The sequence below is a fragment of the Staurois parvus genome, unplaced genomic scaffold (genome assembly GCF_062004578.1).
Source record: "Staurois parvus isolate SC_StPar_1 unplaced genomic scaffold, SC_StPar_1.0 ptg000052l, whole genome shotgun sequence".
In the NCBI taxonomy this organism is placed as follows: domain Eukaryota; kingdom Metazoa; phylum Chordata; class Amphibia; order Anura; family Ranidae; genus Staurois; species Staurois parvus.
In genome coordinates, this window is record NW_028317848.1 from 7,572,453 (window position 1) to 7,716,631 (window position 144,179).

Here is a 144,179-nt window from a genome sequence, read left to right on the forward strand (position 1 = left end):
GATATATATATATATATATATATAAACCGTTCTCCAGCCTTCCATGCACCTAGAGTATCTGGGTCTAATTCTAGATACATCTCAGGCAAAGATTACGTTAATAGCCATCGGTGATGCCAAGTTGCTCATTAGTTCATCTAATATTTTCTTGTGTCCATTTTATGCATTACATTCACTTATCCTTTAATAATACATTCATTGCATTAATCCTCAAGTTGGTTGTGGTCTGTTTTTCTGTGTACCATCATAGAGCCATAGAACATTAATGCTTAGGCCCCACAGGTGTGCTTAAACTATAACCAGGTGGGGTGGTGAGGACTAATGCAGGCCATAGATGGGGAGAAAACCGGCTGATTTTTCTTTAAAAAAACGAAAAATCGGTTGTTTTTCATCCCGTCTACAGCTAGCAAAAAGAGTCTCTACAGCGAGCTCCGCTATTTCTTTGACAGTTCTTTGACATTTATAGCGGCTGCAACATTGTATCCATTTCGGATACAGATGTTTCTATTCAGAAACAAATTGACATTTATTAGCAGCAGCAACAATGTATCTAAGAACTGTCAAAGAAATAGCGGAGCTCTCTGCAGGGACACTTTTTGCCAGACTGGAATTCTTCATCCTCTTCTTTTTGTCTCTCTTGCAGGTCACTGCTCATGCGTAAAAAGATTGGCCTATTTGCCCATCATTGTCGTGAAAATCGACCGATTTCTTTCAAACTTTACCGATAAAAAAACATCTGCCAAAATACCAAAAAATGGCCGACCTATTATCCCACTAACGATCTGAAAATCAGCTGATTTTGTTATCCGCTGATTTTCAACCCATCTATGGCCTGCATAAGGCTCCACTCACACTTGTGCAACTTCAAAATTGTGCTTTTTATTGAGATTTTACAGTGTGACTTAAGGCAATTTTAAACAAGTGTGACTTTGTACAGCACAAACATTCATCCTTGGTCAAATTCAAAGTTTCATGTATATCATTCAGAGGCAACTTTCATGTGACTTTGGAGAATTTACATTGAAGTCCGTGGCCTTCAAGTCGGCATGAAAGTTGGACCAAAGTAGTGCAGGAACTACTTTCAAGTCGCACAGATATGAATGGTACTCATTAGGAGTCATGGGATGGGCCTTTAGACCCCAAAGTTGCACAAGCGTGAGTGGGTTCTAAAGACTGCCAAGGTATATTGTGACCAGCAGATGAAGGAAGATAGCAGGGTGCATATGTGGTCAAAAAGCCAGAGCTCATCCTTTTGTTCTAGTAAAATTTCAGCTATGTTCACACTCAGCTGCAGTATGTGGGCTGGTTACCGGTGAAGGGAGAAGAAGAGGAGCGAGAGGGGGGGGGGGGGGGGGGGGGGAAGAAAGAAAAAAAAAAAAATAAAGAAATCGCACCTGTTCCCGCAGCCACAAGCAACTCGTGCTGTTCTTACAAAATGTGAGGGCTGCCATTCAGACCTCATCTCAATACGCAGCGCATTTGTGGGTGCAAGAACTGCAGGGAAACCACATTGTCAAAAAGACCATGCAGTTTCCATGCGGCCGCATTTTTTTTTCCTTTTTCCTGCAGGATACACAGGCATGACAGCCCATTTAAATGAATGGGCTGCCATGCCTGAGCAAACACAGCCCACACTGCCTACAGTAGAGTGAACCTAGGGTTATTGTGCATTCTTCATTTGCTCAGACTATCCATCCCCTTCACCATTTTGGGTTCTTCTGGAACAAACTTTGTTGGCTATATAGTGAGTTGTTTGCCCATAGTGCTGCAGGAATCCTTGGTTATGTATGCAGTATTTGTCTGTTAAAGAAAGATAAACCAGTGGCCCTTTGCTGCCCTTTATCCTACCCTTGGGGCACAATTCCTTCCTCTGACAAATGATGGGGCACCATTCTATCCATTGCCACCAATGATGAGACATTTCTTCCAGTGACACCAATGGGCACTAATCCTTCTGACACCAATCATGAAGTACCATTCCTTCCTCATGATTGGGTCCCAACATCTAGCAATAAACTTACCTTTCTACAGCTCCTGCTGATGCCTCACAGTATTACCACTGGCAGTCTGTTTTCCATGGTGGAACAATTTTTGAAAAGCATTTCTTTAAGAAACCCTTAAGGAAAGTATCCATTTATTAAAGCTGAATTCGTGTTTATTTTTCACCTTTATTAAAGCTAAAATACTGTTATATATCGATTTATAAAAAAAAAAAAATTTAAAATGTAGCTAGTGTTAAGGCCCAGTCACACCAGCATGCTGCACGAATACGAGCTGCATGTGCTGAAATGCCATTCATTGTGAAACAATATTGTGCTGCACTGACCTACTGCAGGTCTGATTGGCAGCCCATTCACAGAGAATATACAGTGCCCAGCATAAATAAGCACCCCAACAGATTTGTCAGAAAACCTTTACTTTCCTTTCAGAATCAACATTTTCTATGGGACACTATACTACAAAATACTCCCACAAATGCAGGCCGTTGATGGCAAACAAGATTTTGCACACACAAAAAAGTATTTCTCCTAACAAATTAATTCAAGACCATGTTGCAAAAGTGAATATACCCCAGTGAAAGTCTTAGAATTTTGTCTAAAATGTAGCTTTGCTCCTAATTAACAAGAACTCAGCTACAGGTGAGTAATTATCCATTAAACAGATGTCCAGCAGAGAGTGGATTATAAAAAGGGTGTTCCTTAAAGAAAACCCCTTTCCATTTCATGCTTTCAGCAATGGCACCACATGGAAGAGAAATGTCAAGGCCTGAGAATGAACATTTCTGTACACAAGAAAGGTGAAGGTTACAAGATGATCAGCAAAGCTTTATTCTTCAGTCAGAATACTGTAGTAAAAGTGATACAGAAATTTAACAAAGATGGAACTGCAACCATCTCACAGAGACGTCCAGGCTATCCACAGTAGTTAATACCTTGACAGGAGCATCTTCTGATAAGGGTTGAAGAAAATCGCCATGCAAGTTCACTGCCATTAGCTTAAAAAAAAAAAAAAAAGAAAGCCAAACTGGGGTGATTGTTTCCTGTGACGCAATATGGTGTACACTGCAGATGAATGGCATGCATGGGGGTATCGTACACGAAGGAAGCCTCTCCTAAAGACCATGAACAAAAAAGCCCAAAAAGAATTTGTCAGGGCCCATGCTGAAAAAGAAGCAGACTATTGGGACTCTGTGCTCTTGAGTGATGAGACCAAGATAAAAGTTTTTGGAAATGATGGCTTCAAAACTGTATGACGTTGCAAAGGTGAGGAGTACAAAGAAAAATGCATGGTGCCTACAGTGAAACATGGTGGTGGCAGTGTTCTTATGTGGGGCTGCACGAGTGCTGCATTTCATTGATGGTATCATAAATTCACAGATGTACTGCTCTATATTGAAAGAGAAGATGCTACCATCACTCTGCCCTTGGTCGTCGTACACTTTTCCAACATGAACAGGGTGAAAGTGATTCAGTGGCCAAGTATGTCCCCTCATCTGACCCTAATCGAATGAATATATATATATATATATATATATATATATATATATATATATAAAAATAAATCTGAAGAGAAAATTTGAGCATCACTCTCCATCCAGGCTCTAAAAGAGGTTGTTCTTAAAAAAAAAAAAAAAAAAAAAAAAAAAAAGAAAAAGATCGATGTTGCAATATGTCACCAACTTGTTCATTCCATGCCTAGAAGACTTGGTGTTGACCTTACAAATCATGGAGGTCATACAAAATACTAGATGGAGTAGTTTTTGTTGTGGGGTGTATTCATTTTTGCATCAACTAATTTGAGTAAACTGAAGATTTTGTAATTCAAGTTATATTAACCTTATTTTCATGTAATGAGCTAAACAAATATTCTAAAAAAAAAAAGGGGTGTACTCATTTATGCTGAGCAGTGTATGGATAAGAGATGAGAGCTGACTGATGACCTCAGCAGTGTTGCTCATCTGTGCTGTGGCAACAAAGCAGCTTTTTTTTCTAGCACCACTATCACCTTTTCATACCTAATTAAACCCATTATCAAGGGTGTACCATAGTGCCAAGCTAACACCCCCCCAAAACGATTTTGGGGTTCTTTGTGGCAGCTCCTGTCAGTCTTTGGAAATTAATGATGAGGTTGTGTGGGCAGAGCCACACACAGCCAAGCAAAATTCAAAGGGACTTGTATTAATCAATGGTGCACTTGCGTTCACATGGACACTTCCTACAGCCCTGTAAACGCAAAGTCCATACTGACCAGTGGCTGCAAAAAAAGTCTACAGCAGCCTATGCATTACACCCACAATCCACTGATTGCAGGTACAATGCTGTGCAGGCTCCTATGGGGGGGAATGCATATTTTTTCCCCCTGCCAAAGTGGGTGCATTTAAAATTTGCAAAAGAGGAAAAAATGCAGTCAGTGAATTTTCATGATGGCAGTATTTGCAATTTGTTTACAGTAGTGAAAAACTAACCACTTCCAAATCAGCAAAGCTGCATAAGGGAAGCAGTTGAACCAAATGGCCTACTGACTAGTTTGCAGTCTACAACAGAGCGCAGTATTGGCAAGAAAGGCAGTGCTGGGTTTCCTTGTTCCATTTTGAAGATGAGGATACTGTGATAAAGACCTGGCTTGTGTTTGTTTCAACCTCTCCCTTTATCTCTTGAAGTTGGTTACACGCTGGTTAACACTCCTTTTTTGAATCTGTGCCAATCCCATCCACCATAACCAGCAGTAAAGGACTCAGAGCAGTAGTGGTACATGTAAAGAATAGCTGCTAGAATAGATCAAAGTTCAATAAACCTTTCCAATGAGCTAAACACCTAAATATAACCCTTATATGGGTTTACTTATTAACGCTTTCCATTAAATCTTTCAAATGATATAAATGCCGAAATATAACCCCTGTAGCACTTTAATTCTTCAAAGAGACTGAAGGGTCAACTACAAAATGTGAGGTTTAAACTCAACATGAAAGAATCATTTATTTAAAATTGGTTGTAAACCTCAGACATTACTATCTCTATTTTTTAGAAAAGGAAGGGATGAGAAATAGAAAAAAAAAAGTTTTACCAGCTCGAGGAAGTGATTAAACTTATGACAGCGATGTTATTGCTGTCTGTGCAGTCCTTTTCCAGTTGACTACCATCTGATTTCTCATATGGTTGTCACAGAGACATAGCATAAACTTAAAACTTTATCTAAGCACCTCAAACTGAAGAGGCAATTTCAATTCATTTTTAAATATTGAAAGCAAACTCACCTAACCATGTCTCCATGCTTTATTTTGTTGAGGATCAATTGAAAAACACCCCACCCCCTAGAATTTCAAGCTGCTGCCATCTTGTGTAACGGCAGAAGATTCATGTAGCATTTACTTCCTGGAATCGATGTGCCCTTAGCTCAGGCATACAGGAACAAGGGTGTGCTTAGCCAAGCTCCCTCTGAAGATGAATGAAAAGAAAGCAGAATGAACTGCATTCCTGTGACTCACTGGAGAAGTACAGCCAAACATGCTTTGGCTGTACTTCTCCTTTAAGTGAGGGGGAAAAAAAAAAATAGATTACTGTTTAGTATGCAGTATGTCATTTAAAGTATAGAAAAAAATATTTACAGACTCTTAATGTAATAGAAAGTGCACTAACTAGTGACAGCCAAACATGATTGCTTGCCATCGGTTATCACATTTTGCATTAAAATATTTTCAGATTCCGTGTAATAAGTACAAAACTCAAAAAGCCCCCAAATATGAAACATTCACAGAAGATCTGTTACAAAAAAGTAGGACTTTGACAAATTGTAATTCTAAGTGTAAACGGTTTATTTTTTTAGTATTTTTTGTGCAAGACAGCATCAACAAAACAATAAAAGGTCATAGGAATACAAACAAAAGTAGAGGACTTTTCTGGCTCACATTAAACCAGTGTCTAGACACTAAGAAAAAAAAAACACATACATTTACAATGAGGTTATCATTTGTCAATGATCAGAGAGGTATACACATGTGACAGCCAGTCATTGCAACCTTCGTACCATAGTGTAGGAACGTGCTCACCCTATTGCCATGACAGATCAGAAATTCTGCTCAGCATTACTTTAAAAAAATGAAAGTGTAATACAATACTAAAAAAATACATTTGGATCATTTACACCCCTCTCTGTAAAAGGAAGCTTTCCTGATTGAGGCACAGGACTCCAAATGCCAGATTTGTATTCACATTTAAAATTAGGGCCCCATGTGCAAAAAAAAAAAAAAATAATAATGTGCTCCTTAAATGCAATGGAGTAAGGAGGCTTTGCATATGGTAACCAATGAAATGTGGAATGTGTAAGAATGACAAACAAAAAATGACTTAATTTCTATTACCTTCTAAAAGGACCCCTGATGAGAGATTTCGCCAATAAAGCCAATAGCCTTTCATTGTCAGTTAACCATTTACTTTTTGAGTATTAAAGTATATTAAAGTTAAAAAGTACAGTTTACCTTTAAATTTAAAGAGTTGCACATTGCTAAGGTCACTTTCTTACTTTCATGTCTGTCAATCAGTTGTCGCCATGACATTGTATTATTGTTTTAATGCTTTTATTTTTTACTTGCCTGTATCAGAATGAGCCCTGCAGCCTATTTTGTATTATAGCAAAACCTAAATAAATAAAAACGTTGCACATAGATCAAACATCAAAAAGGGTGATAATTGAAGATTCACACCGTATCATATTACTTTAAAACTTGTACCCCCAAATCTTAAGCTTTGTGACTGATTTCTTCTTGGAAATGCTTTAACCATTTCCATACCGGGCACTTTTACCCCCTTCCTGCCCAGGCCATTTTTCAGGTTTCAGCGCTCTCACACTATGAATGACAATTGCACGGTCATACAACATTGTACCCAAACTAAAATGTTATTTTCTTCACACAACTAGAGCTTTCTTTTGGTGGTATTTAATCACCACTGGGGTTTTTTTTTTTTTGCTAAATTAACAAAAAAAAAACCAAAAATTTTGAAAAAAAAGAACAAAACAAAAACACAAAACAAAAACACAAAACAAAAACACACACACAAAAACACACACACAAAAACACACACACAAAAACACACACACAAAAACACACACACAAAAACACACACACAAAAACACACACACAAAAACACACACACAAAAACACACACACAAAAACACACACACAAAAACACACACACAAAACAAACACACACACAAAAACACACACACAAAACAAACACAAACACACAAAACAAACACAAACACACAAACACACAAAACAAACACAAACACACAAAACAAACACAAACACACAAACACAAACACACAAACACACAAACACACAAAACAAACACAAACACACAAACACACAAACACACAAAACAAACACAAACACACAAACACACAAACACACAAAACAAACACAAACACACAAACACACAAACACACAAACACACAAACACACAAACACACAAACACACAAACACACAAACACACAAACACACAAACACACAAACACACAAACACACAAACACACAAACACACAAACACACAAACACACAAACACACAAACACACGGTTTTTCTTGGTTTCTGTTATAAAAGTTTGCAAATAAATAATTGTTCATAAATTTAGGCCGAGATGTATTCTGCTACATGTCTTTGGTGAAAATAACCCAAATTAGGATGTATTTTTTAGTTTTTAGGAAAGTTAGAGAGTTCACAAAATATGGTATAGATCTGAAATTTGATCAATCCAGAAGTACTGACAGCCATTCTAATTTCGTGAGGTCCAAGAATGTCAGAACAGTACAGATATCCCCCAAATGACCCCTTTTTGCAAAGTAGACAGTCCGATGTACTTCATAAGAGGAATGGCAAGTTTTTTCAAGTTGTATTTTTGTCAGAATGTTTCGGAAAATTAAAAAAAAAAAAACAAACAAAAACACAATTTTTTTTACATACTGTCACCAGTGCAGTACAGAGTCATCATATAACTGGCATGGCGGTGATCAGGAACACTGACTGGTGACAGTATGAAAAAAAAATTTCAATGTTTTTTATTTTATTAATTAAATTTTTTCATATTTCACTGTGACCAAAGTAGTACAATGTTACCATAGTAACATTGTACTACTTTGTGTAAAAAGAAAAGAAAAAACTGATCACTTCCCCAATTTGCTTATAGCAAAGAATTACTTTGCTATAACCAAGCAAGCATTTACCTGAATGACATCGATTCATTCAGGGCTTTTTTTTTGTGCTTAGCTGTGATTTGGCCACAGCTAATCACATGACACAGCTGGGCTGTGATTGGCCCAGCATGTGCATATGATCGCTGTTACCATTTACAGCTAGGCACACTAGTATACAATGGATGGCATGAATGAAGCCATCCACTGTATACAACTGTCATGTGACCTGCTGCGATTGGTCACAGCAGATCACATGGTACCGGCAACGGGGCCGGTACTCAGATCTGTAATCGGCTGTGTCCGATGTACACGGCTGGTGACAGATCACGCCGCTGCGCGGCTCTGCAGGGGCACAAACTGTGCATGCCCGGGAGGACGCCATATGGCGTCCACCCAGAACGCTGAAGGATTTTGCCGGCCGCCATCTGGCCATAAGTTGGGAGGGAAATGGTTAAAACACATTTCAATGAAAATCTTAAGTCCTGCTCTCACACTCCTGTACTCTGTGCCGACATAGCTGAGTAACAGTCACACCCCTCATCACAAGTGTCCTCATACAGGTGTGTATTGTGAAGAAAGAGGCAATGTGTCAGACCAAGTCTGTTACTAAGAGCCAATTGCTCAGAGCATGGTGTGTATCTCTGGTGACTGTTGGACTACACAGTAAGGTACAGCTGGCCATAGATGGTTAGAATCTTGGCTGGTCCCTGCTGAACCGGATGAGATTTGAACCATCTATGGCAGGCTGATTGTACAGAAGTCAATAGTTGTACAACCAACATAACTGATTATTGCTAGCAGCTGGCAATAATTGCATTTAAAAATCTCTGTTCTGGTGGGAAGCTGTCCCTGATGGGAGAGAACATAATAGCTCCATGGGAGGGACTGACTGATGGGGGAATTGAGCAGTTGTAGGAAAGAAAAGCACATTGTCTATGGGCTGCCTATGGCAGACCATACATTATGGAATGATTTTGCACAATTTTCTTTTAGATTTACCAAAACCATATAATACGAGGTCAAACCTATGCACTTTCAGTTCGTATGCAATTAACAGATCCTTGCACCACATAGCTGAAGGTAAATCTAAAGGAAATTGAAAAAGAAAATTGTATAACGTATGGTCAGCTTACGGACTATGAAAATGGAGGTTGTTAAAATCAGTAGTAGATATGCAGTCAGACAGACCTTGTTCTATCACGGAAGCACATTTCAGTAAAGACAAGTACTAATAAAACAGAACAAAGACATGACTTGGCTTGACACTTTATTCAAATATGGCAATAGGTGGATGGTCCATTTGGTGAACCCCCAACTGGTGCATTATAAAGACAATAAAAAAAAAAAAATTTGAAGTGAATAATTAATAAAGCGCTAGTTCATACTTAAAGCAGTTTTGTAATATATAATGTTCAAAAGCTAACCTCAAAAATATATACATATATTATATATAAAGATAATGTAACAAATAAACACAGTTTGACAAAAGCAAGTCAGGAGTGCATCATGCAAGTGCAATCGCACACACAGGCAATCAATTGGTTTCATGTTACCAGCACATAAGACTTTTGTTTGTGTAATTTTTTTTTTTTCCGACCGTTTTTAATTTTTTTAATATTTTTTAATATCAAACTAAAAAAAGGTTACAAAGAACATCTGAAAAGTTTTAGACATTAAATGTGATATTTAAAAAAAAAAAAAAAAAAAAAAAAAAAAGTATCCAAAAAGAAAAAACACAAAAAAAAACAAACGTTTGCAAATATATCAGAGCACGCCAAGAGAACCGGTAGTTGGTTCTTAAATATGGCAAACCATTTACATGACAAAGTGAACCCTTTATTTAATAGGTCAACTAAAAATATACATAAAATAAACATCGCCAGCTGTATTAACACTTTCGGAGCACAAGTAGATGCGTGAAGTTCCAAAATAAAGGTTGGTATATTCCTAAGGAAGCATAATACCTGCTGAATGAAGATCATGTGTTCATTTATAGTCGGAAAGTCATTGTTTTCTGTTAGCAATGTGATTCAGTGTGTTTACAGTGGATCTCAACTTTGGGTTCAGTAGCTTTGCACATTGGAAAATCATTTCATCTGCCCAATTATTGAGGAGTTGTTGACCTTCCTGATAAAAGTTCAAGTCTTAGAAGTCTAATTGGGCAAATGGGCTTCCATAATTTTATGAGCAAAAATTCAAACCTGGCCAAACTTATAGATTCAGATGAGACCAGTGGAGTTGCTTGCTTAGCAAGATGACAACATACAAAATAAACTGGTTGAGGAGAACCTGTGGTATAGAAAAAGAAAAAAAAAAAAAAAAAAACCACACATTAAAAGAAAGGAGGCAAAATAACAAAATTTGAAGAAAAAAAAAAAAAAAATTGTAGGAAGAAGGAAAACTGAATATGCAAACGTATAAGGCAATAAATAGAGAAAAGCAAAAAGGCACAATGTCAGTGTTACGCTGGGCATAACATCTTAATACTGCCTATTTTAACTGCTCCATCCGTGGCATCACCAGCCAAACCACTGTACAAAACGTAACATATGGCTTATGTTATGGACAAGCAGCAAAAAAAACAAAAAAAAAAACCCACACACAAACTCCTCCCCCCCACCCCCAAATAAACAAGGGGTGTCGATTTAGGCTGCTTTCAAACTGATCTGTTTTTCTTACACTTCTGCGTTAAAAAACAGGAAGAAAAGCCTGTGATCATATAATCCTACAGAATGCTTCACAATGATCTACTGCATTTAAAACCGTGCTTGCTGCATTTTTGGTGCGGTACCAAAAAAAAAAAAAAACAAAAAAAAACCCCTGCATCTCATCACTGAAATGAATGCAAAGCGTGGCAAAAACGCATAAAAAATGCACCTGCGTTGCATTTTTGGTGTGGTTTTTGAGTCAAACGCCACAAATGCAGTAAAAATACATACAGTCAGGTCCATAAATATTGGGACATCGACACAATTCTAACATTTTTGGCTCTATACACCACCACAATGGATTTGAAATGAAACAAACAAGATGTGCTTTAACTGCAGACTGTCAGCTTTAATTTGAGGGTATTTGCATCCAAATCAGGTGAACGGTGTAGGAATTACAACAGTTTGCATATGTGCCTCTCACTTATTAAGGAACCAAAAGTAATGGGACAGAATAATAATCCTAAATCAAACTTTCACTTTTTAATACTTGGTTGCAAATCCTTTGCAGTCAATTACAGCCTGAAGTCTGGAACGCATAGACATCACCAGACGCTGGGTTTCATCCCTGGTGATGCTCTGCCAGGCCTCTACTGTAACTCTCTTCAGTTCCTGCTTGTTCTTGGGGCATTTTCCCTTCAGTTTTGTCTTCAGCAAGTGAAATGCATGCTCAATCGGATTCAGGTCAGGTGATTGACTTGGCCATTGCATAACATTCCACTTCTTTCCCTTAAAAAACTCTTTGGTTGCTTTTGCAGTATGCTTTGGGTCATTGTCCATCTGCACTGTGAAGCGGCGTCCAATGAGTTCTGAAGCATTTGGCTGAATATGAGCAGATAATATTGCCTGAAACACTTCAGAATTCATTTTGCTGCTTTTGTCAGCAGTCACATCATCAATAAATACAAGAGGACCAGTTCCATTGGCAGCCATACATGCCCACGCCACGACACTACCACCACCATGCTTCACTGATGAGGTGGTATGCTTAGGATCATGAGCAGTTCCTTTCCTTCTCCATACTCTTCTCTTCCCATCACTCTGGTACAAGTTGATCTTGGTCTCATCTGTCCATAGGATGTTGTTCCAGAACTGTGAAGGCTTTTTTAGATGTCGTTTGGCAAACTCTAATCTGGCCTTCCTGTTTTTGAGGCTCACCAATGGTTTACATCTTGTGGTGAACCTTCTGTATTCACTCTGGTGAAGTCTTCTCTTGATTGTTGACTTTGACACACATACACCTACCTCCTGGAGAGTGTTCTTGATCTGGCCAACTGTTGTGACGGGTGTTTTCTTCACCAGGGAAAGAATTCTTCGGTCATCCACCACAGTTGTTTTCCGTGGTCTTCCGGGTCTTTTGGTGTTGCTGAGCTCACTGGTGCGTTCCTTCTTTTTAAGGATGTTCCAAACAGTTGTTTTGGCCACGCCTAATGTTTTTGCCATCTCTCTGATGGGTTTGTTTTGTTTTTTCAGCCTAATGATGGCTTGCTTCACTGATAGTGACAGGTCTTTGGATCTCATCTTGAGAGTTGACAGCAGATTCCAAATGCAAATAGCACACTTGAAATGAACTCTGGACCTTTTATCTGCTCATTGTAATTGGGATAATGAGGGAATAACACACACCAGGCCATGGAACGGCTGAGAAGCCAATTGTCCCATTACTTTTGGTCCCTTAATAAGTGGGAGGCACATATGCAAACTGTTGTAATTCCTACACCGTTCACCTGATTTGGATGCAAATACCCTCAAATTAAAGCTGACAGTCTGCAGTTAAAGCACATCTTGTTTGTTTCATTTCAAATCCATTGTGGTGGTGTATAGAGCCAAAAATGTTAGAATTGTGTCCATGTCCCAATATTTATGGACCTGACTGTATGTGTTTTTGCTTGGGATCAGTGTGAAAGTAGCCTAAATAAAACTGCATGGTGCAAAAATCTAGTGCAGAGCTGCACCAATCAGCTTCCATTGTCAAACCTTAACTGAACAAGCTGGAGTTAGGTGCGGATTGGCTACCATGCACAGCTGCACCAGATTCTACCATTCTATTTTTAGAAAATCCACCCCAAAATGTTTGAATAGGTTATAAAAGTATAGTTACAATACAGAAATGCAACGGAGGTGCTGAGACAGAGAAAGATAACATGTACATACCTCCTCCACATAATCAGGAAGAACTATATGCACACCCATTCCTTAGGGTGGGTGATCAGTGTCCGGGCTTGGTCACTTATTGGGAGGAGAGCCTCTTCTGGAGAGTACTAAGATCAAGTGAAGGGAACACAAACAATCAGTTGAGAGATTGATGTTCTAGTAGTCTAATCAAGCAAATATTGGCTGTGATGCCAGAAGATCCATCATGTTCATCTAACAACTACTCCCTGCCTTCATTGTGGTCCAAGACACGGGCAGGGGGGCAGGTGCCCCAGGCACAGTGTGGGAGGGGTGCAGAGCTCTGAGCATGCAGAAGAATCTGTCCACCAATAATCCGTCTGTCACATCACTCATGCCCCAACCTCTGCTGCCACTACAGCCTGCCTCCTCTCTGCAGCAGCAGCACCACCCTTTCCAGAAGGAAGAAAATTGCTTTCTCCTGGTATCAGGTTCCCGTCACTCTGGTTTGATGCTGTCACAGTCCTGGCAGCAGTATGGGTGGACAAAGCAAGAACAGAACTGAAGCTCCAATCACGACTTCCCACCTAGCAGACCCCAGAGCTCTTCAGGGCCAGAATGAAGATGTCAGACTGTCTCTTCTCCACCTATTAGTCCTGACCGCTCTGCCTTCCAGACTGTACCCGTGGCATGCTCTAAACCTGCCCTGCTCCTTGCAATGCAGGTCTATTAAAAGAGAAAATAAAATTCTTGAATAGGAATTACTGGGACTTTTCAGGTGCTATAAAGATGTATTCTACATCATATTGTTTTGTGTATGTGATATACATCTATGTAGCACCTGAAAAGTCCCAATAATTCCTAACCCAACCTGAAAAAAAAAAAAAAAAAACATGAGCAAAACAGCAAGGGATGTGTTGCCATAATACAGCCCAACACCAAAATAATGAAAAAAATAAATAAAGCCACACAAAGTCCACCCTTGCAGTGCAGGCAGGAAATCTGCTTTAAATTTTTCTTTTTCCTTGTTCTGTCCCAACTCCAGCACTCTCCTCCTCTGCCCAAAGCCTCGGCATCATCTCATGGACATTACCCTGTATGGTATGAGGAGGCTGGAGTGTGACCACAGCCAACCACATCTTTCACAGAAGCTGTGGGGGACCTGTCAGTGCTAGGAGGGAGCCTGCTGAAGCAAGGAATAAGCAGGGGCATATTTCCAGCGAGGCAAACAAAGCGCTTGCCTTGGGCAGCATTTTTCAGGGGGGCCGTGCCTCCCCCCTTGGAAGGAGGGGACACTGGTTGTCCTGCACACCCTGTGCTCTGCTTCCAGCTCCTGTGTGGTGACATCGTGCCGGTGACCAGATGGCACTGTGAATGAGGAGGCTCCGAGGGGATCTGGGGCTGCACAGTAGGTGGAAGAGTGAGGGGAGCCGGTGAGTGATATAGACAACTCTGGCTGTCGGTGGGATATTTTTTTTTGTGCTGCCTAGGGCAGCAAAAATCCTAAATGCACCAATGTGAAGGGAAAGCAGAGTAAACTGATTAAAATGTATGTAGTTCGTAAGGGACTGGATGAATTTCAATTTGTGTGTAGCCCTCCCAGTTAGACAGAAGCAGATCTGTAAAACCAGCTTCTGCCGAAATGGGACTGCTGCAAAAGCTGCTTCTGCCAAAATGGGACTGCTGGAAATACCTTGTTCGATCATCAGCTTGCAGCCAGTTGGCTGCAGCGCTGATCAGTGTATTGAACATTACAATGTCTTCGCAGGGGTGGGATTTCCTTCATCCATCTTTCTTGTGTGGGTGCAGAAACCTGCACCCAGAGGGCTGAATTGGAGAAAAAAAAACAAAACCCTATGTATGTGTACCAGATTAGAGGATATGAACGTATTCAGGGTGTAACATGTTCTTAGATGCCCTCCTCTTTACTAAGGGTGGCACAGAGGAGAGGCTCTTCTCCCTGCACCAGCTGTCACATTTTGAAACCAGTGTGGTTATGGGTCCCTCTATCCGGTGAGATTCCAATGCATGCGAGTATAGCACATTGGTGGTTGGAATAGGAAAATTGGGTGCATTTTTGATTGATTTAAAAGTTGCACTTTTATATTTATTTGTGAGCACAACTGCATTTGTTATTTATCGGTTTTGAAATAATACACTAATTGTTTTTCTTTGCTTTCATTTACTAACATAAGGAAACCAGAAATAAAAAGGACATTGGATGCAGATGTGGAGAAGAGGAAAAGTAACACCTGGTGGCCATTTATATAGTTCCACAGCCCTAACTTGACCCATTTATCAATGAGAGTCTAGTCTGGTGAGCTTTTAAATTTTTTTCTGAACACTTCACAGAGGACATATTGAAACATTTTTCTTTATATATTTGCACATATATTTAATACATGACACCGATTGCGTGGGAGATGTGGGGGTTTTGACTAAGCACCAGAAATATATTGTTTATATTTTTGTTCATATTTGTACTACAGTGTACCATTTGTATGAGGCCCTGTGCAGGCAGTCCCATGGATACATCCACTGCTCTCAATTTGAGATCAGTAGGGTTGTGCATCGCCAAACTCACACTGTCTGCATTCCAGGACATGCAACCACACGGCTGTCAAAGACTAGTGTCCAATCTGCTGCTGTGTCCCAACCAGGGGTGGACTGACCATTTGGAAACTCGGGCACTGCCCGAGGGCGCGGGGTCAGTGGGGGGCCCCCCATGAGATGCCCCTGGTACCTTTTTCATAGATTTGGGCGAGGACACAGGGGCCCCATGATCCCCTATTGCCTGGGGGCCCCATGAGTTGTCAGTCCGCCCCTGGTCCCAACTGATATAAATGGGACTGTCTGGTAAACACAGCCTTTGCAATGTAGTATGCCCCATGAAAACGAGGCCTTATTTTGCTTTCTTTTCTTTCTGTTGTAACACCATTTTGCCAACGCCATCTTCTAGAGAGAAGAACATGAAAGGTGGCCACGTCCTAGCAGGCTTACCACCACAAAAACAGACTGAAGGTGACCTACCTGATAACCTTGGAAGAAATTCAGGATCTCTTTCATACCAGAGTTGTACGCCAGACCCTGCATGCGCACGACTGTGGCTCCACTGTGCGGAGGGATGCTGCTGGCACTTGCTGTGGCTGGGAAGAAGCCAAGATTACTTGGAGAACCTGGAGGACTGTGTGGGAAGAGAGCAGATAGAGGTGTTCTAAATGTCCTAATTTTACATCTCTCAGGCTTTATGGATAGATTGAATAAATCAAGATCATTGCTGCAATTTTTATTTTGTTAGTAAAGCAGTGTAAAGAGCATCGGTAATATGTCAACTGCAGATATCACCTTTACAATCCATTATAAAACACCCAGAGAAAAGGAGAATGAATGCTCTAGAAGAATATGCACATTAAATAGAACATTTTGCTCTGCTAACAGGATATGATCATCAAGAAGTACCCAACTATGCTATCTTTTGTTGCATTTTTCAGCAAAGCAGTTAAAATTAGCCCGGTACGACACAAAAAAGGGGCTCATTTGTAAAAGTGTATGTAGGGGAAAAAAAAAAAAAAAAAAAAAAAAAAATCAGTAACTTACTATACTTCCAACTTTCTTAGAGGGGAAAAAGGGGCACACTTTAGAAAAAGTTATAAAAGGCAAAGGTCTAAACATCAGTATTCAAAGACGGACAACAGAGTTAGAAGACAGAGATTTGGTTCCAAATGAGGTACATTTGGAAGCTGTAACTTGCAAATGAGACTGGATATTGAACAGGATTTCTGAAATAAAATATATCTATATATCACTTGCAAGGATGAAAAACATGTGACCAGCAAAACCTTAACGTGATATTAAATCTTCATTTTTTTTTATTAAAATAACAAACATGTTATATACTACCTGCTTTGTGCAATGCTTTTCCCAGTCCTCCTCTTCTGCGGTCCCGTCGGCACTCCTGGCCCCTCCTCTTCAGCAGGTGCCCCAACATAAAGCCACTTTCCATGGGGGCGCATGTGCGAGCTGGCTTCCAAGCAGCCCTGTCTGCGGCCATCGACTCCAAGCTGGCGTCTTGGCCCCGCCCCCCACTCCTGTGTCACAGCATTTGATTTACAGCAGCAGGAGGCAATGGCTCCCGCTGCCATCAATCTACCCAATGAGTGAGGCAGCGGCAAGAGCCGATCTTGTGCACATCACTGGATCAGATCAGGCAAGGGGAAAAAAAAAAAATTAAAAAAAAGGGGGGGGGGGGGGGGAAGGTTTAGCACCACTTTAATTCTAGGCAGACTCCATAAATGTCATATTTATGGATTCCAGAGCAGACTCCCCAGTAATGATGCAGCAGTAATAGTAAGCAAAAAATGATGTATTGCAATGAGGTCATCCACACTGACTTTAAACAGAAATTGAAGGTACGGAGTTTCTTTGTGAACAGTCTGGTCAAGTTAAGACTTACAAGGATAATGCACAATATAAGATGCATCAGTACACCTGTTCCCTTGAGGGATAGGGGCTCATCTAGGAAACCACGTCAAGGCTAAATACTTTTGTAGTCCAGAATACATAAATATTTTCATGTTATAACCTGGACTAAATGAATGGTAGAGGGAATGGTGTTTACTTTGAAGCAGCTATGCTATGGATTTTAATATTCACCAAAAGATGAATTCTTTCAGGCCTGTTCATACCAGCAGCTGTATCATAATGCAGCCATTAGTGTGCAGTAGAATGACCGGTGCTGATCCTGGTACATCACATGGTTTCATTTTTAAATGCACATTTTATTGAATTGTCACAATGTGACATTTTATTAAAACTGAACTCTAGGAACTCAACTTTGTAAAATGAGCTGTATTAATATGGTTTAAAGTTAAACGCAGTGCATGCCCCCTCACGGACTTCTCTTTAAAACCAATCAGCCTAGAAATTAAAAAAGTTACTTGTAATAGGACGCTTACCTGTTTAGGGATCCAGCGCCGTCTTCAGCCGTCTTCGGGTCCAGGCACCAGCATGTTTACTTTGGGATGCCAGCTGTGACTGCTTGCAGCTTCACAGCCAGTTTCCCATTGCACATGTGCAAGCTGCGCTTTCCACTCTGACCGCTGCAGCAATACAACCGGACCTGTCAAAACCAGGTACCCATCCACCCCTCCTCCCCCCCCCCCCCCCTCAAGTGCCTAAAACACAAGTGCCAAAATTTAAATGGAGAGGGGGAGGGGAGGAGGCAGACAAGCGGAACTTCCCCTTCCCTACCTCCTACCCAGTTACAGAGCGTCTTTTATCAGGTGAACTCAGAGAAGCAAAGGTTTCTGTAATTGAACAGTAGAGGGGAGGGGTGGACAAAAATGCTGTATGTGAGAACACTACGTTCCTCCTGTCAAAGCCCCAGGAGTATAGCAATAGCTGTACTCCAGGAGCTCCATAAAACTGTCAGATGTAAATTAAAGAAGTTCACAAGATGGCATGCATGTTGCTGGACTTAACTCATTGCATGCCGGCACATTTTACATTTGCTTGAATTTATGAAGTTCAGCTTTAGGTTCTAGGCTGCTCAGTACAGTCATACCTTCTGTAAATGGGCTTTTATAATTATTGGGGACCTTCAGATTACAACAGCTTTTAAACACTGCTTTAATACTTATGTTAATCATAAAATAGCAAGCATAGTGGCTTTAATCTTGTATTTTGTTTATGGGTAGTCCTCCTGCAAACTATATGGTACTTGTATAGAAGTGTTCTGACGGTACTTTACCTAGATTCTGTGAAGGGGTTTGTAACTATAACTTGCCCTACTTAAAGTATAAATACCTCCCCAGTGACTTTTGGTGGATAAATCGTTATAGCAGGAAGACAGCTTCTCTGTAAATTTTTGGATACTTTATTACAAAATGGTTTTGCTGACAGTTGTCAGCGTATCACTCAAAAATATTACACTGACATTTGCCATCAATGTGTGTTGAGCTACGTATGGTACTTATGTTTTCGGTAGAAGTGGGAAGTTCACGGAGACACAATATATTGTGGTATTAACACAGAGTATAAGGTTAAATATTGTATGTACAGAAAAAAATGCCACCAAAAACAAATGCTTTTCCAAACGCCAATAGCATTGAAGGAAACCTGCTGGGAACATTAACATTTTCAAAATGAAAATGTCTTACAGCAGAAAACTCAGCTACTTTTGTTAGCCCGAGGGACCTTTTCTGTCCCTGCAAAATAAACATGCTTGCCTTTCTACCTCTTAACCTGGTTCTATTTTATTTAGAGTTACATCTAGCAAAGAATCTTCAGACTACTTGCAGATGTGTAGACAGCCTGGTCCTCTGCTGTGTACTGTGGTTCCACCTGGAGGCCCCTTCATCACTCCTGAGTCTTGTAAGGAATTCAAAGGCAGCAGATGCAATGACAGCACACAACAGAGCAAAGACATCAGGCACAGGCAGACAAGTATTATACCTTTTCATTTTCAGGGGCATTTTCTAGGCTTTACTGTGCCATGACAGGGTTACTTTAAGGGCTCCCATTTCCTATGGAGTCCAAGTCCATTCCACCATTCCTAATCATTGTCCCATACAAGAATGTTCGTATTGGCCATGGAGTTTCCCTTGGGGGGGTGGGGGGTAGCAGGAGGAGGAAAAGGTAGAGCATTATTGGAGGCTAGTCAGCAGACTGCACGTCCGTCAGCCAGACCAAATCTTCTCAAACTTTTATAGGGTAATTAGGACTAAGATAAGTGCGTTCAAACAAGGGGACAACCAATGATTTTCACCTAAGGCTAATTAAGCTGGTCATAGGTGGATCACATCTCCCCATGGAGGAAGGAAAAAAAATTGTATAAAAGATGGGCTGCTTTGAAAGAAAGACCGTCCAAAGTGCAGTAACCCAATGGAAGTCCAACACCTTTCCCTAATCTATCAGTTGGCACCCTAAGCATCCATATGGTCAAAAGGAGGGTTCTATGAATTGTCTGTTCAGTGAAGCAGAAGTGTTTTATGAATAAACCAATATCTTCTTTAAGTCTGAGGATGACCACCCACTGATTACTGATGGTAAACATGAATTATTAATACATACAGTACTTATTACAAAATTATACTAAAAGCAGGTATAGGTAAAAGAAAACCATATCTTCTGAAAAAGCTTACCTTGGGTAGTAAGCAGTGTAGTTCATGAAGAGCTGAGCTCCGGCTGGGTAATATGCAGCTGTTGGTGCTAGGGCCCGAGGATTCAGGAGCAGGGAGGGCTGGTACAGGGTGGCGGCCTCAGCAGGAATTACAGCTGCCGGTGCAGGGAACGTGTATGATGGAGGGGACAGACCTAGCGAAAAACAAACAGATGAAATGACAGAGGGTAGGACTTTCTCTTTATAATCTGAACTTTTGTAAAACCGTGGTTCTGGACCAATGTAGAAATTGGCACCAACAATAAAAACACAGCTTGCTCAGATTGATTAAAAAGAATGTTGCATTTGTTTTTATCGAACAAAAATAATTATCAACTAAAATTAAATTTTAAATTTGGTTTTACATGCTGGATGTAGATGTGAAGAGCTACACCATTAGGGATTCCCTATAACAGAGTGCCACCGCATACCTTTTAATAAACATGATTATATCTCCTAGATTGTAAGCTCTAACAAGCTGGGCCCTCTGTTTCCTCTTGTACCAAATTGTATTGTAACTGTAATGTCTACCTTCATTTTGTAAAGAGCTGCGCAAACTGTTGGTGCTATATAAATCCTGTATATTAAAATATTTATAGCTGCACTGAAGCCATTAATAAGAGAATGAGACAAAATGATTGAGATCAAGCAAAAATTTGTAGAATCCAAACACTTTTTCTAGCTAAAGTTAGGTGTGTAGGCTATGATACAGATACCCAATGATCCCCAATCATAATATTAAGCACCTCTGAAATGTTCAATGGGCCAGGGGAGGTCAGCAAGAGATTATCAGATTAACTGCTGTTAACGACCCATTGACTTGTTTTGAAAGTACAATCTCCAGGGACCAGTCAGTCACTGGCCTGGAACAAGCATTTTAATATTAGGTGTCAACACTTCATTGCTGAATGCTTGTTCCAGGTTGGGGACTTGGCAAGTAGTAAAGTAAGACTAAGGATAACAGCCCTGGAGTTTGCAAGTAATAAGGTAGGTCAGTACCATATTTGTATCTGACCAGGCTACTATTTATGTAATTACATAACAGTTTGTGGTGCTCTGAAAGAAACTGGAAATTTGGTGCCCGCTTTAGGGTTCAAACAGGCATTTGGAGCACAAGCCAAATGCAGATCACCAAAATCCCACTGACTTTAAAGTACACATGGCAGTTCAGAGGCTGCTTCACGTTGCATAGCAAAGGCAAAGCAGGTCAGCACAGCAGGCAAAGCAGGGCAAATGCAGACTCTTGTCAAGCGTTACGTTTTCCATTCAAATGCATGCATTTAAACTTGCAAATGCAGCACTCGACAAAACGCTCGTCAACATGAACTCTTACAGTCTGATAACCATGTACTAAATTTTAGTATGGTACAGGTACATTTAAATTGGTACTGACACTGTATGATGTAAAATTGCATAGGCAGTATATGCCTGATGCAAACAGGGTTTTACTTCTATGGGTTTTTGCACTCAAGGCTCATCAACCCAATTGTCAGAGGAATCCCAATTTAACAACACAGCAAGAGGAGGGGCACGGGTGGAGCACATCTAGCTGGTCTTCCTTTTAGACAGAGCAGAATATTAGCCCTGTGTGAGGATGTTTTATCTGGGTTTAGGTCTCTCTTGAAAAAGTGAAAACTTATATTATTAACTGGATGCAGGTCATTAGTTCTCCATATTTGATCAGAAGGAGCTATAATGATCCCCATTTTTCCACATGCTCATAAAAACAGTATAAAAGCATAAGACCCACAGCTTTTGCTCACTCTAGAGCATGTATAAAGCTGATCCCTAACATCTATGACTGAAGGTAATCAAATTCTAAAAAGTTAGCTTTATATACAAGGATATGTTAAAACAGATGCTCTAGTTTAAAAATACTCTGCAAGGATAGAGCCATAGGGAGCAGAAGACAAAAAGGGATGACAAGTATCAGACAATGGGTTGACTTGGCCATGTATCGGCACACAGCGAGTCACAGAGTATAGCTCCCAACTGTTCCTCTTCTGGAAGTACTATTCCTCTTTTCAAACCAAAATCTTTGTCCCCATTTCCTTTTTGGTCTAACATTGAGGTGATTTCCCTAAGCGTGATTTCCCTCATGATGGCAGGCACAAGTGGGTGGCATTCACCTCCAGCAGAGGTCTGTGAATAGACCTATGGAAAAATGTCTAACCATCAGAAAAGTTCTCCTACACGAATCATTTAATCCAACCTCTAAATTATTGCATTTGCGATTTTCACAAGGCAATATATAAGAAAGCAGTGATTAAAAATTGTACTTGTAGGTTTAACCAGTCATTTTTGTTTTACTAAATCTCATCACAGCAACCTGCATCAGTACTCCTCTCAAGCCCTGATGCAGAGGACTGGTTCTTGAGGGGAATTATGCAAACATCAAAATGCCTTGATGAGTGGATGGTCAGTCACAAGGATTGGGCATTACCAAGCAGACTGCATTTGCATGCAGACAACCCTAGTAATATAGGATGTTGAGTCTCCATAAATGAAAACATTTTAATTCAACAAATAAAAAGGAGTGGGTCAGAAACAATAGAGCTGTGGTAGATAGCGCTAGATACTGAGCGCTAGATACTGGCTGTCCTCCATTAGGAGCTTCAGCAAGTTGGGTAGAGCCCACCTTATTTTCCAGTCGAACACCTTTGGGAAGCACACAATTTCAGCATTGGACAGGAGCCCTAACAGCTGTGCAAGAGTGTAGATAAGACTGGAGTTCTGGTTGAAAATGTAATTATCTTAACAAACAGCTTTCAGCTATCAAAAGCATTTGTTTTAACCCTAGTGAATCCCTTAGCCAAATGATACTAGAATAAAGCTGCCCACAGATGGATTGAAATTAGGCCAGTCTTTGCTGAATTTTGATCCATGTATGGGCACTGTGGTTGTACAGAATCAGGTCAGTTTTTTTTTCTTGACCCCACTGGTTGAATGGAAAAAACTGACTTATCTATGGCCAGTTTAAAGCTATCCATTGCAAGACTCAAGCTGAACAGTCTTCCAATAGGAGCATAGGGACGTCAGAGTAACCAGCCATTCATGCGTAATCTATCCCCTGAACAATCTTTTGTACAAAAAGAATGTGTTCTTTAAATATGAATGTTGACACTTGAACATACATAGTTGGCCTGTAGATCAAAGAAGCATGAGTACCCAGAGCAGCACAGTGGCTAAATGGTTAGCACTTCCACCTGGAAGTACTAAGGTCGTTGCTTCAAATCCGAACCACGGCACCACCTGCCTGGAGTTTGCATGTTCTCCCTGTGCCTGCGTGGGTTTCCTCCAGGTACTCCAACACTCCAAAGACATTCTGGTAGTTTAACTGGATCCTTTCTAAATTGGCCCAAGTATGTGCATGAATAAGTTAGGGACTTTAGATTGTACGCCCCTTGAGGGTTAGGGACTGATGTGAATGTACAATATACGTAAAGATACGTTAATTGAGGGCGCTATACAAGTACCTGTAATAAAAAATAAATCTTATCTAAAAGAAAAGCTATAGTAATCACCAGGAAAAATTCAATCTGGCCAACTGCCGTAGTCTCCCAAGGATGCCTCCTTCAGGAAGACCTACCAACACTGTAGTTACTCTACAACTGGGCAAAGAGTTCTGTAGGTTCATCAAGAATAGGAAAAAAAAAAAAAAAAAAAAGGTGGAAAAACAAAACAATCACAGCAGTCCAAACACTAATAGGAAAGTAATACTACTGTTGACCTTCTGAAAATGCTGGTTGCCTGACCACTTGCCAATCCTCTGACCTATCAGAAATAAACTCACAATGTACCTAGTGGGCAGCTAAAGAGTTCTGGATTTCCTGGTTAGCCATCTTCTGTATTTTAAAGTTAGCGTATTGCATTAGAAGTGCAGATATTCCAATTGTTTATGAAAATGGAATATTCTATTATTAAAATGACCAAAGTAAACCTTAAGGGCAGAGTTACCATATTTACAGAGTATGTAAAGGGCTTAAAAAAAAAAAAGTGTGGATAGAGTAGGGAAGGATTAGACCCTTTTCCAAGTTTTTATTTTGGTCTGTGTCCCCTCTTTGTCCTTGTCACAACAAAGTGGGAGAAAACGCCAACATTTTAGAGCGGTCACCAAAACAAGAGGTGAGGGGCAAAAAAAGTTTGGTAAATGACTGGTAAACCGATATGTAAAAGTGCATATGAAACCCATAGCTCAAAACTTTTGCCACCTATACATTAACTGAGCCAAGCCACATTTGCTACAGAATTTGAATCATTCTTAATAAATAAAATCATATCTTGGTAACATCCTCCATATTTATAATTTGAGACACTGTTCTCCAGCTCAGAAAGTCACTCTTTCCACATTGTATATTTGATGCATAGTCCCTGGCAGCACATGGGACAGCCATACCAGGCAGAGCTTCATCTATCACAACATCTTAGTTTAACTGCCTTCAGATTGGTTACTCTACCCATGGATGTACATGGTGATGTGTTAGGAGTGGCTTTTATTTGAATCCACAACTGAGCTAATTTGTGAGATTAGACCAGTGAAACATTCTTCTGTTTATGACCTTTCGATCCCATGAATTTAACAGGTGTCCCTATAAAGCTTATAGCTCAATGCTGTTCAGAGAATTTCTACAACTCACAGAATAGCATTCAATCCAGTGTTTTTGCAACCTGAGATTGACGTACCAAATAGTAGTGAAATCAGCTATACTTTCAATAATGTATGCTGATAGTTTGCTGTCCTCATAGTGCATATAAGGGTTGTTACACATTGTGTACTTTACTATTAGACCTTTATTATGCATCTATTTGGTGGACATTAAAGGATGAGGACATTCTGAGATTGCCTGTCGTTTTATTGTATTGACTTATGCCCAACATTATGTTTAACCTTGATCACACTGATTTGATCTATATGGATGCAACCTTCTTTAATTGAGATTTTCTTGACCTCATTTTGAAAAAAGAGGTCATTAATTCAACAAAAATGGCAAAAATTTAAATTGTTGAGCTGTGACTTTCTGATAGGACAGTGTTTGGCTTTAAAATCTATACCTGGCCACTTATGAAACAAGCCACAATTTAACTATCCAAACTCCGGTATATTAGCAACCTCCTTTACCCACTCCTGCCCCCCCCCCCCCCCACTTCTCTCAACTAAATACTGGTATGAAAGAAAAAGCAAAAAAAAAAAAAAAAAACACCCACACAAAATATACATACCCAAATTCCACGGTCATGTGAAAATACTTCCCTCCTAGTTATTCCTGGGTCTCTCTTCAGGTGTCCATATTACTGCCTGCTTGGTGGAGGTGACATTTGCAGAAACCGGGTCCTCTCATAGGTTCCAGAGGCAGGAGCACTCATGCGGGCAGTGTGGGAATGAATATCCAAGATCATGAGCAGAGAAAAATGCCTACTCCCCAGGGAACGATATTAGCTTTGCTCATAGAGGAAACTGACTGATCCATTTTACTGCAGGAGGGCTTGGGGATAGTGGTTTGGAATCAAGACTGAGCAGTAAGGTAATTGATGCACAATGCACTATTTTTGCCTGAAGTTGGGCTTTAAGAGTTTATCTGCTTTACGGATAAGGCAAAATGTGATTTATAAAAAGGTTTGACTTTTTACATATATTGATACACAATTTTGTTTCCTTTTCATTGTTGTGATCAATTGAGCGTTTCCATTTTGGCCCCCTTATGCATCTTTATAATTTAGACAACATTACAAACACCAGACAATCTGAATTTGCCATGCTTACCCTGTTGCACATCTGAGTCTTAGTTCCTCACTTCAATTCACACTTTCCATTTGCTGCTGGGGAAGTTTATAACTTTCCTCAATGTGCAAGGTGAAAGACCAGCAACTGCTCCTAGATTCACTAATAGGAGAATTTGGTCCAAGTCCATTTTCCCCAAACCTGAAGCTAGTATTTTAGGGAATGAACCTGCATGGTCATCTTTGTCAATGGACATCATATCAGTAGTAGTTGTGGTAGTACATCCACTGACAGCACAATAGGATAGCCTTATGCAATCATTTACATTGTTTCTATCCTAATTGGTGTAATAGAGGTGTAAAACCTAATGGGGGGAGAAGTCTACTCAAGGTTCTATAAACCATATAAAGCCATTTATCTTGTGCCAGATTTTATATGGTCATGGGTCTCATCCGCAACCTCTACATGGTTTTCTTCTCTAGCTCTTAGGTTTATACAAGGAGGGAGTGTATTCATAAACTGCGAATGAACAGCTAAATTCAAGATTTTGAAAAAAGCCAAAATGTAATTATATTTGTGCTTTTGTGACTACCACCACCACCTTCTTCACAATGTTAGAGTTTATGCTGATGCAATGTTCACAATGTAAGAATCAACGCTAAAGTTTCTATTCTAGAGTTCAACACTTGGAAATTCTACGCAATGCAGGTAGGCAAGCAAACACTGCAATAAAGAATTAATGTATGATGCTCAATTTAGATAAGTGCCATTAGAAGGTGGATTTGCATGGAATCTGGTTAAAGCATAGAAAATATTTAAAAAGGTGCAACGCAAACGAATGTATATATTTGTGCAGGGCTGTATATGCTTCCATCAAGATCCATTGAGAGTGCAAGAATCAAGAATGCAGTTTCACACTTTGCTTTGGGCAAATAGCTTCTAGTCTACTAAAGTGACTTAAAGGGGAACTAAACCCAAAAACATCCAACTAACAGTACACAGTTAGTAAGTTTTATTTGTTTGCCATTTCTTCATATTGATGACCTTACACTACAACCGTTTTGAGGTAATAACCTTTGCTTTCTTAGTTGTCGCCTTGCTTGGAGAGTTGCAGAGCTGCTCTCCAGGACCTGTCAACCACACACCAGCCATTTCAAAGTAGACCAACAGAATGTTTAACAGTAGGGCAAAAATAAAGTGATGTTATTGCATCGCTATCAGGATCTCTGTTAGCTGTACAAAAAAAGGACAGCTGAAATCTGATTATGTTATTATTTGCAACACCACTGCATTAATTTAATCCAACTAATAAAAAAAAAAAAAAAAAAAAAAAAAAAGGGTCCAAATGGTTGCAGTAGTAAATACATGAAAGTAGTGCACTGCAGTGTTTAAGTTCAGCCATGGGACTATAAAAGGAGTTGATTTACTAAAACAGCAGGGTGCAAAAATTTGGTGCAGCTGTGCATGGTAGCCAATCAGCTTCTAACTTCAGCTTGCTCAGTTAAGCTTTGACAATAAAACGTGGAAGCTGATTGGTTCCTATGCAGATTTTGCACTCTCCAATTTTAAGAATTCAACCCCTAAGTCACTTAATGTACAAGTCCAACTGTGTCACTCTGTTCTGGTGACTACCGTTACCAAGACAGATGGAAAAAATCTAAAATTTCTAAAGTTGTCACCAGAAGAGATAAAAGAAAATCCTCCAATTAGGACACTTGTTTTGGTGACAAATGCCCAACGAGAATTCCTCTCACTTCTTGTTGATAGTCTAAAATTGGGAATGAGGAGAAATCTCCCCTAAACAATCATGTTTTAAATGAATGCAAGAAAAAAAAAAAAAAAAAAAAAAAAAAAGTGCCTTATCACTATGCTTTTTCCAGGTAAGCGACTGAATCAATCCAACTCTCACATGACAGATCTACTTTAAAACAAAAAAAAAAAACAAAAAAAAAAAAAAAAAAAAAAGAACACACAACATGCAGAGAGTATGACCCACAGCTAAAAATGTATCTGCTGAGAGTTTAGAGGTTCCAAGGGTTTACTGCACACCAGTATTGCAACTGATTAAAGGAAGCAAATAAGCATCACTATGAAATGGTGGCTACAATGGCTGACAGGTGAACAGGGTTAACAACTGTGCATCAGCTCATTCCAGGCATTATGTAAGACACCAAGTAGGTGTTTCAGTGCCAAGTTAAAACCATGACCTTGGCATGCAATCTCCACAGGTAAGGATAGCATTTCTGTTGACTTTTGCTTTAGTTCCCCTTTAAACGGGCAGCATAGACATACCATAGACATCCCATCGGCGCTCCCGAAATCTCATTCACCACCAGAGAATTGCAATCGTTGATTTTTATGTTCACAAAGTAAAAACACGATAAACGGCCAATGATGACCCAAAATACCCACAGGAAGGAAAGCAGTTCCAACACCTACCAGCTCAAAGCGCAGAGAAGCGGCAAGACCCTCAAGCCCACACTTACATGGTAACTTACATGGCGGCGGGGACAAGCCATTGCGATTTAAAGTTCCCCCCATTAAGACAAAGTTCATCTCCTCTGCAGAACATTGAAACACCTCCACATATCTGTCCTTCATGGTCTTCTTGTGACACTTCTGTGCTGCCAGGAACGCCCGCTCTGCCGACTTCATCTGAATGAAGGAGTCTCCCGATGGTCGGCCCTTAGGGGGGGGGGGGGGGGGGGGGGACACAACTGTTAATAGGATTCCAGACTAAACAAAAGTCAATAGCTGCAGGTAAAAGTTTTAGATGGCTTAGTAATCCATTATTAACGTTTGTTACTCCCAACATTTCATATTTCTGATATGTGTTTATGCTACCATGTACATGTATTAAACAAAGTACCCTCTTTTCTTGCTTCCCTTGTGTGAAGTACATGGTGACCCTGTCAGTCCCCTGATGTCCTTCCTCAAACAGGCCACACTAGGCATGTAAGCACATCGATCTAACTGTGGTCAGTTTGATGCATTGACCATATAGGCATATATAGGAGGCTGTACTACCAAGTAGAAGAGATTTCTGCTTACACACCTCCTGCACAGATCTGCATTGGGAAGATAAGTGTACTGTTGTTTCTCTGCCTCCCTGGTGACACCCCCTCCAGCTGTCTCAATCCCACCTCTGTAAGCCTCCTATGCAGCTAAGAACAGAAGTCATGAGAGAACTTCTAACACAAAAAAAAAAAAAAATTATAATATACTTTAAGGGCTTGTTAACATTAGATGCATGGTTGCATTTTACGAGCATTGTATACACACTGACAGACCTCATTCAGTTGGCTTAAAATGGGAAAACACAGATAGAAGGTAAACAAAACATACAGGCAACTGAATAATAACTAGAACCTCTGTCAGGTTTTGATTGTCTGTGGTCCTACTGCAAGGATTTCCTCAAAAATTCCTGTCTGGGTGAAATGGTTGTGATCAACATGGGAAAAGGAGGGAATCTCCAGCTTTTCAGATACATACTTATCAGACTAAATTAAACTTTGTCCTACGCTTATACAGGAATAGCAAGACAATCTTACAATCCCTGTCACCTGGTACATAGGTGGACAGCTGAATAGAGGATCCATTTCTCTTAAAATGTACCTGTACTGAAAAATGGCTACTGATTACCTCCTAAAATAATTGCCTGGGATATACTGTATATCATATCAAGCTATTTTCTTTAATGAAAGAATGACATTTCCATGTTTGTTCAGTAACTTCCACCTGTCCTAATACTAGTCTAGCCTTTTTACTATGTTTAAGCACTGTAGTTCCCTGGTTCCCAACCGGAACTATTTTTCCAGAAACTGGGAATCAGACCACCTCCTGCAGTTAGAAGGCGCTTTCTGCTTTTAGAAGCAGATTTCGGATATATTAGCTTTAATGAGCACTATCACAAAGCAGTTTAGTGGAACATTCGTACATATCCTTTGAACAATGAACCAATAAATTTGCCCAGTTGGGCACAGCGAGCATCGTGATTCTCCATACGCATTGTAACATTGCCCTGGGCTCCCTGCTGTTTTTAAAGCAACCATGCCTGAAAACTACAAGAGATCCCTCAGCACATGAAAGGTATTATGTGATAGTTTTCTTCCCGATTACATAATCTGAAGCCCAACGATGTAGTACATGCTTTCCAAGATTTAGTAACTGTATCCGCTATTGGCATTCTACCAGTCAGAAGCCTCCAATTCTAGGGATGGGCTACTCTTCATCTGATCTAATAGGGGTGAGTATTATGAAAAAAAGGTGAGGTTTGGACCAACAAGAGCTTTTATGTGGTTTTTAAAGGAATGGTTCACAAACAGGTTTAACCAGTAAGGTACAGTTGAATGACCAATAGGAAAAACTTTTCATGGATTTGAATTGTGTATCCTCAAAACTTTTTTTTTTCTTTTTATGGATGGTGTGGAGAAACATTTAAACCCCTGACAATTTTTATTTCTATCAAAGTGGTTTACATTGAGGAGATTAACCATCTTTATTTGTGACAAAGGCATAGAAAACCTACATTTGCAATCTTTCAACAGAAAAAGAGGGGAGGGTAAATCTTCCAGAAGGAACATCTTATCGGGTGACAACTGTCCAAGAGCGGAAATCCCCTTTGCAGGACACTCCTTTGAGGCAGGGGACACGGTTTTCACCCTTAACTATTCTAACCAAGAAAAATATTTTTGCAATACAAGAAATTTAATTGCCATGCACAGCTGTACTTCTGTAAATCCTTAGCTGCTAAAAAGGCAGTCCTTTTCCTCACACACCCACCACCCCCTCTCCTCATGACCACTATGTAACATGAACCAAAGTGTTAACTATGGCAGGATGTTAAAATAATGATTAAAGTTCTTGTCATTGAATAAATGGGAGTTGCCCAGTGCAAGTTTTTTTTCTTTGTGACCTTGGATAAGTTAATCTGTCTGCTTTAGTTGTACAGTAGAGGCTGTGTGCCTGTGCTTAGAGCCACAGGGATATGTATATTGACAGCTCCAGACAATAGCCCCACATTGTTTTATTGTACTCTGATGAGACTGGGAAAGGTGGCAAAGCAGCCTTCCAGCTTTGTCTCAGCTGCAGCATTCCTGCCTACCATCCATATACAGACCATAAAAAAATGACAGCAACTACAAAAAAAAGTTTGTAAACTTATAGTTCTATATTTGTCCCAGTTAACCCGTTTCCCAAAGGTAACTTCAATACAGACATACAACTTCTCAATCACAAGGAAATTTCTTAAAGCTCATAAGTCATTTAGAAGCCAAAAGGCACATGGTATAATGGTTATTCCACTTGGCAGACACTACCACACCATTTCTTCCTTGGAGCACTTGTCCACCTTGAGAGCTCAGAGGACTATTGCAGTTCCCCATGTAGTACAGGCAGTGCTACCTATGTCAGGAAAGTAGTAATTATTTCTTTTTACAAATTGGAACCACCTTTATAAAAGGTGACAGATGCCACGACTTGCTGAAGTAAGGGGACACCACTAAAAGTGCAACATCAGATTTTTGTATATACATCTTTAAAGAAATGCCTTTGAACTCTGCTGACTGAAGAAGCAAGGCATGCCTCTTTCTAGAACAGCCTATGACATGAGATAGTAAAAGCATGGTCTAGCCATTTTTTGTCTTTAGGAACAGGTCTTTGGCATAATATTGATCTGACATTTTAGAAAGTATGTCTTTATGACTATTGTCCCAAACCTCAACTAGCAGAATCTCTCATATCATAAGTTTTCAACTTCTCCATGGAGACTTTAAAGTGCAACTCCATCCAAAACATTTGTTCATGTTTTGGACATTTTGAGGAAGAGTTAGAATCTTTGTCTCAGTGAACAAAGCAAGGAAATAATCTCCTTAATGGAAAAAAAAGCCCTAACAAAAAACAGACATCCATAATTGGAACAAGATGAGGGAAATGTTCTTGTAGGGTCCTGTTGCTGTGTCTGTCCCTATTGAAGATCCAACCTTTGCCCCTATTTCCCCTCTCATTTGGGCTGCATGCCACCAAGAATCAGCTGTTCTTAGCAGTGGGAATGCACCAGTGTGTGCAATTAGCTATGGCCATCAGTCAGTACAAATCAATGATGTTGTGGAGGTGTTCACATGTCACTACATAACCGAGCAGTTACAAACTATTAAGTACAGATGTGTCATTATGTGCAAACATCCGCAGCACTTGTCAGCCCACCATAGACAAACCAGATTAGTGGCAGCACGACCCAAATCAGCTGTGCGGCCTGGACTCCAATAGTGCTCAGACACAAGGGTTGTAATAATAGCACACAATTGAGTAAAGCTGGGTAAACATTGCATGAAGGCATCTGTATTATAGATTAAAAGGAAATTAGCATATATCAAACAGTAAACTTTACCTGGTGGTTCAGCACCATGTGAACTCCATGGGTCCTGATGTCAGCAGAAAATTCACCCAAAAACTCCAAGATATCCTCTATTGTGGCAGCATAAGGAAGACCTCTCAGCCGTATACAGTCTCTGACATTGATTTGAGGGATAAATGGCTGAGGTAGTACTGGAATGATGGGTGGTGTTGGAAGAGGGATAAGAGGTGTAGAAGAGTATCTGTTCAACACCTGAAAAGAAAATTGTACGAGTAGAGTTTACAAAATGCCCTGTGTGTATGTAATAAATCACACACAATATACATACATGTTTTAACAGTTTAAAAAAAGGCTTCATTTTAACATTTGAAGAAATCTAGACACTCTGATCTTCTACAGTTAGGATGCACGCTTTGCCAGTGTTCCCAAACTGGGACATACATCGATCATGCATAACATTATGACCACTGACATGTAAAGTAAATAACATTGATTATCTTGTGACAATGGCACCCAAATGTGGGTGCGATATATTAGGGAGCAAATGAACATGTCCCTGAAGTTGATATGCTGAAAGCAGAAAATAATTGGCGTAAGCGTTAAGGATGTGAATAACTTTGGCAAGTGTCAAATTGTAATGGCTAGACTGGGTCAGAGCAAATGCAAAACTGCAGCTCTTCTTGGTCTGTAGTGGTCAGGACCTACCAAAAGTGGGCCAAAAAGGAAAACCGGCGAATGTGTCATGGGCGGCCAAAGCTCACTGATGCAGGTGGGGAGCAAAGATTGGCCTATGTAGTCCAATCCAACAGAAAGGTGTACAAACAGTGCATCACAATTTGTTGTGTAAGGGGCTGTGTAGCCACAGACCAGTCAGGGTGCCCATGCTGAGCAGTGTCCACAGGCAAAAGTGCCTACAATGGGCATGCAAGCATCAGAACTGGACCCCAGAGCAGAAGAAGGTGGCCTGGTCTGATACATTCAAAAACTATTCGAGTTACACAATGAGTTGAGGTTTTGATTTGACCTCCAAATTCTGATTTCAATCCAATAGTGCATGTATGGGATGTTCTGGAAAAGCAAATCTGATTAATGAAGGTCCCAACTCGAATCTTACAGGACTTAAGGATCTACTGGTGATGACTGTGCCAGATACCACAGCATACTTTTAGAGGCCTACTGGAATTCATGCTACAATAGGTTATGGTGGTGGTCATAATGTTATGACGGATCAGTGTATGTTGAGCAATGAACAGACATAGCTTACCATAGAAATAGCCACATTTCTACAGCCAGAAGAATGTGTATAAAATATTTACACACTCAAGATACCTTTTTTTTAATCTTCATTTATCTTTTATACAGAATATTGATGGTTAAGACAGCAAGTAGGTTTTAGAACTACAGCGCATCAGCTAGTTGTGTTTACACAGTGTTGGAATTCACATGGTTGAAGGTAAGGGGAAAAAAAAAATTACCACATTACATCAACATTGTTAAACATTAATAGAGTAATTACACGAACAACATGGAAGGTGGGGGAGAGACTATTTTATTCCTTAGGTGCTTCTGTCAAGTCTGGTTAAAATGGTGACATAATACTATGCATTACAATGTAAGGCTTTAAAAAGAAAATCTACACCAAATATGGCAAAAAAAAAAGTTAACCAGTCTGTTTTCATTTTAGATACAAGCTGACTGCAGTGTTAGTTGATTCACTGGGCCAAACTGTGTAGCATCTGATATTTTTATTGCGAGTAAGACTGGTTGCAAACCATAGTGGTGCACAAGAACACATGAACGTCTGGATGTTATGATAAGGCAGCACACTGACTTTCTAATACACAGATGTAAAAATGTAGGAAAGTGACAGCAGAAAAAAGACCAAGTGGTCCATTGAGTCTGGCCCACTTTTTTTATGTATACATTTCTATTTTTTGGGGGGGGATTTAGTTGTTTTAACTTTTTTGTTTGCGTATTCATCAATGTTTTTCTCAAGCCTGTGTGAAAACTGTTGATTGACTCCCTACCTCTGCCAAGCAACGACTACCCTTCTAAGATTAGTTTTGAACTTATTTATAAAAATAGAAAAATGATGGCAGGGAGAAGACCAAGTGGTCCATTGAACCACAAACCAAACCTTATCGAACCTGCACCAATTTTTGAGCATACCACAATGCATAGATTGGTTCTGTCTGAGCTCTAATGCATAGGCAATGTACATTAAAGAATGTTACCCCAACATTTCATATTCCTGATATGTGCCTGCCGTACCATATACTTGTATTAAAATGTATCCTGTTCTCTTTGTATGGCTTCTTTTGTGTGAAATCCCTGGTGTTGCTGCCAGTCCCTCTACTTTGCTATTGAAAAACAGACTACAGGAAGAAAAGGTCAGTCGCACACCAGAGGATAGATGAATATAGCATATATTTATTGATCCATAGGATACACAAAACAGCAGGACATGAATACAGGACCTGTTAACGCATTTCACACAATAGCATACTTAATTAGCATGATTAAGCAGGAGATCCTGTGATACCTGTTAACAGATCCTGTATTCATGTCCTGGTGTTGTGTGTGTCCTATAGATCAATAAATATACACTATATTCATCAATTCGGTCAATTACATTTCGTGAGCAGCTTCTTTAGAAGACTTGACATGGTTTTGAAAATGCCATTTAAACTGAATAAGAGCTTTATGACCACTCTAAGCAAGGGGGTCAATGTGGATCTGGTAAGCCTACATCCTGATATCACTCTGGGTGTTGGTGGAAGGTAAGCAAAAAAATAAAATTAAATTATTTATATATATATATATATATATATATATATATATATATATATACACACATACACACACACACACACACATATCTATATCTCTATATATACACACACACACATATATATATATATATATATATATATATATATATATATATATATATATATATATATATATATATATATATATATATATATATATATATATATATATATATATATATACACACACACACACACACACATACACACACACATACACACACACAGTCTAAGGGAATCTCACAACATTATAAATTACTGACAGTGCTGTCCACAATATAAGTGGATGGGTGTCACCAAAATAACATGTATAAAAGAAAAAAGAAAACTGAAAAAGGACACCACAATAGCCGTCATCTAAAATATTATTTGGAGCCCACGCTGGGCCCCCGAAACACCCTCCCAACCTAGCCACTTACCACCATCCCCCCCAAAGACGGACGGACAGAGACAAATATAGAGAACTAGCTATAAATGGAGACAATGACAGGAATACCATGTGCAGCAATTGTGCTCTCAGGCGCTCCATAAAAGCCAACTCTCGAATACAGCCAATATGATCTAAAACAGAAGTCCCAGATACCCCAGACTATGGATGTCCCGATATCGCAGAGGAATAACCTAACCGAGGTCTCAGGGACAGGTCCCACCTATTTAGACCTGGGATCCATCAGGTAGATAGAATCCTCAAGTGATTGCCAGCCACACAGAGCTACCACTCCCTTAACAAGCCAACACTCCACCCAATTAAACCTTAATAGCGGTGTCAGTGCATGAATCAGTCCATGGGACCCGGTTGGTTGCATGGTGTAGACACGATTGAAGCAATTTTGTGGCATAATGAAAAATTGCACTGAGCACATTTAAAAAAAGGACTGGTTTCTTTTGGACTTTGCATTTATTTGGACACCATTTATTTTTTGGTCACTATCATTCAATAATTTGTCTTCGTTTAATTTGCACTATCACCTTTAGTGCAACAGTGTTATACAAAATAATGCAATTAAAATGGACTTTTTTTTGTTATCTTAGGCCACAAATTGCTTAACAAAAAAAAAAAAAGCCAGTAGCTATGGGGAAAAGTTAAAAAACTGCACATACCTGCTGCACCTCTGCTGCTGTGCTCCTAAACAGCTCAATGTATCGCTTGCCTAGCAAGTCCTTGTGCTTCTTCAGTGCGTTCTGTGCGTATTCCTCACAGGCGAACAGCACAAAAGCGTCTCCTGTCGGCCGGCCGTCAGGGTAGGTAACAAACAATATTCCTTCCTTGCCTCCAGTCACAGGGCAGTGCTGACCAAAGAACGTTAGCACTTCTTCAGCAGTGGCAGTAAAAGGCAGACCCCGCATGCGTACAATTACTTGGTTCTCCTTGGACAAAAACTGAGCTACTTCATTAGACGTACCTATGAGATGTGAAGAGAATGAAACTACTAGCTGAAAGTTATGGCTGAACTCTTCTATATTTAATGTAACAGACCAACTCCATATACAAGCTATATAGACAATGACCATCTAGAGGGTTAGGGCCAACATTTAGGTGCTGGCTCAGACACTGACCAAGGAGGAAAATTCTAACAAATATTGTCCATTCTTACTTTCAGAATCTTTTTGCAAAATTTTTGCAGTAACCCAGCACTTTACAAACATGTTATATTTACCCATTCCATAGTAAAACGCTTGCTATGGAAAACTAGTGTTGAGAATGGCTAGGCCCACCCATGGCTCCCACTTCACTGGCTGACAGCAGTAAGGGCCCAATGGACTACCCCTGCTATCACTGAACAAGTGAGGAGGGAGAGAGCCTCTGCTGTCATGCACATCACTGGATCGAGATCCAGGTAATTATTTGGGGGGAGGGGAGAGCTACATGCAGAGTTTTTTTACCTTAATGCATAGAATACGTCTGTCTTTAGAACCACTTTAAATAACTCCTATAGTCGGAGCTGGAATTTCCTGTATGAAAAACCAGTCACCACTGTAGTTTGTATCTGTAGTATTCTGCAGGCAGCCTGTAGTAGTGAATGGAGCCGCTTCTCTCTCCTGCAGTTCTGCTCAGGCTATGCGCATCCCAATTGACATATATAGTTAAGTGTAAATGGATACATCTGCTGTGGATATTGATGAATATATTTAAACATTTGTGTTAGTTCCGCTATAAATGGGGGGGGGGGGGGGGGAATATATTCCATTCAGGACCCTCATAATGGTATTTCAGCTTTAAATGCTTTGGTTTATCTACCAATGAGAAGGCCTATGAAAAAAATCCAATCCATTCAACGGATACCTAATTAAGCAGGTCCTCCTGCTACACAGTTGCTGGCTGATCTAAGGGGGTATTACAGTTGAATTTTAAAATGTATGGTTAACCTTAAATAAAATAATACTGTGGTGGAGGCTGCCAATATGGACTTTTGTCAATTGCCTGGCTGTCATGCTCAGTTACTCCAATACTTTGAGCCACTGACTAAGCATACCACAAAAAAAGTTAAATAGCAGTCAGAAATAAAGTGCAAGACAGATTACAAGAATTACTGTAGCCATCAGCCAAGCAACTAGCTTTTTCTCTAGAGTAGCTTAGCAAAGGCAGCCTCTGTATTTCACCGGTTTCCTGGTAAGGTAGGGATCACTCATCCACATGGATCTAATCTATTAGTACGATATCCGTTTCAAGTATGTAACAATTTATTTAAAGAACGCATCTTTTTTGCTCGATTTTAAAAAATAGGTATAATATAAAGGTTACCAAAAAGTTATTGCACAGCTGGTCTTTACATAAAAAGTTATTGCATTGTAGATTCAGGCAAAACATGGTTGTAGTAAAACCATTGCGGACTCCTTTGCAATAGTCAGTTGGTCTTTTATACAAGGCAATTGGCAGGAGATAACTGGCATTACAGCCCAGTTTCCAGAACCAAATTGTATTGACGTGAACACACTCCTAAGAATAGCCCAGTCCCACCAGTGCTTTACATGCAAGGTACATTGAAGCTAATTAAGTGGCACAGTTTATATCATCTTGTAACAATTACCTCCAGCTATTTTTAGAAAGTCTTCTCCTGTGGCTTTATACACCTAGAAGAGGGAAAACAATGGTGTCACGTGTTATTCTATTTTCCAAAAGCAGTAAACAGCCATGCGTCAAAATGCAGCAGAACATACCTCAATGTATCTGTTCCCCATGTGATGCTTGTGTCTCTGGAGAGCCAGATCTCTGTGTTCTTCACTCACAAATCTGACTAAAGCCTCTCCATTCCGCCTCCCTTGTGCATTAAGACAAAGGGCAGCTCCACCCCTACACATAACATACAGAAAGCAGTCAGAAATAAAGATTTTTGTACTTCTGTGGAATTTTTTTTTTGGAGTCCATTGAGTTACACAGGAATTCTGAAACTGTTGGGTTGGTTCCTGGAGCATCGAGAGAACAAAAATCATATCCCACAGAGGAGTGCACAGATGAAACTATATCAGTGCACTCAATGAAGAAAAGAAAAAAAAAAAAAAAAAAAAAAAGTCGTCTTAAGAATGGGAAGCCAGCAGTCGCTGAACAAAGCACAATAATTGAGATCTGACCCTTGATGGGGCTAGGGGCAAAAACCAGATCCAAGCCTGTTGGCAAAAAGGCCAGGATTCCCACACAGAACTATTAGGGATGCAAGTTACTTTTCTCACACCACGTAAAGTACGCCTCCTGCGTACAGTTCTAAACCTTTTGGGAAGTAGCCTTTCTAGCTTTTAGCATCATAGGATCACCAATTAGGAGATGAATCTGTCCTTCAAAACCTATGGTTCAACAGCCATGCGTAGGTTTTAAGGTGCTTCCAGCGGCCCTGGTAATGCGATAGCTCTCGGTGCTTAGCCTACTCACAAAATGAGCCTTCAGAGACAAGGTCACACTTGGGGGCTGTGCCATGGTTCTAGACCTACAGAGCGCTGAACAAAAACAATTCTGGAAAGCACTACAAAAGAGCCCAGTTCCTAAAGGTCGCATTCCAGACTAGCTACGCACATCTAGTCCAGGTACAGCACACCAAAGTCAGGCTGAAGAAAATTCAATCCGGATAACTCTGCATTTGGAGACCAGGTCAGCATCGATGTAGCAGGACTCAAAGAAAAAAAAAAAATTGCCCAAAAAAAAAAAAAAAACACTTCTCTGCAAAGTAGAAAGGCATCCATCCACTTAGGACACACAATTTGTTTGACAGTGTCCAATCCCCCTATAGGTAATGATATAACCTGGAAGTTTCTGAATTCTTGTGTCCCTCAATGGATGAGAAAGAAACATCAATGTTAGGAAACCTGTGGCTCTCCTGCAGCTGATGGTACAGTAAGGCCTGAATCTAGGCAAAGGGGTTTAGGGATGTAAAATGTCAGGATTTCAGTGGAAAATGCTTTGCTCTTTGCGTCATGTGTTTTAGCACGGTTTAAACATGCATCCATAAAGGAGCAGAAAAAAATAAAAAAAATAAAAAAAATGTATATATGAACTTTACACTTATTCATGATGAAAATGTATGGAACTGTGCTACCAAAAATATGTGGCCATAGGAAAGGCATATTACTACACATCTAGATGTAGGTACAATGCAGTTCATGTCTAGCGAAAGGTTGACTACCTTCCCTAATAAAAAAAAGTGTGCAAATATTTCCTAATATGTGAGCAATCTTAATAGAACCGACAATTCCAAAGTACAGAAGTGCTAGTTTCCATTTTATTGGTAGTTTTTTATGATAGAGTAATTGTAACAGGCTACAGATTGTTTTGTTATTGTGATGCATTGGTCCCTGCTTGACCACCCTTAGTGTCACAACTGCCAGAAAAAAAAAAAGGTTTTGAGCCTCACGTATGAAAAGCATTCAAAATAAAATATTTTTGCACCCATACCAGCAAATGTCTGGTCTATTCAATAAGGTGTGCAAGGAATAATGAATGTGCAGCTAACTGTAGTTATATTAACTAATTTCTGATTGGTTCTTACTCTTCTGATAACTGTTACCATTTGCACTTCTTTATTGAGTAAGCCTGTTTCTGACCTTTTCTAAAATTTGAGTAAGCCTGTTTGACCTTTTCTAAAATTCACATGATAAAGGATAGCTGGCAGTTGACTGGTTTGCTAGAGAGAACAAGAATACTTTCCTTAAGAAGGATGACCCTTATATGAAGAGTTTTCTACAAAAAGTATTCCTTTCTGCTGCAACCATTTTCATGCCAACCACCATTTCTCCAGTAAATTTTCTTAAAAGAAGATAATCTGTTTGCAACGGGCAACAAGAGCTTCCAAGATTAGACTAGGTCTTGGTATTTAAAATGTGACAGAAAGCAGATCCTCTTATGATGCAGAAAGAAAAGAAGTGATTTATGGTTGCTATGGGCAAAGAAAACAATTTTGTTAAGACCATTCTGACCATCGAGGTCCACTTTTCACAGGAGGCCCAACATTGAGTTATACCCTTACCCAACCAAAGCAGTGCAAAACCTAGAGGCATGGACCTCTTTGAGAGTTATAAAGAATGTGCAATATCCAGTTTAATTTGAAGACAACCTTATCCCACTGTCATCAAAAGAAAGACATCCCAACAGCAAAAAAAACATGTTCACTGCAACCATGAAGCTTTTGACATGCAGAGATAAAATCATGGTAGTTCAGACTACCGTGAAATCCAAAAGAAAATTTACGCCAGAAGGGAAAAGTGACAGAATTGAAAATGTTCTTGATACAGCAACCCAGCTCATGGGGAAACAACACACACTGCCACAATACGGGGTCTTGTTCAACCAAACAACCATAACCCTGCTCTGACCCCTGTACCAATCTTACCTGAGATACCGCAGGGTGTATACAATCACCCCCTAAGATATGGCAATTTCCCAACTGGGAAAAACAGAAAAAACAAAATAACTGATTAAAGAAGCCAGAAGTGAGGATATAATGTAAGCGGAGAGGATTGCTTAGGAGGGTGATGTACTCACTTTGCTATATTTAACCCCTTGAAGAATCGTGCAATATCTTGATCAGATGACTGCCACGGCAGACCTCGGGCTCGAATAATGGTGTTATCATCGATTGTCTCCAGTTTGCTGCTATAGAATCAAAGTTAATTGAAATTTGCATTGGATATTGTGAAACACAGCAATCACAAATAAGTTTTGAAATAGGCACTGATGAACCACTAAGTTTTTGTAGGGTTTTTTTTCTTTTTTTTTTAAGTAGCCAGCAAGCAATGTTCACATGTTGCCTGTTGTCTGTAGATAGAAGGCTGGCCGAGTCAACCTAGGCATTGCATAACAATCTTTAGACAACTGCAGACACTCTTACATTTACATTACATTGGAGTTTGGTGGATAGTTAAATGCAGTGACTTTTTTTTTTTTTTTTTAGCATCAGCAGCCACCTGGAGATTCCACAATCAAAATTCTTCCATCCAAGCGGTCAGTGGGGATAGGGGAAATAAACTGATTTTTCTTCCTTTATTCATGGGTTGAACAGCTGAAATAGGAGCCATACAAAAGGAGGGCTAAGGAGAATCAAACCAGTCCTTACACTTCACCAATCAGACATTGTTCTGTGGATATCCTCAGACCACAAAGAATTTCTACTTTGCAAAATCATTAACTCAGCATTGTTCCAATGAAAAAATAAAGGATAATGCCCGGTTAAGCCTAAACCCAGTCCCCATGTGTTTGCTCTCAATCAGATGTCACATGGTGCATGCACACCTTTTCTCCACAGGCCTAATTTAAAAAAAAAAAAAAAAGTCTACCTGCAACCGTTGGTTGACTACTTGTCCCTCAGTGCTTGGAGGGAAAGAGCTGTGGTATGCCAATCATCATATGGACTGGAACACTACCTGGTGTAGGCCACAGCTCTTTAACCAGGTCTTATGCTGATCTCAGGCAAGTAAAAGGGGAATAGGTAAAGGGGGAGGTCACACCAAGAATTTGTACAATTTTATAGTAAAAAAAGAAGAAAAAAAAAAAAAGTTGGAGGGAGGTTCTAGTTCTTTCCTATACTATACAAAAAAGCTTTGACTGAAGTTGGCCTTTAAAACCAATGATCATTTTGGGAATCTATATTCTAGGCAGATACTTCAAGGAACTTGTGCTAAGAGAATATGGAGGAGGGAATAGCTAACAACCTCTTAAAATACTAGTTACTTGACTGTCCATGGCTTCAATAATTTTGGAGTCACTGACCTGAAGTGATCAGATTAGAAAATTGTATTAAACTCAGAACTCCAGATCTAAATGCTCGTTCCAGGTATATGCCTCAAAATATAAAAAGTCTCCAGAGTCAGACAACCACCATTTTCAGATGGGGAAACCAGGAATGATAGCCTTTGTATTCTCTTAACAATTAACAAATCTTGAACACGTCATATTCCAATTTACAAAAAGTGGAGCTGCCTATAAAACTCCGCCAATAATGGAACAATTACTTGACACATCTATTAGGTGTTCCAACAGCAGACAATGTACTGAAAAAGTTAAGTCACGGAAGCCCTCAAAATGGTGAATAAAAGGTAGTCTCTTTTTTGGCCCTCTGGACTCCTGGGCTCTAGAATATATGCTCCTACAATATAGAGCTCTATAGTCCCTAAATGTTTTGAATCCAAAAAGGACATTAACAAGTTGCAATGCCTAATATTCAAACATAGAAAATATTGTAACATATTTGGAAGCAATGTCAGGAGCATAATAGACTCACCAAGTGCCAGACTCAAATTTGTAGTTTACTCTTTCTGGATCTGAAAACTTGTAACCTAAAAAAAAAAAAAAAAAAAAAAGGACAAAAACAGACATCAATGGTTTACAAAATAGGTTTAAGACCAAAAACAAATATGTTCTTTTGGAAAACAGTTCCAATAATGCTAAAACTTAATATGCACGCTTAAAGTTACATATGCTTAAGCTGTAAAAACTAACCTTTCTAGCTGCTTATACTGTGAGCTCAAAGATGACAGACTCAAGATCAGTTTCAGTCTGTTTCTTAGGACCTTTCACACGAGCAGCAGGGATCCCGTGAACAAATTCCCCTTAAAACACTCAACTGTATGGAACTTGTGTCACTTTACATGTCTGTTCAGTTTTTTCCCCATGGAGCTTAGTGGACCAGTGGTAGGTCTATTGGAAGGTGGACATAAATGACCGTGCCCGTTTACATCCATCTACCTACAAATCTATATGTTTTTGTTTGTAAAACTATAAAACTAATTTTTTTTTTTCTCATCTAGATCTATGTGTGCTCAGAAAAAAATGGATGTAAAACAGAAGCACATCCATTTACATTCCCCTGCTTAACCACTTGCCCTCCAGAGGATTTACCCCCCTTCCTGACCAGGCCATTTTTTGTGACGCAGCGCAGCGTTACTTTAACTGACAATTGCACGCTCATGCAACACTTCACCCAAAGAGGTGGGGAGACTGACTGTCACCAATACAGTGATCAGTACAAATAAAAAGGACTGACACTACTAATGACATTGGGCAAGAAGGGGTTAACATCTGGGTCTATCAAAGGGTTAACTGTGTGCTGTGTAAGCATGCTGTTTTGCATGACTCTGCTGTCCAGAGCCATACAAAGCAGTGTGCCAAAGCAGTGTGCAGGAGCTGACAGGGAAGCTATCTGTATTGTTTACATCCATGATGCTTGGTGATCGCCGGGGAATCACCAGCCGGGACCTGGTGATTGACAGTCGAGGCTGTGCGCCCCCTACACAAAAACCTGCCGCCCTGTAGCAGGAAAGTGGTTAAAGACTAAAATTGAGCTATTCAGATCTCCTGAAACACTGACCGGTAAATCTGACCAGACCACCTGTGTAAGGACCCTTACAGCTTAAACGGCTTCGGTTTACATTGGGGGGCTAGCAGGCTTCCAGGATTCTGCAGCAGTATAAAGGGGTAGGAAAAGCGATAACACTTTGTGCCTGAGTTGTGAACTTGAAGAGGTCTCTGCAATGCTTATACTGTAGTTACAAATGTGAATGAGGGCTTGTTTAAAGTGCTGCTTTTACTGCTTGTTAAGAATACAAATACTTCACTGTGCATCATTTAGGCACAGGTTCACTTTAAAATACATCTTTGAGATTCATTGTTATCTGGAAGGACTAGTGCAACAAATTGAATGTTTGTTGGAAAAGAAAGCAGATTCCAGCTGTTTATTCTAGAGAATTTTACAATATTACGATTTATACACAATTTTGTTCAGCCATTTCATTCCAGTCATTGTACTTTACAATCATCAACATTACAAATAATTTAGCAGAATTTAAACTTCCAACACCATTAATCCCATCTGTGCCATATCATCCTAAATACCTGCATGTCCATAAACTCCATACAACTCCTTTCTGGACTTTTGTTTTATTGGTTATCCATTTATCTGCCCCCTGCTAAGATCATAGCTGACAATTTAATAATTTGTAAGAGCAATTTGCACAGCAGGTATTTCCTGTGAAAAGGTGTGGTACTTTGGTGGAACACACCCTTTGCCATCTAGCTTAAGTACAATTAATTCAATAAATTGAATCATGCTAAAACATAAAAGATAAACTGCATTAATTATAATCAAACAAAATTCAGTACAAAATTAACTCTGGCAACTATATGGCAATACAGTCATACAATTTGTTGCACTAGTAATAGCCATGACCCCTTTACCTTTTCCGTTTAATGATCAGAAACAAGGTTGCATTGAATTGCATTAAAGAATGCACAAAAGTGATATAGATTTTTACTTACTGTATGGCTTTGAAATTAATGTCACAATTATATCTGCCATAGTAGACACCTCTGAAGCTCCATGGGACATCTGTGTATTCAGTTTTTCCAGTCCTAAGTCTGCAAATTTTGGTTAAGGAACACTATACCAAAGGTTTAAGACTTAAACATGTAGCGGAGACAAAACCCATAGAGATCCGAAGCACTTGTCAAGGTAACCACAGATGGAAGATGGGTCATCAAAATCTGGGTACCATGGACATTTCTGGCCAATCATTCCTATGATAACTGTCAGCCAGTAAAGTTTGATTAATTCCATTTAGAACTTGAGATGACATATTGTAGGTGACTTAAAAGCATTTCCATTACCATTGACAATGATGCGCCTACTCTGTATACCACATGCATAGCAGTCTATGGAGATGGAATGTGAACACATATGCCAATTCCCTGATCGATCATCAGAAAAGCTGTACTGTGGACAAAATTGTTTAGAACTGCAGGCAGCTTTAAAAAGCTTCAAATCCCTACCATCCGATTACATCAGCCATTTTGAACTTGTAGTGGCAGTTTCTCAGATACTTTTTCTCCCCCTTTTACCCTGGTCTCTTATTCTTCCGACACAATCTTAGAATGCAGTCAAACTTGCATCAGAGCAACCAACAAAACTGGTCCATTACTCAAACGGTCAGCAATCTCCCTGCTATTGGCCATCATTCATATTACTTTAGTAGAAGCCAAAGATTATCTGTCAATCACTAGGCCCCATGAAGATGAGTATTCATCTTGTGATTCATCCCATTTATACCCTCAACACTCAGATTTTTGTACAACTGCGTCAGCATTGTTTGTACTAAAATTAAGATTGCCATAGACAGACACCGATTGCAAGTCGACATTTAATTTCAACCAATTAATGATTATTCTTTCATATTCAAGAATATTGCTTACATGTATTGAATAGTATGTTTTGTGAAAACATTGACCTGTGAAAATCCTGCAATAAATTGCTATTTTTACACCCACATATTTAGTGGATAAGTTAAGTCAAGCCATTTTTGATCATTTCTGCCAAGCAGCTTTATGGCTAACTTCAACTTCCAAGATTTGTGTGTTAATTGTCCATGGCGCAAAATCCAAATCTTACAAGGCCTTCCTCCATCTCTGGATATGGTTCCAGATAAGCATGCATCTGTTGACCTTCCTAAATCGACACTTGTTGCAGGTACTAAACATGTATACATACAGTGCCCAGTAGTGTATTTGCCTTGGGTGGCTTTTTTTTTTTTTTTTTTTTTTTTTTTTTTTAGGGGGGCAGCACTGTCCCCCAGAAGAAGGGACATATGCAGCAGAGGGACTAGGTGGGATCCGAGAGGGGCTCTTTGATAGTGTATGCAGAGCCTGTCATTCCCAGGGATGTCCAAAGCTGTGGAGCTGTGGGGTGTTAGTGGAAGGCTCTCTCGGGTGGGGGTTGGTATGGGGCAGGGGTGTTGGTCACTGTCAGGTGGGGGGGGTTGGCATTGGTCAGTGTCAGGCTCTCTACGCCTGAGGGGGGGCATCCGATTTCTGTGTAGCCTAGGGCAACACAAAACCTAAATACACCACTGACAGTGCCTTGAAAAGTATTCATACCCCTCAAAATTTTTCACATTGTTCTGTTACCAAAAAAAAAAAAAAAAAAAAAAAATGGAAAACCATTAATCATTTTCTTTCCACTTCACAATTATGTGCCTCTGTGTTGGTCTATCACATAAAATCCCAATAAAAATACATTAACATTTTTGGTTGTAACATGACAAAAATGTGGAAAATTTCAAGGAGCATGAATACTTTTTCAAGGCACAGTATACCGCATTTGGCACTAGTTTCATATAATGTTAGATGGGTTAATGCAAATACAGAAGAGAGAAAGCATAATACAGGCCACTCATATGTCCGTTTTCCACTGCTGGTGCCCATTACAGGGGGGGGACTCTATTCACACCCCAGACAGACCAGTATATACAATGGTAGTAAGGGGGAGTCATATCCTAGTAAAGCATACCTCAATGGTCAGTTATAATGCATGCAACTATCATTCAGAATCAAACTAAAAATACGGTTAATGAGACTCATTGGTCTTTACAAACAGCTTTGTTGGGTTCCAATCCCATAATAGAAAACCCCGAATAAGAGACTGGAGTGAGAACCAGCGAGAGATAAATTCTACAGATTATGTTCAACCCACACATGTTCTCAGAAGAAGTGATTAGCATGCACGGAGGACCCAGCCCTTCCCTTTATTGCTGTGACTCCAGCTTGTTACAACCTGAACAAATCAAACACATCGGCAAAGTTTTCAGGACATTTGTTGTGCAATGATGCAGACAAACAAGTCATTTTTACTGCAGTACGCAGTTTGACTAGGAGTGATGGAAATCTTGGCTGACAAAAAGCAAGAGTTACAAACCTGGATACATGCCATGATTCAGTGGCGGCACCTTTCACAATGGGAGAAGTGAAGAAGATTGAGAGCAGACAGGTTAGCCAGTCCAGACATGGTGTTGCCAGAATGCAATGTCCAGTGACAAAAGTTGGTCGTGTGTCAAACGCAATTGTTATCCAAGCCTTCAGAAAGGAAAAATCGGAAATAGCCAATGGCCGTTATAACTTTATAAAAACACAGTATAAATTGCGGTATACTTTCAGATTCTTAGGATAACCCAACTTTTGTAAAAACAAAAATAGCAAAATTTAAAAATAAAAAAAAACACAGTATATACACAATTGCTACTAAAGCCATACTGTAATTTATGGTTATAAGAACCACCTTTCCTTTGCCATCTGCAGCCGATGTAATTTTCCATTACAAAAAAAAAAAAAAAAAAAGAAAACAAAAAGCAATGAAATATGGCAACTTGGAGGCATTCTGTACATAGTTGGTGTAGACACTACAGTAGGGAATCACCATTATATATTAAGATGCCATTAGATTAGGGTGAATAAACAGAACCTGTGCCCCATTAGATGTTCCTATCAAATTCCCCCTTACCAGCAGGAATCCTCAGAGTGCCCCCCTTACATCAGGATCAGTCAGTGGTGTATTTAGGTTTTGTGCTGCCCTAGGCAACACAAAAATTGCCCCCCACCCTCCCATAGAGAGACCCTGACACTGACCAACACCTCCCTTCCCCACAAAGAGAGCCTGACATTGACCAACAACACCCCCACCTGAGAGAGCTTTTCACTACCAATGCCCCTCCATACACTGGCAGCCCTCAGCCTCTGTCAGATCTCACCTGGTCCCCATGCTGCGTGTGTCCCTTCTTCCATTCTTTCTTTTGGAGGGTGGTGCTGCCCCCACGAAAAATGCTGCTGCCCTCCTGAAAAATGCCACCCTAGGCAAAAGCCTTGTGATAAATACACCCCTGAATAGAGTACCCCCCTATATTATCCCCATCAGAGTCCCCCCTTACATAGATTGTTCCCATCAGAGTGTCTCCTTATATTAACTGTCTACATCAAACTGGCCAATGGATCAGTGGGGGTATAACTGAAATCTGGTGGAGGTGGGGCAAAGAGCCCCCCCCCCCCAGATCTGGCCTTGGAAGTAAGCTGTAAAAGAAAAGAAAAGAAAATGGATCTTGCTCATGTATGATTGACATGAATATATCTCAACCTTATCCACCAGATGCACATGCTCTTTAATCAGTTCCAAGGAGTTGCAATTTGGAACACGCATACAAAATAGACACTTTATGCTTCACTGGACTGCATGCTTGTTCCAGTTTTTGGTCATTTTAAAGACATAGGGATTGGCATGAATCACTGAGATTCATTTAGCGAGCATGAGAAAAAATTGTAAATATATATTTTTTAAAATTAAAATACACAACATAATTTGTGTGCCAACTAAAAAAAAAAAAAAAAAAAAAAAAAATAAGGTCTGAAATTTTCAGAAGCAGATAATCAACTGTCAGCAAGAGAAAGCCATAACCAACAGTAGACAAATACATGTCTCAAATGATGTTATACTTTTGATCACCTGTCACACATTCAACAAGAAAAAGTGAGATTGGGAATTCACTCACTTTTGCACGATGCCCTACAATTCCCGCACATCAGATTAAATGATTTTTCTCATGCTATATAGGATTCAAAAAGATCAACTGGGTGGATCACAAGACAGCAGTTACATACTTAAACAACATTTTCTCTTCAGGGAAAGGCGGCAGTGAAATGGGTGGAGTGATTCACGTAGAACAGCCAAGAACACTGTACTAAGCATGCCATAAGGCATCCAAAACAGACCAAACTTGCTCAGCAGGCTTGACACATAGGACCTGTCATGTTGCTTGTTGTCCTGTCCCTACCCAAGCGTCTCAGAATTAACCCGCTCTGCATGACAAGAACTCCAGCGGCCAGAAGCTACAAAATGTCACCATATCTTACAGTGTACAGCCTTTTAGAAAAGTTGGTCATGATACATACAATAGGATTTGTTTTGAACAGACCCCTGATCACATCTGAGGGTGCATCCATTTTTTTTTACATTTGATGTTTGTATTATTGCATTTTGCAAAATCTTTTGAATAAAAAAAAAAAAATCTATAAAAAAAAAAAACATCATTTGTAGTTCAATGTTAGCCAAAAAGTGTATTTTTTTTTCTTTTAGTGTGGTGAAAGACTTCTAATTGCTGCCCGATTTTTAGATCTGTCTTGTATAGCCAAAGTCCTCATTGTCTGTACTGGTCATGGGCACAGTAGGGATGAAAAGCTTCTCAGTGGAGTCAAAATTAAAAACCTAAAAGACCATTTTTTTTTTTTAAGAGCTTTTTTTAAAAAAAAAAAAAAAAAAAAAAAAAAAAAAAAAAAAAAGGCACTTGTTCTGATCCAGGCTTCACTATCAGCAGAGTCATAGAACAAGCATACAGACTTTCCAGATGCAAGATTGAAGTAAACCTTTAAAACTAAAATATCCCAGCAGGCCTTTGGTAGAAGTTAAAGCGGCGTTACACCCAAATATATTATATTGTAGTCACGGGAACCACAAAAAAAAAAAAAAACACACACATTTGCAAATTCTGCACAAGTGCCGCAAACCATCCTATTAAGAGGATAAGCTGATAAATACAAAAGCTGGTGCTTGTGGATATTTGATCTATTCTGTAGAATGATATTCCCTTTGCCAAGGTGAAATGAGCAGCTCTACGAAGAAAAAGGACAGATGCTTCTGACCAAATTATAGTTTACACAGATGTGCATGCCAGTTTTTTTTTTTTTTTTAATTACTTTTGATTTATTTTGCACCAAGGACTGAACAAAACGCTTATATTAAAAATAACAAAAAAACAAAACAAAAAAAAACCCTCCAAAAAAAAAAAAAACTAATGTGTGGAAGAAAAATAAATAGTTCGGTACTCAGTTGCTGCCTATATTACTTATGAACATGGAACATGCCAGAGACAGCTTGTTGCAAAAAAAAAAAAAAAGTTACCCAGGCAATAAAGGTGATTAAACTGGTATATAATATAGTAGAACTAAATACTGTATACAGTTCCATCACCTGGATATCTAAACTTTTACAACATTGCTGGTCCTCCTGATAGCGGCAGATAAACGTCCATCCATCCCCAGTGTAGTGCAGTATACTGCGGAATGGAAGCAGAGTTGTTAAATATAAAAAAAAGTGTATTTAAAGAGATACTCAATACTACTACTACCATGTTTTGTAGTGTACTACAAGTCCAGTTTGTTTTTCGTTAAATTGTTTATTGAAAACATTTTCTATTGCTTACATGCAAAAAATGTATAGATTTGCAAGAATATAACAAGAAATGCATATGAATATGTAGTAACTAGGATTGAAACTGCCATCACATTTTACTGCAATCCTATCACATCAATACATTCAGAAGATCTGAATTACTACTGAAAAATTACCCAGAAAAGGAGTAAAACAATTTTTTAAACATGGACAGGTAAGCAAAGACAGCCACATAAAAATTAAATTGGCTCGGAGATGAAATCCAAGCAGCCAAGAATTGGAATAAAGACTTCAGCACATTTTCTCAAAGGAAGTCACCTGAAGCCTTCAACAGAAAGATCACTAAACAAACAAAGAACAGACACATCCAGGATGTGTGAACCTGGAACACATTAAACAGTGATTTGCATGGATGCTGAAAGTTACATGGAAAAGGAGAACCATAATCATTTTCAGCTCATATTTTTTTGCTGCCCCCACAGCCTACCCATCCATGTCACAGGGTGTACAGAACTGGAGTATAACAGCTATACAGTACATATGGAATAAAAGTTGTTCTACCCTGGCAAATATTCCTAAAAGTGCTTGTTACCCTAAATATCTTTTCTAAGTGTGTGCTCATGTATGTGCACTTTATAAACCATAGTTTCTATGTGACGTACTTAGTTGATCTTGCCAGTCACCTTTCTTTGTTGATCTAAATCAGCCTCCAAACTACGGCCCGAGGACTAGACACAGCCCTTTGCTTGCCTTTATCCGGCTCTTGAGGTATTGTTCCTCCCACTGACACCAATAAGGGGGCACTGTTCCTCCTACTTACACCAATGAGGGGGCACTATTCCTTCTGACACTATTTCTCCCACTAATGCCTAAAATACAGGCGTGGTCTACTCCCATTGGCACAGTCCAGCCCACCTAAAGTCTGAAGCACAGTAAACTGACCCTTTCAGAAAGTTTGGAGACCTCTGATCTAAACTGACCACACAAAGCACATAAGCTAATCTGAATGACCAGGTAAAGGAAGAAAACTGACCAGGTAACACAGAAGTACAAGACACTGTGCAGACACACAGCATGCCTTTACTGGGTAGTTTGTTAAGCCACCATGCTCCCCAACCAATCACAGCCTGTCTCTGGCACACATCCCCTCCCAATAACAGCCTGTCTCTTGAACAGGCCCTCTGCTCAAGCATAACCTGCATCTTGCCTCAGGTTGAACTTTCGAATGAGTATAGTCACATGGTCTGCCCGCGCAGCGTCCTGTAACTCCGCCCCCACCATCAGGGAGAAGTGATGCATGGTCAAAAGACATTTTTAACCTTGTAAAAAAGGTAAGTTTAATTCTGAAACTAAGGAAATGCAGGTATGCTGCCTACATAATTGTACCTGTAATAGAAAGGGTCTGCAACCCTTTCTATCAAAGAGTTGTCATTCGAAAGTACTTGAAAGTTTTGTTTGCTTTTCTTTTTGGAACGAATGTCATCAGTCACACCGCTACGATTTAAAATTGCGCGATCCGATTGTAATTTCAGCATGATTTCAGTTGCGATTTCTGAAGACGTTACTGCTACTTGAAGATTTTCAACAATTTCTTGCAGTTTGCAGTGCGATTTATGTGAAATCGCAACAAAAAACTTCAGAAAAAAGTAATGCAGGAACTACTTTAGAAATTCCACTGCAGCAAATTGCACGTTAAGACACTGACATTCACTAGAAGTGAATGCAATCTGCAAATCGCACCAGTGTGACCGGGCATTAAGGCCTCATGTACACTGCTGCTCCTAAACGTGAGCTTAGAAGCTTTTGTTGTTTTCTAGCCAAAGCCCCTGAACTCAACTCATGTCAATGGAAATTACTCTGGCCAGTCAAATGAATAGACGTCCATGCGCTAAACAAGTTTTTCTGCTGCCAGGAGAGTTTAATGACTAGGTGAGTTCATGTGTACATGAGGCTTATTAATTATTTTGTTCAAGAACAAATCTTCTCTCCGAGTCTTTTGAAATTTTTCATCACTGGTCAAAAATTAAACAATGATTTCACACTACTAATGATTAGAAAATCAAAAAATTCTACCAGTGCATAACCAGAGTTAATGTCATTTGTCTGCTTGCTTCAGTTTGTTAGTCTGCAGACTGCTCCAGCCTATAGAAAACTACCCGAGGGTGAGCCAAACATGCAAAAAAATTACTTTAAAGTGGTTATAAACCTCAGACATGAAATATGATCAAAAAGCATGCCTTTATAGTGTGTAGTTGTCTATCAAAAGCATTAAGTGTCATTTCTCTCTGCTGTCTCTACCATAGTTAAGATCACAAAGTCTAATTTCTGTCTGCTGCTGTGTTCCTTTGTTATCTGCATGAGTTGCTTCTAACAAGCTTTCCTGACACAAAGAGAAAAAAGGTGACAGGGGAGGGAGCTGCAACCTAAACCGATTGACAGCCTCAGCTCTGTTCCTGTGTACTGTGCGAAGGGAGTTGTATTACTTCCCTTCAATCAGCTCTCCTTACCGAGCTCTGCAGTGTGCAATTTCAGCTCCCTGCTCCTGTTTTCTGAAACCTCCGACCCGCTTTATAAATTCTAGATTTTTGAACAGCTGTAGAGAAGAGAAGACTGCAGATAAACAGGTACAACTTATGTAGGAGGATGTGTTTCATTGCGGTGTATCTGAGGCCAGTCAAGTTGCTGTTTACAACCAGTTTAAAAATGTGTGTGTGCGTGCGTGCGTGGTGTGTGTGTCAGGGGCGGACTGACAACTCATGGGGCCCCCGGGCAATAGAGGATCATGGGGCCCGTGTCCTTGCCCAAACACAAAAAAGCCTATGAAAAAAAAAAAAAAAAAGGTACCAGGGGCATCTCATGGGGCCCCCTACTGACCCCGGGCCCTCAGGCAGTGCCAGAGTTTCCAAATGGTCAGTCCGCCCCTGGTGTGTGTGGGAAAAAAAGGGTCCAATTTTACCATAGGAATATCCCTAATACTTACATCTCTGGTTTCGGAACCAGCTTGCAAGTAAGAAATGAAAGCCACTGCAGTAGAAGGCTTCACCCATGCAGTCATCAGCAAATTAGATTATTCCAAGGAAATGGTCCCTAATCATGCAAAATGGTTAGGGTTACACCCTAGAAAGGATGACAGATGGATGAACACCTGGATTTGCAGGTATTTTATGTATCCAACTGCATCAATTCAAGTTTAAAGTGACTCATGAGAAAGTATGGAGGTTGTCTTTGCAGACTTCAGTTTGGAGAATATTAGTTTCCTAGCTATTACATTGAGGATTTGGATGCAATACTTTGAGTGCCTGACCTTGAACAAGCATAGAGTAAGGGAATTCTAACATTCATTACAACATCATTCTGTGACTCCAAGTATTAAAGACATAAGCAAGCAACTAGCATTTTCTAAAGAGATCTCTCAATGCCTAAATCTGAACCAGCATTCAATGTACACAGAGGAGCCATTAGTTTTTAAACGGTCAAAGCCAGTCAAATGGAACGGCCTTATTTGCAACATCCTATACATTGCAATTGATAACTGGATTGCTCAAAAAGCCAATAATCAAATCAAAAGTGAAAGTCTTGGCCATGGCTACTGCCACTAAACACAGATGTGGTGACTTCTGATGATTAGAAGCATTTATTACTGGGCTTCTAGTCATCTCAAATGAAATATAGTCAAAATCTGTCCCATAGATTTATTATCAGACCATCAAAAAATACACGATTCTCATTGCCAACTTTGAACAACCCCAGACTCTCCCTCCAGAACTATTAATGGTCCCTATAAGTATAACACGCCTAAAGTGAGGAAAAGCACGCAGATCACAGAGGTGGAAGCAGAAGATCCTCTATGACAATGTGGCAACATAAATATGGATGTACACATAGATCCCAACTGTCTAGTTGGAGGGACTGTCTTTGAGACCAAATCCCTCTTGTCCTGTTGTGCAGCCTCCATTGTGCCTCTTTTTGGTCTAATATGTACACCTTTATACAAAATGTACTAGTAGAAATGTTATGGCAGGAAAAAAAAAACCCCTAGGGAGGTCCATAAGTCTGCCCGTAAAATTTTACTATTAAAGTGTAATGCTGCTTTAAACCTTTCATCCAACCTTTATAATACTAGTTATTTTGAACAGCCAATATAAAAAAGGGAGAAATAATAGTAAAAACAGGCACTTGTTTGGTTTAGCTGGTCATTTTCTGCATATTAGAACTTTGGGGTCTGTGTAACTGGGGCCATGTCAGGGATGTGTCCTTTGCCTATGTAGAAATGTGCATTTTTAAAGAGAAAGTCCAAGCAACAAGTGAAACATTCAGGAGACACAAATTTTGACCAGTAAACACTACAGATATGCTAAAGTCAGAAATGTTACGCCGTATCAGTTCACTGCACCACCATTCATACAGAGGCCACCTCACAGGCACAGTATGAATGTGGAAGACTATGACAACTTAGTATAGCCTGTGCCATATAATTAGATTTCGTTCTGATTCTTGCAGCACCAATCACTTAGACTTTTTCCAAGGCAGGTTGGAATCTGACTGGTGGCTGTAAGAAACAGGCATTATTTTCCTCCCATCAGGCTTTCTTAATAGGAAATGGTTCTAAATGGTGCAAAGGTTGTTGCAGCATCACAAGCAAGGATGTGCTAAATGTGTGACAAGGGGAGTGGTGTGTCTGGGAATTAAAAACTGACACACTCGACAGGTAGGCAGTGTTCATTTTCAATTTTGAAGTTGAAGTGTTCCTGTCAGACCCACCCAGTTTCTTCACCTAGAAAGGCTTCTGGAAGTACACACCGATTGTTCCTTCTTGCCTACCCAGCATTTTTCAGTCTACCTTGGAGGAACCTTAAAATAATTTACATTTGGGGGAATCCTTGATATAAAAAATAAATAAATAAATAAATGAGTATACCTACAGCTGTCAGCATATTTGCCTGATCAATAAGTTGTGGAAAGGTATAAAAGTAAAAAAGGAGAAGAAATGTGTTGTACCTACAACAGCCATTCTCAACCAGGGTTTCTCCAGGAGGTTGCCAGAGGTTCCTCAAGCTGTGGCAAATTGACTGACCCCATGTGGTGGAGCCTACATAATTTCAAATCCAAAGCCACAATCAGCAGCATAACATTAAACTTTTCAGCTGTCTGTAAAAGGGGGGCATTTGGACCACCACCGTAAAGGGGGCACTCTTTACTGACCACCAATGTAAGGGGCATGCTTCCCACTGATCTATAAATTTTAGCAGGGGTTCCCAGACACATGAAAGTTACTTTGGTTGTTCCCCTAAAAAGGTACAAAAATAAATTGAGAAAGGCTGACCTAGAGTATTTGACCCCTGGGGTAGTTTTTTCAAACACCCACCTGCTATAAAAATGACAAAATTTTCATGTATTCTTGAAATTAACAGCATAGAGGGAGCAAAATGAAGTGCACCCAACATTAGAGGTCAATGTCGCCTGTCCATCTTGCATTTTTGGTTACTGAAATATTGCCCCCTCACATTGGTGTTCAGTGTAAGTGGGAGATCAATTCCCCACTGCTCAAAGAACTTCAAGCAACCACTGAAGGGACGGTGGATGAGAAAGGCTGCTGTAGCCACTAAACTGCCACTGACAAAGGTCAGAACTGTTAAATAGTTCTCAGCATACCTCAGAACTGTGTACAGAAGATTCTGGAACTGCATTCATACAGGAATATGAAATGAACAGCGTGCTCATGCACAGTTTACAAAATGCAGCTTTTACAGGTGTTTGGCTTTTTTTCCAGCCCATAAAAACACCCCTTTGTAGGCCTATGTGCCTATGCTCACATAGGCATTTACAGGCATATTAGGAAAAAAAAACAAAAAAAATTACCAAACGAGCATTCAGAAGAGCAGCTGAAAATTACTACATGTGCCTCAAAACATGTCTAGACACTAGAATGAAGATTCTGGTCAATGGAATCCATGAATGCTCAAATGCTTGATGAGCCTTAAACACACAATACACAGTTTTTATCACGCTTTTTACCAGTTTCCCACTCAGCCTACTGCAATAGGATGGCCAGGTGGGAGTTCTCCTGTTCTGGGAGAAAGTCATATGAGGTCCTCCCAGAATCACACCCCATGGGCTGTGCTGCAGTGTGTTCTGTCACCCGTCTGCAGATGACAGATCAGTGTACTGGGCTGCTGCCGGTACCATGTGATCAATCACAGCAGATTGCATGACAGATGTGCACAATGAATGGCTTTCATTCATACCTTTCATTGTGTACTATTGTGTTGATCTCTAATTGGTCACAGTGATCACATGGACAGACAATCACAGCTTATCTGTACCATTTGATTGGCTGTGGCCAAACAATACTACACACTGAATGATTTCATTCAGATAAAATGGTTGCATATAACAGTGACAGTGTCCCCAATCACCTCCACACCAGTTATAGGATGATGCCATACTGCACTGGTGACAATATGAAAAGAATTTAAATCCGTGTGAAATTGGCTCAGGTAGGAAGGGGGTGAAAGTGTCCAATACTGAAGTGGTTAAACAGCTTTTCTTCTGCTGGCGGTTCTGGTGATCAGAGGGGCCAAAACAGACGTCCTGAGTACATGAGGCATAAATTCTCATGCACACTATGTAAAGTTATTGAACATAATGAATGAGTTACGGTCATTCTTTGAATTGTTTAATAAAAAAAAAAAAAAAAAAAAAAAAAACAAAACAGGCTCAAGTGTTTAACCACAGTGAGGGAAAAAAACAAACAAACCTGTTTGATTGAAGCCGGACGCACCTTTCAGGCAAGAGGAATAAATAAAATGAATACAAGTGGCTTGTAGGTCGCCACATGACAAGAATCAACAGAGGAGTGTCGAGGCTGAACTCCTATTACAGGCTGTGAAAACATTGCTGCTTTCCAGATATTCAGCCACCTAGAGATTAGGAGCACACAAAAGATATTTACAGCCTTTTGTGATAAAGCAACTTGGCTTCATTTCATGTGCTGCAAGTGACCAGGTCAGAAAATGCATAAAAACACAAAAACCTACATGAGGAAACGCAAAATATACAAAGGGAAAAAAAAAATCCACAGTTCTGTATTCAGAGATCATTCTACTTTCAGGGGATAAGCGCCTTTGGAAAGAGTCAACAAGATCACTTCTGCGCTGCTCACAACATTCCAGATTCTCTGCCCTTATGACAATTTGACTCTGCAATGTATAATTTTTCATATACTTTAATAGGAACAAGTACTGAATTAACCATTATTCGATTTTTCCATTGGAGCCTGCAGATCATTGAAACCATCAAGGGCGCAGTGCACAGGCTCTCGCATGATTTACCCCCAGCCCTGGACAGATATGGCGGCACAGACCTTGAGTTATAGGGCTGGAGGAAGTAAACAATGAACTTTAAAATTGGTGCGACATCACCGCACTTGTGCTTCATTGTAAGCTGGGTCCCTTGGCTGCAGTGGCAGATGGGACTTGTAGTATTTCCATTACTAGACCCTGTGAAGGGATGACAGGACTGTGTGGGTAGAACCATGCACAGCTGCTCCAAATGTAAACCAAGACAGAAGGCTGCAGGAAGAAGCACCCCGAAATTTAGTTTAAACAGCAGAGGGATGGAGAATCCTAACCATATTACCCCAAATATGGGTGTAACATGAAACCTGGTCTAAAGAGGTGAACTGTGTCCTGTTGCCTATGATGAGCTCATTGGCTGTGAAAGGAGAGCAAACACTGCGCACATGTTGCCCAAAGAACAAGATGACGCTCCCTCCCTCCTGGCACTAAGGGGGTGCTGATCCCAACAGTTGCTCCACCCCTAAAACAACTCAGGATGGTGCCATTACAGGTTTTGAGAGATTTCAAAGTGGCTTCTTTTAATGCGCCATTGGTCTACATTCTTTGAAAATAAAAAAGGGAGCCCAGGCTCGAGGGTAGATTTAACACAACATGCTGCTATACCCGTATGGAACATAATACTGTGCTTTTTTTGGTAAAGGTGAACTTACTTGTTAAAGCAGAACTCTGGGAAAAGCATATATTGTAATACTACAAGAGGAATGTGTATTCTTTAATGCAGGGGGAATATATTCAAACCTAATAGTTTATATTTATTTCAGAATAAAAATAATTAAATGGATATAACCAGCATGCAGTCCATGGTTAACATCAAACACTTATAAAGAGCAGATCTGAAAAGTCTGCATCCTGTCATGCCAACTCGTTTCACATAAGCCACTTCATCAGGAAATAAAACAGATCTTCAGTATATTATTGCATTCTATACGTAGAAGTAAAAACACACTACACACTCGAAGTCTGAAGGAATCAACAGTCTCCCCCAGCCTGTGGAAGGTGGGGGCCTAGCAGTAAATACCCAAATATTCAATTACCACCTAGGTAGAGGCCAATTATTCAGGTCTCAGACAATAAAGTTGTAATCCCGGCTAGAAATATGCCCCACCAGTTCTAACATCAATGGGATGAATATCCAATATGCAGATAAAAACTACAGGCTGCATACTAGACTCACCATCAAAAATTGCAGATTTATAGCCTTTGTAGATACTGAGGAACATATTTAAAATTGTTTGAGTCTCGAGTTCAGCTTTCAATACTTGGGAATCATACAATCGGAACAAGTATACCAACAACGAGTTCTGCAGCTTCAAATCTGCTGTACATACACGTTCCAGGTCAGTGGCTGACAGTGTTGAAGTCAGTAGATTAGCAAACAGCCAGGCAACTTTTTTTTTTCCAGAAAGCAGTCAGTAAAGCCAGACAGTCTCCATATTTCTGCCATGCAGTGCCGACACAAGGTCACCCCCCCATCTGCCTGTTGTGCATGACCAGTTATTTTACCCATGCCAACCTGATCAATATACCCAAATTATAGAGTGCAGAGGACAGGATTGGATAAATTACAAGGTGTAAGGGTAAGGAGCAAAATAATGTAAAGAGTGCAGGAGCCCTGACAGTATTCTGACAGCAGGGGCTCTCCACGGTCAGAAAAAAACAAACAAAAAAAAAAAAAAAAGCAGATCACCGCTGCAGCTAATTAGTTGCAAGATGCTGATCAAAGTTTTCCCAGCAATCCCAGTCGACAGAAGGTGATCTAATGATCAGCCTTCTAACAGAGAAATACACACAGATCGAAGTGTATCCGATTCAGCAGGGACCAGCTGAATTTCAAACCGTGTACCCAGCTTTACCTTACTCCTTAATTCAGCAAGCTCCCTTTACCACTGACTGGTCCCCCGCAGCTTCGGTGTATGTTGTGATTGACTGTGGTTGATGTCTCTGTATGATATTTGATGGCAAGGCTTTGGGCAGATGAGGAAACAGATAAGTGAAAGAGGCTCCACCCTCCCCTCAAAAAAAACTGCATAAGTGGCCTTTTTTACTTTCCTGTAGTTGGGCTGTATTATGGCACCACATAACCTGCTGTTTTTGCTCATATTTTTTAATAGGTTAGAAATTACTGGGCCATTTCAGATGCTACATTGAATGATTTTTAAATAAGATATAGTGTGATTGTGGACTACATCCACTGCATGTGGCTGCTGAAAAGTCCCAGTAATATCTAACCCATTCAAGAATGTAACATTCCCTTTTAATAAACCTGCACTGCAAGGCAGGTTTACAGCACACCTTAGTACAGTCTGGAATGCAGAGCAGTCAGGACTCCTAGGTGGAGAAGATACAGCCTTACATCTGTCCTCCAACCTCTTCATTCTGGCCTGGGGAGAACGATGGTGTCTGCTGGATGGGAAGCAGAAAACGGGGCCACAGAGTAATTATTTTTCTTGTTCTTTTCACCTGTACTGCCACTGGGACTATGACAACTTCCATCCAGCTGGCCAAACTGACAAGAACCCAAGCCCACAAGAGAGACAGAGTTTCTCCTTTGTAGAAAGGAAACTGCTGCAGCAGAGAAGAGACAGGCAATGGGTAAGGACATATCCTCAACTCAATTTTTGGACTGGCTGTAGCAGCCACAGAGGCTGGGGCATAGAATAATGTGAAAGCCAGATTTTGTAAACAGACCCTTCTGCATGCTCAGGACCCGGCGGCACCCTGTCCTACACTGCAAACCTACCCCTCTTGCCCCCGCCCACCTTGCCCTGCAGCTATGATCGTTTTAATTAAAAGATGTGCTCTACCCGAATATTTTCATTTTATAAATAAAACATTTCTTTATCCTAAATTCATAATTAAAAAAAAAATGCACCACACCTTTGGTGGTGATAATACAGGTAACAAAAAGGATACAACTTGCCATTGCTGTCACATCAAGTTCACTTAAATCACCAGATCCTGGGCAGCATTTCTTGAATTCTTTCTTCAAGTCAAAAAAGGAGTAGAAACATTCAGGAAGAAGTATATTCTGTTGAGGTAAAACAAAAGGAAAAAGAAAAAAAAAAAAGTCACTCCAAAATAAAAACACAAATTAGCCATGCATTCCTATGGACAGCTTCTAAGTCACGCAAGAAAAAGGAAGGGCTTCAAAACTGGCACAAAAGTGGAAACACTGCCTAATAAATGAATCAAGGAATGCTACTGATTGGAATATACAATATCACTACTTTTGCTCTCGTCCTAATAAATCCCTGCATAACTCCAAGCTCAACAGAACTCTTTTAAAAAGGGTCATCATGTGGTCATTAAGTCACTTTAAAATATAACTAAAAGGCAAATAGAATAGAGATAGAATGGACAGGAATTAGAACACCTGTTTTGATGCAGTCTGTGCCCCCTTTAGAGAGAGTCACCCTCTCGATTTGTCCTGTTTACCATTATCTTCGAAAGTGAAAGTAAAAGGAGAGCCAACATTTTGGATTGTCTCAAGAATATAGAGGGGAAATGTTCCAATGGGGGCACCATTTCTGGTGAACTGAGGGTCCTCAAGAATTCCCTTACATTTGCTGAGATTTTCACCTTCCTGCTATGGCTATGGGACAGGAAGGGAAAGTAAATATCCCCAAATGTATTATACAGGATTTATATAGCGCCAACAGTTTACACAGTGCTTTACAGCATAAGGGAGAATGTACAATTAAAATACAAATTAATACAGGAGGATTCAGAGGGCCCGGCTCGTTAGAGCTTACAATGCAAGAGGGAGGGTCGAGATATACAAAAGGGTAATAACTGTGGGGGATGGGCTGATGGTCAAAATACATGTACAGTTGTTGGGTGGGGGCAGGATTGGCCTCTCTGAAGAGATGCGTTTTCAGAGATCTAAAAAAACAGAGATAGACACATTGGGGAAGGGAGTTCCAGAGGATGGCAGCAACTCTGTACAAAACCTTGAGGCAAGCATGGGAGGAGGTGACAAGGGAGCTAGAGAGTAGGCCTTGGGAGAAACGAAGAGAATGATTTGGTTGGTATTTTGAGACCAGGTTAGTGATGTAACTAGGGCCGAGTTGTGGATGGCTTTAAGTTGTTGTAAGTATCTTGACTTTTACTCGTTGGGCGAGTGGGAGCCAGGATAGGGACTGGCAAAATGGGACACAAGCGTCAAAGAATAAACTGACATGGGTTGTAACCCTCCCTTACTCTATCCAAAATGGGAGAAAAAAAACAAAAACATAACAGTACATGTAAAATTTAGGAACAAACCAAGCACCTGTGCCTTGACAGACATCTTTAGGGGGCAAGAACTTAGGAAGTCTTAAAGTGGAACTTTAGTCAAACTGAAGTCCTGTTAGATCAGTTCAGGCTGGCCCATTTGCAAGTATAGCTATGTAAAACATTAAAATAAGTACCTATACAGTTTAAAATCCAGTAATACACTGTCTCACCCCGCTCTGCACACTCAGTTGATCTCTATTCTAAGGCACTGTGCTGCAAATGTAGTCCAATCTGCTGACAGCCTAAAGATCTGGGCTTCAGCAAAATGGCAGTCTCCGGCAAGAAGAAACAGGAACAGTGCTAGAGGCAATTTACAGCAAACACTAATTTTGATAGCATAATTATTCATGTGGAATGTAGGTTTCATTATTTTATCAAAGTTTTTGTGGGTAAAGTTCTGCTTTATGTGTGAAAGCAAAACCTTCTGACCGCTCTAGATGTGTAAGGGTAGCTAAAAACTGGAAGCCAAAACAACAAGGGATGGGCTGCACTAAACTCACGTAGGGGATATATTTATTCCTTCAGGTTTTGCTCCGACTACACATTCTGACTACCAAACTGCACTGCTGTATATATGTATATAACATTCCAGCATCAAAGACACCAAATCCACCAGGTATATGGGCAACCATAAAATTCCATTTTATTTTTTTACCTTAATGCACAATTCTACTTTTAAAGTTAACTTGTGCTCCAAGAAACTTGGAGGGTGCCATTGACGTTTACTGCAGACATGGTTATGTTCATATAAGGCCTTATTACTTTCCAAGTCAAAGACTCAGAAAAAGTATGCAAATGAGATGTTCTGGCTTCATAACCACCTACTTATTCTGGTTCAGTAACTCAGTGTTAAGGTCAGGAGGTTTATTGAATTAAATTATTATATTATTTTTATGATTAGTTATTAAATTATAATTTATGATTTTGTGTGTCAAGTTTTATCCTACCCGGGATGTTTACTAGACTCTTGTTCGGACAGATTTCAGTGAGTTATTCCTACAAATTACAGGCCTACAATAAAAAAAAAATACATATTTCCATGCAAAAAAAAAAAAAGGTACCACTTTCAGCACAGAAATATGGACATAATCAGACCGCTAGAGAGGTTAAAAAACCTAACCCCACTTTAAACTTCACAACTTTATCCCTGACCTGTCTGGTGCATTCCTTAGCCTTCATGATGCTGTTTGTTCACTAATGTTCTCTAACAAACCTCTGAGTGCTTCACAGAACAGCTGAATTTATACTGAGATTAAATTACATAAAGGTGGACTACATTTACTAATTAGGTGACTTCTAAAGGCAAGTTAGGGTATCAGAGTAAAGGTGATGGAATACAAATGCATGTCACACTTTTCAGATATTTGTAAAAAAAAAAAAATTAAAAGCCATTTATAATTTTCTTTCCACTTCACAATGATGTGCCACATTCTGCCAGCTAGTGACCCAGAGCAGAGTGACCCAACAGAACGCTGCAAGTTCTGCCCCCCCCATCTACAGAGATTGAGTGACCGCCGGGATCTGAGTCATGCCACAGATCAAGTGAGTCCCATACAGAAACCCAAACGAATACTTCCTCTTAAATCTTCCACTTTCCCACACACAGTTGCGGACATTGCATATACTTAACACGTGTTCCAGCCCAATTCCCCCAGCTGCTACTATTGAACACATTTGCAGCATAGTTCAATCAGAGCGGATTGCAGTGCACGCCTTTGGCAGGCCAAACCATGTCATTGCTCCCCTACCCATCGGCCTACTATCTTAAGGGAACATCTACCACCATTGCAAGGCAGCCCACAGAGGAGTTGCCATTTGCCAGCAAGTGCATCTGCCAACTCCTGACACCTTTTTACCTAGAATTTGCAACCTGCTTAGTGCATTAAAAAGGGACACCACCCAAGTCAAGTGCCACTTAAAAGGGATCGTACTTGTTCTTTTTTTGGTATTAATCCTTTATGGGACTACCACCTTCATCTCTTCCCATGTTTTACGTCTGGATCATTGTAGTGGACTAACTGGTCCCAAACAAGTATGCAGAAGATTCCTCACTGAATTTAAAAAAAAAAGGGACATTGACTACCCTAATTAAAAGGAGCTCTCTTCCGTTTTAGATTTAAACCTTGCCATCAGATCTTGAGGGTCCAAAAGACAGTTGGTTCCGCCTTTGATAGTTTTCCTTGCTCACTGGGGACTAGAAACCCCTCAGGTTTGAGGTTTTAGGTTAACTTCTGAATAGCAGGCCTGTTCACGCTGATTGAGATTTTTCTGTGAGGTTTTCTTTTCTTAGAACTGCTAAGAGTAGTAATTGCCATTACATACATATACCACTTTATGCTGTTTGACCAAGTTTACAGCCCAGTTTAATAAACATCAGATCAGCTCACTCTAATCTCACTCTAATCTGTGTGTGAGTCTATTTTCTGGTGAGAATTCTTTTTGGTCAGAAGAGTATTGTGGTGTCAGCAGGGGTTGGGCTTTCAGAGAGGGCTTGAGAACGACAGAGAACCTGAGAATAACTAACTCCTAAGAGGGTAGTGCTACACAAACTATAAAAATGCCCAGTCTTGGGAACTCATTTTGGGAGATAGAGGACATTATTATACAAGAATCACAACCTACTTTCTTGTCATAGGCCATGCAGTAGGGAAGAATACTGAGGACATGCTACGGGTAGATCCTTCACCAACAAAAGATATGTGAATAGATGTCACCATTGTTCCTTCCTTCCTACAGTTGTATATGCATAAGGACAAGCCTACCACTTAAAGAAGAATACTCCTGATAATGTATATTTTCCCTTCAGAAATATATATACAGTTAGGTCCATATATATGTGGACACAGGCACAATTTTAATTTTTCCCAGGTATTTACCAAAACATATTCAAGCTATAGTTCTAAACGTACGCATTACGGTGCTAAGTGCATGGCACTTTAAACACGGCACTTTGACTAAGGCAAGTATAAACATTAGTGCTCCACCTCAAGTAGATTGCAAGTGCTCTTCTCTCTCTTACCTCTTTCCGTCAGCCTTCCTTTGCCATCTCTCCTCTCTCCAGCATGCTCTTGCTAACTCTCTTTGTTGCGATAATGCCCTCTCTTAAACTCTCTCTTGTTTACCCCTCCTCCTGTACATATCACCCTCACTTCTGCCCTATCAATATCACTGCACTTATCTCCTGCTCTCTCTTGGTCCACAAAGTCACTGCGGCATTTGCCCTCATTTAAATCTCGCTCCCACCTCACCTCCCTCACCTTCCTATTACTACTAACTTCCAGAGACATCGCCCCAAACCCTGGCCCTCCACCATCAAATTCCAACCCACAGAAGCAGCAGCCTTCCCTCTCTGGCCACAGCCGCAACCCTCACTCTCTCATCTCAATTCCCCTGCTTCCACGCCCCGTCCCCTCCCATGTGCCCTCTGGAACGCCCGCTCAGCCTCTAACAAACTTTCTACTATCAATGACCTCTTATTCCGCCTGTGTCCTCAGCTGCACTCTCCCATGGTGGCCTCCTCTGGACTCACTCACCCAGACCCAGCGGATGAAAAGGGGGCGGAGTCGTAGAAACCTCCATCACCTCAGCCCTGACCTTCTTCACTCCACTACTGAGCGCCTCGATAAAATTGCACCCCTGTCCTGCCCAGACCTGGCTACAACAACTATCATCCTCCCTGGACGCTCTTGCTCCTCTCTCTACACGCAGAACCAGGCCTCGCCTGTCACAACGCTGGCAAACAGATGACACCAGAAGTCTCAAAAGACGCAGCCCCACTCTTGAGTGAGCATGGCGTAAAACTAAATCCCTGAAAGACTTTACCCCTCTACAAATCCGCTCTTCTCAAATACAACTCCAGCCTCCATGCTGCTAAGCAAACTTACTACAACACTCTCATCAAGACCCTCTCATCCAATCCTCGTCAACTCTTCTCTACCCTTAATTCCTTACTGCACCCCCCACCAATTTACTTACTGCACAGGAGATTGCCAGTCATTTCAAGAAGATAGACACAATTCGTGATGAGATCTCCAGTGTCAAGCTTCCTCCTCTAACCAACAAACCAGGCCCAACACCACAGTTAACACTCTCCACCTTCGACGCTGTTACCACTGAGGAAGTTACCCAACTCCTTTCCAAGGCCCAATTCACCACCTGTGTCCTGGATCCTGTCCCCTCACAACTGTTGCAGCTTCCTTCCTACTCTATCCTTAACTCTCTAACCCACATCTTCAACCTCTCACTCTCCATGGGCACCTTTCCCTCCCAGCTCAAACATGCACTGGTTACCCCCATTCTCAAAAAACCTTCACTGAACCCCACCTGTTTGAGTAACTTAAGACCCATCTCCCTGCTCCAGTTTGCCTCCAAGTAAACTCCACTCCATTGGACTCTGGGACTCTGCTCTCTCCTGGTTCTCCTCTTACCTTTCTCAGCGCACTTTCAGTGTCACATAAAACTCCTCCTCCGCTCCTCTTCCTGTTGGGGTACCCTAAGGTTCTGTCCTTGGGCCTCTCCTTTTCTCTCTGTCTACACCTCCTCCCTGGGCCAACTGATCACCTCCCATGGCTTCCAATACCACCTCTATGCGGATGTCACCCAGATCTATCTCTCCACTCCCCAGCTCACCCCCTCAATCTCTTCACGTATCACAAATCTACTGTGATATATCAGCATGGATGTCGCACCACTACCTTAAACTCAATCTTTCTAAAACCAAGCTTGTAATATTTCCTCCTCCCCGATCCCCGACTTTACCATTAAGATCAACAGTACAACTATTGGTCCTTTCCCTCATGCCAGGGTGCTAGGTGTGATCCTAGACTCTGACCTCTCCTTTGGGCCCCACATCCAATCACTGGCTAAATCCTGCCACCTCAACCTAGGGAACATCTCCAAAATCCGCTCCTTTCTGACCAATGACACCACAAAACAACTTATCCATGCCCTTGTTTTATCCCGCCTTGACTACTGCAACTCCCTCCTCACTGGTCTACCGTTACACAGGCTATCCCCCCTTCAGTCTATTATGAATGCTGCTGCTAGACTCATACACCTTACCAAATCGATCAGCGACTGCTGCCCCTCTCTGCCAATCCCTTCACTGGCTTCCACTAACCCAACGTATAAAATTCAAAAAAATACTAACCACAGCTTACAAAGCCATCTACAACACTGCCTCTAGCTACATCGCCAACCTCATCCGCAGATACCCCCCAAATCGCCCACTTCGCTCCTCCCAAGATATCTTCCTCTCTAGCTCCCTTCTCACCACCTCCCACACTCACCTTCAGAACCTCTCCAGAGCCTCAACCATCCTCTGGAACTCCCTACCACATTCAGTCCGGTCAGCCCCCACCCTGTCTGCCTTTAGGCGATCTTTGAAAAAAAACTCACTTATTCAGGAAAGCCTACCCCACCTCCACCTAAGAACTACACTTGGAACACCTCCACCAGATCATCCCAGCAGCTATCACCTTTTGTATCAGCTCCCCCTGACTTTAGATTGTAAGCTCCATGAGCAGGGCCCTCATATTCCTTCTGTACTGAAATATATTGTAATTGTACTGTATCCCTTATATTGTAAAGCGCTGAGCAAACTGTTGGCACTATATAAATCCTGTATAATAATAAATAATATAATGGATATGGGCTGAAAGTGCACACTCTCAGGTTTAATTTGAAGGTATGTACATCCAAATTGGAGGAAGGGTTTAGAATTACAGCTCTTAAGAGTAGCCATCCCCCATTTTTCAAGGGACCAAAAGTAATTGACCAATTAAATCAAAAGCAGTTTCATGGCCAGGTGGGGGCTGCCCCATTATTTCTCTATTGATTAAGCAAGTAAAATGTCTGGAGTTGATTCTAAGTGTGGTGTTTGCATTTGGAAGCTATTGCTGTGAACCTACATCATGCATTCAAAAAGGAGCTGTCCATGCAATTGAAACAGGCCATTGTAAGGCTTCAAAAACAAAACAAACCCATCAGAGAGATAGCAGCAACATTAGGAGTGGCCAAATCGACAGTTTGGTACACTATGAGGTAAGAACGCACTGGTGAGCACAGCAACATAAAAAAAAGGCATGGACGTCCACAGAAGACAGCAGTGGATGATTGTAGGATCTGCTCTAGGGTAAAGAGAAACCCATTACACAACATACACACAAGTGAAGGACACTCTCCAGAAGGTGGGTGTATTATTGTCAAAGTCTACAATCAAGAGAAGACTTCATGAGAGCAAATACAGAGGGTTCACCACAAGGTGCAAACCACTCATAAGGCTGAAGAACTGAAAAGCCAATTAGACTTTGCCAAAAAACATCTAAAAAAGCCAGACCAGTTCTGGAAAAGCATTCTCTGGACAGATGAAACTAAGATTACTCTGTACCAGAATGACAGGAAGGGGAAAAAAAAAAAAAAAAAAAAGTATGGAGAAGGCTTGGAACAGCTCATGATCCAAAGCACACATCTGTAAAACATGGTGGGGGCAGTGTGATGGCATGGGCATGCATGATTTCCAATGGCACTGGGTCATTGGTGTTTATTGATGATGTGACAGAAGACAGAAGCAACCACATGAATTCTGCACTGTTTAGAGATATACTGCCAGCCCAGATTCAGCCAAATGCAGCAAAGTTGATTACACGGTGCTTCATAATACAGATGGACAATGATCCAAAACACACTGCAAAAAGAAACCCAGCAGCTTTAGAAGGAAAAGAAGTGGAATATTCTGCTAAGTCAATCTCCTGATCTCAACCCAATTGAGCATGCATTTCACTTGCTGAAGGCAAAACTAAAGGCGCAAACACCCACAAAGAACAAATGAAGACCGCTATAGTTCGAGTCTGGCAAAGCATCAGAACCCAGTCTTTGGTAGATGTCCATGGGTTCCAGACTCCAAGCAGTCAAAGTATTCTAAACAAAATATTAAAAATGAAAATTTTATTTATGATTATATTACTTTCTCCAATTAAATCTGAGCCCCTGAAAATGGATGCAGTTCCTAAAATTTGTACTTGATATTTATGTTCAACCCCTTGAATTAAAGCTGAAAGTCTGCACTTCAAATTCATTTAGATTTTGTTTTAATTTATTCTGTTGGCATACAGAGCCAAAGAAAGTATGAAAATTGTGCCAGTGTCCAAATATATATATGGACCTAACAGTATATTCAGCTACAGTGAAAGTATGGTTTTCACATAGCCCAAAAAAGGTACAAACTAAAAATAAGGGGCTAAAAATACAGAACTAAGGGGAGGAAAAAAAAACAAAAAAACAAAAAAAAAAAAAAACACAAATTAGTTTTATGGGTCTTCCAAGAGTTATGTAAAGCATTAATTAGGTTACCAAAAACAAATAGTACACACTTTATATTACGCGCGGAGTATATATTTATTGTATGCACGTGCCTTACATTACAGAAGTGTCACATTTAAAGGCAATATTGGCATAGCAAGTGATAAGCACATAAGCACAGTCCATGTATGTCAAGTTGCTCAAGACACTTCAGCACCTACAGCCATGAAGCTGCTATATGTGGACTGTGGCAGAAATAGTGTGAAAGGCAACCCACCCAGTTTCAATGGCATGGGAAAATCACTGGTTAATAAGAATAGCATTATAAGCTCTAATAATGCATCCCATTTGGTTTAGTCTTTACATACAACTTAGCTTAGGTGCAGAAATTCCCATTTCTCCTAAAGATGAGTCTATACATTGGTTTAGAAGAAACAGCTCTGCAGCCACAGTAGAAACAGGAGAGACACACACACAAAACCGGCAAATTAGCACAGGCAGTGCCAATTCCAGTTTTCATTCAAATGTTTCCCCAGGGAAATGTTCATTTGGGTTATTTTTTTTTTATTGGAGGTAAATACCCTTGTACAAAAATTTCCCACTTGATGGCCCCTATCCACATACAATGAAAGCTAATTTTTGCCCAATGGCAAGGAGTTTATTGCATATGTGTCTTCTGCAATAAATGCTTCATACCTGCCTGCTAGCAAATTTCTTTGGATTCTATAGTTGTACAGGATCCAATCTCAGCATGCCTTGGTGCCAAGATGAATTAACTCATCTGCACAGGCATGGGAGTTACATCAGCATAGGACAGCCAAATACCCCAAACTCGGAAGATGACGAGGACGTTCTCTGGTGTCACAAAGCTGGAGGGGAGGTGTTGCTGCAGATTTTTATTTCGGCCTTAAATACACAAGTGCTTTTATTGCTTTTCCCCCTTTTCATTGGCTTTTCAAAATATATGCATCAATTTGTAAGCTGCAACATTTATTGTAGTATTTGGGCCCTTTCACATGGGTGTTCAGTTTAGATCAATCTGTCAGTTTTTCAGAAGGATCCAGAGTGAAGCATAATATAGGCAATGGGTAGGTGGATGTAAACACATGATAATCTGTTTACATCCATGTTTTTCCTAGCAAAAAACGACTGAACTGATTATGCCCATGCGAAAGGACCATAATAGTTTTGGCAGTTAGTGTATTTTGAGACATCCGACCAAAAAGACAGCTGAAGGAAGGATGGGCAGAAGGCTTTTGTTTCAAAAGAGTCCTACCAAGTGAGGGACAGTTGGGAGCCATGCAGTAGTTACAAATGATAAAGGTTTGCTGATATGGCAACAAAACTGGCCAGTATTATCTGACCCTGACCCAGCAGTGGGAGATTTTCATTTTTTTTGTGCTCAATTAAATCCTGCACTGTAGCATGTGCAGAATATATGTTGTCTTGCAGTTAAATTTTGGCAAAATGTGCTTAATTTACAAATCTGCACTTTAAATAAAGGTTTTACAGATTACAAAATTACATATTCATCAAGGATTTTTTTCTGCACAGCTCTATAAGACTATCAAAGCCCAAAGGAACAGCCCATTTATATAGATCACCCACGAATCACAAAGGCTAACCAGTCATATGGACAAGCACCTAAAAACATGGGCCAGAACTGTAAATGTACCATGAAGATATGTCAATATTCTTAAAGCGGAAATCTGTGTTGTATGTAATCCCAATACTAAATACCCCAATTCACTGTTCAATATCCCTGCACATTTCCCTTGTATCAGCCCCATATAAAAAGGAACAATTCCTCTCTGTCTCCAAGGATGTTTCAAGGCAGTTAAGCTCATTCTAGCACCACACAAGCAGAGAAACCAGTCCTCCTTGTCGACCTTGTTTCTGAACCCATCTCGCTTTCGTACACACCTGCAGGGCCAGAACTAGAGAACAAGGATGGTTTGCGCTTCAGGAGAACGCATGTCCTGTTCAGCTTACTTGGTAAATATTGGCTCATATAGTTGCAGGAAATATTCCAAGAAGCAGGTAGATAAACACCTGCAGACACCAGAAAGGAGAGGTGAAACAGCAACTCAGCATGCCAAGACTTTCAGACAAGCAGGCCCAATTAAAGAGCCACATATATGATTGCATACAAAGGTTTACCAGAGGTGTTGGGGGCAAGAGCGGCAACTGATACAATATCATACTGGGGGGGAAAAAAAGTGAGCACTGAGCTTTTGTATGATATTTAAAATAAACATTAGATATAAACATTTCAGCAAACTGACAAGTTCTAGAATGTAAAAGAGGGACATGGTGTTCTCATATAGTTGGCGAAATCAGATATGGCATAGTTATCCTGAAATCAGATATGGCATGGATGACAAAAGCCATAGGTTACTGCTGATTTTATTAATATTTATACCTAAATAAAGGCAGATGATCTCCATCCATGCAGATGGTGACCACAGTTTCCCTTCATATTTATAAACAGATTTGTTGTGGCGACATCTGGACCAATGAATGGGATGCAATCTCCCATCATTTCTACCAGGGGTCCTCAAACTATGGCTTGCGGGTCAGATTCAGCCCACCAAGGTCATTTACCTGAATCGCCCGTCATTCAGAGCCAGTGGCATTGATAGGGGGGTGCAGTCCGCACCGGGTGACACCTGCCAGAGGAGTGACACCCAGGGCCACCCATCGGATTACCTACGTCACTCGCTGTCACTAACACAGCAGAGCGGAAAGCAGGAGGCAGAACACTTTGCTGAAGAGAGGGCAGGAGCTGCTGGAGTTAACTTTCCAAGTTACCCAGCTGGTGATTGGTTGCTAGGTGGTCCTAGCAACCAATCACCAGCTTGTGAATATGAAAAATTAACTCCGGCAGCTCCCGCCTTCTGTTCAGCGCTACATGCGGAGCAAGGTAGAAGGGGCAGAGCTGCTGAGGCCATGTAATGTGAAGGGGGGGAAATAGCTTCAAGGGGGCTGTGTAATGTAAAGGGGTAAGAAGTGCAGGGGCTATGTAACGTAAAGGAGGTTTTCCTACATTTTAACCGAAGTTATTAGGCTGCGCATTTTTCTCAGCTTTATCGGAAAGCACACCAAAAGTCCCACGTGCTGCATCTTTTTTTTTTGTGTGTGTGTGCCAAAAGTATGTGGGTGTGCATAGGAATAAGTTGTTATTTTTTTTCAAACTATAGTCCGGCCTCCAACAGTCTGACAATCTTTTTAAACAGGAGGGCCAGTTCACTGCCTGAGGAGCCCTGATTTAAACCATTTGCATCACAGCACTCCCCACCATAGGGCCACATAGATTTCTGAAAGAAACATTTAATTAGTTGTGCCACGTATCAAGGTGTGGGCTTGGGCAGTACAGCATGTGAGCAAGCAAGGGCAGGTCTTTACTACCATTGTTCTCAACAGTCTCCTTCCTTAATGTGAAAGTAAACCCACTTTTGTATCTTGCCTACAGGTAAGCTTACAATAAAAAAAAAAAAAAAAAAAAAAAAAGTTTACCTGTAGGCAAAAAGGAATAGCTACTAAAGTGCACCATTTAGGAGATATTCACTCGCTTTCTCAGCGGACGCATGCATTCTGAAGGAACAGGTTACCCGTGCTGTTCCTTCAGAGTACTGTGCCGCGTCTTGAGACTCCTGTGCACATGTGCGGGAGTGACATCATCGAGACTCGACCAGACGGCTGAAACTCACCAACCCGGAGGGAAGACTGGGTGAAGACGGAAGCCTCTGCAGCAGGGACACCATGCTGCTGGAGGGCTTCGCTTTAAGGCAAGTCCTGCATTATTTGCTAGTATACGATGTACACTAGCACATTATGACAGTACCTTCCAGGGGATGGGGGAATCCCTCCCACAAAGCTATTGTATTCTGACAGCAGAGAAGCCTCCCCGTAGTCCAAATACACTCATCAGCACCACCGGCTATAGTCAGGGGCACTAATCGAGCAAAAATTTTCCAACAGGCTGGTTGTACAGAAACTGATCATGATAACTTGTGTACAACCATCCCGTCTATAAATGGATCAAACTTCAGCAGGTCCCTGCTGAATTAGCCAAATGCTGATCCATTTTTGGCTGGCTTTGCAGATCATCAGTTTGGAGATAAAATTGTTTCACTGAAGTATATGGCCACTGAAAGCTAAAAGGTGGTCTGCTTAAAGTGGACTAAATCAGATGGAAAAACTCTGAAAAATTATAAAAATAAAAACCTTCCCCTTATAATAGGTGCATAGCAACCCACTTCCTTATTTTCACCTAAGTGAGGACATATAAATTGGCTGTCCAAAGCCTCCTGGGATATCCAAGTCACACATCAAAGGAGTCTGTGTCTACCTAGAGCTGACCATAGATTCTGCTGAACTGACCAAGATTCTATGGGAAGGCTGATTGCATCCAAGGTGCTCTATTGATCAACTTGGGTACATCCAGCCTGTCTAATTTTTAGCATGCAATTAGGCCTCCAGGCTATACCCGCTAAAAGTAGTTCTATTCTGCCGGGAAAGCTCCCAGCTGACAGAATCAAATAGTGCTGCATCAGTGTTTATGGAGAGATCGAGCAAAAATAGTTTAGTTTAATCTATGGCTTACTTTAGAGCCAAATATGATATTTGGCTATGCAACCTGTAGAGAAGAAAAAAAAAAAAGTTTGATTCCCATATTCGTGAGATCTGGTGTTGTCCTAACAAGAGAAGAGACTTTAGGGGGAAGGGGGGGGGGGCTCCCAATGACAGACAAGATGGTGGCACAGAATGAGACATCAGGAGAACTGCTATGGATATACAGAAAACCTAAAATCAAAATAGAATGGTGTTGCGCTCCACAAATGTAAACTGTACAATCTGCAAAAAACCTTGTCAAAATCAATATTCCAAGAAGTGTCAATATTTCATCCGTGATTTCACATTCTATACAGTGATAAAAACGACTTGTGCTCAGTTCACCTCTGCTGCATATTTATGACAACCATGCGTGCACCTTCACCAGTTGTGCTCTCAGCTGTTAAATATGACCAAACCATTAAGTGTGGTTATAAATCACTTGTGTCCCTTTTATGGACTCTGGCTGAATGGGATTAACCTGCAGAGTTTGGGATCCCCTCACTTTAAGGATCTTCCGCCAATGGTCAATGTGCCATAAAGAATAATAAAAACATGGTGCCTTATCCTCTTAAAACATTTAGTACAAAGCATTGCACTCACAATACTAATTGCTGGGAGGGGAGGGGAAAAAAAAAAAAAAAAAATTATCGCGTTACAATTGATTCACAATTCTTGCTAGCAATCCAATATAGTGAACTTCCTGTGTAATTGCCTGTCTCCTTGAGTGTCGTGATGTCAAAGCCCCTCCTCAGGGCTCCCATCTATCCACAGTCCATAAAATGGACACAAGCTATTTATGACCTCATTTAACGGTTTGGTCATATTTACCAGCTGAGAGCACAACTGGTAAAAGTGCACGCATGGTTGCCATAAATATGCAGCAGAGGTGAACCGAGCACAAGTCATTTTTATCATTGTAAAGAGTGTGAAATCATGGATGATATATGGACACTTAATTCTTGGAATATTGTATTGATTTTGGCAAGGTTTTTTTTCAGATTATACACAAAATTTACATATTTAATCAGTGGAGAGCGATACCATTATATTTATTTTGATTTAAGAGGACACATTTGTATGGGTATATGTGATGTGTAGGCAATCTACCATTTGATTTTTCAACTTTTTCTGACACCATTTCCAGGCACCATAGTAGCTCACAAGACCCTACTTAATATATACAGAAACCTTTTGCTGCTGTTAGCATGAAACCCAACATCCTTAACGGATTACCAAGGTTAAATTTGAGCCAGTCAATAAGAAAGAAAATAAAAACATCTCAATTATTATTATTATACAGTATTTATAAAGCGCCAATAGTTCGCTCAGCGCTGTACATTACAAAGGGGGACAGAACATGTGACAGAATACCAATACAATGCAAAACATGAGGGGATTGAGGGCCCTGCTCTTTTGAGCTTACAATCTAGGAGGGAGGGGATGGTGGCACAGGAGGAGATAGCTGTGGGGGATGGAGTGGTAGGAAGAGTGGAGGATAGCATGTGTTTCCAAGCTTAAAAACCACTTCAGACTGCCCATAGTAATCATGAAAATATTACATAGAATTAAAAAAATACCCTGTGATCATACCCAAATCACTGCTTTTTAAGTAGTTGTAATCTTAGTAGTAGTGTGCTTCTAAGTAGTTGCAATCTTACAGTAATGGTCAAGAGCTTGTCAATGTGATCTTTAGTCAAGCCATTACTGAAGCTGGTTATATACAGTCAGGTCCATAAATATTGGGACATGGACACAATTCTAACATTTTTGGCTCTATACACCACCACAATGGATTTGAAATGAAACGAACAAGATGTGCTTTAACTGCAGACTGTCAGCTTTAATTTGAGGGTATTTACATCCAAATCAGGTGAACAGTGTTGGAATTACAACACTTTGCATATGTGCCTCCCACTTCTTAAGGGACCAAAAGTAATGGGACAGAATAATAATCATAAATCAAACTTTCACTTAATACTTTGTTGCAAATCCTTTGCAGTCAATTACAGCCTGAAGTCTGGAACGCATAGACATCACCAGACGCTGGGTTTCATCCCTGGTGATGCTCTGCCAGGCCTCTACTGCAACTGTCTTCAGTTCCTGCTTGTTCTTGGGGCATTTTCCCTTCAGTTTTGTCTTCAGCAAGTGAAATGCATGCTCAATCGGATTCAGGTCAGGTGATTGACTTGGCCATTGCAGAACATTCCACTTCTTTCCCTTAAACTCTTTGGTTGCTTTTGCAGTCTGCTTTGGGTAATTGTCCATCTGCACTGTGAAGCAGCGTCCAATGAGTTCTAAAGCATTTGGCTGAATATGAGCAGATAATATTGCCCGGAACACTTCAGAATTCATCCTGCTGCTTTTGTCAGCAGTCACATCATCAATAAATACAAGAGAAGCAGTTCCATTGGCAGCCATACATGCCCACGCCATGACACTACCACCACCATGCTTCACTGATGAGGTGGTATGCGACGGATCATGAGCAGTTCCTTTCCTTCTCCATACTCTCCTCTTCCCATCACTCTGGTACAAGTTGATCTCGGTCTCATCTGTCCATAGGATGTTGTTCCAGAACTGTGAAGGCTTTTTTAGATGTCGTTTGGCAAACTCTAATCTGGCCTTCCTGTTTTTGAGGCTCACCAATGGTTTACATCTTGTGGTGAACCCTCTGTATTCACTCTGGTGAAGTCTTCTCTTGATTGTTGACTTTGACACACATACACCTACCTCCTGGAGAGTGTTCCTGGTCTGGCCAACTGTTGTGAAGGGTGTTTTCTTCACCAGGGAAAGAATTCTTCGGTCATCCACCACAGTTGTTTTCCGTGGTCTTCCGGGTCTTTTGGTGTTGCTGAGCTCACCGGTGCGTTCCTTCTTTTTAAGGATGTTCCAAACAGTTGTTTTGGCCATGCCTAAAGTTTTTGCTATCTCTCTGATGGGTTTGTTTTGTTTTTTCAGCCTAATGATGGCTTGCTTCACTGATGGTGACAGCACTTTGGATCTCATCTTGAGAGTTGACAGCAACAGATTCCAAATGCAAATAGCACACTTGAAATGAACTCTGGACCTTTTATCTGCTCATTGTAATTGGGATAATGAAGGAATAACACACACCTGGCCATGGAACAGCTAAGAAGCCAATTGTCCCATTACTTTTGGTCCCTTAAAAAGTGGGAGGCACATATGCAAACTGTTGTAATTCCTACACCGTTCACCTGATTTGGATGTAAATACCCTCAAATTAAAGCTGACAGTCTGCAGTTAAATTACATCTTGTTCGTTTCATTTCAAATCCATTGTGGTGGTGTATAGAGCCAAAAATGTTAGAATTGTGTCGATGTCCCAATATTTATGGACCTGACTGTATGTAGCAATTGGATAGCGCTATGGCTTGAAATTGCCCTAGTCGAACTTGGTGCACAAAAATTTAATTCCTTTCAAAAAGGCATTGCCATAGTCGTCATTCCCTTCCCCCTCCCCACACCAACCCGGGCAATAAACGGTCAGCTTCAAATCAGGTTGGTTGAAAATTGGATTCGAAAATGAAATAGGGGGCTCATGTTCAATTCAAATTATGTCAACCTGTTTTGAAGCGGTCAATTTATTGCTCAGTTTTGACTTCACAAGTGACCACAGTCTTGGTCTATCTTGTAGGAGGTAGATTTCTTAGTTTCCAATGATTACTTGCAATTTCCAGTGCATGAAAGTGGTTCAATTGGACTGAAAATTGCCACACGTATGGCTAGCTTGAGAGTCAAGCCTCCACATCCTGTTAATTGATCATGTGAAGGGTAACAAACTTGTTAAAACTCCAACTCAAATCTCAAAATCAATTAATTAGCCGTCTTAAGGATACAAGTATGCAGCGAGGAAAAAAACAAAAACCACACAACAACTTACAAAAGTTAACTTTCCTAAACCAAGAACAAATCTGGCCAATGGCATCAAAAGACCCGCTGACTTCTTTGGACAAAATGGAAGGATTCATTATTAGACCTCATTAGTTCAGGGGACCACTCCTGCCAGGGCTTATGGCATTTATCTAAAACATAAGGAAAACTACTTAAAAATTAGCCCAAATTGCAAAACAACCACTTTGATATTAGCAAATTGCTCAATTACATTAAATCGCCTTCTAAATAGGAAGTTTATGATCAGGTCTAAGAAAGTATATTACTTAACCGTTAATAAAAGTTGCAGGTGCACACAAAGCCTAAACGTATCTTTAGACAAGCTAAATAGCTCTGCAAGGAATGTAGAAGCTCCACATTATAGGTCTGTTCAGACACGAAAGGTAACATGGACACCTCCAGAGGTCCTAGAATTTATTATCTTTGAAAAAGGACCTGAGGGGTATTCTGCAGAAAACAAAGATCAGAGGAAGATACACCGAGTTGCTTTCACTGCAATGATGCAGCCTGGAGGAAGAGCTGATATTTCAGGGTATTAATACTGGTTTCATGTAACCAAACAGTAAATGGAAAATGCTGATTTAGACAAAGTGCATTTGCGAACCAACTCAGCTGCAAGTCAGAAGGAAAGGAAAATAGGTGAAAACCTCAGCTGGGATACACAGACAGCTCCTCAAAGGATTGCTTGCAACAAATTCTTCCTTTACCTATAAAATGCATGATTATTTTGTTATGCCTGCATCATGCTACTGCGGAGTAACCAAAATAGATACAGAGGTCGGGTTTACAGCTCTTATGACCAGTCTCATTTGTATAAAGGTTGAACAGATATCTGCCTGTCTGTGGCTAATATTACAGTACCTAAATGACCACTATATATAAAGCACACACAACAGGCTGGTTAATAATTAAAGGGTCAGTCGACCAAAAATTAAATTTTTGGTAGATGCTTGAAAGTCACACCAGTTGATAGTTTATGTCTCCCAGAAGCCTTCTGAGGAGTTTTGTACTTGAACTCCTGATTCTGCAAGTCAACGATAGCCAATATGAAGGGTCAAACATATTTGATATTTTGGAGAATAAAGATAGGAAGCAAAACAAGCAAAAATGTGGTAAACCGCCCAACATCCAAGCATTATTAAGCACAAGGCTGACTTAGCACTCCCTGCTTGGCTAGAACTAAATTCTCACTTGGGAGGGTGAAGAGCAAGAGAGGTCTTCCTGGCCAATATTCACAGTTAACTGCCAACTGTCTTTTTAGTCCCTGTCTAAAATAATGGTTTACTCAGTATAGGCAACACTGCAAAGTTACTTTGAAGTGGAAGACAAGTCAAAACCTAACCAAGCGTAAATCTACTCCCATCTCCATTCTAAACCTACTCCATCTACCCTGTAAGAGAAAAAAATTCCCATACTTGCCTATTTTGAAGGCCATCCAGTCTGGTCACATGATCATATCCAAGAGCCAGCTTCAGTGTAGAGGTGGGACAGCCAACAGGTGCCCCATAGTAAGCCTATGGGGGACATCACCGCATAGGCTCTGCAGCTGTTTTCTGCTCTCTCTTCTACAATGAAGCCTCCACTGGAGTGATCACATGACAAGACCAAAGTGACTTCAGAATAGGCAAGTATAGCCATTTTTCCCTTTAGAGGTTAGATAGAACAGGCTTAGAATGGGGGTGGGAGTACATTAAGCTTATATTTCAACTTGCCTTCCACTTTAAGGACTGCAATACTTAAAAATTTATGCAGGGACTTTACTAATACAGGTTTTCTAATTTATGTTTTTGAAATATTGCTCTGCAGGTCAAAAGCTCCATTTAAGGTGCCATCATTGACAAAATTCAAATAACATGTCTGATTATATGTAAAACAGCTGATTATTTGTCTGACACTCCTGGACTGAAAATCTGCTGTGGTCTAGAAGGCACAATATTATTATTATTATTATACAGTATTTATAAAGCGCCAATAGTTCGCTCAGCGCTGTACATTACAAAGGGGAACAGAACATGTGACAGAACAATACCAATACAATGCAAAACATGAGGGGATTGAGGGCCCTGCTCTTTCAAGCTTACAATCTAGGAGGGAGGGGATGGTGGCACAGGAGGAGATAGCTGTGGGGAATGGAGTGGTAGGAGAGTGGAGGAGGTCGGCAAGTTAGCAGGGGGTGGGGTAGGCTTCCCTGAAGAGGTGGGTTTTCAGGGTGCGCCTAAAGGAGAGGAGAGTAGGTGATAATCTGATGGGTTGGGTCAGGGAGTTCCAGAGGATGGGTGACACCCTGGAGAAGTCCTGGAGGCGGGCATGGGAGGAGGAGACCAGGGAACTAGAGAGAAAGAGGTCTTGTGAGGAGCGGAGTGTGCGTGCTGGGCGGTACTTGGATGTTAGGTCAGTGATTTAGTTCGGGGCAGTATGGTGGACAGCTTTGTACGTCAGCGTTAGGATTTTGAATTTGATCCGTTGCGCAATCGGAAGCCAGTGGAGGGATTGGCAGAGGGGGGTGGCGGAGACGGAGCGGTTGGAAAGGTGAATAAGTCTGGCAGCCGTACTCAGGATCGACTGAAGCGGGGATAGCCAGCGGCGAGGCAGGCCAGTGAGGAGGGAGTTGCAGTAGTCGAGTCGTGATATGATGAGAGAGTGGATGAGCTGTTTAGTGGTTTCTGGGGTTAGGAACGTGGGGATTTTGGCGATGTTGCGGAGGTGGAGTCTGCACGAGTTTGTTAAAGATTAGACTTGGGGTTGAAAGGATAGGTTGGAGTCCAGAATGACACCAAGTACTCTGGCCTGCAGGGCAGGTTTGATGGTAGCGTTGATGGATGCGATGGAGAAATCAATGGGGGGTGGTGTCCGGGCTGGGGGGAAGACAAGAATCTCTATTTTGGAGAGGTTCACTTTAAGGAAGTGGAGCAACATCCAGTCTGATATGTCGCTCAGTAGGTGTGTGATTCGGGCTGAGACCAAGGGGGTGAGGTGGGGGGTTGAGAGATAGATTTGTGTGTCGTCGGCATAGAGGTGGTAGTTGAAGCCGTGAGAGTGTATGAGTTGGCCAAGGGAGGAGGTATAGATGGAGAAGAGAAGGGGCCCGAGGACAGAGCCTTGGGGGACCCCAACAGAGAGGGGGAGTGAGGGGGAGGTGGTAGCATTATAGGTAACGCTGAAGGAGCGTTGTGACAGGTAGGATGAGAGCCAGGAGAGAGCAGAATCTCTGAGGCTGAGGGAGATTAGTTTTTTTTGAGGAGGAGGGGGTGGTCGACTGTGTCGAAGGCCGCAGAGAGGTCAAGGAGTAGGAGTACTGAATAGTGGCCATTAGCTTTGGCGGTTAGCAGGTCGTTGGAGAGTTTGAGTAAGGCAGTTTCGGTGGAGTGTAGGGGACGGAAGCCGGACTGTAGGGGATCGAGGAGGTTGTTGTCGTTGAGGTGAGAGCATAGGTGGGTGTAGACTAGGCGCTCGAGGAGTTTAGATGTAAATGGGAGCAGGGAGATGGGTCTGAGGTTGTTTGGGTCATTGGGGTCCAGGGAGGGCTTTTTAAGTATGGGGGTGATGTGTGCATGTTTCAGAGGGGAGGGGAAAGTGCCTGAGGAGAGGGAGAGATTGAAGATGTGGGTGAGGGAGCGTAGGATGGAGGAGGAGGAAGGTCGTAGGAGTTGTGAGGGGATAGGGTCGAGGGGGCAGGTGGTGAGGTGGGCATCAGAGAGGATCTTGGAGACTTCCTCGATGGTAGTAAGGTCAAAGGTGCGGAGTGTGGGGGGAGCTTCAGTATAAGGAATGTAGGGTGGGGTGGAAGAGGAGGTCAGAGCAGTGGTGGGGCCGTGGGAGAGGGGTGATGAGGGGGTAGCTAAGTGAGGGTGAAGGGGGTTGGAGAGAGTTTGAGCAGCGACGAAGTCCCTGTGGGTTATGTCAAGAGGGAGGGGGGATAAGGGGGTAGCTGTGTGAGGGGACGGGTTGAGAGGGTGTGTGAGTTGCGGCAATGTCCTTGCGAATTGTGTCAATCTTGTTTTTGAAGTGATTGGCAATCTCAAGGGCAGTGAGTGAGGTGCTGGGTGGAGGTGGGGGTGGCGAGAGTAGAGAGTTGAAGGCAGAGAAGAGTCGGCGAGGATTGGAGGAGAGGGCCTTGATGAGGGTCAAGAAGTAGGCCTGTTTGGCAGCATGGAGGGAGGAGGTGTAAGTGTGTAAGGCAGATTTGTAGCGGGTGAAGGCTTGTTGGGGTTTGGTTTTGCGCCATAGTCGCTCCAGGGCACGACTGTGTCGTTTGAGGGTTTTGGTGTGATCAGTCTGCCAAGCTGGAGCAGTCGGGGTCTGATGTTGCGTGTGGTTAAAGGCGCTAGTGAGTCAAGGGCTGTTGAGAGCGCATTGTTGTAGGCGGTCAAAGCCAAGTCGGGGCAGGACAGGGGAAGGATGCGGTCGTGGAGTTGATCAGCTGCAGAGTGGAGGGGGGCAGGGTTAAGGTTGCGGAGGTTACGGCTGGTAGTAGTGTGACATTTGGAGGGGTAGGCGTTGGAGGACGAGGAGATAGAGAAGGTGATCAGGTTGTGGTCAGAGAGAGGGAAGGGGGTGTTAGTGAGGTTGTGGGGAGCGCAGCGATTGGAGAAGACGAGATCAAGGATATTACCGTCAGAGTGGGTGGTGGATTGTATGCACTGTGCAAGTGTAAAGGAGGAGGTTAAGTGGAGGAGACGGGCTGTGTCCGGGTTGTCGAGGTTGACAGGGATGTTGAAATCCCCAAGGATGATGGTGGGTAGCTCAGAGGAGAGGAAGAAGGGTAGCCAGGAGGAGAAGTCATCCAGGAAGCGGGGTATGGATCCAGGAGGCCGGTATATCACAGCAATCTTCAGGGGGGTTGGGGAGAATAGTCGGACGCAGTGGGCCTCGGAGGAGGAGAAGGATAGGGAGGGGGGGGTTTGGGAAGACTCGGAAGGTGCTCTGCGGTGACAGGAGCAGACCAACCCCACCACCTTTACGACCGTTAGGCCTGGGTGAGTGGGTCCAGATGAGACCTCCATAGGAGAGTGCAGCAGGGGAGGTAGAGTCAGTGGCCTGGATCCAGGTTTCTGTGATCGCTAGGAGGCCACTTTGCTGTAAGAAAACCCATGTGCAGTTTATTAAAGCATGTAAAACAGCCAAAACTGAAAAACAGGACATCTAGCATCAACTGCACATGTTCTTGGCAAGATTGCAAAACACCTTTTGGACATTACGATTGGAAAACAGCTGTCATAGGCCGTCTCAATGACCAATAGTGATATGGAGGTGGGAGAAGAAAGGCATAAGACAAAGTATCTAAATTTGCTCTGCACACAAAAATCAGAATTCATTTATAGTCAATGTTTTTTCCCAGTTGTGGATACAGACAGAAAGGATTTAAAATGCAACCAAATTCTCTTCCTGTCTCAGGGAGATTTGCCATCTTGTAAAGCAATGCGATTTATTTCTTACCAACTAAAGCAAAATGACATTTAACCAATATAAAAAGGAACATAAAATGAGTAAACAGAGATCACGCAGCCTGCTACTGTCACCTGGGAATATGCCTCTATAATGAGGTTATAATTAGAGACTCAGAGTTGCAAGTCGTGTTTTCAAACAACTCCTGTGAAAAGATTCTGTATTTATTGGTTACACCAAATCTTCCATTATGAAAACTGTATCCATTACTCAATGGCTACAAAACTATATTACATCACTGGTACCTGGCTCAAAGTGTGCTACCAATAAAGTATCTCTAATGATGTGTGCTGCTGATCCCTTCTTGGTCCTTACATTCGGGCATGGTTAGTGATTTCACTGGTGGTGCAACTGACAGTTGGGGCTGAAGCACAGTGATCACAGAGGGTCGCCGTGCAGCTCCTCCATTCAGAAAATGTCCAGTTACGGAATGACTTGTAATTTCAAAATATACACAAAGGACAAGGGCCGCATAAGAAAGGAAGGAGGGAAGAAGGAAAGCGCACAGGAGCATTGTAGCTACCAACACCCACATTGAGGGACCCGATGCAGCCATTGACACCAATGCTGTGGGTGGGTATAGCAGTCATCAACACCAATGCTGGGGGTGGCCATCATTGCATCCACTGACACCAATGTTGGCATTTACTTTTACTGCCAGACACCAACATTAAGGCTTCTTTTACTACCACTTTCATTTCATTGTGCATTGCGGTGTACTGCAGGACCAAATGATTTTGGCCACTATGGCCTACTCATTTTAAATTAGGCAGCCTAACTTGACAAAATGCATGTCAAAGCACGAAAATGAGCTGCTATTGTGCGATCCACTTAAAACGTTGGGATCTGCATTTGAGGATCTCTTATTTTCAAACTGACCATCACCGACCTATGACACTTCAGAAGCCAGACAGCCAATGTGCATTAACGAAAAAAAAATTAAAAAAAACCACACCAGTTAATTGAACCATTGCTTGTCAAAGACAATTTGTTACATAGTTGCACAAGGCTGCTTTCTGGCTTGCCAGTCAGTACATAACCTACTCAATCCATTCTAGTTTTTTTTTTGGATAAAAAGGAAGCGGTGCCTTCAATATCAGACTGGCCAAAGCACCCCTACCCCATCCTAACAGACCTCAAATGAACACTTCTCCCAGCTTGCCTAGAGTTGGGCACTACTTACATCTTCCTGGTAAAGTGTAGACTTTACAGGGTTATACAAGAGCATGCTATGGAGAGTGAAAGCTTTACCACCAACTAACAGACTAGCATCAATATGCTTTATGAACAGCACCAGCATACATGCATCACTGCAAAAGTCAGTGACATCAGAAGCCTGCATCCAAAGACTGCTCAAAGGAAATATAGGATATTTTGATAAAAATGCCATTTCTAATATTCTGCAGGGATAGAATACTTGAATTACCTTTTTGGAGGCTTCAGGATGTAGCACTTGTCTAATGTGAAGCTGTCCATCTGTGCACAGGCAGAAGGAGGTACCCACACCAATGTTTATTTCATTGCCTACCGTCTGGTTGAACTGGAAGAGAAGAACAGATCATTATAGCTACAGGTAGAATGATTAGCCAGATTAAAACAAACTGCAGAATGAGGGTGCCATATCACAGAGTACACAAACTACAGAAACCAGACTTAAAATTGTTAATGTTGTGCCACTAGTTCTGAACAAACTGAGATTTGAATATTTAGCACACCAATTTATTTTGACACTTGCAAAAAGCATCCCATCAGTCCCTCAGAAGAGGTCAGACTTGTATATGGACATTGCAAATTCATTCAATATGTCAGGACCAGGAGAGAGATATTACATTAAAGAATAGGTCAACCCAACATTTAATATTCCTGATAAATGCCTACTGTACCATGTACTTGTATGAAAGTATCCTGCACAGCATGGTCAGTTCTCCAGCAGAACTCAAACTGCTCTCCTAGAATGATCAGACTTGTCCCCCATCCTTGCCCAGTCATTCACTGGAAAGTTCAATATACTGCTCCTCCACCAGCTCCATAAAGGATCTTAAAGGGGGTGTGATCAAACAGGGAAGGAAGGAGGAGGGGGTGAATAAATATATATATATATACATACTTTTATATGTATACACAAGTGTTTTGCCTTTCATTTCTATTTTAAACTGAATGGGTTGTTTTACAAGGTGAAGGTTCACATATACTTCAAAGCTTACATCAAAACAAAAAAAAAAAAAAAAGACAGATTATAGTTGTGCGTAGCAGAGCGCAAGAAGAAAATTAAATAAAACTCTGCCCATAAAGGCAGCAGGCAACAGGACCAGACTGCTTTAGAAGTTCAATACACTATTTAAAGGAAGGGGGAGGGGTTGTATAGCTAAAGTAATTAAAAAAAAAAAAAATTGTAAAGGTCAGCATCCAGGCTCAAATATATTTCCCCACCAATTACAGAAAGAAAACTTTGCTTCTATCCTTGATAGGGCAAGCTATAGCTCAATAAAATAACGAATGTTTGGCCCAATTGGCTACCATTGCTAATGAACGCTTAATACACTACTTGCATGGTAGTGATGCAGATTCATTGAATGCACTATACTAAATCAACCTCCATAACTGATCCACAACAATTCGTTAGATCAGGAGTCTCAACTTCAGCTCAGATTTTACTTGCAACAGATTGTTTCATATATCCAAAGCCAGAGAAATATTCAGTTCAGAGGGTCAGGTAGCCCCCATATTTCTCCCAGTACAGGTTTATTTCAGCTACGGCGCCCACTAGTTTGGTAACCATATGCAAACAAAAGCAAGCCAGATACACCTGTCTTTTACAGAAGAACTTTGAGCTAAAAAAAAAAAAAAGTCAGTAAGTTCGATTTTTAATATAAAAGGATTCCGGGGCTACCTAAAATGGGTTATTGGTTTGGTGCCAACATTAATAGGTTCCACACATTTACAGTTAAAAAAAAAAAAAAAAAAAAAAAAAAAAAAAAAAGGTTCTGTGTAAGAAAAAGTAGGTATTTTTGGCAGAAGAGACTCTACACAGGTCTTTGCCATAAAATCTTCTGCCTGCTGGGAATTTTTTTTTAATAGTACACTAAATCGCACATGTGCAGCGCAGTGTATAATCTTAGCATGCCTTGGATGTAGGGATGCATCTTCACATTCTACCTTGACTGTAGATCCCTTTGTCACCTTAAATCTGCACAATTCCCCTCGTCCCTCCCCCCCACACTACCATCACTGTGTACACCCTTCAACACCCTGCGTGCACCTCCTTCCTTCGTGTTTCTGTCTACACTTACTCCATTTTCCCTCCTTCCACCCTAGGACCTTATGAAACTGCCCTTAACCCTCTCCCCCTTACAGGCAATGTCTCTGAACCTAATCCTCCTCCCTGCGCTCACCACCACTCCAGAAAACCCCCCTTCCCCACTCATCATCCCAACCTTGCCCGTTCACCAAAACAACTTCTTCCATGCCTGCTAGAAATTTTGACTAGTACACAGAGTAGCACAAGGACAGCTCACTGTACAATCTCAGCATGCCTTGAACATAGAGATGAAGTAACTCCTGTTCCACTTGTGCAGGAGTGCATCAGTTGTCCTCGGTGGCCAGTCAATAAAGAAGACTTTGGGCCTGGAGGCGAGTGGCAGTAACAGTGTTGAGGCAGATCGCATACGAGACATTGCAAGAGAAAAGGTGCATATTTACTAACATGAGGACTACGGGGGGGGGGGGAATAAAAAAAAAAAAAAAAACAACAACACACACACACACACACACCTTACAAAAAGTCACGGCATAGGAATAGTTTGTGTTCACTTTTTAAAACCAGCAGCCCAACACTTTTTTTTTTTTTTTAACAATGTTTGCAGAATTCAATAGCTCAAGCTAAATTAAATCTATTCTTGCCTTGTAGAACTCAGTCCAGGTTTCAACCAAACTGAGCATCCAGTCATCTACGGCTGTGTTGCTCATCTTGTAGGGTGTAACATAACATGTAACCTTTGCAGCAACCCCTGCACCCCGATCACCTATTGTGACAGCAGGCCGAGGATCTTCTCCCTACACCCATGGTCACAATTTAAAGTGGTAGTAAACACTTGCTTTATATTTTTACATACAGGCAAGCTGTTAACCTTCTTGGCGGTATGATTCTTTCCGATTTTTTGTGCTGAAAGCGGTACCATTTTTTTACATGGAAATATGTAGTTTTTTATTGTAGGCTGTAATTTTTAGGAATAACTCACTGAAATCTGTCCGAACAAGAGTCTATTAAACATTCTGGATATGATAAAATTTGAAACACGAAATCATAAATTATAATTTAATAAATAATCATAAAAAATAATAATATAATAATAAATTCAATAATATAATCAAACCAAAAACACTGAAATTTGAAATACAGAGGCAAATTGGCACATCGCTGAGCAAAGTCGCAAAATCGTTTCAGTGTCTGATGACGAATTTCCCCCACGAATCATTATCACTCAATTCTGCAAGTGGTTCTGATTTACTATCGCTGTTCTAAAACCGCTTTTGATGTAAAGGGACGCTTTTTGGACGCCATGGACTTTTCGAAGTTTCCAGGCAGAAAGAACATTCAAAATGCAGGCAGGGCACAGGACAAAGCAGTAGGGACAAAATATATGTGAAATGCATTGAAACAGCAATGACAGCAAAAATGACATTTTATAAAAAATTCAAATTTCCCGCCGGTTCCGGCGCCCGTACGTCCCGACGTCACAGGGACCGGAACACAGAAGCCGGATGCTGGCATCGGCCGGAGGAGATGGCCGGGGACGCTGCAGGGGACACATTGCAGGAGCGAAGGACAAGGTAAGTGCTGCAGGGACCCCCAGAGCAACGCCGCATGGTAAGCCCGAGTGTAGCTCGGGGTTACTGCTCTTGGTATTGAAATTTTACCCCGAGCTACACTCGGGATTATCGCCAAGGAGGTTAATAGAGCTTTCCTGTAGGTAAAATGAGTATCTTCTAAACGTTCACCGTTTAGGAGATATTCTACAGAGCAGCAGCTCGTGACATCACTGGTGCATACTCTCTGAAGGAAAAGGAATACCCGTGCCGTTCCTTCAGAGCTGTGTGCCATGGCTGAGACTCCTATGTGCATGTGCGGGAGTGACACTATTGCCAGCTTGATCAAGCTGCCACAGCCTGGGGACCAAGAAGGAAGATCAGGTGAAGATGGAAGCCCGGTCAGCGATAATAGCACACCATTGGAAGGCTTTGTTCTAAAGCAAGTCTTTCATAATGTGCTAGTATGCAACGCATATTAGCACATTATGATGATATTCCCTTGCAGCAGGAAACTTTTTGTTCAACGAGTTTACTACCACTTTAAAAACGAAGGCCACCAACCCAGCTGCATCATATATTTCTCAGGGTTCTGTGAATGGATGAACTACGAGCACCGATAGCCTTTGAGGCTGATGTTTTCGAACTACCAGGGTGCCGGGGAGCACTCTGGGTAGTTAGAGTCTTCCTGTTATGCAGTAACTGTCTGCCCGTACAAGGTGCAAGCAGACAGATACACTGACCGTCTGCAAGAGCCTGATATTGTACCTGCAATCTGCTGATCAGGGGTGCAATACTTTGCAGGCTCCCAGTGGGGGGGGGGGGGGGGGGGAGCACTTTTTACCTGTGCATTTATTTTACAAAAGGTGAATTTATCCTGCAAAATGTTTGTGAACCAAAACCTTAAAATAAAAAAAAAAAAAATAGAAAAAAAAGTAAAACAATCCAAGTTGTTTTGCCTTTCCCACTGAACAAAACACTTTGGCTGAAATCAAACATGATCAACTGTTGCATTTCACCTTAACACCTTTATTTGAGCCAATAACGGTCATCTGATCTGGCAACAATGATTTCATGTTGCCACCCTACAATATTTTTACATTGGATACCAAAGGCTGCTGTGTCCTCCAGGCTTCTAGCTGTCCACAGCCTGAGCTCAGATGTCACCATTGAGACGACCCAGTGCTACTACAAGATAAGACACGCATGACGAGGCAAGCTTACACATGCACAGTAGCAACACGCTGGCCTAGCACAAGAGTCTGGTTAAAATGTCTAAGAGGTCTGGGGAAAGCCTCAAGAGGAACTTTAAACACTTGGATTAACACATAAGCCAATCAAGAACTCCCAGGAGAATTTCGCTTGCTTAATATATCAAGGCAATTTGTCATTACATATTACCATTTTAATTTAATATAATGTCAACACATTCCTTAACAATTGCTACAATGCTATCCAACCAAAACGGTCTTCACTTGCCAGCCAGATAATATCAATAAATATTACACAAGGAAGGGGACAGGCTAAACAGTCAGACAAATTGTGGATATGGAGAAGGCAAGGCACTAACGTAATTGAAACCAAAATATTTTTATTACTATTCCAATCCAGGATGAATTTTCACGGTTGCTCTATTCACAGCACTTAGGGACAATTAAAATAAATGAATGAACCCTAACCTCCCTACATAAAAATGAATGAAACCTAACCTTCTACCTACATAAAAAGTATATGTTACTCCAATAACAAAACTTTATAATACTTAAAGTAGAATTCTGAGATAAACCTAAACTAGCTTTAAAAAAAAGCTCCCTCCGCTCACCTACCACCTATGCTGACTAACTGTGTTACGGAGGAAGAAGAAAAAAAAAAAAAAAAAAAAAAAAAAAAAGGAGGGGAGGGGGATGTATATAAAATTGCCTATTTTAAGCCTGCTCCGGTCATTCGATCCAGTTCACCTGCGTCAGTCAGTAGCAACTGGAGGGGAGGGAAGAGGGTGCTTAACAATGGCTGGTAAAGCCCAGAGCAGTGATGCCCCTGGCCGGTCCATTGTCTGTGCTCCCTCCTCTCCCCTAAGGCCGCTACTGATTGAATCAGGGGAGGCAGATGACAGGCCCAGCCCAGGAAGGATTGGAAAATGGGCAAGTATATAGGTCTCTCTTATACAGGTGAGTCAGAATATATATTGAGAGGGGAGAGGGCATTTCTAAAACTAGTTCTCAGAATTCTACTTAAAAGATAAGTTCACCTTTGTGAACATGTTCCACCTATTTTTAGGGTGGAACATGTAACATGTCCCCATAGCTGCAGCCACCGCCTGCCAATCCCTCTCTCTCTCTGCTAGATAGTAGATGGAGAAGTCTCCCCATACTGTCAGATTTAAAAACAGCGTGGCCACACAGCCGCATCGTTCATTCACAGACTGCCATGAATGAATGAATGAAGTCCCGACAGCCTTAGCGGCTCTCGGATTGCAGTTTTCAATGAACTACCACAGTGCTGTGAAGGGACATGGGAGTCAGTTTACATCAAGCTACGCATAGAACCAACATGGGGTCTGCTGCGCACAAACTGAAGGACACAGATGTTAAAAACTGATGTCCAGCCCATGTGGCTCGGATTCAGCAGGGGGATCTGCTCATGGCTGACCTGCTGATCAGAGTGGACCCTGCTCTGTGTGAAAGAGCAATTATGCCAAAAACCTTAAAAAAAAAAAAAAAACCCCTAGTAAATATGCCTAACTTTTTTTTTTTGTAAAACACATTTCTTCAGTTGCTTCCTGGTTCCTGTTTGATCAGAGCGGTTCACACCTGTACATTTCTTTTTCAAGCGGGAAAAAAAGTACAGGGTGTTTTTGTTGCAACAATGCACATTTTTTGGCCCCATAGACTTCAATAAGAATGCATCAAAAATGCAAAACGCAAATGAAAAGTGTGAACCTAGCATTTGACATCCAATACATTCAATTGTTGGGTGCACACGTTCTGTGGCCATTATGGGGGTTATTACAGTCCCAGTTTTATTTTATACTAGGGGGAATTCAACAAGGAGTGGAGGTGGTCTGAAACAGTTGAGAATTGTGGCAGAGACACTGCGCTTCCAGAATAGCCAAGACACATAAGAAACCAGGACCAGAGTTATAGCCCTCTATACATCTATAGTGCCTTGAAAAAGTATTCATACCCCTTGAAATGTTCCACATTTTGTCATGTTACAACCAGAAATGCAAATTTATTTTATTGGGGATTTTATGTGATGGACCAACACAAAGTTGCACATAAAATTGTGAAGTGAAAAGGAAAATGATAAAGGGTTTTCAACATTTTTACAAAATATCTGAAAAGTGTGGTGTGCATTTGTATTTAGCCCCCTTTACTCTGATACCCCTAACTAAAATCTAGTGGAACCAATTGCCTTAAAAATTACCCAATTAGTAAATTGAGTCCACCTGTGTGTAATTTAATCTCAGTATAAATACAGCTGTTCTGTGAAGCCCTCAGAGGTTTATTAGAGAACATTAGTGAACAAACAGCATCATGAAGGCCAAGGAACACCAGACAGGTCAGGGAAAAAGTTGTGGAGAGGTTTAAAGCAGGGTTAGGTTATAAAAAAATATCCCAAGCTTTGAACATCTCATGGAGCACTGTCCAATCCATCATCCAAAAATGTAAAGAGTATGGCACAACTGCAAACCTGCCAAGACATTGCCATCCACCTAAACAGATAGGCCGGGCAAGGAGAGCATTAAATCAGAGAAGCAGCCAAGAGGCCCATGGTAACTCTGTAGGAGCTGCAGAGATTCACAGCTCAGGTGGGAGAATCTGTCCTGGGAGAATCTGTCCACAGGACAATTAGCTGTGCACTCCACAAATCTGGCCTTTATGGGAGAGTGGCAAGAAAAAAAAAAAGCCATTTTTGAAAGAAAGCCATAAGAAGTCCCATTTGCAGTTTGCGGGAAATCATGTGGAGGACACAGCAAACATTTGGAAGAAGGTGCTCTGGTCAGAGGAGTCCAAAATTGAACTTTCTGGGCTAAAAGCAAAATGCTATGTGTGGCATCCCCACTGTGAAACATGGTGGTGGCAGCATCATGTTGTGGGGATGTTTTTCTTCAGCAGGAACATGGAAGCTGATCAGAGTTGATGGGAAGATGGATGGAGCCAAATACAGGGCAATCTTAGAAGAAAACCTTTTAGAGTCTGCAAAAGACAGACTGGGGTGGAGGTTCACCTTCCAGCAGGACGACGACCCTAAACATACAGCCAGAGCTACAATGGATTGGTTTAGATCAAAGCATATTCATGTGTTAGAATGGCCCAGTCATAATCCAGACCTAAATCCAATTGAGAATCTGTGGCAAGACTTGAAAATTGCTGTTCAAAGACTCTCTCCATCCAATCTGACAGAGCTTGAGCTATTTTGCAAAGAAGAATGGGCAAAAATGTCCCTCTCTAGATGTGCAAAGCTGGTAGAGACATCCCCAAAAAGACTTGCAGCTGTAATTGCAGCAGAGGTGGTTCTACAAAGTATTTTGTTTGTAAAAAATTTTGAAAACCATTTATCATTTTTCTTCCACTTCACAATTATGTGCCACTTTGTGTTGGCCTATCACATAAAATCCCAATAAAATACATTTATGTTTTTTGTTGTAACATGACAATGTGGAAAATTTCAAGGGGTATGAATACTTTTTCAAGGCACTGTATTATACCTGGAAAGTCACTTCTGAGTAGATTGCCATATAAAAACTCTTATAAAACAGTTATGCATTTACTAAAAATATTTCAGTACAGGAAGACATTTGGTGAATAGTGTTAAATACTTAAAGTGGATTGTATTGCGTATGAGGTGGAGATCTACTACAAATACACAACCAACTAATCTTTAAACTTGTAAAAACAGAAAAATGAGAGCTGCCACTGTTAACTTGTTTGGATTTGGAGGCCGAGCCTGTAATATTGATTCTTGTTTACTACCCAGTGAGTCACTGACCTGGAACTAGCACACAGCTGATCAAGTGTGAATTGTCCTGCATGCTGGTTCCAGGTCAGTGACTTAGCAGATATGCCAAGAGCCTGCATCTTTAAAACCAGATCAGAACGCAACTGCTCGGTTTATCTAGGTTTACTTTTATCAGTTATTTTAGAACTTTATCATTTTAACAGTGGGCGTCAGGAATATAGTCTTCACGATAGCAAATAACCCTCTAATACATTTTTGTGAAATTTTTCATACAATACAGTCTCTCAACTAGGGACCATCCTGAAGTTGCTAGGGGTTCCTTGACAAAAAGTGATGAATGGTGGGTTATCTCCTCCTTTACGGACATTCAATGCAAGGGATCACTGCTACACTGTCCACAATTAGAGGACACCACAATTTTCTTGTCTTTTTAATGGATTTTCCTCTGGAACCTGAAAATCATTTCAAGATTTCCTTGGGCGTAAAAGGCTGCATTAAAGTGTATGTAAACCTTAATAATGGACTTCGCTTAATTGGTCCCTTTTGGTTTATTATGCCATTCGCAGCATTTTATTAGATCAGTTTTGGGAAGTGTGGAGGAAAACAAAAAAAACACACACACGCCTGATCCTGCCAGTAATTTAGAGCTGTCCTGTGTCCTATGCACCTGTATTATCTCAAACAGCCCTCCTAATTCTTGTCTTGGACTATAGAATGATTAGCCATTATATTGTGGAGTGGAGTTGAAGTGATTAAAATTATATTAATGGTTCAGTTTTTAATTTTTGACAATAGCATGTTCTAATTACCTGATCTGTGCAGTGGTTTTGCACAGAGCAGACCCAATCTTCCTCTTCTCGGGTCCCTGAAGAGAAGATGACAACTACCCTATTCTCCCTCTCCCACACTGCAGACCTTCTCTGTGTGTTGAGTACTACGATCCACCCACCTACCCTTAAATCACTATAGGACACACTATTGATGCAGAGGCAGGCAGGTGGTGCCAGGCATTTGACACCCCTGGAAGTGTCGAAAAGGAATGTAGAAAAGAAAAAGGAAAAAAAAAAAGAAAACCCGTAGATCGTAGCATTTGATAGTATCATTATGAACTGGACAAATTTCATACAAGAAAAGTAAAAAATTAATTTTTATTTTATGTCCGCGTTTTGAATTCCATGTATATTGGGATGCACCTTTGCATTTACAAGAAGTACCTTCTTCCTGAACAAAAACCACAATCAAATAGAATTTTGCTTCAGAAATTTTTTTTCCATGTCTCTTGATTTTTCTTGTCACTTGGTCAAAAACAATCATCTATTTCACCCAACTAACCATTAGAAAATCGAACAAAAACATTTTCTAAACAAAATTCTACTGGTATATGGCCAGCTTTACATTTGAAAGAACTAAACCCAAGAACAAAAATGCAATATATTGTAGCTTGCGGTTGTTGTGGTGCTGCATTAGTGTTTTTTTTTTCAGCAAATACTGAAAATATGTTGATCCTGCCAGAAACCGTGTTCTTGTCACATCCTGTGAGCTGCACAGAAGAATATCTTCTTTCCTAGCCATGTTTTGTAAACCATCAATTGCAATGTCACACATGTAATGGAGATGAAAAGATATCGGAAGGTTTATAGTACATATCAAGAGAGCAACCTGGGGTAACAACTATGGCCAAATCTAGGGGGTGCTGGACCCCCCAGTTTTCAGTTGTACCCACCCAGGTCAGTTGCCCCCCTCCTCCCAGGTACTTTGTGCCGTGCCCGCTGAGCTCCCTCCCTGCACTCACGACCAGCCACATCTAAAGTAATCAGTCCAGAAAGGAGCGGCAGAGAGGAGAGAGCAGGGAGGAGGTGCAGGCTCTTTGTGATCTCCCCCTCCTGTCAAAACAGCGATCCTCCATACAGCCAATTACATAGGATCGCTATCACATTCGACAGTACATGGCTGCATTACCAGCCCCCATCCACATATCCAAGAGTTGAGCAATCTTTGGAGTAGATGGGGGGGCGGTAACGAAGCTGTGTACCATGGGAAGCAAGAGCGATCCTATGTAACCTGCTGCATGGAGGAGTGCTGTTAAGACAGGAGGTAGAGATCACAGAGAGCCCATATCTCCTCACTACTCCTTTTGTTCCATCAAGTAAGATTGGGGGAGGAGGGGTGGAGGGGGATGTGTTAGGAGACAGGATTGGGGAAGATTTGTGCTAGGAGGGGGAAACTGGAGGTGATATGTGCTACTAGAGAGATTTGGGTATGCAAGGATTTGTGCTGTGAAGGGTAATTTGTAGGTGGTTGTGCTAGGATGAAGAATTTTTTTGGGGGGAGTGGGGGGTTGTGTTTGTACTAGGGTGGATTGGGGGGGGATCTGTACTAGGAGGGGAGATTTAAGGAGAGTATTTATGCTAGGAGTGGGGATTTGGGGGGGAGCGGGTTTGTGCTAGAAATAGGGGGGGGGGAATTTGTACTAGGAGGGGTCATTCTAGGGGAGAATTTGTACTAGGAGTGGGGATTTGGGGAGAGGACTTGTACTAGAAGGGGTAATTTGGTAAAGTATTTACACTAGGAGTGGAGATTTGGAGGGGGGGGGGTTGTACTAGGAGGGGGGATTTGGAAGGAAAGCGGATGTGTTCTAGAGGTGTGATTTTGGGGGCATGGAATATTTGTTAGGGATTGTAGGGATTTGTGATGGGGGGGGGGGGGGGGTTGGATTTTGAGGTTGGGGAATTTTTGCAATTTTTGGGGGGTAGAACTTGGGCTTGCAGAAGGGATTTATGCTTAGGGGGATGAGCGTGTTGATTAGTGCTTGGGGTTTTTCTGGTTTTTTTTGGGGGGGGGGGCAGTTTTTCACCTTCAGTGCTAGATGAGGTCCCAGCACTGCACACAAAACACTCTTCAGATCTATTACTCCCCACATAGCTGAGATCAGATTCCCCACAGCATCGATCTGCACAATGTGTAGCTGGCTGCAGTTCTGACCTGTGAAATTCCCCGATTGGATTGGCAGCTGCAGTAGCCAGCTACACACTGTGTGGAGGGATACCGTTCTCTATGTGCTGTGTGGGGAGGAGGAAATCTCTTATGTGCCGTGCCATCAGTGACCCTCCCCTCAACTCTGCTGACCGCTGTTTTCCGCCATGCCTTACCTTGCCCTGCTAACTCCTGTCCTCTGCACTGCTGACCCCCTGTACACTGCCCTACAAATGTCCAATCACCCGTACACTGCTCTACGACTCATACTCTGCCCTGCTGACCTTGCATCCTCTGCACCCCCTCTGACATTTTTACTGCACCCAAATCAGACAGGCTAGATCCGTCCCTGGTAACAACCAGGGGCGGACTGTCCATTTGGAAACTCGGGCACTGCCCAAGGGCCCAGGGTCAGTAGGGGGCCCCCATGAGATGCCCCTGGTACCTTTTGCATAGGCTTTTTTGAGTTTGGGCGAGGACACAGGGGTCCCATGATCCCCTATTGCCCGGGGGCCCCATGAGTTGTCAGTCTGCCCCTGGTAACAACCATGGCTCCTTCCATAGATACAGCAGAGGAGAGATGTATCCATACAGGATGAGGGAGAGTGTTATGTGCAGGATTAACAGCTGAAAATAAAGCAAAAAAGAAGCTCTCGAAAGAAAAATGTAGCCACCACATTAAATGTTAGTAAGTTGCAAATTTTTAAACTTTCTTTGGTTTTGGGCTTATGTAAGCTTTAAGGCAGCATTCACACTTGAGTGATTTGTAGCTTAAAAGATCGATGCTTCCAAAAATAAAAAACCCACACACCACATTCTCTGGTGCCTGTTCACACCTTACCTCGTGAACATATGTGAATGCAGCCTAAAGCCGGCCATACATGGGTCGAAATCCAAAAGTGTTCTTTCGAAAATCTTTTCGAAGAATTTTCACATCATTAGTGGGTCACGGAAACTGCAAATTTTCGTGTGACCATCGAATTTGAGTGATGGGGCATGTTGGAAATTTTTTGAAAAACAACGTTTCAAATAAGTGATTGGAGAATTGTGCAGGAAAAAGAAATGAAAAAGAAATGAGCATGAGCTATGACCTGGAAAGAAAATTCTTTGCCACGAAAATTATTTTTTGTAGCAACATGAGGTGAAAGTGAAGGCTTAAAATACAATAAAAAACCTCTGAAGAAGTGCGTACAAATGAAACGCGTTAGCAGGGGCCAAGACGCCATGACATCATGCCGCCGGAGCCGCGTGGAGGCCATCTTGCTTACTGGACGGTTAGTCCATACCCAACGCTGCTTGATTATAACTGATTATCTTATGGAATTTGCAAATTCATTTACAATAAATTATACCTTTAATTACTACACTTTATGCTATTTATTCATAGAGCCTGCCTGATCCAGCCATCTAAGATTCCAGAGAAGGGAGTTCCTGTACACAAGCACCTGCACCCATCCCTTAAAAGGGACCTCTGGTCAGCTGGATCCTTTACTTCCCTGTGCGCTCTAGACAACACCACCCACCTAGAGGGAGGATTATACTTGTCCCAGACTAGATCCATATCCATAAAGGAGACCTCTACTGGTTCATATAATGCGTATTTACATTACGCATCTGGTGAGTGTGTAATTTTACCAAACTATTTGGAGCACCACTACTGGATTTTACTGTGATTCTGCACCTTTATATCTGCACAGACTGTCACCTTCATTTTATAATATCTTGGGCATTTACTTAATTTTATTGGCAATTTAATTTTATTGATAATTTTTATTATTGGACAAACAATTATATTTTTAAGTATTTTAGCGCTGCACTTATTTATTTTATGCTTTTGGCAAAGTGAAGGCTTGGTTGGTCAAATTTCGAAATCAATGGTGGCACCAACGGATTACAAAATACATGAAAATTCCAATTTTATAGAGAAGATTTGTTTGGAATTCGACCCATGTATGACTTGCATAAGAGTGCAATTGCTACACACAGTAGTAGAGTTGATAGAAGCAGTTGGTGCTGATTATGTCAAGGGGAGAATTTCTGACCTAATTGAATATTAGACTCTGCTTTAAAAAGGATGAGTTCACCTTTTGGACAAAAATAATAAATGCACATTTTTTGCCACACACACACTATATTGGCAAAAGTATCAGGACACCTGCCTTTACACGCACATGAACTTTAATGGCATCCCAGTCTTAGTCTTTAGGGTTCAATATGGAGTTAGTCCACCCTTTGTAACTATAACAGCTTCAACTCTTCTGGGAAGGCTGTCCACAAGGATTAGGAGTGTGTTTATGGGAATGTTTGACCATTCTTCCAGACGCACATTGGTGAGGTCAGGCACTGATGTTGGACGAGAAGGCCTGGCTCACAGTCTCCACTCTAATTTATCCCAAAGGTGTTCTATGGGGTTGAGGTCAGGACTCTGTGCAGGCCAGTCAAGTTCCTTCACCCCAAACACACTCATCCATGTCTTTATGGACCTTGCTTTGTGCACTGGTGTGCAGTCATGTTGGAACAGGAAGGGGCCATCCCCAAACTGTTCCCACAAAGTTGGGAGCATGAAATTGTCCAAAATGTCTTGGTATGCTGATGCCTTAAGAGTTTCCTTCACTGGAACTAAGGGCCAACTCCTGAAAAACAACCCCACACCATAATCCTCCCTCCACCAAACTTTACACTTGTCACAATGCAGTCAGACAAGTACCATACTCCAAGCAACTGCCAAGCCCAGACATATCCATTGGATTGCCAGACAGAGAAGCATGATTCGTCACTCCAGAGAATACGTCTCCACTACTCGAGTTCAGTGGCGGCGTGCTTTACACCACTGCATCCAACGCTTTGCATTGCACTTGGAGATGCAAGGCTTGGATACAGCTGCTCGGCCATGGAAACCCATTCCATGAAGCTCTCTATGCACGGTTTTGCTAATCTGAAGGCCACATGAAGTTTGGAGGTCTTTAGGTATTGACTCTGCAGACAGTTGGCGACTTCTGTGCAATTAAGCATGCACTGTCCCGCTCTGTCATTTTACGTGGCCTACCACTTTGTAGCAGAGTTGCTGTTGTTCCCAGTTGCTTCCACTTTGTTATAATACCACTAACAGTTGACTGTGGAATATTTAGTAACAAGGAAATTTCACAGATGGGCCTATTGCACAGGTGGCAACCTATCACGGTACCACTGAGCTTCTGAGAGTGACCCATCCTTTCACAAATGTTTGTAGAAGCCTGTAGTCTGCATGCCTAGGTGCTTGATTTTATACACCTGGGGCCATGGAGGTGAACACCTCAATCCAATGATTTGGAGGGGTGCCCCAAAACTTTTGTAAAATAAAAAAATTATATATTTTAAATTTCAGACGTGCTTGGATGTCCTAAGAACTCATCTCTAGTTGGGGGGAGATAAAATAAATAAAACACCGCCTGAATCAATTGTTTCTGAGAAGGATCTAGGCTTCTGAAACCTTTCCATAGGCTAGGTGCATACCTAAGCAGTTTGCGTTTGATCCGTTTTTGATGCTCACCCCCCCCCCCCCCCCCCCCCCAACTTGTTGCTGGGCAAAATAAAATGCAAAGCACAACAAAAAAAACGCACTACATGCTTTTCTGCAGCATCTCCAGTGAAATCTATAGAACCAAAAATGCAACATTTTGCATTTAAAAAAAGTCCCTGACCCTTTCCAAAAAATGCACTGGGTGAAAAACGAGAGATGTGAACCTGTTCCAGAGGAAAGCATGTTAAATGGACTGCTGTGAGTTTCTGGAAAACGCTTAAACCTAGGGTCAGTCTGTTTCTATGTGCACTACTATACGCAGGGGCGCACTGACAACTCATGGGGCCCCCGGGCAAAAGGGGATCATGGGGCCCCTGTGTCCTTGCCCAAACTCAAAAAAGCCTATGAAAAAGGTACCAGGGGCATCTCATGGGGCCCCCTACTGACCTCAGGCAGTGCCCGAGTTTCCAAATGGTCAGTCCGCCCCTGACTATACGTTATCCAGCTACATGAAATGTGATATCAACTAAACAAATTACAACATATTGTCATGCCATTTAAAAAAATATATACAGCAATTTAATCTATGGCAATGAAGTGGGAAGGAGGGTGTGCAGGATGTTCATGCTGATCTTTCTGAAAATGCCATTTTCCTGGCCATTGTGCTGATCCAATGGCTTCAAAATGATCCTGCCCCACTCCTCTCTTGCCTTCCTCCAGTCTGCCCGCTTTTTGAAGCCATAACATATGGGAGCTCCTGGATTTCTCTAATGTGACATGGCTCTTAGATGGATTGTAATCCAACCAGTTCAGCAGGCACCAGCTAAATTTAAATTTGTGTGTGGCCACCAACAATCCTCTTTTGGGCTTATTGGAAAATTTGTCTTGATCAGCGACTACAGGCATTGATCAGTATATTCTGACAGCAGACAGCCCCCACTGTCAGAATACAATTTCTCAATGGGGAGGATCTCTAGACACCTCAATTGCATTGATAGAGGAAAAACTTTTTTTACCCCATTCAGCCTGCTGGCTGAATGAAAAAAATAAAAAATACAAAATGCTCTATGGCCAGCTTTAGTAATAACCAGGAACCTGCAATCTCATCATCTTGCTCACAAGCAGTAAGTCTACAGTCACATCAAACCCGACTTTTGAAATCGTGCGATTTACAGTGAAGTCACACGATTTCGAAGTAGGCGGACTGCCGATTTTAGGTGCGGTTTGCAAGACGTCTGACGCAGATGTCTATGCAAATCGCATGGAAAGTAGTGCATGTACTACTTTAGATATCGGTGCAGCTCCGACCAAGTTGGAACCACATCGATTTGACCGCTGTAATTGCAGACCATAGGGTGCAACTTGGCATACGATTTGTAAGTCACATGGCATGCCAAGTTGCACCCAGTGCGACCGGGATATAACTCACTAGATAGTAAAGCAAGGACAAAACAATGGCATCTCCAGAACACACACCTTCATAAACAAAAATTGGCCTTAATACCTAGTCCTAGAGAATTGCTGAGCTGGAACAAGTACACAAAGGCAGTTCAGATTTTTAAATAATCAATGGCTGCATGCTTGTTTAAGATCAGTGGCTTATTGGATAGGGAAAGATAAAGATGACAGCCCTGAAGGAGGACTAGTAGCAACTTTCAGATTTCTATCCACATAAATTCACTTTAAAGACAACCTTCCCGAATAAAATATGGCAGCTGCCAAAGTTCACCCAGTCACTTTAAAGTAAACCTGAGCGAATCAAAAAGAGCATATGATGAGAAATAAATGAGCAGAGGAAACCCTTAAAGCCACAAAGTCCAAACAATCACACAAAAGAAACCAAGAACAAGCAGCAGGTAAAGTTATATGCAAATGCGGACTCAACCTACAGCTATGACTCAGTGGAAAAGTGGACCAGCATCATGAAGCTGCCTATTTAGACCTGTGATGTGCCATAATGAAAGAATTCATTTCAAGTAAATGACTACTGGATTTATGTACAACATTACAGCACCGTGCTAACAGAGGCCAATACAGTAACTAAGGTTGTCAAATCAGCCCTTAGCTGTTGTGAAGCTACAAATGTCAGCATGCCTTTTCATTAGTCTTGACATTAAACAATAGCAGACAAGCCACAGGTTACCCAACAATTGTATATGAAAGAGACATGTATACACATACGACTCCAAAAACCTTTCAGTACCACAGCCGCATTGCATATTTTACAAATAATTGTAGGCCGAAACAAATCTCCATCAGGGATCCTATCAAAGTTCCCCTATACATCAAGGTCTGCATCAGTCTCCTCTAAGACTAGGTTCACACCTATGCATCTTGTGTTTGACCAGCTTCTGCATTGGGTTTCTGCACCTGCATTTTGATGCGTTTTGCATTTTTTTTCTTGTTGCAAGGCAGATTTAAAACAGACGCAGAAAAAAAAACGCACTACATGCTTTTCTGGATTGTTTCCATCAAAGTCTATAGAACCAAAACAGCAACTTTTTGCGTTCAAAAAAGTCCCTTAGCCTTTCCAAAAACCGCACTGGGTGAAGAAGCAGAGATATGCACATGTCCCATAGGAAATCATGTTAAATGGACTGTAGTGCATTTCTGCAAAATGCTGCGGAAACTGATTAGGTGTGAACCTAAGGTTATGTTGCATTTACTCTTGAGCTTTTTGTAGCTGGAAGCTCCAAAAACGCTCATTTTTTTAAATTAATTGTTCCCTATGGTGTCTGTTCACACTATTAGGTGTGAACAGGCACCATAGAGAACAATTTTTTTATTTTTTTTCTTAAAGTTTGAGCTTTTTGGAGCTTTGTGCTACAAAATGCTGAAGTGTGAGTTCAGCCTTAGGCTAGGTTCACACTGTGCTGGGTGGTTGCAGGTATCACAGCTGTTCCTGCACCTGCAGCCAAAACGTGCTGCTCAATAGAGACACATTGGCTGCCATTCATTCTTAATGACACCCCCACACATCTCGCCTACAGCGCGCTTGCAGGTATTGGAAACTGCAGGGAAATTGCATGGTGCAAAAGCACCATGCGATTTCCCAGCGGCCACATTTTTAAAAATATTCACGCTCTTTTTTTTTTTTTTTTTTTTTTTTTTTTTTGAGGGAAATGCAGGTACAGCAGCTCATTCAAATGAATGGGCAATCAGTGCACACTGAGGATACACCAGTGATCCTAGCAGAGGGCCGGATGTGGGCTCTAATCTGGAGACCCCTGTACTAACATGTATTATCCCTATAAGGGCCCATTTAGATCAATGTGTTCTTAGAGTTGCATCTTTTGTAGTGTTCGGTGCATTGCTATTCATCAACGTGTTCACTTTAAGCATTGACAAGATGTTTGATATGCGATTTCAATGCATAGCAATGTGTTTTGATGTGCTGCCATTGACTTCTATAACCGCTCCACCCAATGCAAAAAAAAAAAAAAAAAAAAACCCATAAAAAAAATGAACAAGACATTTTATTTTTCAAAAACACACTGCACTGCTGAGATGGGAACAGACACCTATTTTATTAAACACCTAAATGGATTACTGGTTAGGTTCACACCTATACAGTTTGCGTTTGACCCATTTCTGCATTGTGTTTTTGATGCGTTTTGCTGTTTTTTTTTCCTTCTTGTTGCTATGCAAATTTAAAACAACGCATCAAAAATGCACTACATGCTTTTCTGCCGTGTTTCCATTGAAAGCTATAGAACCAAAAATGCAACTTTTTGCATTCAAAAAAGTCCCTGACCCTTTCCAAAAAAAGCACTGGATGAAAATGCACAGATGTTAATGTGTCCCACAGGAAATAGTGTTAAATAGACTGTACTGCGTTTCTGCAAAACCACGCTGCAGAAAACGCATAGGTGTGAACCTAGGGTCAATAGCCCCTAATACATAGCATATATTTTATAAAAACATACACAGTACAAATACTTTGAAACCACACAGATTTACTCAGCAGCAGAAAAGAAAAAAAAAAAAAAAAAAAAAAAAAAAAACACATTGTAGCATGTTAAGTGGTTTGTGTACAATTTTTTTCTCCAAAGTTCTAAGAAATATAACAAAACCCAAGCATGTTTTAAAACAATTGGATACATCCATGTACTGCAGCTTATTGTGGACAAACTGCTTCATGGGGATTAGAGGGTTAAATGTGACAACACCTGGTGTCCTAATTAGCATTGAAATGCCAAAGACAAACAGCAAAAAAAAAAAAAAAATCTATACATTGCTCTCTGTTATTCTGCTAGTAACCATTTTGGCCAGCCCTAAAAACACACCTAGATAACGTACAGCCTGGAACACATGGATGATGGGATCTGGTTCTAATGAACAAAAACTCATAACAGTGATAGACAAAGAAAGAAGAAATCTTGTAGCTCTATAATAGGACTTCATTACAGTTCCATGGGTGAGACAACAGGGAGGACAGATCCCACCCTACACATGGCAGAGACTACTTCCTACATGCAGATCTAGTAAAAATCGGTTCCTGCTCCAGGAACTGCACCACCCGGATCTCTGCCCTTGTGTGATTACAAGCTACCAGCAGACGGATTATGGGCGGAGAACGCCACAGCTGTAGACTAGCAAACCCAAGCCACCTGTTTAGTTAATGACTTTCAGTGGGTGGAATGACACTAACAAAAAACTGGAGTATGTGTCATAATATACATACTATATAGATAAAACACACACACACACACACACACACACACACACACACACACACACACATATATATATATATATACACACACACACTTCTTTTATGCAAGAAAGAAAACCATAGCAAAAAAGATTTTTGGGGGTCACTATCTGTATTTTTCACCCAAAATTAATTTTTCACATGAGAGGCAGTTGGAAAATCTTAGGTGCAAACAGTGATTAGTAGACCCTGTAGTATTCTACACATAGTATTAAAGATTAAGATATAAAAACACATCCATCTATATCTAGCTCTCACACACGCTTTTTTTCACACAATATCAGATTAGAAAAGAAAAAGGAAGAAGAGTAAAAGTAGTGATCAATAGTCCCCTTCATATCTAAAACAGTGGTAAAGCAAAAAATATTTATAAAAAAACCCAAAACAAAAAAAAGGAATAATAAACTGGAGATTGAGAAAGAGTCCAGATTCTCATTTGTCACACAAGACACAATAAAAAAAAAAAAAAAAAAAAAAAAAGGAAAAAAAAAAAAAAAAGAAAGGAGGGTAGATCTTGTATGAAAATATTGACCGATAGACCCCTTAGTATCCCCTACATAGTACTACACACACTGAGGTGAATTTACTCAATCTGGAGAGCAAAGACTCTGGAGTGCTCAGTAACCAATCACCTTTTAGCATCAGCATTTCCAGTTAAAGCTTTAAAAATGAAAGCTAAAAGCTGATTGGTCAACATGTACATCTGCTTAATAGACAGATAGGAGTGATCAATATTTGAGACTGCAGTAAAAATGACAAAATTTAGAGGTCTATTTATCAAGGTTTTCACCCAACATGCTACCATTTTTCACACAAGATTCTAATAGACTGTTGGGTAAATGTTGGGCGATAACACTGATCTATGGATCCCTGTAGTATCTCACACCCAGTACTAAAGCCTAATCCAGAACCACATACACCCGTGTAACTTCCTATCACATAGCTGGCAGTAGAAGGATTTCCTGAGCTCAACCATGACAGCTATAAACAGGGAGATCCTGACATCAGCCATGCTGGGTGAGCAGTACTGTCATGTGGTGGTGCGGTATATTGGGGGCATCCGGATGAACAGTGTGCATTGGGGAGTTCAAGTGAGATATATGAGGGGGGTGCAGGTGAGCAGTATATTTTTGTAGATCCAAGTGACCAGTGTGTATTCGGCATGCAAATAGGGAGGGAGGTCCAGGTGAGCAGTGTTTATTGGGGGGGGGGGTCCATGGGAGCAATACATATTTTGGGGGGGGAGGAGACAGTTTAGTGAGCTGTACTGGGGGGGTCCAGATAAAATAATATTTTATATATATATATATATATATATATATATATAGGGAAGTGTCCAGGTGAGCAGTGTATATTGGGGGGGGGGGGCAGTGCATATTGGGGGATGTCCAGGTGAGCAGTGTGTACTGGGGGGGCCCAGGTGAGCAGTGTGTACTGGAGGGGGGGAAATCTAGGTGAGCAGTGTATATTGGGGGGGGGGGGGGGGAGGGTCTCACCTGTTGCAGGGCTTGCTCCAGCTGGGCAGCCATGTATAGGCTCTCTGGCTCGATCTTGCTGGCCTCTCTGCATTCCTCTGTCAGCTCCAGGTGATCGGGTCTGACCTTCACATCGTGCAGCTCCCCCACCTAGGAGACAAACAAAGGGTGTGATCCGGTGCTGGCCCAGGTGTGAAGCCCCCCTCCCCCCCCGGGTGGTGACCTACCTTCTTGTTGGCCAGGTCTATCACCTTCCACAACAGCTGGATGACCTCCTTCTCATCGGAGCCCAGCTTGGCACAGTTGGCCCCGGCAGTTCCAGTGAACAGGATCACCAGGTAATCCGGGGAAGCCGCAGTCATGACGAGTCCAAAGTGTTCACAAAACAACAAATATTTATAAATATATATATAAAAAAAGAAAAACCTTTCACCTTCCCCCAAAAAGTGAAAGAAGAGCCCCCCCAACACAACGCCACCACCCGACACCTGGAACCACCTCCACCTATAGAACTCCCCGGGGACCTGCACTCTCCGCAGGAGGATCCAGGTGGGGGAGGGGAGGGAGAGGCCGGTTTTGCCTCTTTTTTTGTTTTGCACTCCTGTGTGTGAGCCAATAGCAGGCAGGCTGCACCCCTACTAGGCGCCTTACCACTGGCTGCTGACTTGTCATTGGGATGGGTGGACTCCGCCCCCTTCCCACGTGGTCTTACAGGTAAGAGATACCTGGCCAGGTCGCTTCGGCTTTTTCCGTGAAGGTGTTCGAGTGAGCTCGGCTGCGGTCTCTCTGGCTCCCCCTTCAGGAGGCTGAGGGGAATGGCATTCTGCTTCCACTTTCCAAGGAACACCTAGTCGTAGTAACGCTGGCAGTGGTGGTGGAGGAGTTCATGCTGATGTATCATTTGTCATATTAGTAGTTAGAGAAATGTCAAGCTGGATGGAAATGGGTAGAAAATCGGATGAAAAATGGAGCTGGTAGACCGATCGTTGAATTTTGTATACAGTGGAGATCGAAGGTTTGGGCACCCCAGCTAAAAATTTGTATTAATGTGCATAAAGAAGCCAAGGAAAGATGGAAAAATCTCCAAAAGGCATCAAATTACAGATTAGACATTCTTATAATATGTCAACAAAAGTTAGATTTTATTTCCATCATTTACACTTTCAAAATAACAGAAAACAAAAAAATGGCGTCTGCAAAAGTTTGGGCACCCTGCAGAGTTAATATCTTGTACTGCCCCCTTTGCCAAGTATCACAGCTTGTAAACGCTTTTTGTAACCAGCCGAGAGTCTTTCAATTCTTGTTTGAGGTATCTTTGCCCATTCTTCCTTACAAAAGTCTTCCAGTTCTTTGAGATTTCTGGGCGGTCTGTCACGCACTGCTCTTTTAAGGTCTATCCATAGATTTTCAATTATGTTGAGGTCAGGAGATTGTGAAGGCCATGGCAAAACCTTCAGTTTACGCCTCTTGATGTGGATTTCGAGGTGTGTTTAGGATCATTATCCATTTGTAGAAGCCATCCTCTCTTTAACTTCAGCTTTTTCACAGATGGCATCAAGTTACCATCCAAAATTTGCTGAAATTTTATTGAATCCATTTTTCCTTCTACTCGTGAGATGTTCCCTGTGCCACTGGCTGCAACACAACCCCAAAGCATGATTGATCCAACCCCATGATTAACAGTTGGACAGAGGTTCTTTTCATTAAATTCTGTGCCCCTTCTTCTCCAAACGTACCTTTGCTCATTCCGGCCAAAAAGTTCAATTTTAACCTCATCGGTCCACAGAACTTGTTTCCAAAATGCATCAGGCTTGTCTATATGTTCATTTGCAAAGTTCAAACGATGATTTTTGTGGTGAGGACGTAGAAGAGGTTTTCTTCTGATGACTCTTCCATGAAGACCATATTTGTACAAGTATCTCTTTATAGTGGAATAGTGTACCACAACTCCAGTGTCTGCCAGATCTTTCTGGAGGGATCGTGCAGTCAAACGTGGGTTTTGAATTGTTTTTCTCACAATCCTGCGAGCTGTTCTGTCTGATATTTTTCTTGGTCTTCCAGATCTTGCTTTAACTTACACTGTTCCTGATGACTGCCATTTCTTAATTACATTCCGAACAGAGGATATTGACATCTGAAAACGCTTTGCTATCTTCTTATAGCCTTCTCCAGCTTTGTGAGCGTCAATTATTTTCAGTTTCAGTTTTCTAGACAACTGCTTAGAAGAACCCATGGTGCTGATTGTTGGGGCAAGGTCAGATGAGTCTGGGCATTTAAAACCTTTGAGATTGACATCACCTGGTCTTCCCAGACGATGATTGAGAACAATCCATGACACTGGCAGGTCTCAGCTTTGCAAAGGGGGCAGTGCATGCTATAAATTCTGCAGGGTGAGCAAACTTTTGCAGACGCCATTTTTTTGTTTTCTGTTATTTTGAAAGTGTAAATGATGGAAATAAAATCTAACTTTTGTTGACATATTATAAGAATGTCTAATCTGTAATTTGATGCCTTTTGGAGATTTTTCCATCTTTCTTTGGCTTCTTTATGCACATTAATACAAATTTTTAGCTGGGGTGCCCAAACTTTCGATCCCCACTGTAGTTAGTGTGCTTACTGCGACAGTCCATCTCCATTTCAAGATTGAATTTTTACAATTTTCTAATCGTATGTGGATCAATCATTCAAAAAAAAAAAAAAAACAATTAGGGGAAATGCACATGAGCTATAGAGGTAGTAGAAATCAATCAGAAAAAAATGATGTTTAATGTTGAAATGTTGCCGTTCGCTGGAAAATTGCCAGTACAATGTCTGGCTTATTGAATGCTAGATCAAAATAACGTTTCAATTTTTGTTCGTACTTTCGTTCATTTTTCTACTCACCCATGACCAGCTTTAAGTGACACCAGTTAGTGGTGTCACTGGAAGGAAAACATGTCCCTGCATCAGTAGTGTCACTGGAAGGAAAAAATGTCCTTACGTCAGTGGAGTCAGTGGAAGACAAAAATGTCCATGCATCACTGGAAGGAAAAAATGTCCCTGTGTCAGTAGTATTACTGGAAGGAAAAAAATGTCTTTGCGTCAGTGGTGAGACTGGAAAAAGAAAATGTCCCTGCCTCAGTAGTGTCAATAGAAGAAAAAAAATGTCCTAGCATCAGTGGTGTCACCGGAAGAGCAAAATGTCCCTGCATCAGTGGTGTCAATGGAAGAAAAAAATGTCCCGGTGTCAGTAGTGTCACTGGAAGGAAAAATGTGCCTGCGTTGGTGGTGTCAATGGAAGGAAAAACTGTCCCCGCATCAGTGATGTCACTGGAAAGAATAAATATTCCTGCGTCAGTAGTGTCACTGAAAGAAAAAAATGTCCCCACGTCAGGGGTGTCACTGGAAAGAAAAAATGTCCCTGTGTCAGTAGTGTTACTTGAAGAAAAACATGTCCCTGCCTCAGTGGTGTCAATGGAAGAAAAAAATGTCCCTGTGTTAGTGGTGTCACTGGAAGGAAAAAAATGTTCCCATGTCAGTGATGTCACTGGAAAGAAAAAGAATCCCTGCATCAGTAGTATCACTGGAAGAAAAAAATGTCCCCACGTTAGTGATGTCACTGGAAAGATAAAATATTCCTGCGTCAGTAGTGTCACTGGAAGAAAAAATGTCCCCGTATCAGTAGTGTCACTGGAAGAAAAAATGTCCCTGCGTCAATGGTGTCACTGGAAGAAAAAATGTCTCTGCGTCAGTGATGTCACTGGAAGAAAAAATGTCCCTGTATCAGTAGTGTCACTGGAAGAAAAAATGTCCCTGCGTCAATGGAAGAAAAAATGTCTCTGCGTCAATGGTGTCACTAGAAGAAAAAATGTCTCTGCATCAGTGATGTCACTGGAAGAAAAAAAATGTCCCTGTGTCAATGGTGTCACTGGAAGAAATGCCACTACAAAGTCTCCCCCCCCCCCACCCATGTAATGCCCCTGGTACCTTTCATAGGTTTTTTTTGGGTGTGGTTTGAGTGTGGGTGAGGACACAGGGGCCCCATAATCTCTTATTGCCTGGGGCCCCATGAGTTGTCAGTCCGGCCCTGGGCCATACACACATAAATTTGAAAAAAAAAAACCAAGAGCTGGCCATTCAACTGCTAGATCTTCATATGAATGTTTGCAAGAGAAATGTCAGCAGTGCAATACCTTCAGAGACTTGATAAATGTTGCTTGAAAGTTCAAAATCTTGTTTGCTTTTAACATTCGATCTTAAAGTGAATGGAAAGTCCCAAACGAAAACCACATTTGCTGTTAGAATGGAATCTGTTTGAGAAAATGTTTCCATCTTGCTCCTTTGACTGAAAATGATTGCCAGTTTGACTCTATTAAAGTGGTTGTGAACCCTTACATATACCCGGTGAAGTGACTGAGACTAAACATATCCTCCACCGTAAGTTGTATCTGTTTATCAGCAGTCTTCTCTTCTGTATAGCTGCTCAAAGCCCTGAATTTATACAGCTTCTCTGAGCTTTCAGAAAACAGGGAATGGAGAGCTGAATTTACACTCTGAAGAGCTCAGTGGGGAGAGCTCTGAGAGCTGATTGGAGAGAAGAGACACACCCCCTCCACAGAGCTCACAAGAACAGAGCTGGGGCTGTCAATCACAGGCTGTGTGCTGGACCTCCCTCCCCTGTCACCTTTTTTCTCTTGGTGTCAGAAAAACCTGTCAGAAGTTACTCATGCTGTTAAGTAGAGGAACAGGACAGCAGACAGAAATGACACTTGATGCTCTGGATTGAGACAAGTGCACTCTATAGGGGGATATGCTTTCGTCATATTATACGTCTGAGGTTTACAACCACTTTAACTGTTATAAATTCAGTTCCAAAAAAGAACATTTTCAAAGGAAATCCTACTAGTGTATGGCCAGATTTACAGATCCCTTCATCCACACTATACATAACAGAAACGATGGCTGAATACCCAAACAGTGGCGGATGTTCATCAAATTCTCATATGGCCACCAGCTGTAGGCTTTAGAGACAGATATTCATTTGTAAAGCCTAACCCTTTACAACAACTGTTACTACTCATGTGTCAAGAAATAAGAGTTGGATTCAGCGGTGGACTGAAAACTCATGGGTCCCCCGGGCAATAGGGGATCATGGGGCCCCTGTGTCCTTCCCCAAACTCAAAAAAGCCTATGAAAAAGGTACCAGGGGCATCTCATGGGGCCCCCTACTGACCCTGGGCCCTCGGGCAGTGCCCGAGTTCCCAAATGGTCAGTCCGCCCCTGGTTGGATTTAATTATTGGTAATATTTCATTGCCCTTCCTTGTAACCCTGAGTAGTCCTGGGTATTATGGGATTTCAGAACCATTTTCAGAATTGTGTAAAGCCAGGGGAACGGATCTAAGGGGTTTCTAAAGCTTGCTTTGCATTCCCTTTAAAAAGTTCCTTTGGGTCCAAATGAACTATTTCTTTCACTAATATATTCACCTGATGTCAGCGCTGCATGAATTTCTGCAGCATCAGCTTCATACAGTCATTGGCAGGACAAGGTCAACCAGTGTCCAGGGTGAAGATGGGAAAATGCACCCTCCGCCACCCCATTGGGTGCCAAAGGAACAAGGCGAATAGTGGCGAGTGCCAACATTTTTATGTTTGTGGCATTCTAAGAAATAGTACCAGTGAAAAGTTTAAAATCAGTGAACATACAATATATGGGGCCAACAGCAGCAAAAGAAAAAATGTCCCTGAGGCAGTGGTGCCACTGAAAAGAATAATGTCCTTGTGTTGGTGGTGTCACTGAAAATAAAAATGTCCTGGCATTGATGGTGTCACTGAAAAGAAAATATCTGTGATTTACTGTAGCTGTGTCACTGAAAAGAAAATGTCCTTGTATTGATGGTGTCACTAAAAGAAAAGTGTTCCTGCCTTGGTAGTGTCACTGACATGAAAAACATGTTCCTGCGTCACTGGAATGAATAACAAATGTCCTGGTGTTGGTGGTATCACTGAAAAGAAAAATGTATCTGCTTTAGTGGTGTCGCTAAAAAGAAAAGTGTTCTTGCGTTGGTAGTGTCACTGACTTGAAAACAAATTTGCAAAACATGTCCCTGTATTGGTGGTATCACTGAAAAGAAAAATATCTTTGCTTCGGTGGTGTCACTGAGAAGAAAAATGTCCCTGTGTTGATGGTGTATCTAAAAGAAAAGTGTTACTGCCTGGGTAGTGTCACTGACATGAAAAAATGCTCCTGTGTCACTGGAATGAGTAACAAATGTCCCGTTGTTGGTGGTATCATTGGAAGAAAAATGTCTCTACTTTAGTGGTGTCGCTAAAAAGAAAAGTGTTCTTGCGTCGGTAGTGTCACTGACTTGGAAAAAGGTTCTGCGTCGGTTGTGTCACTGAAATGAGCAAAACATGTCCCTGCATTGGTGGTATCACTAAAAGAAAAGTGTTACTGCCTGGGTAGTGTCACTAACATGAAAAAATGTTCCTGTGCCACTGAAATGAGTAAAATAATGTCCAGGTGTTGGTGGTATCACTGAAAAGAAACATGTCTCTGCTCCGGTGGTGTCGCTGAAAAGAAAAGTGTTCTTGTGTCGGTAGTGTCACTGACTTGGAAAAAGGTTCTGCATTGGTCGTGTCACTGAAATGAGCAAAACATGTCCCTGCGTTGGTGATATCACTGAAAAGAAAAATGCCTCTGCTTCGGTGGTGTCACTGAAATGAAAAAACTCTTCCTTTGTCAGTAGTGTCACTGAAATAAAAAATTGTTCCTTTATCAGTGGTGTCACTGAAATGAAAAAATGTCCCTGTGTCAGTGGTGTCACTGGAAAAAACACCACTACCCCCAACTTCACCCCCACTACAAACCTCACCCCCCATCTTTCTCCTTGTACAGAGGTCCCCTTCCTCCTAATATAGAGCTTCCCCATCCTCCCACCTCACCATACAAAGCTAACCCAGTACACAGAGCTTTTAATGATTGTGTTTAGATATATAAAATACATAAATAATAATAAAAGCCATGATGCCAGCATTGTCAGGAGAGTATGGCGGCTTTTTCTCCAGGAGAGGTAGGTGCTTCAGCCCTTGTATTATTCATTATTCATCCTTCCCCAATTAGATAAATAAGGAACATAAAACATATGTCTGGATGTATACATGATTTCAAATAAAGGAGAAGTTCACCATTTAGTAAAAAAAATAATAAATGCACATGTTTTTGCAGGTAAAAATTGTGCATTTGTTATTTTTTTCTGCAGGAGCCTGGAAAACATTGCACCAGTGATCAGTAGATCTCTGGTGCCATGCAGGTCTCCTGCAGACCTGTCAGAATATCTGTTTGCCGTATGGGATGTACAAGCAAGCAGATATACTGACAGAAAGGATCAGTGAACTATCATGGTGCTCCACAGTGTCGTGGTAGTTCGTTGACAACTACAAGCCCACAGCCGCTAATGCAGGCCATAGACGGTTCGAAAATCGTCCGATTTTTCAGCTGAAGATAAAATCGTTTGATTTTCGCACCACTAGTGGGTTAATTGGTTGGCCGTTTTTTGGGGTTTTGGCACTTTTTTTTATCGGTAAAGTTGGAAAATTCACAGCCGATTTTGACGTTGGGCCAATTTTCCTGGCAATGATGGGCAAATCGGCCGATTGTTTTATAAAAAATAAACGCATGAGCCGTGACCAGCTAGAGGAAGAAAAGAAGAAGAAGAAAAAGGAAAAAAGAAGAAGAAAAAGAAGAAGAAGAAGCAGCAGAAGAAGAAAAGAAGAAGAAGATTAAAAAGAAGAAGAAAAAGAAGAAGAAGAAAAAGAAGAAGAAGCAGAAGTAGAAAAGAAGAAGAAGAAGATTAAAAAGAAGAAGAAAAAGAATTCCAGTCTGCTATTATATTTTATATGAAAAGTCTTACAAGTCAGCAGGATGTCTCTGTTTATGTGTTATTGTTCTGCCCCTGCGAGGGCGTATTTTGAGCTTGTTATATTCCTAAAAACAAAATTTTCTTAATAAAAATATTGAAACAGAAAAGTCTTGCAGTTGCAACAATGTATCTATTTGTATCCGAATAAAACCATCTTTATCCAAAATGGATACAAATGGATACATTGTTGCAACCGCAATACTTTTTCATGTCAAATATAATAGCGGAACGCTCTGCAAGGGACAGAAGTAATTAAATGCCGGCCGTAGACGGGATGAAAATCGGCCGATTTTTTTACCATTGGTGGTGACATTGGCCGATTGAACAACCGATTTTTAGTTTTTTTTATTAAAAAACGGCCGGTTTTCGACCCATCTATGGCCTGCATAAGACTGGTGAATGAGTGACATTGCCAGGTGGGCAGAGGCCCCCATGGCTGCGTTTTTTTTTTTTAATTTGACAGCTAGTGAGGGGGGAGAAGATCCCCCTTGAGCTGTCAAAGCGGGGAGCAGGGGCCGGTCTGATTGTAAAATGTTACATATTACACCCTGAATATGGGAGCAACATGTTACGAAAGGTGAAATTATCCTTTAAAACTGAGATATGGCCAAAAATATTTTTTGCAATTTGCACAGTAAAAATAAGTGGTGTGTCCCCCAGCTCTGGCACTGCATCATTTTAAATATCTCATTTTTTCTTCAAGCAGCAGTGTCTTGCTGGTGCCGAGCGTCCCCTGCCTAGGCTTGTTGGGCCAACTGTACTAATCACTGTGGGTCACTGGGCACCTCTTCTATTCATAAAAGGCCTTGCTTTTCAAGAATGCAGGGCCATCTGTAATTGGAGGAGGTGATTGTGGCATTCATCTGCATTTCCTCCATTCATAAAAAAACCTTTCTTCCTTTCAGTGAATACAAGGCCATCTGTAATTGGAGGAGGTGCCTGATGAAGAGGCTAGTCCTCGAAACGCGTCAGCTGTTGGATGTCCAGCATTCCCATTATGGACAAATACGTAGTGCGAATTGGGCAGAGCTGTTCCTTCATAATGTGCCTTTGACTTTATTGACAATTTGTGAGTACAATACCTACTTTTAACATTTAATAAACATATTTTTAAGGTAATGCACTAGGCCGGTGCACCCACTCTTTTTTTTTTCTCTATTAAGGTTAGTGATGTAGCTGGGGGCCGCGCTATGGATGGGCTATGGAGCTACGGTTTCCTAAACCCATGTGTGCTTATTGTTGACTATATTGCAGATGTTACTGGTGCTTCTTATCACATGGGGGAACAATAGCAAAGGAATTGGTTTTCGAACCCTCTCTAGCAGTGATGGGGAACCTTTTGGAGAGCGAGTGCCCAAACTGCAACCCAAAACCCACTTATTTATCACAAAGTGCCAGCACATCAATTAAACCTGAATGCTGAGGTTTTAGTTTAGAAAATACAACCCATATATTAACATCTTTTGTCTTAAAAAACCCCCCGCAATTACAGAGCTTCCACTGACCACCAGCAGAAGGGAACAAAGTTCCACTGACAACCAGCACATGATGTGCAAAGTTTTATTGATCACCAGCACAAGGGGGCAAAGTTCCTCTGACCACAAGCACATGGGGGCAAAGTTCCACTGACCACCAACACAAAGGGGCAAAGTTCCTCTGACCAACAGCACAAGGGGGCATATATTAACATCTTTTGTCTTAAAAAAAACCCCAGCAATAACACAGCTTGCACTGACCACCAGCAGAAGAGAACAAAGTTCCACTGACCACCAGCACATGGTAGGCAAAGTTCCACTGACCACCAGCACAAGGGGGCAAAGTTCCACTGACCACCAACACCAGGGGGCAAAGTTCCTCTGACCAACAGCACAAGGGGGCAAAGTTCCACTGACCACCAACACAAGGGGGCAAAGTTCCTCTGACCAACAGCACATGGGGTAAAGTTCCACTGACCACCAGCACAAGGGAGCAAAGTTCCTCTGACCACCAGCACATGGGGTAAAGTTCCACTGACCACCAGCACGTGGGGGCAAAGTTCCACTGGCCACCAGCACACGGGGGGCAAAGTTCCTCTGACCAACAGCACAAGGGGGCAAAGTTCCACTGACCACCAACACCAGGGGGCAAAGTTCCTCTGACCAACAGCACAAGGGGGCAAAGTTCCACTGACCACCAACACAAGGGGGCAAAGTTCCTCTGACCAACAGCACATGGGGTAAAGTTCCACTGACCACCAGCACAAGGGAGCAAAGTTCCTCTGACCACCAGCACATGGGGTAAAGTTCCACTGACCACCAGCACGTGGGGGCAAAGTTCCACTGGCCACCAGCACACGGGGGGCAAAGTTCCTCTGACCAACAGCACAAGGGGGCAAAGTTCCACTGACCACCAGCACAAGGGAGCAAAGTTCCTCTGACCACCAGCACATGGGGTAAAGTTCCACTGACCACCAGCACGTAGGGGCAAAGTTCCACTGGCCACCAGCACAAGCTAAAATCTTGTGTTATTAAAAACTAATTTATTGAAACTCACAGCCAGTCCAATAAATATATCCTTCGCAGCGCACTGACCAGCCATGCAAAAGCTCGGATGAGCTTGTGACGTCATTGCCTGGCATCGATACTCCTTTCTGAGCATGCGCATGGCCCCTATGTGCACTGTTATCCAATGCTTGGCTGCTGGGGCGATTTGGTTCAGATAGGACTCTGCATGCCCACTGCGGCACGCGTGCAATAGGTTCGTCACCACTGGTCTATAGTAAATGTTAATTTCAAAGCAGTTGCCTGGAAGCTATGCAGGGGTTACATAAACAGGAGATCTTCACCCAATCTAGCCATTTTCTCTAATCTTATACCTTTGAGTAGATTGAGTTGCATATTGTATTACCAAGCCAAAGGGGAGCCAACCTCATGTCCAGGACTATACAGTGCTTGAAATACACACTGCATTATACTGTACAATCTACAAACCAAACAAACAAACTACACCATGCTAATTCAGCCCATTGTAAGGTTGCCACAATACATCTCAGTGACCTTTTCCTTTGAAGGACACATTTTCTGGTCACCTATAACAAAGCCAAACTAGACAAACAAGTCATTATTTTGTTGCTAAGGTTTGCATCTGTATGGTTTGTTTACTTAGCAATTACCATTCATATTGCTGATCTCCTCCTTGCACTTGTAACAAATCATAACATAAGTAACTAATAATATTAAAAAATATCTATGGTGTTATTTGGAGATGGACCTTTTGACAGTAAATATAGGTAACTCCAACAGAAGGTTACTACTTACCGAGACCAACTTGAGGCAGTTATCTAGCAGTTTTCACAAAGGGACATGTGAAGCTGGAACTGGATGAATTTCTATATGTGTATAGTCCTCTCTGTTCAACAGAAGCTGATCTTTAGGCTGGCTTTTGTTGAACGGTCCTGCGGGAAAACCAGCATTTGATTGACTGCTGCAGCCAAAGCCCGCATATTTATATTTGATATGTCTATATCAAAATCAGATGTGGACTGAGGGGTCTAAACCGTCATTTATGTCTGTTGAAGGTCACATCAACTCAATTCCACAAAAAAGATGATGGCAATTTGGAACTTATCATTTCAAGATGTAACCATTTAATTCCCTGAATAGCATAGCACTATACTGGTAGGTCGCACAGCCATTCGCACTCAAGCATGTCATTACGTTTTAATTTGCACCCGCTTGGATCGCAGACCAGTTGACTCAGTCTTTATGGAGTAGGAGAAGAAATAACATGTTAGCATTTCGCTGTTGGCGGAAAATGATTGACAGGAATCTGGAGCAGAAGATTAACATCAAATATTGCATGAAAATTGGAAGAAGTGCAAGTGAACCTTTATCTCTCTTACAACGGGCTTATGGTGAACATCCCATGAAGAAATCAAGTGTTTGTGAATGGGATAGGTGGTTTAAGGAGAGGCCAGAAGATGTCCACAAGAAAAGTATGAACTCTCGTATGCTCAGATCGAAGATTGAGCCCGTGTTCACACCAATGTGGTGCCGGAAACGCTGCGAATCCTTGCGTTTCCCGCAGCACATTGCAATCGCATTGCATTCATGCCACCTGGTGCGGGTGTTAATGATAAATAAATGACATCCCAAAACAGATCATGATGCTATTGGCAGAAATCACATTGCATGGGTAAGAACACCCATGCGATGCGATTCAGGTGCGGATTTAAAAAAATATCCTGCACCTTTTTGGTACAGATGCAATTTGAGCCATACAAATTGCACAGCAGAGACATTTGCATGTAATTTGCACAGAAATGCAGTGAGATTTTTGTGCAAATTACATGCAGTGTCCTACACTGCTTAGTGTGAATCAGAGTGTGCAAACGACAGCAGAAGAATTGAACATAAACAGGGAAACAGTGCAGAAGATTCTAGCAGAGGATTTGGGAATGAGAAATATTTTCACAAATATGGTGCGTTGAATTTTGACAGAGGATCAGAAAGAACATTGTCTTCAAATTTCATCCGATCTTTTGAAAAATGCAGAGATGTTTGATAGGGTTATTACCGGTGATTAAACATGGTGTTTCCAGTATGATCCATAAACAAAACACCAGAGCATGCAATGGAGAACAAAGAATTCTCCTTGCCTGAAGAGAGCACATGTCTTGTTCTCGGTTCAAAACCATGCTGGTGTGTTTTTTTGATTAAAAAGGAATAGATAGTTCACTACAAGTTCATAGAACATGGTACAACAGTCAACCAACATTTTTACTTAGAAATTTTTCAGAGGAAAAGACTGGAACTCTGGCCTGACAAGTGGATTCTCCAACACGACAATGCCCCTGCACATGATGCATTAAGTGTTTGTTACTTGTCAATGCCCAAGGCATTTGGCACATGTTACATGAAGGCCCCCTAGTACCTATGCAATGTTTGTCCAATGAAGTGAACCACAACGCTCAGAGTATTCACACCTAAGTCCTCATGTATACGAGGTGTTTTGATAATGCTGGTAACATTAGCTGTGCAAAGTCATGTTAAAAATGTGAGTTTTTCAGCTTTTTTTAGCATTTTTGCATTAGCGTTTAGCGCCGTTTTCCCGCATTTTTCTGCGTTTGCGGTTTTTAGCTTTTTTTTCCGTAAACAAAGTCCCAAAATACCGGTTTTTGGCGTTTTACCGTGTTTTTCTGCGTTTTTCAGCATTAGAATGTTTTTACAACTAAAGAACTCCTCTAGAAACCCACAAGTTCTGGGTCTTTTTTCCAGCCAAAAACCATCCCTGCCAAAAAACATTGATTACAGTTTATGTATGCATGGACACATAGGATAACATGCTGAGGGGTTTACTAGGTGTAGAAAAAAACGTCAAAAGTCAAAAACAGCCGCTGTAAAACATCCAGTGTGCATGAGGACTAAACAGGAAAATAACTTGTGTCATAATTACATAAATTTAGTGTGAATGGAGTTTTCATTTATGATCCCCTGTACTGCCTGTAAGAACATTAGAAAGGTGAAGGCAAGGTACATAACCTTCTTTGTACCTTCTATGTATGAACCACGGCACTACCTGCTTGGAGTTTGCATGTGCCTGTGTGTGCTTCCTTCGAGTTCTCCAGTTTCCAGCCACACTCCAAAGACATGCTGGTAGCTTAACTAACTCCGGTCTAAATTGACCTTGGAGTTGGCCTTTAAGGCTCCATGCACACGGGGTGTTTTGAAAACGCAGGAAATGTTAGCTGTGTAAAGTCACATTAATGTGAGTTTTTCAGCATTTTTTAGCGTTTTTGCATCAGCGCCTAGTGGTGTTTTGTGATGTTTAGCATCGTTTTTCCGTGTTTGCGGTTTTTAGCATTTTTCTTACCCAAAAATTTTGGTACGTGTCAAAAAAAATCCAAAAACGTCAATTTGTGGCTTTTTACCACGTTAGAGCATTTTTACAGCTAAAAAACTCCACTAGAAACCCACTAGTCCTGGGATTTTTTCCAGCCAAAAAATGTTGATTACAGTCTATGTGTATATGGACACATAGGATAACATGCTGGGGGGTTTACTGGCTGTAGAAAAAAACATCAAAAGCCAAGAACAGCCGCTGTAAAAACGTTCAGCCTGCATGAGGACTAATGCAGGCCATACATGGTTCGAATTCTGAACGATTTTTTTGGCCAAAAATTGAAAACGTCGTTTGCTTGGTAATCCGATGGTGCCATCAATGATTTCAAAAATTGGCCAACCAAGTCATAAAGTTCACCCTATATAACAGGTGAACCTTCTGTTCCTTCCAGGTCACGGCTCATGCGCATATTCGTTTAGGAAAAACAATCGTATGATTTGACCATCATTGAATCGAAAATCGGTCATTTTTCACGACTTTTTCAACATGCCCGATCACCGAAAAGGGAAGGAACCACGAAAATCAGCCCACTAACAGTGAAAATCGGCCGATTATTCTAACGGAAGAAAAATCGGTTGAATTTCGACCCATCTATAAGTGTTGTTGTGTGCTTAAGGGCAAGTGCATTTGTTGACACTGCCTATGTGCCATTAGAATGAATTGCAATCAGGGGCGAACTGACAACTCATGGGGCCCCGGGCAATAGGAGATCATGGGGCCCCTGTGTTCTTGCCCAAACTCAAAAAAGCCTATGAAAAAGATACCAGGGGCATCTCATGGGGCCCCCTACTGACCCCGGGCCCTCGGGCAGTGCCCGAGTTTCCAAATGGTCAGTCCGCCCCTGATTGCAATGCACTGTAATGCACATATTCTATATGTTACATTAAATAGGTGTGAAGTGTATAAGTTTCATGTAAATAAGTGTAAAATATTGTGTCTTCAGCTCATCCCTCTCAGTTTGTATTACTTGCCCCTCCTTTATAGATTGTAAGCTCCCATGTACAGGGCTCTGCTCATCCTCTTGTATTGAATTTTATTGTAACTGTACTGTCCCCCTTTATTTTGTAAAGCATTTTACGAACTGTTGCCGCTATTTAAATCCTGCATAATGATAATGTCCTCATGTCTGTTAACATGTACAGCCAAGTGTAAAGCAGTCATGAAAGGAGGCACATGGAACACCAATCTGAAGATCATTTTTTATTCTAGTGATCACAGTCTATCAACTGATCATAGGATAAAGATGTCAGGTGGGGTCATGTCATTAGGAAGATTATCATCAGGCACAGGCTTTTGATTTTTCACACCTCTTTTCATGGAAATTAAGTTGCTACAAAGATTAAACGTCTAGGACAGCCCATGATCTTTATCTGTGATGAGTGAAATTCAGGAGACTTGTATAGTTGGAAGGATTTTATCCATTAGCACAGTATAACAGCTACATAAAAACAATAGTAAGCACTTGCAAAAGTGAATAATTAAAAAAAGACACCAGTGCCCAGTCACAGGGGGTGCACATTTACGAACTCCAACCAAAAGGGGTCATCACTGTTAAAGTGATACTAAAATCTTTATTTTTTTTTAGTTTAAAATGAAAAAGAGATAATACCTGTTTTGTGCAATGATATGGAACAGAAAGGACACTTGCACATGTGCAATTTCTTTGGATCCTGAGCTAGGTTGTGTGCGTCCATAGACACACATAGCACTGGTAAGCCATGCCCCCACTCCCTCCTCACATGAGTTTGATTGATGGCAACAGAAGCTTGGCTCCTCTGCCCTCAGATTGTCCTGTGAAAGCAGAAAGTGAGTGGAACAGTACTGAAACCAGAGACAGTGCTGGATCAGTGTGAGGAGTCAGGTAAGTGTTTAGGGATGGGGGTGGGTAGGACAGGTAGTGGGAAATTTTATAAGTGATTCTAAAGGCTTTTTTTTTTTTAATAACAAGCATGTCTGTATTTACCTGCTGTGTGTAGGGGTTTTGCACAGAGCAGCCTGGATCCTCCTCTTCTCAGGTCCCCCACAGGCTCTCCTGGCCCCTCCTTCCTGTCGGGTGCCCCCACAGCAAGCAGCTTGCTATGGGGGCACCTGCTGCTCCATGTACCCATTCACACACAGAGCCACGGCTCGGCCCGCCCTGTCCCTCTTCTCATTGACTCACTGGCTGTCATTGACAGCAGTAGGAGCCAATGGCTCCCACTTCTGTCTCAACCAATGAGGGGAGGGAGTCTCGGGATAGCCCAGACTCCAGTGCACATCGCTGGATTGACAGAGGGCCTAGGGGAGTATGAAGGGGGGCTGGGGGGGACTGCATAGAGTAGGTTTTTTACCTTCATACATCGAATGCATGAAAGTAAAAGACCTTGAGCCTTTACAACCACTTTAAATTTTGGAAGCACTCTAACCACTTGACCTCCAGAAGGTTTTACCCCCTTCATGACCAGGTCATTGTTCGCTATTCAGCACTGTGCTACTTTAACTGACAATTGCTCAGTCATGCAAAACTGTACAAAAATGAAATTTTTATAATTTGTTTCACACAAGTAGAGCTTTCTTTTGGTGGTATTTGATCACCACTGGGTTTTTTATTTTTTATTATATAAACGAAAAAAGATCAATACATTTTGAAAAAAAATTGTATATTGTACTTTCTGTTATAAAACAGATCCAATAAAAAGAATGTCATCATAAATTTAGGCCAAATATATTCTGCTACTTGTCTTTGGTGAGAAAGTTATAGCATCTAAAAAACTATGGTATATATACTGGAATTTACGCAGCTGTAGATGCTATACTGGTAATGGTGATCAGATCACTTATAGTGAGACTGTGATAGTGTGGCGGGCAATCTGGTAATAACAGACACTGGCTGGGAGGGTCACTAACTGACATTGATGTCACTAATGACGCTAATACAGTATAATGGAACTTTTTGCGTCTAGGGTGACAGAGTAATCATTTAAGATTGTTAATTAGGTTGGGGTAAACAGAATTTTTGTGACACTGATACAGTGATCAGTGATAATACTGTACACTGTACTAATGACACTCACTGGGAAAGGGTAAACATCTAGGGGGAAACAAAGGGTTAACTGTGTGCATAACAAGTGGAATGTGTGCTGATTTTACTTATTGATCTGCCTGTTTTTTCTCCCTGCTTTTCAGGGGGAAGAAACAACCAGATTGCTATTCTCTGTACACAGAGTTCTGTGTGTTTGTAAACACAAAACTCTGTGCTGTGATTGGACACAGTCGTTCAGCAGGTTTCAGCTGAAATCATTATCAAGTTTCAGTGTTTGCAGCCAATTCATGTACAGTGGGGATCAAAAGTTTGGGCACCCCAGCTAAAAATTTGTATTAATGTGCATAAAGAAGCCAAGGAAAGATGGAAAAATCTCCAAAAGGCATCAAATTACAGATTAGACATTCTTATAATATGTCAACAAAAGTTAGATTTTATTTCCATCATTTACACTTTCAAAATAACAGAAAACAAAAAAATGGCATCTGCAAAAGTTTGGGCACCCTGCAGAATTTATAGCATGCACTGCCCCCTTTGCCAAGCTGAGACCTGCCAGTGTCATGGATTGTTCTCAATCATCGTCTGGGAAGACCAGGTGATGTCAATCTCAAAGGTTTTAAATGCCCAGACTCATCTGACCTTGTCCCAACAATCAGCACCATGGGTTCTTCTAAGCAGTTGTCTAGAAAACTGAAACTGAAAATAGTTGACGCTCACAAAGCTGGAGAAGGCTATAAGAAGATAGCAAAGCCTTTTCAGATGTCAATATCCTCTGTTCGGAATGTAATTAAGAAATGGCAGTCATGAGGAACAGTGTAAGTTAAAGCAAGATCTGGAAGACCAAGAAAAATATCAGACAGAACAGCTCGCAGGATTGTGAGAAAAACAATTCATAACCCACGTTTGACTGCACGATCCCTCCAGAAAGATCTGGCAGACACTGGAGTTGTGGTACACTATTCCACTATAAAGAGATACTTATACAAATATGGTCTTCATGGAAGAGTCATCAGAAGAAAACCTCTTCTACGTCCTCACCACAAAAATCATCGTTTGAACTTTGCAAATGAACATATAGACAAGCCTGATGCATTTTGGAAACAAGTTCTGTGGACCGATGAGGTTAAAATTGAACTTTTTGGCCAGAATGAGCAAAGGTTTGTTTGGAGAAGAAGGGGCACAGAATTTAATGAAAAGAACCTCTGTCCAACTGTTAATCATGGGGTTGGATCAATCATGCTTTGGGGTTGTGTTGCAGCCAGTGGCACAGGGAACATCTCACGAGTAGAAGGAAAAATGGATTCAATAAAATTTCAGCAAATTTTGGATGGTAACTTGATGCCATCTGTGAAAAAGCTGAAGTTAAAGAGAGGATGGCTTCTACAAATGGATAATGATCGTAAACACACCTCGAAATCCACGGGGGATTACATCAAGAGGCGTAAACTGAAGGTTTTGCCATGGCCTTCACAATCTCCTGACCTCAACATAATTGAAAATCTATGGATAGACCTTAAAAGAGCAGTGCGTGACAGACAGCCCAGAAATCTCAAAGAACTGGAAGACTTTTGTAAGGAAGAATGGGCAAAGATACCTCAAACAAGAATTGAAAGACTCTTGGCTGGCTGCAAAAAGCGTTTACAAGCTGTGATACTTGGCAAAGGGGGCAGTACAAGATATTAACTCTGCAGGGTGCCCAAACTTTTGCAGACGCCATTTTTTTGTTTTCTGTTATTTTGAAAGTGTAAATGATGGAAATAAAATCTAACTTTTGTTGACATATTATAAGAATGTCTAATCTGTAATTTGATGCCTTTTGGAGATTTTTCCATCTTTCCTTGGCTTCTTTATGCACATTAATACAAATTTTTAGCTGGGGTGCCCAAACTTTTGATCCCCACTGTATCTGTCAGAGACAGGTACATGAATCTGTTGGTGCCAGGCACTGAGCTTGGAGTGTCCATATGGAACATAATACCTTGCGTGGGAGGAGCCTGATGGGGAACTGAGAGACTAGTTCCCTATCAGGTGTACCTTAATCAGGTTTCCCACCATCTTCCACCCAAAACTCTCCTGCTGCTGAGCAGGCTCAGACATATTTAAGGGCTGTCCTGACCCCATGCCAAGCCTCTTCCTTGGGGATTGGTCAGGATCCCCTAGGAGAGTAGACTAGCTCCTCCTCATTCCCACCCACTGCTTCTAGAATCCTCTCCAAGACTCTAGAGCAAAGGGAGGTATCAAGGAACTGTTCTGCAGCGCCTCTCAGCCCTGACCTGAATTTGACCCAGCTGACTTTTGCCCAGGCTGCTACTCAGCCTTTCTAACTAAAAAATAATGAGCTAGCTCCCCCTAGCTAACTAGGAGGGTGCTACATTCATAACAACTTCAAAGCACAGACACGCCCCACTCTGAGCACTGCTGTTCCTTTGCATATCAGACCAAAATTGGTCTGAATAACCTCCAGTTTCCTAATCTGCAAACTAGGGCTAATTATTAACCACTTCAAGTCCGGACACTTTCACCGCCTTCCAGTCCAGGCCAATTTTCAGCTTTCAGTGCTTTCACACTTTGAATGACAATTGCGCAATCATGCAACACTGTACCCATATGATTTTTTTTGCATTTTCTTGAGACAGATAAAACTTTATTTTGGTGGTATTTATTCACCACTGGGATTTTTATTTTTTCGCTATATAAATGAAAAAGTCAAATTTTTTTTTAAAAAAAGGTGTTTTTCTTCATACAGTAAATCTTGGCCAACATGTATTCATCTATATTTTTAGTAAAAAAAAAAAAATTCAAATTAGTTTATAACCAAAAATTATAATTTTTCAAAAATATTTTTTTAACATTTTTGGGGTTTTTTTAATATTATTTTTTTTTTTTAACATACCATCACCCTAGGAGTACAGCATCACCATAGTGACACTGTACTACTTGTGGGGGGTGATGAAATTTTTTTTTTCTTTTTTTACACCGATTGCTTTTTTACATAAAGGCTGTAAAAGCAATCATTTCTCCTTCCCATTCTTGCAGCCATTGAGAAATACTTTGAGAGCTGTGATTGGTCACAGCTTGTCACATGGTACAAGGCTGTTGTGAATAGCCTTGTACTATGTGACCTCTGTGATCATTTACAGACTTCACAGGTAGTAAGCAATGATGTCAGGAAGTGGCATCTTGCTTACTACTATTCATGTGATCCCTGATTGGCCAATCAGGGATCACATGAATCGGGAGCTCGCACAGAGGTCCCGTACAGCGCGGTGCCGTGCGCTCCCAGGTAGCGTGCACAGACAATGGATGCAGGGGGGACGTTTAGAAACGTCCACCCGCTCCGACAGCTCTCTCGTCCGGCCGTTTATGTACATGGGCCAGATGGGAAGTGGTTAAAGCCATAATGACAGGTCCTTAAAGTGGTAGTAATGAAAACTACCTGAATTTGCCATCGATGTTGTATTTTACCAAAACTGGCACAAATGCTCGCCTGAATTAGATGCAGGTAGTTCTAAATGAAACTGCTGGCAAATAGGTGACAGTACTGCCTTGCTGAATTCCCATTACTAAGACCAGAGTGTGGATTTAATAACGGGTGTAATGTGATCCATCAGACCAGGATGTGTAATTACAATGGCAGCACCATTCCATGAATTAACTCTAAATGGTCCATCTGGTTTCTGAGTAAAGGGATCACAAATCAGACCTAATCCCTAACTCTTTACCTATATTTAACACCTGCTGCTTTATAACTTCAGTAAAATCTCAGTGTAATCATAGCCTGCCATACAAGGACTGGATTCCTGTAGAATCAGACAAATGTCATTCCTTGGGTAGCCCTGTCTGCACCACCCGGCTCAACATCAGTAGATTTTTCAATCAACGTCAGTCAAGATCTAGGTGGAATATTCTTGGCTAAGCAGTGCCTCTATGCCAGATGCAGGCAGCTTTTTGGGTATGCAGACATCTGTGGGTGCTGCCTGTCAGAACACAATAGCTGACACTGCAGATTTGTCCATCAAAGCTGTTTAGCTGTTAGAACGGGGGTCAGCAACCTATAGATCCCAATCTATCAGTAGATCACGGTCGGGAGACTGGTAGATCGCGGGGTGGGCTTGCTGACCTGCCATCCCAGAACATCAGAGTCCAATGCAGAGGGAGCAAGAGCCACATACCAACTGCATTCCACCTCTTATCCCAGCTGGAGGTCTCCAGGGTGGTGCCAGCAGCAGGAAAGAAGAGATCTTCAGGTTGGTGTGAAGCCATACACTGGGCATAATAGTATAGAGCTGCTTTCACACTGATGTGCTGCGCTTTACCCACACCGCATGTGCAGTGTACCTGCAGCTTTCCTGCTGGTTTGCTGAACTTAGACTTAGACTTCCATTATATTATATTATATTTCTGAACATGCACCAAAACAGTAAGGGATCATTTACATGTGCAATTTTGGGGTGGTAAAACCCTATAGTTTAGAAGTGTTTTTATCACCCCCACCCCAACCGCACCCCCTTTTGCTGCAGTGGTCAAGGGTGTACGCATTGCACAGCTGCAGCAGGAGTTCTACACCTTGTGATTGTTGGTGGGTGTAGCACCTGACAAGCATGACCCATCCGAGTGAGTGAGGCTGCCCTGCAACCTTGTGCCATACAACAAACCAGGGGTTAAAGCAGGTAGCGTTGTGTTGCTTTCTTACCACCTGCTTTAACCCCTTGGACCCTGCAGAAGAATGCAGTGCAGGGGGGCTTGCAGAGTGGCCCCATTTACTTGAATGGGTCACGATTACCAGGTGATAGCACCCACCAAAAGTAACAGGGGGCTTAATTCCTGCTGTGGCATGTGTACATCTCAGCAGCTAAAGGGTGTGCTGTCTCAGCAGCTAAAGGGGGATTAGGTGCGGGTAAAACCGTGACTCAACCACAGGGTTTTACCCCCCCAACTTTATGTGTGAACGAGTCCTAATGGTGCAGCTGCCGAATGCAACTAGGGGGTCATTCAAAAGTGCAGCAGTCACTGTTGCTCCTCTGAAAAGCAATCCAAGTGTGTTTAACAGGTGATTGATTCAAACCCATGGTTGCCGTGCAATGAACGGAATTGCGACACGGTACTACGGCAATTAGAGGTTTAAATCTGATGATAGAAGGCAGCACTGAATGACAGTGTGCCCGGTGATCTTTGACTTCTCCCATGTTGTTTAGGTAGATATCCACCTCTTTATGGTTGCCCACCCCTGAGTAGAGTACACCATGGATGCCGCTTCAAACTTATAAACACTGCCATCTACTGGTTGAAGACTATATCTCTACTGAATGCTGATGTAGTTGTATATTTTATTTATTTCAGGTACTTATATAGCGCCATCAATTTACGCAGCACTTTACATATATATTGTACATGCACATCAGTCCCTAACCCTTAAGGGGCGTACAATCTAAGGTCCCTAACTCACATTCATGCATACACATACTAGGGCCACTTTAGACAGGAGACAATTAACCTACCAGCATGTCTTTGGAGTGTGGAAAGAAGCCGGAGTACCTGGAGGAAACCCACACATGTACAGGGAGAACATACAAACTCCAGGCAGGTGGTGCCGTGGTTGGGATTCGAACCAACCACCCTAGTACTGCCAGGCGGAAGTGCTAACCATTTAGCCACTGTACTGCCCATGTATAAAATACATGAACACTGTATTCCAACAAAATCTGATGTTTCTTGCTTGTTCATTCCCAACATGCATGGCCAGTTTTACCTTCAGAGGTTCTGAAACTGGGATAGGCAAAGCGGGGAAAAGATTTGTGTGCAGGAAGTTCTACAGATTGGCTGACCAGGCAAAGGCACCCAATTAGTGGCCCTGCCTGCAGATCTCACTCCCCCACCATTGCTCTCTTCTAGCACTGGTAGTTTGAGCTGCTAATAAGCAAGTATTACATTGGGCTTTTTATTTGTTGAGTGGGTGTGCAGAATTTTTTTTATTATGGTTTAGGTTTACTTTAAATTTGGTATATCCACACTGGTATTAGTTCTCCAGGTCTGTTTTTTAAAGGTGTTTCCAAACAGGATGAGATATTGATCAAATCTGGCACAGATACCCTACAATGAATGTTACACATTGCAGAGTACTGCACACAGATACAATAGAAGCTGCCTTGTTTCCTTCCTTGTAACAATTCCAAGCATGTAGGAGCAGGAGGTTTAAAATATGGAGACAAAATAATAATGCACCATAGGGTACTATTATTTTCTTTCAATTTGTCCCAGGGGTCTTATATTTCCTTATAATTCAGGCTGCTTTAGTTAAAATATAGAGTTTAAAATACTGTCAAGTTGGTTTCGGAAATGCAGATGATCTGGCATGGTAATGCCTGCTCTTCAGGTTCTCCTTGCCCTGTAGCCTAGGGACAGTTTCGAATCTGTGCACTTTGTATATGGGGAAGAGGCCACCGGGGTAGAACATACTGTTTGTACAGAATGTGCAGCTGCGCAAGGGTCCTCTGTGATTTAAGGACTCATTTACTGTAGATGTGTGGCAGACAGATGCTGGGACCCCCTCCTGTTTTCATACATGTAGATACACTTTGAGGGCTGGTGAGAAACAGGGGACATTCTTGATGATGCTCTAACTGGGCCTTGGTTAACTGCTGTCAGATACTACTTCCCCAGGCATGTAACTACAATTTAGGGTGGCCCTTTAGCAACATTTTGTTGGGCTTACCCAGTGACACCCCTTGTGACACCTAGCAATGTCAGTTGACAATAGTACCATGGATCCATAAAAATTAGGCTGGCCATACGCTGATCAGATTTCAGGTGGTTTATGAGGAACTGGCTGAAATATGAGCAATGATGACTCTGTTGGGACCCTACTGCCCAACATCCAATATACAGTAGCCTCAGCAGGAGATTCATCCGTCAACACTATTTAGGCGTGCATCCTGAATGAAAGAAATATATATTATTGTATTGCCAGCTTTACAAATCCGAAATGTCTTAACACTCACTCTGAACACTGTGGCGTTTTTTGGATATTTTTCAGCATTTTCTCATTATCTCTATACTGCGTTAGAATACAGGGTTAATATTAAAATGCTGGCCAGGATGACTCGAAGCTCTGAATGCCATAAATCTACACACAGAGATGGGGGTGTAAAGGCCCCCTTCCCAACCTGGGTCCCATACAGCTTCCTGGGCTGTTATGGCTATGGTTATGCCACCACTTCTCCCATTTCCTTGAAGGATGTTTTATCTATCTATCTACACTATATTGCCAAAATTATTGTGACACCCCTCCAAATCATTGGATTCCGGTGTTCCAATCACCTCCATGACCACAGGTGTATAAAAGATAGCACCTAGGCATGGAGACTGCTTCTACAAACATTTGTGAAAGAATCTCAGCTCAGTGAATTCAAGTTTGGTACCATGATAGGTTGCCACCTGTACAATAAGTCCATGAAATTTCCTTGCTACTAAATATTCCACAGTCAACTGTTTGTGGTATTATAACAAAGTGGAAGCAGCTGGGAACAACAGCAATTCAGCCACAAAGTGGTAGGCCACATAGAATGACAGAGCGGAGTCAACGCATGCTGAAGCTCACAATGTGCAGAAGTCGCCAACTATCTGCAGAGTCAATAGCTAAAGACCTCCAAACGTCATGTGGTCTTCAGATTAGCACAACAACAGTGTGTAGAGAGCTTCATGGAATGGGTTTCCATGGCCGAGCAGCTGCATCCAAGCCTTACATCACCAAGTGCAACACAAAGCGTTGGATGTGGTGTAAAGCACGCCGCTACTGGACTCTAGAGCAGTGGAGACGTGTTCTCTGGAGTGACAAATCACACTTCTCTGGCAATCTGATGGAAGTGTCTGGGTTTGCCAGTTGCCAGGAGAATTGTACTTGCCTGACTGTATTGTGCCAAGTGCAAAGTTTGGTGGAGGGGGAGGGTGTTATGGTGGGTGTGGAATTGCTTTTCAGGGGTTGGGCTTGGCCCCTTAGTTCCAGTGAATGGAACTCTTCACCACCCTGGCGGTATTCCCGATTGTAGCTCGGGGTAAAGTTTCAGCACTACAAGCAGTAACCCCGAGCTACACTCGGGAATACCCTGCAGCGTTGCTCCTGGATCTCTTCTTCAGTTACCTTGTCCTGCGCTCCCGCAATGTCCCTCCTGCAGTGTCCCCTGTAATGTCCTCCAGCCGATGCCGGCATCTCTCTTCCGGGTTCCGTTCCCTGCGACATCAGGACGTAAGGGGGATATAACTGGCGGGAAATTTGAAAGTTGTAAAAGTGACATTCACTAAAATCACATAGTAAAACATTACTGTATCAAACCATTTCACATACATTTTGTCCCGAGTGCTTTGTCCTCTGCCCTGCCTACATTTTTACTGTTCTTTCTTCCTGGAAACTGAGAAACGTCCATGGTGTCCAAAAAGCGTCCCTTTAGGTCAAAAGTTGTTTTAGACCAGCTAGAGAACAGCAATAGTAAAATGGAATCACTTGCAGAATTGAGTGATAATGATTCGTGGGGAAATTCGTCATCAGACACTGAAAACGATTTTGCGACTTTGCTCAGTGATGTGTGAACTTGACGCTATATTTCAAATTTCAGTGTTTTTGGTTTGATTATATTATTTAATTAAATTTCTTATTATATCATTATTTTTTATGATTATTTATTACATTATAATTTATGATTTTGTGTTTAAAATTTTATCATACCCGGGATGTTTACTAGACTCTTGTTCGGACAGATTTCAGTGAGTTATTCCTAAAAATTACAGGCCTACAATAAAAAAAATACATATTTCCATGCAAAAAAATTTACTGCTTTGAGCACAGAAATATGGACATAATCAGACTGCTAGGGAGGCTACGGTGTTAGCATACCAAGACATGTTGGACAATTTCATGCTCCCAACTTTATGGAAACAGTTTGGGGACTGCGAGCCAAGCCTTCTGGTCCGACATCAGTGCCTGACCTCACAAATGCACTTCTGGAAGAATGGTCAGACATTCACATAGACACACTCCTAAACCTTGTGGACGGCCTTCCCAGAAGAGTTGAAGCTGTTATAGCTGCAAAGGGTGGGCCAACTCAATATTGAACCCTATGGACTAAGACTGGGATGCCATTAAAGTTCATGTGTGTCACACAAATATGCGGCCTCACGGAACTGGGCTTTTTTCCGTGGGGCCGCATATTTGTGTACCTGTCTTTGTGCTGGGAGCGTGCCCTTCGGCGTGCTCTTAGCACAGAGACCGTGGTGTCACTGAAAGCCCCGGGTCCCGTTCTAACGATCGGGACTCCCGATTCCGGGTTGCATGATCGCTGTGATAGCCTCTGATTGGCTATCACAGTGATCAGTCACTGTGCAGCCCGGCCCCCTTGGTTTTTTCTCTCTCTATGAATGGAGAAAAGAGATACATTGTATCTCTAACTTTTGGCATAGAGAGAAAAAATGAATGTTTGTAAAAAAAAAAAAAAAAAGAAGAAGATAAATATTAAAAAATAAAGAAAAATACCTAGATCAAGGTTTGATCTAGTTCAGTGCCAGGGTTAGTGTTTGAGTCAAAGGTCAAGGTCAGGGTCAAAGGTCAGGATTTAAAAAAAAATTGGTATCAGTGTCAGTTAGTGTCAATGTCAGTGTCAGTGTGTTTTAGGTAAAAAAAAAAGACAAAAACAAAATGCGCAGTATTGTTTCTGGGCTGTACTACGGGTACAAACAACAAATAACATACACATATATGGTATTGCTGCGATCGTCAAGAACTGGAGAATTTATTTTGGGTTGTTCTTTGGTGGTAGGTTATGGTAGTAAGAAGAAACACACAGCTAAATAAAAAAAATTATTTTTTTTTTACTATTTTGGGCCAGTTTTCCTTTGATAATAAAAAAAATTCAGGAGCTATCCATTACCATTTACCACCAAATGAAAGCCCAATTTGTCCTGAAAAAATCAAGGTATAATCCACCTGGATGTACAAAGTAGTTGTGATGATATGTACGGTTTTACTATCACATGTCAACGTTGCAGAATTGTGCTTAGGCATTTAGACTTGTTTTAGCCTTAGGTGTGAAGGGGTTAAGGGCAGGCATCCCAATACTTTTGGCAATATATCTATCTATCTATCTATCTATCTATCTATCTATCTATCTATCCATCTATCTTTGATAATTATATCCACCACTTAGGGGCTCCATTGTTAGGAACTGCATATTGTGTAATGGCTAGTTGTTGGCTATTGCAAGCAGTAGGCTGTCAGACACAGGTTTCATCCCATGCTGCAAGCTGTAAACTTTATGGACCATTATTTTTAATTCCATAAAACAAATCCAATAACAGAGACGCAAACACTGCTTTATAACTATCTACTTTGCATATATGTTTATGTAAAAGTTAATAATGTTTTCCCTGTGCGACTTTTAAAAATGAAAGCATTTGTGTATACATGGATTGTTCCCTTTATTTAGATGAAGCAAATTTGTGCAGAAGCAATAGGAACGTTTTAGAATTTAGGAACGTATCTGTGACGGATACCACAGGTATTCCATATGTCCTCCAGCATGTTATCTCTTGTTTGTAACTCAAGCATTACCCTAATATGACAACAGTCAGATCTTGGTCACATCCGGTGCCATGTAATTCTTTTTCCACTGGGACAAGAATTTTCTGCTATGTAAGCTGGTTAACGGCCTACAACAGTATATAGAAGTTTAAAGGGAAAGTATATTTCGATTTATTATTTCAGCACCTCCATAATTTTGCGACTTTGATAAATTCAGTGTTTTATAGATTAGTTGATTAGTTGAAGGCAGGATAGATTAGCAACTGCAAACACTATACCTCTGGCTACTGAGATATCAGCTACAAGGGGAATGCATTGTTTTCAATGAGTTGAGTGATATCCTTGTATTGTTAGGAGGATCAGTAAAGCACAATGATGGTGTAGCACAATAAAGAAGGGATCAGAGAGTGATTATGTAAAGAGAGAATACAGATCGACCCCCCCCCCCCCGGATGCATATATGATTACAAATTATACACCAACTGATGTTTCTTACACATTAACATGCACTGATAGTATCTTTTACATCAAGCTGATATATGTATAAGTTTTTGAAAATACTCCATGTACAATCCCTTTAAGAATTATTCATCATAAAACTGACATTTTAGGTGCTGGTTAATGCTAGTAGGGTCAATCAATCACCCACTGGTCTTTAATGTTGATCATAGATTCGGGGGAGAAGATCTGTGTACTTGTGTCTTCAGCTCCACCGACACAATTATAAGAGGTATCATGCTTCCAGTTACATTCTTTATGTTGTACTAAAGACAGTGCAGCATGATCAGAGAGACTCCACGAGCAGAATCAAGAATTCTACTGTGGTGATATGGCCTTTGATATCTTATATGTAGTGGTTATCCAACAACGCACCCTCCATAACTAGAAAACTAATAACGATTTATTGCTTTAAAAGGTATAAAATACTGGATTGCGCCTCAGATATAAAACCCAAGAAAGGGGTTCTATTATTAAAGGGAAGCAGCTATTTTACCTTTGGCGGTCTCCAAAGCAATAAATGTGCATAAAAAAAAGCATTACCCAACACCCCTAATACCTATTCGACTCCAATAAACATTATTTAAAGTATCAAATGCTACAGTGGAAAAAAATAAATATCTACTGTGACAGGTCTGTTAACAAAGCTCAAAATGTGAAAAAATCTATATAACAAAAGTGTTACCGTGCAATAAATAGCTAATTCATATAAACATAAATATCCAATTTATATAACAGTAATTCAATAATAATGTCTGTGACAAAAAATGTCCACCACAAATGTCAATCAATCCTTGTGCCTTTTTAATATTCACCAACAATGAGTGCTCTTCCACCACCTCTGATGTATTAAATAAACTCACCAGAGCCCCAGGCTGGTGATGTTGTAAACCAGCTATATACAGTATGCATTAACTCTGGCAGTAACAATCTGCAGTAGTATCGATCCTTCTGCTAGAAACTCCTTCAGCTGGACTTTCCTTTTAGCTCTCATAATCCCATGTAAGAGGAAGAAAGAGGAAAGCTCCCATAGTGTAAGCCCATTAAAACTGATTTATTTTTAAAACCAAGTACAATAAACTCACATTCGCAAGTGTCGCCACCGACTCAAGTATATACAGCAAAAAACCTGGAACCGGGTCGTCTCCGGTCACTGCTTACTTGTTTTTAAAAATAAAGCAGTTTTAATGCCCCCCCCTTTCCTGGCCTGCTGGGTATAGGGTCTGGTATCAATTTGGTGGGGAACGCCATGCGATTTTGGTGTAGTGTTCCCCTCAGAATCCATATTAGACCTGAAGGACCTGGTATGGATTTGGCAGGGGGGATGCCTACACTGTTTTTTTTTTTAACTGGCACTTGTTTTGTTTACATTCTGCTGGCAGAGAGGAATCCCACTGCAGAGTCATGGTTGTTAAGGATGAGGCGGATACCTGCTCATTAACAACCAGTGCTTTTCTGAATGAAACAAAATGAATGCTGAAGATATGAAACAAATTCCCAAAACAAATAGGTCCATTAACGAATGCATCTGAAAACATATTCTTCAATTAACAAATGGATGTGAAAACGAGACAAAATTTCCAGTGTGCACATTTCTACACCACATCTGTAGACTGGTAAGCTGCAAAATGTTACATTTTTTGTTCTTGAGTTTACGTATACTGTTAGTTAGCCATTTGTTACTATTATTTGCACATCCAGAAATGTCCATACGTGAGTCCTTCTCAAGCAGCCTTTCTCAGTCGGGTTCCTCAACTGGTTCCTAGGGGATCCTTGAGCTTTAAGCAGTGGTAGGTTGATTAGCAGTCTTAAGGTGCCTATAAAGTTCTGGTATACACATCATCTGACAGAGTCAGTGGAGTAGAACCAATGGAACTTCTCCTGCACACATGCTTCAGATAACTTTTCTCTCAGACATCTTGGTCTCTTCCATCCTGTAATAGTTTTATACAGGAGGCCTTTTTCCAGTAGTAGGACTGGTTTTCAATGACGTGTTTTTCAAAGCCCACTTGGGGCAGACTGACCATTCGAGCACTCGGGCACTGCCATAAAATGCCCCTGGTACCTTTTTATAGGCTTTTTGGGTGTGCTTTGAGTGTGGGCAGGGACACGGGCCCCATGATCCCCAATTGCCCAGGGGGCCCATGAGTTGCCAGTCCATCCCTGAGCCCACTCCATTGCGCCTGCCCCTAAAACTACAGTCTGTTTCTGCAGCACATTTCTATGTACCTTTTGCTATCAATAGCATAGACCCAGATCCTGGGGCTCTCATGTGAGTTTTCAACTACCCCAACCCACATGTGCTGCCTGCCACATTACTGCTCTACCCTTTGCTTTGTACTAGTTTGTAACAGTTTCTTTGAATGCAGACTCAATGGAGAGGTGGTGGCCACAAAATTTCAAAGTGGAGCTTCACATATTGCCTTGGGCCAATTCCGAGATCAGGGAGCCTCCTCATTTGTATGTCCATGGCCCATCAGATGAAATGGCCAGATGCACTGAAAGCAATTGGGAGCTTTCCCTGACCAGCCCTTTGGAGTACCTGCCTGAGCAATTTGCATTAGTATCTCAGTAGGTGGAAGTAGGGGTGGGTTACTGCCATGAACAAGTATACAGATTAGAATTAGTCAGAGTGAAGTCTACAGATCTGCAGACCTGTTCTAGGTCTGTGCCTCAGAAAGCACAGAAGCCACTAGATCAACTTGATGGACAGATAACTACCTTTTTCAGACGGAGAGCTTTGCAATGGTGTTCAATGCAGGATTACATTATGGATCAAAGGGTTTCTAAACCCTAAAAATAAAAAAGTATACATTGCAACCTGAGATTTTTTGGCTGTATTAGTATTCTTTTTTTCAGTATTTTTTTCCCTTAAGTTTCTCCTGGTGATCCTGCAAATAACACACTTCATGTGTCTACATTCATTTTTGCATTGTATCTATGCATGCCTGCCAAACTTTCTGAAATGATAAACAGGGACAAAGTATGTAGGCTAAGGGCATGTCTCTGCCATGGACCTGGTTACACAGACACATTCTGTAGGTCTAATATGCATAAGATGATTGGTTAAAACTCAAGTGCTCTTTTGACCTGTATTTTTCCTTTATATTGACCTTTGAAAATAGAAATGCAGTAATATAGAAGTTGGATAAAAAGTTTGGTGCAGCATAACACGTTTATTAGCAAAAGAGAACGTTTTGTATAGAGATGTACACATCAGACCAAAAAGAGGGGCAGCTGATGCTTCACAAGGGACAGAGGAATTTAGTCTCAAAAGAGAGACAGTCCCGTTAAATGAGGGACAGTCGGGAGCAGGGGCGGACTGACAATTCATGGGGCCCCCAGGCAATAGGGGATCATGGGGCCCCTGTGTCCTTGCCCAAACTCAAAAAAGCCTATGAAAAAGGTACCAGGGGCATCTCATGGGGCCCCCTACTGACCCTGGGCCCTCGGGCAGTGCCCAAGTTTCCAAATGGTCAGTCCGCCCCTGGTCGGGTGCTATGTCTATGTAGGGAGTCATGATTGTCTTTGTTCATCTCTGTTACATAGTGGATTAATAAAACTAGTAGTTTACACAATAATGATAAGGTCAATTGTACTTTCTTTCACGCTTACAGTAATAAAAGCAATGGGTATTTTCTGAACTTGCTAAAAATGGTCTTAGCCTGAAAAAAGAAAACTGCTTGAAACAGGTGACACCACCATGACACTTAATAGTTAGGTGGACTTACCCTTAGGTGGATTTAACCTTAGCTTAACTGCTAGTCATGGTATTGATATCAGCATGTGGTAAAGGTGACCTTGGACAACTAATAAAAGATTGCTCATGATAATTGTGGTTATGTGCTGGGCAGACCTGTCCAAACCCTGACCTTATCTCAGTAGTATACGTCCTCTGAAAATATAAAAGAAAAATGAGTGCTGCGCTAACAAGTATTAATGATATACTCGATAAATATGAAAGTGTCAAATATAAATACAAACATACCTCGGTTTACGATCCCCTCAGTTAAAGTAATTTTTGGTTTACGAATGAAAATCCATTGAAAATAATGCCACGGTTTCCGAATATTTTTCGCAATATGACTGGATTAATTGGTTTTCAATGCATTTACAAATTTTTTTTAATCATGTCCCTGTACAGTACTATGCCTTTAAAGTGCACTTTATAAAGAGTTTTGAACAGATAAAAGAATAATTTTTTACTTTTTTCTTACCTCCGGAATGGATTAATTGGTTTTCAATGCATTTACAAATTTTTTTTAATCATGTCCCTTTATGCCTTTAAAGTGCACTTTATAAAGAATTTTGAACAGATAAAACTTTTTTTTACTTTTTTCTGACCTCCGGAACAAATTAATTGGTTTTCAGTGCATTTACGAATTCATTTTTAATCATGTCCCTGTACAGTATTTATGCCTTTAAAGTGCACTTTATAAAGAGTTTTGAACAGATAAAATAATTATTTTTTTACTTTTTTCTGACCTCCGGAATGGATTAATTGGTTTTCAATGCATTCCTATGGGAAACCACGTTTTGGTTTATGAATTTTTCGCAATAAGAAAAGTCCCACAGACTCGTAAATTTGTAAACTGAGGTACTCCTGTATATGACATCCTCAAGCAATCAACAAAAAATACATATATAGTGTCAGTGTATATTCCACTAAAATATCTAGTGTGGATGAGGTCCACATATAGAAAAACCTTAAACCAGGTTATATAAAATATGGGACCAATAATAAACAGTGAAAAAAATATATATATAGGATGAAAATCATATAGCATCAAAACAATGCAAAATAACAATCCATAAGGTGAATAGCAGAAAAAAACTGTGACTCTTCTCCTTTACTGTGCTTGTGTGATATTCACCATCACAAGGCATGCACACTCACTTTATAAATTGACCCACAACACATAGGTCGAAAACAGCAGTAATCCTCGATGTACCCTGGTCACTGGGAGCTCAACATGCTCCCAGTGCTATTCACCTTATGGACTGGTATTTTGCACTCTTTTGATGCTATATGATTTTCATTTTCTATATATATAACTGTTTATTATTGGTCCCATATTTTATATAACCTGGTCAGGGGCGGACTGACCATATGGAAACTCGGGCACTGCCCGAGGGCCCGGGGTCAGTAGGGGGCCCCATGAGATGCCCCTGGTACCTTTTTCATAGGCTTTTTTGAGTTTGGGCAAGGACACAGGGGCCCCATGATCCCATATTGCCCAGGGGCCCCATGAGTTGTCAGTCCGCCCCTGAACCTGGTTTAAGGTTTTTTGAGATATTTTAGTAGAATATACACTGACACTATATATGTTTTTATTGTTGATTGCTTGAGGATGTTATATATTTTATACTTTCATAACGAGTATATCATTAATACTTTTTAGCGCAACACAATTTTTTCTTTTATATTTTTTTAGTGGTGGAACACTGTATGGGTGCTTGCTGCTTTTTTTTTTTTTTTTTTATTGTATTGGTAGTTTCTTAGGTTTTTGTTTGGTTCTAACTGGCAGCGCATAAGACTTCTACCATTATTGTCCATATACTTCCTCTTAGGTTGTTTTGCCTGGGGTTGTCAGCATAGATGTCATAGTGCTCATAGACAACTTATTCCCACAGTAGGGCACCTATAGCTGGACTGTCACCTTTTAACACTGTATTAAATTTCATTATAAGACCTACGGTAGGCATATGTCTAGTAACACCTTGTGATTTTCAAGTGGAACATATGTACATTTTAACTAGGAATTTTAATAATACCTTGGCATAAAGTTGTTTCTTGATATTCTATCTAAAGTAAATGGCACTTAATGAGATCTTAGTTATATCAAATAAAAGGTCTAATGTTAATGGCTTATTAAACACTTCTGAAGGTGAATATAAAATAAACAGTCAGTCCCAGGATGAATAGACAATACAACATAAGCACATGCACTTAGTGTATGTACTTATTTTCCTTCCCTTTTTCAGCCAAAACATATACAGTATATATATGTAAAGGGACACTTTTTAATCAGAGTATAGCATCAACTCAGTTAAACTCCTGGAATATTGATCTGGTCAGTTAAGTAGCAGAGGGGGTTGTTAATCAGTTTCATCTTCTTTGGTGTTAATGAAATTAACAACAGGTGCACTAGATGGGCAACAATGAGATGACTCCCAAACCAGGAATGGTTTTACAGGTGGAGGCCACTTACATTTTTTCCTACTGATCTTTTCTGACTGTTCTTCACTAATTTTGCATTTGGCTAGGGTCAGTGTCATTATTGGTAGCATGAGGCGATACTTGGACCCTACAGAGGTTGCACAGGCAGTCCAACTCCTCCAGGATGGCACATCAATACGTGCCAATCCCAGAAGGTTTGTGTCAGGACGCGGGTGTTCTGCAGCATCGCACCAGGCAGCGCATGTGCAGAACACCAGTACTCTGTAGCCGACGAGCGACGGGACCTGGACGAGCACGGCGGTGGCGGCGGTCGCGCATACTTACTCGCGATCGCGGACACGCGCCTGGCACCAATGACAGCGCAGGGCGGGCTATTTAAACAGGAACTAAGGTATGTCAAATTGCCGTTTGGTCTTACCTGCTCTGTTCCTGAGTCTTTGTTCCTGTGTTTACTCCGTTGCCGACCTCTGCTTGTACCTGACCCTGCTGATTTCTCCTGATTGTCCGCTGGCTTGCCTGACCATCCTTCTGCCTGATCCTTGGTACCGCGCTGCCCGCAAACTGCTGAACCTGGCTTGTGACCCCGACCATTCTCTGCTCACTCCTCTTGTACCTTGCTGCCTGCCCAATACCGACCCGGCCTGCCTGACTACGCTTACTTCACCCGACGATCCATCCATCCCGCACGGATCACTCACTACTAGTAAGTCTGCCAGCCTCTTCACATCAGACTTCGTTCCCGCACACCACTGACAGTGCCCTCTACCACTGCCGGACGCACTCAGGGGTCGCGACCTGGTTCCAGTCTGCACCAAGTCCATCCCCACCATCAGGGGCCCTGGTGAATAGCAGACTGGAACTTAGACCCCGCGCCCTGAGGAAATCCGTGCTGTGGGCTGCTGGAGACACTGCCAGGCGGAACATAACAGTTTGCGGTGTCTCCCAGCACAGTCTCAAGAGCATGGAGGAGATTCCAGGAGACAGGCAGTTACTCTAGGAGAGCTGGACAGGGCCGTAAAAGGTCCTTAACCTATCAGCAGGACCGGTATCTGCTCCTTTGTGCAAGGAGGAACAGGATGAGCTCTGCCAGAGCCCTACAAAATGACCTCCAGCAGGCCACTGCTATGAATGCCTCTGACCAAACAATCAGAAACAGAATTCATGACGGTGACCTGAGGGCCCAATGTCCTCTAGTGGGCCCTGTGCTCACTGCCCGGCACCATAGAACTCGATTGGCATTTGCCATTGAACACCAGAATTGGCAGGTCTGCCACTGGCGCCCTGTGCTTTTCACAGATGAGAGCAGGTTCACCCTGAGCACTTAAACTCCCATGGCTTTAGGTACCATCTCTATGCTGATGACACACAAATCTATCTTTCTACCCCTCACCTCACCCCTTCAGTCTCCTCTCGCATTACTAACCTACTAAGCGACATATCGGTATGGATGTCACTCCACTTCCTCAAACTCAATCTTTCCAAAACTGAGCTCTTAGTATTCCCCCCCAACCCGTGCCCCCTCCCCTGACTTCTCCATCAAGATCAATAACACAATCATCAGTCCCTCCCCTCATGCCAGGGTACTAGGTGTAATCCTAGACTCCCATCTGTCCTTTCAGCCCCAAATCCAATCGCTGTCCAAATCTTGTATACTTCACCTCTAGGATACGCCCGTTCTTAACCTTTGAAACCACTAAGCAACTTATTCACTCCCTGGTTTTATCTCTCCTTGACTATTGTAACTCCCTCCTCATTGGCCTACCTCATCGCAGGCTATCCCTTCTTCAGTCTATCATGAATGCTGCTGCCAGACACATCCACCTTACTACTTACTTCAGGTACTTATATAGCACCATCAATTTGCGCCGCGCTTTACATATATACAGTGGGGATCGAAAGTTTGGGCACCCCAGCTAAAAATTTGTATTAATGTGCATAAAGAAGCCAAGGAAAGATGTAAAAATCTCCAAAAGGCATCAAATTACACATTAGACATTCTTATAATATGTCAACAAAAGTTAGATTTTATTTCCATCATTTACACTTTCAAAATAACAGAAAACAAAAAAATGGCGTCTGCAAAAGTTTGGGCACCCTGCAGAGTTAATATCTTGTACTGCCCCCTTTGCAAAGCTGAGACCTGCCAGTGTCATGGATTGTTCTCAATCATCGTCTGGGAAGACAAGGTTATGTCAATCTCAAAGGTTTTAAATGCCCAGACTCATCTGACCTTGCCCCAACAATCAGCACCATTGGTTCTTCTAAGCAGTTGTCTAGAAAACTGAAACTGAAAATAGTTGACGCTCACAAAGCTGGAGAAGGCTATAAGAAGATAGCAAAGCGTTTTCAGATGTCAATATCCTCTGTTCGGAATGTAATTAAGAAATGGCAGTCATCAGGAACAGTGGAAGTTAAAGCAAGATCTGGAAGACCAAGAAAAATATCAGACAGAACAGCTCGCAGGATTGTGAGAAAAACAATTCAAAACCCACGTTTGACTGCACGATCCCTCCAGAAAGATCTGGCAGACACTGGAGTTGTGGTACACTATTCCACTATAAAGAGATACTTGTACAAATATGGTCTTCATGGAAGAGTCATCAGAAGAAAACCTCTTCTACGTCCTCACCACAAAAATCATCGTTTGAACTTTGCAAATGAACATATAGACAAGCCTGATGCATTTTGGAAACAAGTCCTGTGGACCGATGAGGTTAAAATTGAACTCTTTGGCCAGAATGAGCAAAGGTACGTTTGGAGAAGAAGGGGCACAGAATTTAATGAAAAGAACCTCTGTCCAACTGTTAAGCATGGGGTTGAATCAATCATGCTTTTGGGTTGTGTTGAAGCCAGTGGCACAGTGAACATCTCACGAGTAGAAGGAAAAATGGATTCAATAAAATTTCAGCAAATTTTGGATGGTAACTTGATGCCATCTGTGAAAAAGCTGAAGTTAAAGAGAGGATGGCTTCTACAAATGGATAATGATCCTAAACACACCTCAAAATCCACGGGGGATTACATCAAGAGGCGTAAACTGAAGGTTTTGCCATGGCCTTCACAATCTCCTGACCTCAACATAATTGAAAATCTATGGATAGAACTTAAAAGAGCAGTGCGTGACAGACAGCCCAGAAATCTCAAAGAACTGGAAGACTTTTGTAAGGAAGAATGGGCAAAGATACCTCAAACAAGAATTGAAAGACTCTTGGCTGGCTACAAAAAGCGTTTACAAGCTGTGATACTTGCCAAAGGGGTCAGTACAAGATATTAACTATGCAGGGTGCCCAAACTTTTGCAGACGCCATTTTTTTGTTTTCTGTTATTTTAAAAGTGTAAATGATGGAAATAAAATCTAACTTTTGTTGACATATTATAAGAATGTCTAATCTGTAATTTGATGCCTTTTGGAGATTTTTCCATCTTTCCTTGGCTTCTTTATGCACATTAATACAACTTTTTAGCTGGGGTGCCCAAACTTTCGATCCCCACTGTATATTGTATATTCACATCAGTCCCTAAACCTCAAGGGGTGTACAATCTAAGGTCCCTAACTCACATTCATACATATACTTACTAGGGCCAATTTAGATAGGATCCAATTAACCTACCAGCATGTCTTTGGAGTGTGGAAGGAAACTGGAGTACCTGGAGGAAACCCACGCAGGCACAGGGAGAACATCCAAACTCCAGGCAGGTGGTGCTGTGGTTGGGATTTGAACCAACGTCCCTAGTACTGCCAGGCGGAAGTGCAACTGTGCTGCCCTACTAAACGTTCCATATCTGCCATCCCTCTCTGCCAATCCCTCCACTGGCTTCCCATTGCCCAACGGATAAATCTCAAAACTTTAAAATTAACATATAAAGCCATTTATAACTCTGCCCCAAATTACATCAACGATCTTGTCTCCAAATTTCACCTAAACCATACTCTCCGCTCTTCGCACGACCTCCTGCTCTTTAGCTTTCTTGTCTCCTCCTCTCATGCTCATCTCCAGGAGCTCTCCAGAGCTTCCCCCATCCTCTGGAACTCTCTACCCCAATTTATCAGACTATTGCCTACTCTGTTCACTTTTAGGCGATCTCTGAAAACCTATCTCTTCAGGGAAGCCTATCCTGCCCTCAGCTAATACCGGAATCTTCTACTCTTCCAACCAGTCCATCCCCCACAGTTACTACCTTTTGTACCACTAGCCCCTCCCTCCTAGATTGTAAGCTCCATGGAGCAGGGCCCTCCTATCCCTCTTGTATTGAACTGTATTGTT

At 41.4% G+C, this 144,179-nt stretch overlaps 1 protein-coding gene across 5 annotated transcripts; it reads right to left on the reverse strand.

Annotated features, from left to right (window-relative positions):
- Positions 1–9,442: 9,442 nt before the first annotated feature.
- On the reverse strand, positions 9,443–106,393 carry ESRP1 (epithelial splicing regulatory protein 1). Of its 5 annotated transcripts, none has more exons than XM_089666803.1 (16): positions 106,095–106,393; positions 105,889–106,017; positions 84,865–84,978; positions 60,805–60,919; positions 44,809–44,907; positions 42,776–42,830; positions 41,041–41,148; positions 38,232–38,364; positions 38,102–38,144; positions 36,174–36,499; positions 32,275–32,493; positions 28,373–28,571; positions 20,151–20,322; positions 16,039–16,192; positions 13,051–13,157; positions 9,443–10,477 (listed from the first exon to the last, which is right to left on the reverse strand). In XM_089666803.1, exons 1-15 carry the CDS (start codon positions 106,227–106,229, stop codon positions 13,074–13,076), a joined length of 2,085 nt encoding a protein of 694 aa, XP_089522929.1. In that variant the 5' UTR covers positions 106,230–106,393; the 3' UTR covers positions 9,443–10,477; positions 13,051–13,073. The 5 variants fall into 5 exon arrangements, with proteins under 5 accessions (XP_089522929.1, XP_089522937.1, XP_089522921.1 ...); XM_089666811.1 differs by having other exon boundaries at positions 28,385–28,571; positions 41,041–41,151; XM_089666795.1 differs by having other exon boundaries at positions 41,041–41,151; positions 106,095–106,392.
- Between the last annotated feature and the right edge of the window lie 37,786 nt (positions 106,394–144,179).

Coding starts and splice junctions, on each gene's coding strand:
- ESRP1 (XM_089666795.1), bottom strand. CDS start 106,229: ATGACTGCGGCTTCCCCGGATTACCTGGTGATCCTGTTCACTGGAACT. Junction 32,494..36,173: donor CAGCAGCAGAGGTGCAGCAG/GTATGTGCAGTT, acceptor TTTTCTTTTCAG/GTGTTGAACAGATACTCTTC. Junction 28,572..32,274: donor ACATGGTGCTGAACCACCAG/GTAAAGTTTACT, acceptor CCCCCCCCTAAG/GGCCGACCATCGGGAGACTC.